This window comes from Magnolia sinica, chromosome 4 (genome assembly GCF_029962835.1).
Source record: "Magnolia sinica isolate HGM2019 chromosome 4, MsV1, whole genome shotgun sequence".
Classification (NCBI taxonomy): Eukaryota; Viridiplantae; Streptophyta; class Magnoliopsida; order Magnoliales; family Magnoliaceae; genus Magnolia; species Magnolia sinica.
The window spans coordinates 103,444,357-103,588,535 of record NC_080576.1 but is presented as its reverse complement, the minus strand read 5'-3'; the positions used below and the strand labels follow the sequence as shown (position 1 = coordinate 103,588,535).

At 40.1% G+C, this 144,179-nt stretch overlaps 3 protein-coding genes and 1 non-coding gene across 9 annotated transcripts; 2 read left to right on the top strand and 2 right to left on the bottom strand.

Annotated features, from left to right (window-relative positions):
- The first annotated feature begins 15,936 nt into the window (after positions 1-15,936).
- On the top strand, positions 15,937-37,287 carry LOC131243585 (signal recognition particle subunit SRP54 2-like). 5 transcript variants are annotated; one of them, XM_058243049.1, is made up of 9 exons: positions 15,937-16,348; positions 19,238-19,337; positions 19,909-20,062; positions 25,341-25,488; positions 25,587-25,735; positions 29,088-29,188; positions 29,326-29,483; positions 31,554-31,667; positions 36,641-37,287. In XM_058243049.1, the coding sequence occupies exons 1-9, from the start codon at positions 16,118-16,120 to the stop codon at positions 36,671-36,673; spliced, it is 1,188 nt and encodes a 395-aa protein (XP_058099032.1). In that variant the 5' UTR covers positions 15,937-16,117; the 3' UTR covers positions 36,674-37,287. The 5 variants fall into 5 exon arrangements, 3 of the variants coding, with proteins under 3 accessions (XP_058099032.1, XP_058099033.1, XP_058099031.1); XR_009170133.1 differs by lacking the exon at positions 15,937-16,348 and adding an exon at positions 33,900-33,984 and having other exon boundaries at positions 18,665-19,337; XR_009170132.1 differs by lacking the exon at positions 15,937-16,348 and adding an exon at positions 33,885-33,984 and having other exon boundaries at positions 18,665-19,337.
- A 33,719-nt stretch (positions 37,288-71,006) lies between these two features.
- On the top strand, positions 71,007-119,791 carry LOC131243582 (UDP-galactose/UDP-glucose transporter 5B-like). The gene is made up of 11 exons (XM_058243047.1): positions 71,007-71,342; positions 86,659-86,772; positions 86,858-86,950; positions 87,495-87,560; positions 101,753-101,851; positions 103,704-103,783; positions 112,433-112,545; positions 118,011-118,099; positions 118,274-118,360; positions 119,167-119,235; positions 119,313-119,791. Exons 1-11 carry the CDS (start codon positions 71,238-71,240, stop codon positions 119,433-119,435), a joined length of 1,038 nt encoding a protein of 345 aa, XP_058099030.1. The 5' UTR covers positions 71,007-71,237; the 3' UTR covers positions 119,436-119,791.
- Positions 117,161-117,354, bottom strand: LOC131244820 (U2 spliceosomal RNA). The gene has a single exon (XR_009170593.1). It is a non-coding gene; the product is annotated as a U2 spliceosomal RNA (small nuclear RNA).
- A 4,193-nt stretch (positions 119,792-123,984) lies between the features above and the next one.
- LOC131243581 (protein-tyrosine-phosphatase MKP1) lies at positions 123,985-140,001 on the bottom strand. Of its 2 annotated transcripts, none has more exons than XM_058243045.1 (3): positions 137,202-140,001; positions 125,608-125,791; positions 123,985-124,191 (listed from the first exon to the last, which is right to left on the bottom strand). In XM_058243045.1, the coding sequence occupies exons 1-2, from the start codon at positions 139,689-139,691 to the stop codon at positions 125,735-125,737; spliced, it is 2,547 nt and encodes an 848-aa protein (XP_058099028.1). In that variant the 5' UTR covers positions 139,692-140,001; the 3' UTR covers positions 123,985-124,191; positions 125,608-125,734. The 2 variants fall into 2 exon arrangements, with proteins under 2 accessions (XP_058099028.1, XP_058099029.1); XM_058243046.1 differs by lacking the exon at positions 123,985-124,191 and adding an exon at positions 124,609-124,930.
- Positions 140,002-144,179: the final 4,178 nt, after the last annotated feature.

The following is a 144,179-nucleotide window of genomic DNA, read 5'->3' as shown; positions in this document are numbered from 1 at the left end:
CACCTACAACTGCTTATACACTACAGCCCATTTTTTATTTTTTATTTTACTTCAGCTTTTGTTTCCACTTTTGCCCTTGGAAATATCATATATTCTCAAGGTTTAAAAAAATGCTTGTAAAGGTTTGTAGGTTAACGTACAGCTGGCTGAGGTAATCAGTGCTTTTTCTTAGTTACCAAGCATTTGATATCCACACATGGGACGCATGTACAATATCCCAACCTTTCGTCAATTGGGCCCAACTTGAGCGATCTGCCTTATTTTTGGCTTCTCATACTGACATGAGCTAGAGAAACTGATGAACGGATTGAATTTCACATGGAAATTGCTGTGGGCCTCACAGAACATTGGATTACAGGAACTCCCTCCAAATGCTCTTACATTGAATGGGCTGGATCTCTGCCACGTGTGCCATCCACAGGTCCAACGTGCATTTTATTGGCAACCAATCTGATAAATATTAAACATTCCATCAATGGTCTTTAATTTGGACGGGCAAGATCATTTCCATAGAAGTACATTAGCTGATCCTGCCACAACCTTAGCTGTAGCAATAAAAGGTTGGCAGGAAAGAAATTTTGAGTTTTCAAATAGGAAAATGGCCATCAAACAATTAGCTATCTGCAGTGAAAAACAAAGATCTTCTAAAGACCACAACAAAAATTCATTCTGTAAGTTCATTTATAACATATCTCCAGTATGATAAGATAAACCTATAGAGATCAATAGAAAAATAGTAACATTTGAGGAAACTGGAAAAATAAGAAAACAAAACCCAACAGTACAATTACACAAATTTCCATGCACAAAAGAAACTAAGAACATTACAGAATTTCCAACAAGAAACACTTCATATTTCCTACATTATATATTAAGACTTGTGAAGCTGAATGAACCTTTTAAAAAAAGCTAATCCAAGAAAAACCCAAAAATCTATTTCACAAATGCAAAAACCCGATCATTTAAATGGAGATTGAAATCAATACAAGTTCCAAAAACAAAGAACAAGCTTAAAAAAGAAAACTTACCCTTCTCAGAAAATAGAAAATCAAGGCCACATGTCAAGACCCAATCATTGAAGTGGAAAGAAAAAAGAAGAAAGAAATCGACTTGAACTTGGCTAGAGCTAGCCCAAGTCATCATCACCATTGAAGCCTTATGGGGTCGGCTTCTTTTTTCAAGTCCAAATTGAAATTGACAGATTTAGAGTTCAGAACCAAGAAATCCCTGATATGAATGCCAACTGGTTTTCAATCTGGATATTTCCGCTTCACAAGACTAATAAATGCAATTCATTACTAAGTGCTCCAAATGCACCCTTGAGTTGCATAGATATCTTGACATCTTGGTCCAACTTCAAAATGGTACTCCTGAGTGCATTTGGATGCACTATCACATTGAATTACAATTATTAAATTTTGAGTCCCATGTCAGCATTCAATTCAAGTTGCTTGGCCATCTGAAGGCAGCCCTGTTTTAAATCATCAAGGAATGAAGAGTGTTAAGATTCTAGGGAATAAAGGTACCTACATGGTCAACCCAAGTACCCGGGTTATTCCAAGACAAATCTGGAGGTTTTGAATTTGCAACATAACCATTTCAACCTTGTACCAGCTGATAATGCCTGAGATTCATGCTCACTCCTTGCTAGATCAACAAAATTCTGTACCTACCTGCTAGATCAACAAAATTTTGTACTGAAAGAAGCAAAAGAAAACCATTTATTATATTTTTCCACTCTTTTCATGGGTAGTATTTTTCATACATGGCATGTTCATATTGTTTTGAGACTTTTTCAGCACATTATCCACATTAAAGTACAGGTGGGATCCACATTTCCTTAACATGAGCCATTGATCCGGCAGACCTGGTTATTGGACTCACCATGCCTCATTATATTATTTATCAAAAGATAATGACCATCTGATGGAAAATGGACAATTATAAGTAACCAATCGCCTACATTTCACTGGTGAGTCCCAATCAGACAGTATCACCCCCAAGGGGTGCCTTGGGCCTAGTGTTAAAACCAATGACCTACACCACGGGGATTATTTGAACAATTTGGATCGTGAAGATGTGCAGTCTGCATAATTAGCTTTTTCTGCCAAGCAAATGATCAATCAAAGAATAGTATATTTCCTCTGGGTAATGTGTTCTATATCAGTGATCTTGTCAAGAAGTACACAGGGAAGCAAATGATTTGAGCAACTTCTTGCAAAAGTAAAAATTCCTATAGTTGATAGCAATAAGGTTGGTATTCCACTATTGAAATCCTGTGTCATGATTATACTTTTATGTTCTCTCACTTCCATCAATGAAATCTATTAATGATTTAAAAGAAGTAGAATTGAAAGTGAAGTTGCAAGTAAAAAGCACAATTCATATACACACACGTCAATGTAGATAATTTAGCTCGACGACATCATTGTCAACAATACCTAAGAGGCCTGAGAAGTGAAAATACATAATCAGCCTAAACAAATGCAGCATAAAGCAAAATACTATAGTTACTGAAACAACAATAAAGAGCAAGTGCCAAAATACTATAGTTACTGTAAGTGATGAAAGTTAATTCATGGATAAGCAAAAGCATTAATCAATCTAAACAAATGCAGCATAAAGCCAAAGATCCTGACATTGAAATCAAGACATGATTATCATGCTATTGAATGTTCAGCAGAAAAAGTTCTTGAATTTACATCAGAAGAATGGTCTGATGCCTTCACCTAAAAATAGCAAAAGTTGACTAAGAAATTGAATGGGCTGTGCAATCACATTGTTGCAAAGAACAACAAAATTAATCTAGAACTCATAACGGAAGCTTGGATGCTGTATGGATATACCAAATAGCAAGTGAAAACAGATAGGCATTTGCTTCAGTATTGATTTGGGGAAGGCAACTAAATGTCAATGTGCACAACAGTAACATCGTCCATGTCTTGATTTTCACCCCAAATCAAGGGTTGATTTATCCCACTTTGGATTTGGAAGGAAATCAAACGCCCAAATAAAAAATCCTGGTTGTGAACATGTTTCTCCCTTGTGTTATTTGAGAAAGATGCAGACCAAATTGCTCATGCATCGAATATATTTAGACAGTAACAAACCCTGGCCACAAGTTCCACATTTGTATCTACCATGTTCATGAAGCTATCATTCGAAAACCGAATCTCATATTAAAAAAACTAAAGAAGCATTTTTAAAAATTAAAAATTAAAAATTAAAAATTAAAAAAAAATAAAAAATAAAAACAAAAGAAGAAGAAGAAGACGACTTACCAAGAATCCGACGATTCTAATTCATGTGTACAAGCATCTGCACATAGCTGCAACCATCAAGGTGTCTCTCCATACAAAACCACTCGCAACTTCAACCCCCTATTTGTGTAGAATGATTTAGGCATACTCCCATTGTCCTCAAGTTCAAAAGAAGAGGTTTCATGGATTTGGAATTTCGACTGCATCTTGTCTTCACGTTTTCCACAAGAAGAATCTGCAAAGATGAGGCACAAGTTTGCTTCCCTTCTTATTACTTTGCTGGATTTTACCTGGAAATCGCCGCAATCAATGCAGAAAATTCAGTGGCTGAGAAGCCAGACTAACGAAGGTCTGTTGAAGTTTGAGAATCTAAAGACACCACATTTCTTCCAGATCTCCGATCCTCCACCAACCGCCTTCGCGGAAACCTGATCTTACAGAGATAAAACGAATAAACGATTTCCGACCATCAGAGAGCGGCTTCCACCAAATCACAGAGATCCGTAACGAAATCCGACGATTTCGATGCCATTCTGCCCGGAATCGGACAGAGAATATCCAATCGAGGATATTCCAGCTGTGAGATGTGGAAATCTATGAGTTCTGAGGCAGGTTTATGACATAGAGGTTGAAAATCGATCGAAAATTAGGGTTTCTGGTGTTTTGGCAGCGGTTTTCCTGAGACGTGGATTCCGATCTCTCTCTCTCTCTCTCCATGGTGAGACGAACCATGTGACTGGGCAAGCGACCGGAAGACATGAGATCTATCAGAGAGGGTAACTAAGAGGAGAAGAAATCAACAAGAAGAAGTGAAAAGAAAAACGAGAAAGGAAATCGGCCATGACCAAATGGGAAGAAAAACGGGAGAGAAGAACTCGCAATGGCGAAATGAGAGAGAGTCGAGGGTTTGTAGCAAGTTTTAGTACCAGTTGGGAGTGGTTTTAAACCCTTTTTAATTAGAAACGGTTCTTTGTCGTTTCCAAACAAAAATCGTAGCCGTTTCTGATCCGAAGTTTTGGTGCAGTGGGGCCTTCGTGTACGCCATAGGATGAGGAGAGCGGCCGGGATTCCACTAAGTTCAGGAAAAGAGTCTTGAAAAAAAAAAAAAAACTCTCTCCAACACTCATGCCGACGGAGGAGGATTAGCTTTGGCCAAGTTGAGTAGCGTGACATCACCAAGTTTTGTGGGCCCACCTTGATGTATTTGTTGTATCCACACCGTCCATCCAGTTTTAGAGATCATTTTAGGACATGAGAAAAAGAATGAGCATATCGAAAGCAGGAGTGGACCCCACCACAACAAACAATAGGGAGAGATTGAAGCAGTGTTTATTGAACGTCGACTATTAAAAACTTTTTGGGGGCTATAGAAGTTTTGGATTAAGTTGATCTTTGTTTTTTTCCCTTCATCCATGTTTGTATGACCTAATCAACAGATTGGATGTCAAATAAACAGTACAGTGGGCCTTAGTAGGATTTTAATGGTGGATATCTAGTCACTATTGTTTTCTTCTGGTGTGGTCCACCTTAGATTTATATCCATCTCATTTTTTTGTATTAAGCTCTAAAATGATCTTTAAAAATGGATGAAGGGCATAGATAAAAGACATACTTCATAGTGGGGCCCACATGGCTAGTGGAAGGGGGTAGCCAATCCGTTTCCCCTCGTGTGTGGTACAACGTACGAAAACGGATTGCGTGCTGAGTTACTCAGTGCACTCTTATCATTGGGCCCACAATGAATGTATTTGGTTTATCCACAGTCGATCCGTTTTTCCATATCATTACAGTTGTTGAGCCCAAAATTGAAGCATATCCAAAGCTCAAGTGGACCATACCATAGGAAACAGTGGGAATAATGATTTCCACCTTTGAAATCTTCCTATGGCCCACGGTGATGTTTATTTGTCATTCAACTCGTTCATAAGATCACAAATACATGGATGACGGGAAAACTAAAATATCAACTTGATCCAAAACTTCCGTGGCCTCCCAGAATTTTTCAATGGTAGATGTTCAATTCATACTGTTTCCTATGATGTGGTCCACTTAAGATTTTTATATGCTTAAGTTTTGAATTCATGCAATAAAATTATATGATAAAATGGATGGACGGAGTGGATAAAATAAAAAAATTACGGTGGGCCTCACAAATTTTACTTAGTACACTTAGGTATGAGTTACTCAGTACGCAATCTGCTTTCAATCCAGACTTCCAGATGTGGTTTGGCTAGTACGCTTCCACTAGCCAGGTGGCTAGTGGTCGGTTCTATGTGGACCCCACCATGATGTATGAGTTTTATCCACGCCGTCCATCCATTTTTAAAGATAATTTTATATCTTGATACAAAAAATGAGGTGGATCTAAATCTCAAGTGGACCACACCATGGAAAAGAAATTTGATTGAAAGTCCACCATTAAAAACCTCCTAGGCCTCTGTAATGGTTATTTGACATCTAACTTATTGATTAGGTCATACAAAATTGGAAGAAGTGAAAAAATATATATCAGCTTGATCCAAAACTTTTGTGGCCCCAAGAAGTTTTTAATGGTGGGCGTTCAATCAACACTTTGCTGTCCACTCGAGATTTGATCAATCTCATTTTTAGGCTCATACCATAAAATGATATAAAAGAATGGGTGGACTAAATGGATCATGGTGGGGCTCACGGAGCATTGACCACTAACCATTGGCTAGCCGGTTACCGGCCAATCCGTTTCCTGATTTCCTACCAAAGCCTTTCGCATGAAGTTCCTACACTATAACCTAGGTAGGGTGTACCGTGATGTTTTTGAAAAATCCATCCCATTCATCCATTTTTTGAGATCATGTTAGGACATGGCGTAAAAAATGAGCTAGATCCAATACTCAAGTGTACCAAAAACATGAGGATTAAATGTCCACGGTTTAAATATTCATGGGGCCACGTAAGTTTTGAATCAAGATGATATTTTTGTTTTTAATTATCTCAGTAGAAATGACGTTATGAATTGACAAGGCTGCGGACGGCATGTAAACATTACTGTCCACCTCGCGGAGCCCTGCCCATCCGGGCGGGGGTAGGACGCAATCACCGTCCAAAACTGACAGGTTGAGTAAACTTGCTATTGAAGTAACGTTACCTAATTATGTGGGCCTCACTATGATGTATGTGTTGTATCCACATCGTCCATCCATTTGTAGAGATCATTTTATGGCATGAGCCAAAGAATGAATCAGATCAAAAGCTCGAGTGGACCCCGCTATAGAAAACAGTGAAGAGAGTGACGCTCACCATTAAAAACATTTAAGGGCCACAAAAGTTTTCGATCAAGCTGCTATTAGTGTTTTCCCTTCTTTAATGTCTAAGTTAACTGATGAGCAAGTTAGATCTTAAATAAACATAAGAGTGGACCTTAGGAAGGTTTCAACGGTCGGTGTCTCTCTTCCTATTGTTTTATATGGTAGGGTCCACTCCAGCTTTTAATATGCTCGTTCTTTTTATCATGTCCTAAAATGATCTCTAAAACTGGATGGACAGTGTGGATACAACAAATACATCAAGGTGGGCCCACAAAACTTGGTGACGTTAGTTCAAGTCTCGCTACTCAACTTGGCAATAGCTAATCCGTCTCCATAGGCACGAGTGTAGGAGAAAGTCTTTTTTCGAAGACTCTCTCTCTGAACGCAGTGGAATCCCAGTTGTACAGTACGGTTCATAGGAGACCGGCTCTCATACATATATATATATATATATATAGTTTGTCATATTTGCTCCTACCGTGTCAATTTTTATTTGCTTATTATTATTATTATTATTTTGAAAATATAAGATAAAATATGCTATTGCATTGTTACCAAAATTTACACACCCATGACTCCTCTATGTACCCCCTCAAGCATGACCCCTCATATGGTCACATAGACTTATATGGAGGGAAAAATAAATATAGCTTGATTCAAAACTTTTGAGCCCCAAGAAGTTTTCAATGGTAATCTTTCAATCCCCACTACTTCATGTGGTGTGGTCCGCTAGATGTTTCAATCTACCTCTCTTTTTTTTTTTTCTTTTTTCTTTTTTGCTTATATCCTAAAATTATTTGTCAAAATGGATGGACGCTGTAGATAAAACATACGCATCATGGTGGGCCCCACAAATCCCATGATGAGACAATTGGTCTCTAGCTACCCAATCTACCGATTGCCTCTGACCCTGCAAGGATAATCTGGTGCTCAAGGTTGTGTGGGGCCCACAGATATGCACGTAGAGTGGTAGAGGTGGGCATCGAGTCGAGTCGGACAGAGTTAGGTCCAACTCGACTCGATGCAGTTTTGTCAAACCCCTTACCGGAACTCGATCCAACTCGGGACCGAGTCCAGCAGGCCTAACTCGTCCGAACCGGGACTTGGCTGGGCTGACCTGGTCAGAGACACCAAGTCGGATTGAGTTGCCGCATCTAGCCCCAGGAAACTTCCTAGCAAAAGGCTCTTGCAAGAAATTTGCGTCCAGTGAAATCCCACACTGCCTACGAGGCTAGGACAAAGGATATTGGAGGGGGATGGCGGGGTCCCGCATCCGTCTGCTTCTGCATAGGTGGGAGTTATATATATATATATATATACACACCCTACTTGACAACTCGAGTCAAGTCGGGTTTCAGATCGGGTCGAGTCTAATGGATCGAGTTTCAAGTCGAGTGGGTCGAGTTACTGGGTAACTCAAACTCGACTTGGTTTGAGTTTGGATTGGGCGAAGCCTACTCGGTTTGGACCGACTCACCCATTCGATTCGAGTCGGGTCCGAATGAGTCAAGTTAGGCGAGTCAAGTCAATTCTTGCCCAGCTTTATATGCACATGACAAATCTACTGGGTCCGAACGAGTCAAGTTAGGCGAGTCAAGTCAATTCCTGCCCAGCTTTATATGCACATGACAAATCTACTGGGTCAATCTGTTTTGTAAGTCCATAATAAGACAAGAACCTAAAATTAAGGCAAATCCAAAACTCGGGTAAGCCATACCACATCAAACAATGGGGATTGATCGCATAGAGTGACATAAGTTTTGTATCAATACGATATTTGTGCCCAACAATGGGGATTCAACGCCTGGGGTGGTAGAAGTTTTGTATCAGTATAATATTTGTCTCTATAGTTCATCCGAGTGATAATAACCCTATGAATAGTTTAGATGGCATTTAAACATCATCATCAACTATAGAAAGGTTTCAATGGTGGACACTTTCCATCCTACTGTTTCTTTTGGCATGGACAACTTGACCTTTGGATTTGACTCATTTTTGGATTCATGGTCTAAAATGGTCTTTCTAAATGGATGGATGGCAGGAATAAAACCCATACATTGCGGTGGGGCTACAAAGTTATGCCTAGATAGCAAATAAATATTACAATTGGCCCTAAAAGGTTTTTAATGGTAGGAGCATTTAATTAACATTGTTTTCCTATGTTATGGTCCACCTGATATTTACATCTGCTTTGTTTTTGGGACCATGCCCTAGATTGATCTGAAAAAATTGATGGGCCGCTTAAACATATAGCACATACAACAAGGTGGCCTCATGGTCAAGGCATACCCTCAGTTGTGTAGGCGTGAATTAGGTGTTACCCAGGTAACAGCGTAGTGGGTGTTACCCCTACCACAGGGCCCACCTTGATGACACACTGTATATCAATGTCGCCCATCCATTTTTCCAGCCCATTTTAATATGGGGTACCAAATTTTATGTAGATTCAAATCTTAGGTGGACCATACCACAAGAAACCACAAGAAACGTGGTAATTGAGTGCTTCACCATTAAAAATTCCCAAGGTTTTTGTATTGTTTATATGTAATCCAACTTGTTGATAATGTCAAGAAGATTTGGATAAGTGGGAAATAGAAAGATCAGATCGATCCAAAACTTTTGTGGCCCATAACATGTTTTTAATAATTATTCATCACTATTTCTATTAGTATGGTCCACCTGAGATTTGAATCTTCTTATGATTTGGTATTATACTAAAATGATATGTGAAAATAGATGGATAGTGTGGATATACAAAAAAAAAAATACATTAAGGTGGGCTCCACACGTAGGGTAACACGCACAAAGCTGTTAGGGGGTAACAGCACATTGCCTCTCACGGCGTGTTATTCATCAATGGCACCTAGTCGGCTCCCTGCGGGTGTTAGTAACGTGACACCTGTGATGTAGGAAAGTTGTGTGGGCCTTACCATGATGTATGGACTATATCCATACCATCCATCTATTTTTTTTCATGTCAGTTTTGGGGCATAAGCCTGAAAATGAGGTAGATTTAGAGATCAAATAGACCACATCACAGAAAACAGTAGGAATTATATGCCTACCATTGAAAACTCCCCGGGCCACAAAAGTTTTGGATCAAAACAAATATTTGGTGTTCTCCCTTCATCAAGGTTGCTGTGACCTTACGGAGAGGTTTGATGGAAAATAAGCATAACGGTGGGCCCTAGGATGATTTCAATAGTAAGTGTCATTGTCACATTGATTTCTGGTGTGGTCCACTTGAGGTGTGTATTTCCCTTCTTCTTCTTTTTTCCTCACGCTTCAAAATGATTCGGAGGATTAATGGATACAATACATTCATCATAGTGGGGCCCATAAAACCTTTTCACATGGCCACCTAATATATTTTCAGATTTATGGGTGGTCCACTTGAGGTGTGGATCTGCCTCAATTTTTTTGACTCACACTTCAACATCATCCCGAGAAATGGATGGACAATGTGGATATAACACATTCATTACAGTGGAGCCCATAAAACTTTTTAATATGGCCACCTGATATTTTCAAAACTTCAAAGGATAATGCTGTCTTTTTAAAATGTTGGTAGAATATTTCTGTCCACCTTTGATCAAAATAAAATCTGAAACCACTTAAAAATGTCATTTTTAGTTATAAGTTTAGATTAAATTTTACCAAACAGGTCATTAATATAAAATAAACATTCCAGGCCAAAAGCGGTAGGTAATGGATCCAAAATGCAGTAAGTGGCTTTGCGGTAATTTTTTATTCCTCATAATACCTACTTTGCCCCTTTTACTTCCCTCGGTGATCATGATCGAGAATGGACTTCATTTTTATGTGGCAAAGTCATATGGACGCCCCTATGATGTATTTATTATATCTATGCCGTCTATCTAATTTTTGAGATGACAAGATATGATATGAAAAATGAGGTGTATGTGCACAGGATGGACCCCGCTTGTTGTATGTGCTATATGTTTAAGCACCGTTCAGGATATGATATGAAAAATGAGGCAAATCTGCACCACAAAAAGTTGTGGAAGCAATGGCACCCACCCTAGAAACCTTCCTAGGGCCCACCATGATGCTTATTTTCCATTCAATGATATTTATTTACCATCCAATCTGTTAATAAGGTCACATAAACCTGGTGAATGGAAAAAAATAAATATCATATTGATCCAAAACTTTTATAGCCTCAAGAAGTTTTCAACTGTAGATATTCAATCCGTGCTGTGTTTTTTTTTTGGTGGTGTGGTCCACTCAAGCTTTGGATCCACCTCAATTTTGGATTATGACCTGAAATAATCTAAAAAAATAAATAGATAGTGTGGACCTAACACATACATCATGGTGGTAGGTACGGAACTTTGCCACATCAACACAGTAATGGCCTTGGTGCCCTGTTCTATTCTATGCTAGGCAATCCTCCAGGGAAACTTGCGTGGTGCGTCACACACCACTGCATTGACATCACCAAGTTTTGTGAGCCCCACCATAATGTATCTTGTCTACACCATTCAACCATTTTACGAGATTATTTTATGTCATGGACCCACAAATGAGGCATATACAAAGCTCAAGTGGACCACACGACATTAAGTAGTGGGAATTGAACATCTACCATTGAAAACTTCTTGGAGGCTACATAAGCTTTGGATCAATTTGATATTTGTTTTTTCCCTTCATCCACGTCCATGTAAACTCTTTAACAGGTTGGATGGCAAATAAACATCTATAGGAAGGTTTCAACAATGAAAATCATGGTACCCATGCTTTGTGTGGTGTGGAAGTTACGTGGGGCCACTATGATTTTTGTGAGAAGCATGGAAGTTACGTGGGGCCACTGTGATTTTTGTGAGAAATCTACCTGTATCCGAAAATTTTGAATTCAGTACTAGAATATTTCAGTGTTTAGGAACAATCTACCAAACCGGCATTCCAACCCTTATCAGTACATTAAATATAGTATATAATGGATCCAATACTTGAATTAATTTCAGATATATTTTTTTTTTCATTCAATATGCACCGTTAAGCCAAGTTACCCTAAGTTTTTAAGGTTGTTTTGTAAGTAAATGAGGGTCTATGTGTGTAAAGATATGCACAAGTTCAGGGATCGTTCTCCGAAAAAAAAACAGGTTCAAAATTAGGAATGTGGACATGTTTAGGCACCTATGTACAGGTACAAACTAAAATTTGTAAGGGTATTACAACAAAGGCAACCGTTGTTAATCATGACTATCTCATTAGCCATAGATGAATTACTCACAACCAACAAACTACCTATTGAAGGCATGAGATGGTGTTGGGAACAAGTAGCAGTCATGAATGGCTTACAGTAGATTGATATGTTTGAAAATTTCACATAGAAGGGAAAAACAGAGAACAAAGCTTGTCCATAAAAGATAATTGTTCGCCATAGATAAAAGACAATTCTAAAATAGAAACAGGCCCACAGTTCGCCCACATGAACTGTATCTCCAATGGGCAGCAATTACAGACTCATTGGGATAGCTTGGGTAGGAGGTCCACAAAATCTGAATGATGGTTAATACGTTGGGCCTTCTAAATATGAATCAATAACATTAAATAAATAAATAAATAAAAACTGGCCCACCTGACGGAGTTTGGAATCATTGACAATATATGGTGGGCTCACAACAATTAAGGCTGTGAGTCTACACCCTGATCCATAGCTCAAGTGATAGACAGAGTGAAAGATACCTCATTTCAACACTGAGGTCTTGGTATTGATTCCCTAGTGGGGGTGGCTAACAGTGATGTGTAGTGGGTGTACTAACAAGCTAAAAAAAAAAACGACATATATAAAGGAAAAATGGTGTCTGTCTTTAATGCAGCTTAGGCTGCACACCTCAAATCCCAAATGCTAGCCCATGACCAGGCGAACCATTGAAAACTAAGGCCCGTATAACGTCTTCTCAAATCCCTTTCTTTATACCCCACAGGCAAAAACAACTGCCATGGATGCTGGCAGCAATGAGTTGAGATGGCCGTTTAATTGATGAAATCAGTAGTGGCAAAGGCATCACAGTTGATGTGGTCCGCACTGAGTGACAAGAAGAGAGAGATTGGAGAGATCGAAGCTCCATGAAAAATGGTGGCGAGATTGGAGAGATCGAAGCTCCATGAAAAATGGTGGCAACGCCTCCAACTACAGTTGAATCTGCCATATTCGACAGAGGAAGAGAAGAGAATATGGCAGTCAGATGCCTTATGTACAGTGTGTGTGTGGAACCTTGCTCTGATACCAAACGTAAATAATTCATTTTCCAGATCTCTCTATAATTTGTACAAGAAGATGACAGCCAGAATAACATAACATACCAAAATCTGCCATCGTTAATGATTAGAAGATGACAACAAGAATAACGTAACTCCTAGTAAGCTAGGTAATGCCACAGGTGGCCCACAATTCCAACACCGATGTGCCCTCTAATGTTAGGCCTAGATTCTAAAGCCAGCTTAAGAAAAAACTCTTGTATGTTGTGTGAGTGACATGACATGCTATGTTTATGCCTTCCATTAACCATTTATAATTCACCCCACCAAAATTAAAGTGCACTAAAAAATCAGTCTAATTTATTAAGTTAGCCACAACACTTCAATTTAGAGGTTTTAGGGTCATTTTACATTGTTCCGTGCTGCATGGCCCATTGAAGTTTTAGAGTGGCTTCTATTTTGGCATTGAAATAAGGCCAGGCCACTCACTAAATTGGGCTTAGTACACTGACTAGATAACTACAAGTCTACAATGCCTCTTCTTCTCGGGTGGACGCAACTCCACCTTACTTAGGCCTAACAATGGGCCAGGCCTAGGCCTGAACTTAGAGCAGGTTCGAGCTGGGATTTCTGGCAGCTCTTTTCAAAACTTTAATTTTGCTGGGCCACGACTGGCCTATTGCTCGCCTTGCTCTTACTGGGAGTCCCTGTAGGTGTGTGAAAACTTTGTGGGGCCTACTGTAATGTCGTATAAGACATCCACTCTATCCATTATGACCTAAAAAATTAGACTGTTCCGACACTTAAGTGGGCTGCACAACAAAAAGCAGTAGGGATAGAAAGACTCACTGTTGAGACACATGTTAGCCTGCACCAAGCTGTTAATAAGTTTACTCCCACTGAGATCAACCGAAAAAATACATATTAGCCCGCACCAAAATTTGTGGCCTTGTAAAGGTTTCAACGTGGACGTCGAATCCCTGTTCACTATTTCTTGAGAAGCCCGCTTAAGTGCTGGATATATGTCATTTTTTGAATAATGTAGGTAGTAGCATGAGCAGGCGAAACCGGTGGACGAAGTGGACGTCAAAAGGACATCGTGTGGCCCCACGGACACAGACATGGATTTCCTGGAAAACCCTTTCCTAGGAAGTTCCTACACAAGGATCTGGGTGGGCCCACTGCAATGTAAGTGATAAATCCATTCCGCCTATCCGTTTTATGAGCTTAATTTAAGACGTGCAACAAAAAATTAGGTGTATACAAAACTCAAGTGGGTCACACCAGAGGTAATATTGGGGAACCATTGAAACCTTGCTGGGCACCACCTTGATGTTTATATGCTATCCAAACTGACTACGAGGTTATTATCAATGGGATAAAGCGAAAAAGCGATCCAAACTGTTTATGAGGTCATTATCAACGGGATGAAGTGAAAACACTGAGATAGCCCAAAACTTTTATGGCCATAAGAATAATTGCCCAATGTTTTCTCGTGTGGCCCACCTAATTTTTTTGTCTTACACTCTAAAATGAGCTCGCCAAAGGAATGAACGGGTAGATTTCTCACAAACATCTCAATGGGCCTCACCTAATATCCTTCGCACGTACTTCGTCCGCGTGGAGAAGAGTTCTCTCAAGGCCACACCCATCCCTATGGAGGAACTTCGTGCGAAAGGCTGTTGCAGTAAGTTGTTGTCTCACGAGTACGCAGGATTTCATGGAAAGCCTTTTGCAGAAAGTTCTTACCAAGGACTCTGGGTGGGACCCATTATGTTGTTTTTGAGAAATCTAACCTATCCATTAATTTTTTGAGCTCAATTCAAGACATGCAACCAAAATCGAGGACGATCCAAAACTTAAGTGGGCCATACGATTATGAAACAGTGGGAAAAGAATGCCTACCATTGAAACCTTTCTAAGCTCAACCTTGACGTTTATATTCTATCCAAACTGTTTATAAAGTCATTTTCACTGAGATGAAGCGAAAACACCCAGAATTTAAGCCGACAAAAAACATTTGTGGCCATAAAAATGTTTCAATGGTGGTCACTAAATCCCCACCGTTTCCTCGCCAATTAAGTTTTTGAATACTCGTTAATTTGGTCTCGGATTTCCTGCTAAAGGCTTTCGCCAGAAGTTCCTGTCCTAGAAACTTAAGTAGTGCCTAAATGTGATGTTTGTGAAAAATCCACCCTGTCCATCTGTTCTTTGAGATGATTTTAGGACTTGACACCAAAATTAAGAATGATCCAAGACTCAAGAGGGCCGCAATCAAAGAAAATATGTACAGGAAAATTCCTGCTGTTGAAACATTCCTATCATAGACGGTGATGTTTATATGCCATCCATACCGGTTATAACGTCATACTGGAATGAAATGATATATATATATATTATCCTGATTCAAAGCTTCCGTGGCTACACAAATATTTCAACTGTTGACGTTCAATACTCATATTTTTGGCCCACCTGATTATCAAATATGGTTTATTTTTGTCATTATGTACTAAAATAAACTCACTAAATGGATGTATGGAGTGGATTTCTCACTAACATCACGGTAGGCCCCACCTAAGTTACCTGCGCAGGGACTTCCTGCGAAAGCCTTTGGCAGGGAATTCCCGTCCCGTCAATTCTCCTTTTTTGGAAACGGATTGGCTACTCCCCCTGACACCGAACTTTGTGAGACCCACTCTGATGTATTTATTTCATCCATTCTGTTCATATATTTTTACAGATCATTTTAGGCATGCATATAAAAAATGACAAGATATAAATCTTAGGTGGACCACACCACTGAAAACAATAATGATTAGATATCCACCATTAAAATCCTCCAAAGGCCTACTGTACTGTTTATTTGACATCTAATCTCTTGATTAGGCCATAAAGACCCAGATGAAGGGAAAAATTAAATATCAACTTGATCCAAAACTTTTAAGGCCTCAAAACGTTTTTAATGGTCAACGTTCATTCAACACCGTTTCCCGTAATGTGGTCCACTGGAGATTGGGATATAACTCATTTTTCCTTTAATATCATAAAATTATCTATAAAAATAGATAGACGCATGAATGAAACACATACATCATGATGGGGCACACGGAGCAACGACCATCAGCCATTGGCTGGTGGCAAGGGGAGTAGCCAATCCGTTTCCAAATTAGTTCGAAAATCGCAGCGGATCCCACAGAATCAGGAACTTCCCGCGAAATCCGCGTACGCGAATGAAAGAGATTCGAGGTAAAGAGGAACTCCCATCGGTAAGGAATTCTCCTTTAACCCTAACCCTATAAGCTCCCCTCGGTCGGTTTTAGGAGGCTCGTTTCCGACTGGTAAGTGATGGCGTTAGCAAAGCTTGGTGGGAGCATCTCCCGCGCCCTGCATCAGGTGAGAGATGCTCCAATCGTAGACGAGAATGTACTCAATGAATGCCTCTATGAGATCCGATGGGCCCTCCTCCAGGCTGACGTCCAGTTCAGGATGGTCTACGACATGTTTATCAACGTCAAGAAGAACGTCAACCTCCATGACCTCTCTGGGGGCCACAACAAGTTCAAGATCATCCAGCTGGTATTGTGATCGCCTTCGCACCTTGAAACCCCTGAAATGTCATTGATGATTGTAATTTGATGGATTTATTGATATGCAAGTTTGCGTTTTTCAACAATTACGTACCTGAGGAATTTCATGATGCGTGACCCATTTCATTGCTTAGTCTGAGCATTGTTTTTATTCTGCAAGTGAGGCAGTGGTTCTGTGATCGACATCTGGTCTGTTCTGTTCTGCCATCGATTGACCATGCCCTAAGAATCTCCTGGATTGGAAGATCCAAGCTGTTAAGTTTGGGAATTCTGTGATTCATAGAGGGAGAAACCCTTTATATAGAAAATATACAAGCTATCTTTGGAGTTGGCTAATCTATGATTATGCTAATTTAAGGAAAAAAAAAACTTATCTGTACAAGATATTTTACATGCTAATGCTCCCCCTCAAGTTGGAGAGTGAGGATTGAGTATACCCAACTTGGAGCTCAATTGTTGGAATATATCTTTGCCCAAAGGTTTGGTAGATAAGTTTGCTAGTTGCAATTTCGACGGAACGTAGGAAGCCTGAATCAAGCCAGATTAAATCTTCTCACGAACAAGACGGCGGCCAATCTCAATGTGTTTGGTGCATTCATGAAAAAGGGGATTGAGAACAACATGTAATGTTGTTTGATTGTCTCAAAACAAGAGGGCAGACTGAAAACTGCGTGCTTGAAGATCATGGAGAAGATAAATGCGTGGTGCAACCTGATTATCGAGTCAATGAAATCTCAGTACCCAATTTGCAAAAAATTTAAAAGGTATTCCCACAAGAATAATGGAGTAGAAAGGGAGAGAACTTCATTGATGTCAACCTTACTTTTCTTACAAAAACTTTAAGAAAACTCACATTTAGAAAAATATATGAACAACTTACTCCTAGACCACCATCCCTCCCTTTTACAGATCCTATTTCCTAAATGATTCTTTAATTAAAATATATGAATAACTAACTCCTAGACCACCATCCCTCCCTTTTATAGATTCTAATTCCTAAATGAATCTTTAATTAAAATCCCCAAACTAAGAGATTGATTTCAAATCGATCACAATTTATTTCAAACCAATATAATCTTCCTTACTATGGTGAAAGCCTAATAATAAAAAGCAAATGACAAAAGTAATTATACCTTTAAATCTCCATATTTTCAATCATATCAATCACATCCCCTTTATATCTTCAATCACATAAATTACATCTTTAAATCAACCTTCTATATCTTCCAAAAATAGTAAATTGCAATCCTTGATTTAGTCTCCTCAGTTTGGCCGTCTGTTTGAGGATGATATGTGCTAGAAAATTGAAGCTTAGTCCTTAATTGCTTCAATATCGTGTGTTAGAAGTGGCTCACAAATTTCGTATCACAGTTCAAAATTATTGTCTTTGGTACTCATGAAGTCACACAATTTCTCTAAAAAATATCTTGGCAATATGCATGGTGTCCATTGTGACACATGGAGTAAGAATGAACCACCGTGACATTCTTCTCCATAGAGAGGCAAGCTACCTTGCGGAATTCCACCTGGAGTGATCTTTCCCCATTCCAAACATCCTTCCAAAATCGCATATGCCTCTCTCACCGAGGGCAGAAGACACCTCCTCCTTAAACTTTGGAGCCACTTGAAGCCCTATAAAGGGATGAAGCCTTTACCCACCACTCCCTTCCTGGACCCTGTACTTGCTAGCTAAATTATTAGTGCTCAGGTCTTTTTTTGTAAAGAGTGCCTCAACTTTATGAAAGTTGGAAAACCATGGCATGGGGCAAGGTTGGGAAAATGAATGTGGCAAGGGACCTTATTTGCAATTATTTAGGCTTTCAAGTGTATATGTTAATGTAAAATTTTATCCTTTCAAAGTATTTTTCAGAAGAATAAGTTCTTTGTTATTAGATTAAAGATGAGGGTATTTTCCGGGGCTATCTTATTACAAATTTGGGAGGCTATGTTATTAAATAATGAAATGTTCACCAGTTGAAATTCGACGAGTGTAATCAGATGGCTGACATCATTCAGTACTGTGAATTTTGGATTGTGAGCCATCATTAATGGGGCCTGCGATTTGAACCCTCAAGATTGGCCTACGTGTAGCACATGTATGTTGATTGAGATACCCACTGCTTAAAAAAAAGTGGTCAGCTATCCCCATCGCGGTATCTCATCCAAATTCCAAAGTAAATGGGGGGCAAATATAGTCGTCAATCTCAGATTGCCCTACATATGTAGCACATGTATGTTGATTGAGATACCACCACTTAGTGGTCAACTATCCCCATCGCGGTATCTCATCCAAATTCCAAAGTAAATGTGGGGAATACATAGTTCCAATGTAAATGTGGGGCATATATAGTCATCAATCTAGGCTATCAACATCATGGGGCTCATTGTGGATGGAGCATAGCCTGAAAAACACATTGATAAAATGATCCCATCCAACTGATTGGTTGCTGTCAAATAGATGGCTAAATGAAATGCTCAGTGGTCAGAATTCAATGAGTGAAAACAGATGGTTAAGATCATACAATCAGTGTGAATTTCGGACTTCACCTCACCAAGAATAGTGCCTACAATTTGCACAGGTTAGATTGCCCTACCTGTCGCACATGCTTGGTGTTCGAGATACCACAAAAAAATGATGGTCAACTATTGCCTTACTCTACCCTTGCTTTTTGATTGCCATAGCATGTGTACTTTCGCCGCCCTCTTGGTTGACTATGACAAACTAGCTGCTTTTAAGAACACAATTCACAATTTTCTCTTTCATTCATTTTCTGTTACAGTGAAGATGTATCTTGTATGGATGTATGAACAAGCATCGTGCATTCTTGTCAGCTATAATATAATTGTTGCATCAACATGGTTACTAGTTTGTTTTCAGGAAGTAGCCAATGAGCTCTGCAAACTGTTATTTCCTGGCATGCCTTCATTCACCCTGAAGAAAGGGAGAACTAGTGTCGTGATGTTTGTTGGTCTACAGGGTATGTTGCTTTAGGCGGTTGAATATCCTTGTTGCTAGCTTGGGCTTGGCTTTATTTCAATGGTTGTATATGATCTAGTTAAGTAGTGGGTAGCTGGGTACTGAATCACAGGCTGGCTTTGCTGCTTCCCTTGGAGATGTTTGCATTTCATACTCTGATATGCACTTTCTGAGATTTAAGTAATAATCTAGTGCCTATTTGGAGCAGTGGAGAAACCCAACGGTTTTTTATTTTGGAAGGATATGAATCTGATAAAGTAGGACGTTTGGCCCCTTTTCCAGTTCTATTTCATCTTTCCTCTCTTGCTCTAAACGAAATGAATGGGGCTAACCCATCCAATTCGATTGGCACCTAGCAGCATTCATACGAGCCCTTAAAAATGATTCTGTTTTACTATTTTCCATAATAAAAGAAGGCGATCTTTTATTATTATTATTATTATTTATTTTTAAAAAAATTAAATTTTTTTAATTTTTTAAACAAGTTTGGATCGTTGGCTGGAACTAGAGGGTTGTTTCTTCGATTGCTATCCTTGACTGTTGCTTGCTTTGCTTTTCTATTGAATATCTAGGTTCCGGGAAAACGACAACATGCACGAAATACGCATGTTATCATAAGAAAAAAGGTTGGAAACCAGCTCTAGTCTGCGCAGATACCGTCAGAACTGGTGCATTTGATCAGTTGAAAGAAAATGCCTCGAAAGCTACGATTCCTTTTTATGGAAGGTAATATGTCTGGCTCTTATTCTGGGTCATTCTGTATTGATGTTAGTTTGCTAGAAGCTTGAGGTAAGGTCAAATGCTAATGATAATATTGTTGAAATATTGTTGACTCTATTCATCCATCAAAAGAGATTTTTTTTTTTCTTAAGACCCTAAGCATTTGGAAACCTAATGGTGAAACCACATGATTGTCACAAATGCATTATTTAGTTCTTATAGAACTTGCAGTTATTGGTGGAGTTTCATTATAAGGATATTTGGAGATTAATAGTTTTCACCAGATTATTATGTTTCTACATGTAGAAGCTCTCATCTGGTTCTACAGCATAACTAATCTATGCCAGGTGGGGATAATGCTGATTGAGCCAGTTGAGCAGTGGGAAGCAAGCATCGGTTATTCCTTTCCAACCAACTGACCAGAGGGAGGCAAGCAACGCAACCCTCCATCTCGACATCCTCATACAACCTCCCCCTTTGTGCTATTGTCGATAGAGAGAGTCGATCGAATGAGGCATAACCTAAGCTTCTAGGGAGATTTGTGTGCATGTCCAACTCCAGAGAGGTGCATGCAGGGTTTGACAAGCAATCCCTGCTGTCCATGGATCCTGCGAGTAAAAAAAAAACCCGGTTATAATGGCACATAGTTATGGCTTATTCATCGAAGGAAAGAAAACTTTGAAATATGATAGTTAGGCAGCATATGATACTTAATACACAGCCACTACGACTTTTTACATGGTATACATTAACTCAAATTAAATCAGCAAAGTTGTGAAACTCACTGCTATCAACTCAGAGTCCCAAATTCCGATTGTTTTAACAATCGTAACCTGTGATTCGTGGACACATGTTTGTGGAAATACAACCATTGTGTTTATCAATTCCAAACCGTCTAATACATGTCCACCAATCTGAGATGCAAATAACAAAATAAACATAATTCTTTTACTCATTATATATCTCAACTGGAAGCCAGCATTTGAATGGTTTAATCTTGCCTACTTTTACGCTATTTAATGCAAATTTTTTAAGTAACTTTTAAGTATCAAACTATTGTCAGGAACACTATTGAGTGGTGAACTTCTTCACTTCAAAAAGTTGTTGTAAGTGCTTAAGAATTGGTTCTTTTATCAGTACCATGCAACTTCAGCCCTTGTGGGGCCAAATTAATGTATATCGGGTATCAAACCAGTCCATCAAGTGGGCTGTGTCATTCCATGGATTCACAAAAATAATCCTTATAGATGATCGGTACTATGCAATAATGCCTTATTAAACATTGTCTACAAGATCTTAAATCATACTGAGCAGGCTACCAAAGTTCAATCAAATTCATCTTGGGAATAACAAGTGCAGCCAATAGATCCACACATTTATTCCACAGATTTACATTGCAGTCTGATTAAGCACGATAAAATTTACACATCAAATCATTTTATTCTTATTCCCATGTGCAGGAAGCGGATTGCATACTGATCCTGTCAGTACCCACGTGGCTACTGGTCACTGGTCAGTGTTCTGTGGGTCCCACCACGATGTATGCATTTATCTGCTATCCATCCATTTTGCCAGCTTATTTTAGGACATGAGACAAAAAATGAGATAGATCCAAATCTCAGGTTGAGCGCGCCACAAGAAACAATGGCGATTAGATGGCCACCATTAAAAACTTATTGCGGGCACAAAAGTTTTGGAAAAATCTGATATTTGTGTTTTCATCCATGTATGTCTTACTCTTACCTAGACAATAGGTTGGATGGCAAATAAACATTACAGTAAGCCCAAGGAAGTTTTTAGTGGTGCGTGTTCAATCACTACTGTTTTCCTTGGTGTAATCCACCTGACAATTGGATCTACCTTATTTTAGGCTCATCCTCTAAAATAAGCTGGCAAAATGGATGGGCGGGGTGGATAAGACACATACATCTTGATGGGTCACATAGAGAACCGACCAGTAGCCATGTTGGTACTGGCAGAGTTAGTATGCAACACGTCCCCACGTGCAATGGCCAGCAATGACTTTAATAGTTGTTAAAGCTGGCAAAATGGACGGGCGGGGTGGATAAAACACATAAATCTTGATGAGTCACACAGAGAACTGACTAGTAGCCATGTGGGTACTGGCAGGGTCAGTATGCAACACATGTCCCCATGTGCAATGGCTAGCAATGACTTTAATAGTTGTTAAAAAAGGAATTTAATAACTTAGGCTTGCACATTGGAACTCTGCATGTCGTATATTAATTCAAATAAATAGGGTAAAATGTAAAACCACAGTCTTCAGTTCATAATCTGAGATTGTATTGGTAGAAGAATCATAACCTCTGAATCATGTACAGTTCTTCATGAAGATAAGATCAATAGATTATTTCATGTTTAATCATTTGATAAATGATGGGGACATCATGCGCACACGCACTCCCCCTACACATGTACGCAAGGAGGAGGAGGGCCCTACCATCGATTTGGATCGATGACGACGTCCAAGGGGGACCCCCTAGCTAGGGGATTGTGTTTTGGTTCCTTGGAGTGGACCCGATCGTCATGTGAATCCCATCATGGGATCTCATGATCGTGGCCCACTATTCGTGATAATCCAGTACGTTGAGTTTTGCTTATTATTGTTATTAGGAATATCATAGATGATTTAGATTGCTTTGATTAGTTGTTATTTTTTATTACTTCGTCTCCAAGTAATAGGGTGTGCACATGGCGCAAGTTTTGGGGTATAAGATTTTATTATAAATAGGCACCCTGTATAGTCTTTTTTGTCATTGATGATTGAATAAAATTTCTGCGTTTTTCTGCTCCTCTCCGAGTTGTAAAAATCCAATTAGGTGCGAAACCCTCCCTTCTTCGAAGGGCTAACTACCGTGGTGCAAGCCACACCCATCTTGATTCGTCCCACCTTCTACCATCCATATTCCTTTTCTCCTACAGTCATTCCACTTGCAAATTCATCATTATTTTGCACCCGTTCCTTCTCTACAGCAGATTTCTGGAATCTAGCCCTGCAAGATGGCTGAAACTTCGACGGAGCACCATGCACGGACCGTACGTTGGATCAAACCGAAACTTGGGGGGTTTGTAGTCCAAACCTAGCTGACCAGCCCCAAGGAGGGGGTTTTTGGGTTCGTGGGCCCAACACACGTGCGGACTGCCCTTAGCGCACGTGCGTCAGCTGTGGCCTGCTGTACAAATGTGCGGGCGGCCTTCAGGTTCACTCTCTCATCTCTTTCACTCCTCTCTTACCTGATTTCCCTAACCCTAACCCTAAATTGTCTTAAACTCCCAATTTCTTTGCCTTTTTCCAACCTTAGGGTGTCCCGAATTGAAACTTGTGATCCCTTGGATCAGGAAAATTATTCCTGTGCATGTGTGGCTGAATCTACTTTCCTTCGAGTATTGTTTAGTCTATAATTTTAATTGATCCAACCCTAGCATGTGTAGGCCTGGACCCGCATAATGCCTCCTGATTGAGCGCTTGACTTTATGTGGGATGTGGAATTTTGTGTGATTGTTTTGAACTAATATGATCTAAAGCCTGGAATCTCGCATATCATGTTTAAAATTTCACATCCTGCAGCAATAAATGTCTTCTAATTTGGTAGTTAGATATTCATATAAGCTTAATTTTTGGTTGGTGATACATGTACATGGGTAACATACTTTGGACAGTGTAATTTGAATACTTGCTTGCCATTGTGCAACTTTTGAGTACCCACGTATCTTCCATCCCACTTATGTCATGCCTTTATGGGGCCGTAAAGGCTGTTACGTAAAGGCTATGTTTTAAATGTCGTTATCACGTAAAGTATCGCACCCTTGGGATATGGATAAATATTGGTTATCGCATGGGATATATCGGTTGTATCGCGTAATATATCGATGTTGTTGGGAAACATGAGAACATTGGGAAATTGATCGAATTTTTCAATGAAACTTTAAGGATTATTGAAAAAGACATCCATACACACTTAGACGATGGTCACTGAATCTCCACTATTTCCTCTCGTGCGGCTGCCCTGAGTTTTGGATCCACATGATTTTTTTGTTTGATGTCCTAAAATGATCTAAAAAAATGGATGAATGGGGAAGATTTTTTAGAAACATTATGGTGGGCCCCACATAGCATCCTAGTGCACTAAAGAACCCCACCTGACGTGGATTACCTGCTTGCTACCGAGGTGACGTCCCGAAGTTCTGTAGGCCCCACCATGATGTATGTGTTGTATCAACACCGTCCATCTATTTTTCTAGACCATTTTTTGCCATGAGACCAAAAATGAGGTATATCTAAATGCCACGAAAGTGGGACAGTGACGCCCACTATTAAAAACTTCTAAATGCCACAAAAGTTTTAGATCAAGCTGATATTCGTGTTTTCCCTTCTTTCGTGTCATTTTTAACTTTTGAACTGGTTGGATTTCAAATAACATTATGGCGGGCCTTAGGATAGTTTCAATTGTGGGAATCACTCTTCAACTGTTTTCTGTGGTGGGGTCCACTACAGATTTTTATCTACCTCATCCTTTGGCTCATGCCCTAAAATGATATCTCAAAATGGATGGACGATGTGGATACAACACATACAACGTAGTGGGGCCTACAGAACATGGTGACGTCACTTCAGTATGCTACTCAACCTGTCAATATCTAAACCGCGTCCGCGCGGATCGGAAACGGATTGGCTATTCCCCTGCCACTAGTCGTTGCTCTGTGGGCCCCACCATGATGTATACGTTTCATCCACGCCGTTCATCTATTTTTATAGATAATTTTACGGTATGAGACCAAAAATGAGGTATATCCCAATCTATGTGGGGATGAAATATGGCCAGAAATGTGTATTTTTTTCAATTCATTTACTTTTGCATGTCTTAATTGTTGTAAGCTTGCATTTGTATTATATAAACTCATTTCGATTACTATTTGAGTGATTTCTTACGACAACGCATGCTTTTTTTGGCCTCCATTAAATGGAAACTTTTAATTTAATGTATTCTTTTTGCAAAATTTTCATTCCTAAATTTGTAAATATATGTATTTAGGCATGTCCTGAAGTTTCACTGAAAAATTCCACCATTTTCTCCAAGTTTTCCTCTTTTTCCCTGCATTTCCGGTTATCGGCGATAACGATATTATATCTTTATCTCCGGCCAGCGAAACTTGTAGCGACACCGACAACTTGAACACTGGTTATATCTATATAAGACTGCTTGTTACATCTGTTCTTTACCCAGCATTTTCACATAACAAATCATTTGTGCTGTATCCACAGCTACATGGAGACAGACCCTGTAAAAATTGCAACGGAGGGTGTGGAACAGTTTACAGAGGAAAATTTTGATCTTATAATTGTAGACACAAGTGGACACAAAGAGGAAGCTCCCCTGTTTGAAGAAATGCACCAAATGTTTGAAGCAGTGGTATTCATTTTCAATATCCTAAGGTCCATTGGTCTCATTTATTTATGTTTGTTGCCAAATTGTACTGTTTATCTAACTATAATTCCTCGATGTTTCAGAAACCCGATCTTGTTGTATATGTTATGAATAGCAGTATTGGCCAAGCTGCATTTGACCATGTTCAAGCATTTAAACAAACCATTTCAGTTGGTGCTGTGATTGTCACCAATGTGGATAGTCATGCAAAAGGAGTTGGTGCACTTAGTGCGTGAGTATTGTCATTTATATTAGTCTCTCTTTTTCGTTCCCCCAATCATTGTCTGATCTGGTTGGACTGCACTTTCTTTCCTAGTTGCATTATTTTGAATGTATTTCATTGGCTCGTTTCTTTTAGACGACACCAATTCGTTGGTGTGAGGCTTGGAAGATGATGAGTTTCATTTTGATAAGAATGGCATTGAATGCTCTAACTAAATGGGATTTCCCGAATTTTCTAGCCAAAAAAAAAAAAAAAACCATTGCCTCTATAATGGATGTAACCTGTAACGGAAATGGTGGGCATTGTTACGCTTACCATTAGACATCAAGAACTGCACTGGCTAGGAGTGAGTTGGTTCAAATTAAAGGCAATAAAAAGGGCAAAGGGAAGGCCTAAAAGGAGAGATGTGGCGGTAGTAAGAAAGATTTGGTGGCCTACAATTTAACTAAGAATGTGGCCCTAGATAGATTGGAATAATAGAACAAGATTTATGTAGCTGACCCCAATTTGTTCAGACAATGCCTAGATGGTAATGATGACTTGGCCAAGTTGTTGTCCGAATTTAGTTAGATATCAGCTCATGAATACAGCTAAGCTCTTGGAGAGAACTAGCTCTTGCATCAAACTTAAGGCTCACTAAATTTGTTTGATTTCTCTGAGCCTTGACTCATAGACCTGTGGCTAAAGCTCCATTAAGCTATTTTTTAAGCCTTAGGTCACTACATAGTCTTTTACTTGCAATACTAGCAACACTACTCAAATACCCCATGCACTAGGACGAGATAAGAAAAGGATCTTTGCAATACGAGAACTGAAATAGGGAGCTTTGTTAATACAGCCAAGAGTAAATATAAGCTATGTACAGTGATTAGGGGTTTGGATTTCTTAGGCATGGACTGTCCTTCAGGCAAGAGTGTCGCTACCACTTAACATGCACACTTCAGGCAAGAGTGTTGCTACCACTTAACATGCACACCTCTCCGTGTATCAATAAAGGTATATGCTTAAGATTGGATCGTGGTGAATGGAAATGGACGATGAATCTTAATGGGACAGATACTCCTTAAAATACGATAATATACACGGAAAAGAGTAAATATAAGCTATGTACAGTGAATAGGTAAGGATTTCTTAGGCAAGAACGGTCGTTCAGGCAAGAGTGTTGCTACCACTTAACATGCACACCTCTCCATGTATCAATAAGGGTATATGCATAAGATTGGATCGTGGTGAATAGAAATGGACGATGAATCTTAATGGGATTATGGGACAGATACTCCTTACAATACGATAATATACATAGTGTGTCTTAAGTTTTACCATCTTGCTCTGTAGGCCATGCAATGCATTGTTGCATAAATTTCCTGACTTGGTTAGAAATAATCGATGAGTCAATTGTGCATTGATGTGTATTGTGGTTATGTTGTATTCTAATGCATGATGTTATTGCACAATGTTCATGACATGTATCACATCCATTGTTCGAAGTCTCTGATATTATCGAAATTTCCCGATATTATCTGTATCCTCTAGCTCGGTGATACCGATAACATTGGTAGTATTGGAAATTCCAAGTATCGACGATGTATCGCTAAGTATCGCCAATGTATCGATATCGCCAATATTTTTTATTGTGTAAATTCCAAAAGTCGCTTGTATCGCTAGTGTATCAACGATATTTTGATAATATTGCCAATGTATTGATATCGCCACAAATATGTTTATTAAAATTTTTTGAAATAGTTGAAAAAAATTGAAAAAAAATTTCTATTTCAATTTTTTTTATGGGCACATGGTTATACGCAGTGTTCAAATTGTTGATGATAATATCACGATATTATTGTTATCATAACATGGGAAATATCGAGACCACAATCCTTCGTTTTCTTTCGAGTTGTCAATGATTTCTTGGCAAAATATCGTGTGTTGTCAATATTCTGAAATATCTATGGATGTTTGGATGGAAGGTTGGATGGTTGGATAGATTAACTGGATTGATGGGACGGTTGGACTGATTTCTTACGATACAGCACATGCTTTTAGGCCCTATTAAATGGAAACTTATTATGTCTGCATTCTTTTTGCAAATTTTTTATTTCTAAATATGCAAATATTTGTATTTTAGCATCTTCTGAAGTTTCACTTAAAAATTCCACTGTTTTCCCCATGTTTCCCCACATTCTGGTTATCAGCCATCTTGATATTGTTGTTGTATCCAGGGCCAGCGAAATTTGTAGCAATACTGATACTTCGAACACTGATCCCATTGGAAGTATTTTAAAGTATTTACTTTGATGCACTTTTGTAATCACATATGCGAGTATTTTGTGTGGAGGGGTAACGCTTTTATTTACCCGATACTTGTAATCTTCGTAAGACGGTTACTTTATAATCAGATAAGAAACTTCCTGTCTTTCATTGATACGCTTGGACTATGCTTTTGGTTCTTTTTCTTGGATGCTACAACAAGCCTGTTTGGTTTGATGTAATTACATGCATTTTCATGTAATTTCTCTCAAATCAGCACCAAATGCATACATCAAACAACATCACCTGCATTTGAAAGGGAAGAGGAGTTGCCCCAGATCAGATTTCATGATAATTTGAAGCCAAAGCTTGGTGGTCCCCACCATGATATGTGTGTGTGTTGGTGTGTTATATCCACTCTATCCATTCATTAGTATAGATCATTTTAGGGCATGGGCCCAAAAATGAGGCAGATTCAAAGATCAAGTGGACCACCCTACATAAAATACTGGAGATTTAACGTGCTAACCATTTAAATGTTCTTCCCACAGTGTGGTCCACTTGAGCTTTGTATCTGTCTCATTTTTGGAGGCATACCCTAGAATGATCCGGCTAAATGAATGGACAATGTGGATAAAACATATACATCATGGTGGGACCACACCACATCATGTTTTCCATACCTAAAAGTTGCTGCTGTCAATGTCATACAGCATCCCTTCCACCACAAATTCCTGTAGCATGTAATTAATGCTTAAAAAATGCAAAATGGACTGCAATTCCCCTGAAATACATCCCAACCAAACAGGCCCTAAATATCTAGTATTGGAAATCACTACATGATTTCCCTATATGGACCAAAAATCTTTCGGTTGTGGAGTCTAGCCTTTTTTTTGGGGGGGGTGAAATCTATCCTTTTCTATCATTGGTAGTTACTACTAGTGCATTTCCCTTTTGGTTTTCTCTATTTCTTTGTTGGCACTGAGCCACTGACCTTGCATGCATCACCAATCATATAGGTCTTGCTTTAGTGTTGTTTATTATGTTATAATCCAAATTGCACTCTTATTAGTTTCAACTTTTAAAATAAATTTTTTACTTTGTATATCTGCAGTCTTTCTAGGACAAAGTGTCCAGTGATATTCATTGGTACTGGAGAACACATGGATGAGTTTGAGGTTTTTGATGTGAAGCCCTTGGTCAGCTGTCTTTTAGGTTTGCTACTAGCCTACTAGGCCTGATCTCTATAATAACAAAATTTAAAAAGAAAATTTTAGTGTACATCTTCATACTATCATTCACATCCTTACTGTACTAAGAATATTTATGTTTCACTTTTTTATTCTAATTAGGCACGGATGATTGGTCTGGATATATGAATGAGATTCATGATTTTGTGCCTATGGATCGACAGCCGAAACTTCTACAAAAACTTTCTCAAGGGAATTTTACTTCAGGAGTTATGTCTGAGCAATTCCAAAGCATGCCCAATAGAGGTTCTACTGACCAGGTCTGTTATTAAAATCCTTTCTGTCCCTTCACCCTTGTTTCCTAACAGAGTGATTTGTCTGTTGTAATTTTTAATCTTGTGGCTAACAGAGTGATTTCTCTTTTGTAATCCCCTCTTTGTTTCCTTCCTCTCTTTTAATGAAATTTCTGTTATCTCTCTCAAAAAAAAAAAGTTTCTCTTCAATGCCTTCGTACTTTTTTGTAATTTTAAAATCTGGTAGAAAAACTTTTTACTGTAAATTAAACAGGCTACAAAAGACGTGGCAGCAATGACTTTCAATTGAATTTATGGTTTAAAAAGTAACAAGCCATGTGTTTTTTGTTTTCTATTTGTTTTCCGCACATCCTGAAATTGTTCAAGTTAAAATTGACCCTGTATTGCCACATTGTTTGTTTCTTGGTTGTCATTCCTGCTAGAAGGTACATCCAGTGTTCGAAATATTGGTATTGCACAATGTATCCCACCCTTGGGATACAGATACGTATCAGTTATCACATGGGATACATCGTTTGCTTCGCATAATTTATCGCACTTTTTGGGAAACATGGGGAAACATTAGGAAAATGGTTGAATTTTTCAATGAAACTTCATGGATTGTTAAAAAGGACTTTAATACACACCTTTAAATCATAACATCTTTTTAAAAAAGTGCACACAATAGGTTTCCTTTGTATAGGGTTATAAATCATACGCCTTTGATTGAACTAAGGCAATTATATTCAAAGATAATGTATAACATTTATAAATGTATCAAAACATGTATGAAAACACAACTAAGTGGGCCCCACCACAAAACAAAACAGTGGGGACAGTGACACCCACCGTTGAAACCTTCCTAGGGCCCACCATGATGTTTATTTGAGATCCAACTTGTTCATAAGGTCACACATACCTGGATGAGCTTTCAAAATGGATGGACAATGTGGATCTAAGGCACATACCTTACAGTGGCCCCCATAGTTAGGGATCCACCGAGTGGGATGCAGGTTACGTACTGATGCTGCCAGGGGGTAGCGAGGTGGCTACTGGATAATGCTCTATGAGCCCCACCATGATATTTGTTTTATCCTCATGTTCCATCTATTTGTTCAAGTCATTTTAGGGGATGTGGCCAAAATTGAAACAGGTCCAAATCTCAAGTGGACCACACTACAAGGAAACAGTGATGATTAAACATTCACCATTAAAAACTTCGTAGGGCCCACTGTAATGTTTATTTTGCATCAAACCTGTTGATTAGGTCACAACAACCCAGATGAAGGTAAAACACAAATATCAGCTTCATCCAAAACTTTTGTGGCCCTCATGAAGCTTTTAATGGTGAGCCTTCAATCACCATTGTTTCCTTTACTGTGGTCCACATGAGATTTTGATCTACCTCATTTTGGGCTAATGCCTAAAATGATCTAAAAAAAATGGACATAAACATCAAGTTTTTAATGGTGAGCCTTCAATCACCATTGTTTTTTCACTTCATCCCAGTGGAAATGATGTTATAAACGGTTTGGATGGCACATAAACATCAAGATGGAGCCCAGGAAGGTTTCAACGATATGAAACTTGAGTTTTGAATCCACCTGATTTTTGGTCTCGTGTCCTAAAATGATATGGACAAATGGATGGACAGTGTGGATTTTTTTACAAAAAAAAAAAAAAACACAGCAGGGATTGATTGCTGGACGGTGTGGATTTTAGAACTATGCTGAAATCTATTTGGCATTTGGTTTGTATATGATCCACTTTTCAAAGTTATTAAATGTTCATTCCTAGGATCCATTGTGATCCAACCTGTTTATAAGTCCAGGGAGGTATGTACTAAGGGAAAACACAAATATCAACTTTCGTGGCCCTCAAGAAGTTTTTCTATGGTAAGCGCTCAATCCCCACTGTTTACTATGATGGGTTTTCTTACCTGATCCGGCAAAGGCTTTAATTAAGATAGATGCCTACCTCCATTAAAGTGAATTTTACAACCAGTGGGTTTTAGCTTATACCTTTCATTAATTTTCAATTGCAAAGGAAGTATGAACACTGACTAGAGTAAACCGCGTAACATTTGTTGCCATGCAGGTTGTCTCTATGATTCATTGCACTAAAGAATTGAATCCTAGGGTTATTAAGAGACATCTAGAAGAGGCGAAGAGCCACGTGAGTAGACTACTATGGAATCAACGACTAATGAAGGTAATGCTAGTTAAAGATATGGTTTTTGTGCATATCATGCCATGCTTGTATGTTAATATTCCCTTTTATTTTATTCAGCCATTTTGGGAAGATTACTTCGAAATTTTATGCATCCTAACCAATGTTTTAAATAGTATTGCCTAGCATTCAATCCTCTATAGTGTGTAGCATAAGCTATACGATACATCTATTTTTGTTAAGTTAAAAAGTACATGATAAATAGTAAGAACAATGTTTTTTTTTTTTTTTTTTTTTTTTTTAAAAAGAAAAAAAAAAAAAGAAAAAGAAAAAAGAGAGCCTAAAAGAAGCTCAAGACAAGAAACAAGTCAACCACCATCATCATGTGGAGCAAGGTGTGCCGTAATGGTAGCGGTGGGCGTAATGATGGACCCTCTACCTTTACATGTAATGGCCGTAACGGAGAGTGTCACAACAGATACACCCTGTAACAGTTACAAAAAGGGGGGCGGGGGTGGGGTGACAAAAACTCTCAAAAATGTAGGAAAAAATCAGAAATATCTAGAGGATTCTAAGTATGTATTCTTTTGTGGTTTTGAACATGTTTATGACGGTGTAACGGTCTACTATTTGCTAAGAATGATGTCACGACGATGATTTTATTAACATGACAGGCTTAGATTGATCCCAAATTGGCTTAAAATTTTCAAGTTATGGCACTATCCCACTAATGCACATCCCTAAGCATTTGACATAATTCCCCCAAGAAATTTTACAAAAAAAAATTGGACTTAAATTCATATGAACAATGTCATCGATTTAGGGAGCCACTCGAATGCCCCCAAATGGTTCCGAAATTCATGTACCGTGACATTCATCCACTAATGTGTATCCATCCATAAGCATTTGACATCACTTCCCCTAAGTAATTATTAAATAAATTAATTAATTAAATTTGGGTGAATAGTGTTGTGAATTTGGGGGGCCACTCAAATGCCCCCCGAATCAGCCCCAAACTCATGCAAGCTATGATACCCATCCCACCAATGCATATCCTTAACCTTTTGACATAATTTCCCCCAAAAATTTTAAGAAAATTTGAACTTAAATACAGATGAATAGTGCCCCCAATTTGGGGCGGATTCGGGAGACTACTCTATGCCCCAAATCGGCCTCAAATTCATGCAATCTATTGGCACTCATCCTACTAATATAATTCCCTAGCGGGGGTGGCTAACAGTGAAGTGTGAACTGACAGTGAGGGTGTACTAACAAGCTAACAGAAAATAAAAATAATTGGCTCCAGATTGGTGGACATTTATTGGATGGTGAAGAATGAAAAATATCCAATGGTCCTATTTCTAAAAATGAGTGTCCGCAAATGGGCATTTGGGATTGTTCAAACAATTTCATTTTGAGATTACGGTTTTGCAACAACAGGTTTCATAATTTAATTGGTTAATTTTGAGTTAAGATATGCCATGTGTACAATTTCTAGAGTGCAAATGTATGAACCGCTGTACACCACCGAAGTTTCATATTAGGAAAAGGTCTCAAGTTAAAGTGGTTGGACAACAAAGTACGGTCCACCCAGCAGAGAACTTCTAACTTGCCAAGTGCATGTGAATCCCACCTTTCCAATAGATTCACCCTAAAATGAGGGTCACCTAGTGCAAAAATCGTCCATATATCTACTTATCAAGTGGGCTACACAACCAATTTTATTTTATTTTTTTAAATAGCCATTGATAAATATAAAAGCACAAGTGCGGTCTACTCGATGGATGGATATATCTGATTTTTGCAAAAAAGTGATCCTTGTGATGGGGCCCACCTACTGGAAGGATTGGGTTTCTCACACACATAAAAGGTTGGAATTTATCAACTGATGGATTGTAACTTACAGTTGGAGGATACAACCTCTATAGTGTATGCTACTGTGGAAAGTTCGTTATGTTGGTGAGCTACACAGCGTTGTAGCTATGCTATGGGTGCTATTTAAAACATTGATCATAACAATGAGGGAGCCAGTTATGTAGACCCACTCCTGACTGCTAAATGCAACTGTCCTTTCCACTAAGATGAAATTTGCACAATGGCATACCAATAGTGGAAAGGCTGGTGCACTTAGCCATCAAGAGCAGTTGCCAATGGCTTTTCCGTAAAAATTATCTTCCGGTAGTTATTTCTATCTTTCTTTTATTATCAAGATCCCATATAAATTGTTAATGTCATAGCCTCCTTTTTGATGTCCAAAAGTGGTTTGCTGTGAAGTGATTTGAGATCAAGGCAGGGTTGAGATGGATGCGAGTATTGCCTTAGCTGGGGCTTAATTGCTGGGACAAGGGCTAGGATGTTGGTGATGATTCTTGTCTACCCTACCATTTATTCTTTCAATGAATTCTGTGAACTATGGAAAAAAAAAACACGGTGGTATGGCTAATATTTTCAGTATTGGTATCGATAGAGGTATTGCACCCTTGGGATATGGAAAATTATTAGGTATTGCATGGGAAGTATCGGATGTATTGCACAATTTATCGCTTTTTTTGGGAAAACATTGGGAAATCGATTGAATTTTTCAACTTCAGGAATGTTAAAAAGGACATCATTACATAGTTCAAATCATAAGATAATAAAAATCAAATGCACATAATAAGTTTTTATTATATAGGATGCTAAACCATTCACTGTCAAATAGAACTAGAAGTGATGCAACTGCATTAAAAATCAATTCATATAAAAGAAATCACTGATATTTCTACAATTTATTTCACTTAATAGCAGATCCAATGTACTAAATACCTACATTAAATATGTCCTACAATATATGGTGCATTTATTTAAAAATATATATTTTTGAAATATAATTTTTAAAAAACTTAATTAGTTTTTGAAAATAAATAAACAAATGTGGCTGATGTTAGGATCAATGTACACTCATAAATACAAAATATTACGCATACGTGACATCTCGTCATTCTACTTGTTTTCAAATAAAACTATTTTTAATTAATTTTCAATATTTTTAAATAAGATTTTTTTTTTTCGCATAGGTCAACACACTTAACGTATCATCGATACCTTGTGATACATAGAAATACTTTATGATTGATTCATTGCGATACATAACAAGTTTCCCAACTGGGGCCCAGCATCGAATCGGTACCAAGACTGTCTAGTGCAAAACTTTCGCGATACATAGCAAAACTTTCGTGATCAGTACCAAGACTGGCTAGTGCAAACAGAATGAGGGGAAGACTTGGTTGGAGTGTTATTATAACATGGCATACAACTGATAAACTGTTTGAGATGGCTGAGGGTAATGAACAAGGATAGAGGCAGTATGAAAATTCCTATGAATGAACACCTTCAGCTCTTTGTTAGGAGCTTCTAGGAGTAACACAACAATGTTGGGGAGAGAATCATTTTCCATGGCTCTTTTAAAAGTGATGGATTGTAAATAAAGAATGTAGTATTAGTAACAAAAATCATATAGTTGCTGGATCATGGCACCAATTTACTTTTTATCCAAGAACGGCAACCAAGTAACTAACAATGAAGCGATCCATGGTCACTTTTAACTTGAACAATTTCAAGATGTATAGGAAACATGTAGAAAACAAAAAACACATGGCTTGTCACTTTTTAAACCATAAATTCGCTTGAGAGTTATTTCTGCCACTGTCTTACCTAACTTGTTTGGTTTACAATGAAATTTTTTGTATGAGTTTTTTTCGAGTAAGAAATTTATAAAGCATCAAAGGAAAACTTGGGGGGTTGAAAAACCACCATCACAAGAAACAAGATTAAAAATTAGGACAGGCAAATCATTATGTTAGCAAATCAGGAGGGCCAAAAAAGATTGAAATAATAAACCTAGCCACGATAGGACCCGTTTTGAGTGTGTTTTGGAATTTCTCATGCGTAACTTGTGTAGTAAAGTTCCCTTCAGAAAGTTTTTGTAGAACTTTAGGTTGTTGAAAGATTGGAAATTTCTTATATGATTGTAAAAGTACATATTTCACAAAGGCGGTGCTCTGATTTAGATTGCTGGCCAGAACAACAGAGTCATGCATTTGCCGATTTTCTAGGAAGAGACTAAAATAGCTTATTGTAGGTGTGCCACCTCACAGTCCATGAACTCTATAATGATGCAAAGAGTGTTGTCCTCATGTAAGGTGTAGGAGATTTAGTTTTTTTCTACGTAGTCCTGCTTTCCATATTAACATCAGCATAAATACACATTCAGTAACAAAGTCAAACAGTAAGTTCAGCTATAGTAACTTGTGCATGAACCTGACAACTGAGGATATGGTCCTTGATAGAGTGCAATGGCTGAACTGGATTCATGTAGTTGACCCCAATTAGTTGAGATGAGTCTTACATGATGATGATTATGTTTTTTTCTTTTTTCTTTTTCTTTTTCTTTTTTTTTTAATGTGATTCCACCTCTCGTCAACAAAAACTCGAAAAGGAAATGAACAGAGAATCTGAAATCAATGGACAAACTCAGATCTATATAGCAAATAACTGAGAAACCATTTACATCTTTCTTCCTGTTAAAATGAATCGACATATTGACAACATGCCCGATCGTTGGCTTTTCAACTCTAAATCCCTGCTCTGATAAATAAGATTGCAACATTTCTGCCTACCACCTTCCATTCCCACTATAAGAAACCATATGATACCAGAAAACCAAATTCACATTGTGGGGTAATTGCCCCAGGTGAAACCAAACTTTTCTGCATTTCATGAAACAATAAATCCATATATCATCAAATCTGAATCCAATGTATGAAAGAAACGTGCCTTACATGGTTGTTTCTGGGAGAGGGTGAGAGCTACACAACCAAACAGATTCTACTGAAGACAAAAGTGATCGCTGAAAAGATGCATTGAGTTACTTGACACGGAGATTGTGTCTGTATATTGTCAGATTTTGGGTGAATTTGCCTCTGTTTTTGTTTTTGTTTGTTTGTTTATTTATTTATTTATTTTTGTTTATGTAGCTAACACGTGGACCGGAAGAAGCCCAAAGATAAGTCGACAATATTCAGCATAGTTCGACCGATCAATAGATCTGGTCGACAAGTCGAAATTCTAGTTTGATTGCTGGACAATTTTTACCAGTTTTGACAAGTCGAAGGCCTGTTTGACAGGTCAACCAATTGGGTCGACAGGTCGAAATTCACAGAATTTTTAATTTTAGTCTCTAGATGTTTTTTAGCCAGTTTGACCGGTCGACAATGGATCGATAGACGCCGAAAATTTGCAGGTTTTTCGGAATTTATTTCCTTATTTGATTTGGTCTTTTTTATTATGTTTTAGGGTTTGTTTAGTATTATTTAAGGATGTTAAACTCGTTTTTTAAGAAGCAATCAATTTTTTAAGCAATAAAATTCTCAGAAATTATATTATTTCTCTCGTGCATTTGAGAATTCTCTCTTGTGGATTCTAGAGAGCCTTCTAGATTCAAGGTGTTTATCAATCGAAGAAGATGGTGATTGACCTCATCACGTCCTCCCCTGTGTCACTTTCATTTTCTTTTGAAGTTGATATGTCTGAATTGTATGAAAATATAACTTGATGGGAGAATTTTATTGTCTAAATATTGTTGGATTTTGGGTGAATTTGGAAGGTTCATCTTGGTTGTTGAGTGTTTTGCGTTGGTTCGATGTCTTTTCAAGTATGGAGAAGTTGCCGTTAGATGTGATTCAAAACATACTAACCTAAGTGGAAGCTGCACAGGATGTGTCGGTTATTTCTCGAAAATGGCTACAAGCCTTTCGTGCCCACCACTCCCTTTGTTTACTACTAGGGTTGTACATCGAGTTGAACCGAGTCGAGCTGGCCTCAGCTTGACTCGGCTCGGCCACTGGCTGACCTCAACTCGAACTCGGCTCGGCTCGGTCCTCAAGCCTGACTGGCCAGCTCGGCTCGGTTCAGTTAGCAGCTCGGGCCGAGTTCAAGCTGAGTTCGCCATTAAGGCATTTCCACAAACACCTAAACTGCAACTTCAAAATCTCATTGTTTTACAAACAAATGCAATGGTTTTACAGGTATTTTATCAAACACCTTCTAAGCAGCATAAAAACCAAGAAAAACAGAGAAAAAGGGTATTTGTTTCATTTACATACCTTCCATGCCACCAGCCACAGTTCATTGAGTCATTTTATCAAACAGTTGGTGAGCAACATCAATGGAAAAGTAAGCGAGTCACTGAACCTGTTCGATTCGATCCGAAGTCGAGTTGTGGTCTGCTCAAACTCATTTTCGAGCTCAAAAAATCAGCTCGACTCCGCTCGAACTCAACTTCAAATCGAGTCGAATCGAGTTTTGATGAGTCAAGCGAGCTAGCCGAGCTAGCTCGGTTCGTGTACACCCCTATTTACTACTATTGGGCCGTTTACCGTTTGCTTCATCCCCATCAACTCGAGATGCATACAAATAAGGCTATGCGTCAAAACTTACAATCCCTGTCTATTATTTTGGATTCCAATCATGCTGGATTCACCGCAGATTTAGTAACGGCATGAATCTCACATACCAGAGAGACATTGCGTCATCTGTTGTACAATGTTCATACGGCAAATGTCGACATATTGAGGGACTGCAACTTCAAGAAGTTGGAACTCTTGTTTTTGGCCCATCATATACCAAAGATTACTTCCATTACTCACGTATTTGAACGCCCGCATACTTTGTCGCTGGCGTGTCACCATTTCAGCCTCAGATTTGAATTGGTTGGTCATGGCTTGCTCAGTTTTGGAGAGTCTTTCGCTCATCTCCTTGTGGATCAAAGGGTCAAATGATGCAAGTTTGGAGTGTTAAGAGTGTTAAACTCCCTTGATATACATTGATCTGCAAGGAGCGAAAGATGGGCCTAGTCATTCTTCAAATACATGAGTAATTAGTAATGGATGCACCATCCTCTGATGGCTTGAGCTTTTAGATCAAGTGGTTGTTTGAAGGTCCTGTGTTCGAATCTTGGGAGCAACAATTACGCCTCCTTAACATATTATCCTGCCATTAAAATCAAGTCCGGCAAATGATCGCGAAATCAAGCCCCCGTTTATGGTGTGAGTGTCCCCGCCCTGCACATGCCGGAGAGTGTTAAAGATACATTGATGCACCATCCTCAAATGGCTCTAGCTTTTTGAGTGTTTGTTTGACTTAGTATCACAGCACGTCTGATATCGTGGATTTTGACAGAACTGGAATTGGGATGGGGAAAGCTTTCCGAGCTTTCCGATCCCGTTGTAAGCGTGTACCTTTTCTCAAAAGCCAAGCCAATACGATCATCATCAGATGGCCCATATGTAAATAGAAGATGGCCCATTGGTCAATTACAGTGGCTGAAGCCTAGCAACACCTGTTTTGCGAGTTGCATAAAACTCCCAATGCGGCCCACCATGTTCTGTACGTAAATATCCATTCTGTCCATCAGCTGCTCTCCTCCATGATAGGCAATGGGGCCTAAAATACGACGGCTCCGCAGCACAGGTGAGCCACATCATGGGAAACTATGAGGATTGGATGCCAACCATAGGGTCGTGCTTTGGGCAGATTTTATCTTTCATCAAACCCGTTCATTAGGTGTAAGTCATCAGGATGATGGGAGGACTCTAATATCAGACCGATCCACAGCTCAGGTGAGCCACGCTGCTTGAACTTAGAGGTTTTAGGAGAAATTTTACAGTGTTCCCATTGGTGTGGCCCATACAATATAATTTTTTTTTTAAAAAAAAAAAATCAGATTGATAGTTTTCCGTACGGTAGGACCGATTGGATTTTATATACACAACGTAATGTGGCTGACGGACGGGGATGGGCTACTGACCCTGTCATTAGCCACCAGCTACAGGATGGTGTTCCGTGTACTCCCCCATGATGTATGTGTTTTATCCAGTCCTGTCTACCCATTTTTCCAAGACCATTTTGGATATGAGACCAAAAATGACGTAGACCCAACACCAACGATACCTTGTGACGGGACTCTATGAGCGTCCACCGTGATGTATTTATTTTATCCATGCCATCCATCATTCTACCAGGTCATTTTAAGGCATCAGCCCAAAATTGAAGCATCAAAGCTCAAGTGGACCACATCACAGGAATCAGATGGGGATCATCACATTGGAAACCTTACTGAGGCCCATCGTGATGTTTATTTGATATTCAACCTGTTCATAAAGTCACAAGGATCTGGAAAATGGAAAACACACGTGGCACCCTAATCCAAAACTTCAACGGCCCCTAAGGAGTTTTCAACGGTTGTCATTCAATCCCTTGTTTCTTACCGTGTGATTCTAAGGGGGTGTTTTGGTGCATGTTGGTAGATGAGATTAGATGGGATGGAATTGCATTTGGTACTATGCAAATTCCATCCAGCGTTTGGGAAGGACGGGCGGGATGGATTGGGATTAGGTGGGATGGAATTACATTTAGTCCCATGTGGGATTTCTTGATGCCTGTGTTTTATCTACGTGGTTCATCCATATATGGCCCTTACACGTGATATTCTAGTTATATAAATGTACAAGTGACCTCTGTTGTGAATTTGGTTCGGTAATTACAATTTCATTTTTTGGGACCATGCCTAAAATGAACCGAAAAAATGGCTGAACAAATTAGATATACAATACATACATCAAGGTGAACCAACGATTAGGCTGCAACCAAGGTATAACATAAATATTGCTTGGAGGTGATCCAACTGCATAGGGGCCATCTTTATTTATGTGTTCTATCCATTTGGTAAGATAGTTTCAGAGTATGAGCAGAAATGAGATAGTTGCAAAGCTTAGGTAATCAACAACACTGGAAAAAATAAGGATATTGACACCCATCATTGGAAACCTTACAAAGAACCACCAAAATGTTTATCTTAAACCCAACGTACTCATAAGGTCCCATAAATTGGATGAAGGGAAAAACATAAATATCAGCTTGATCTAAAACTTCCATAGCTCCTGAGAAATTTTTAATAGTAGGCACTCAATTTCAATTGTTTTGCCCATTGAGCTTTTGATTTATTTCATTTTTTTAGCTCTTGCCTGAGATGAGATGAGGTGGCAAAATAGATGGACAATATAAATAAAACACATACATGACATGGCTCCACATAGTCGGGTTACAAGTGATATTGCTACCACCAGGGATATTGTTAGATGACATAACCAACTTCCAATTAGGCTGAGGTCTTAAGTGTGGGGCCCACCTCTACATATGTGTTGTATATCCACTATGAACATAATTTTTTGCTGCTAATTTTAGGGCAAGGAAATAACAAGGAGGCAGATCCAAACACTAGATTTACTTAGTGGTGATTGAACAGCTGCAGTTAAAAACTTCCCAAGGCCACTATAATGTTATTTTACATCCAAACCTATTGGTAAGGTCACGTAAACCTAAAAGAAGGACAAACACAAATAGCAGCTTAGTCCAAAACTTTTGTGACCCCAACAGTGTTTTTAATGGTGGGAATTTATTCACATGGTCCAGCTTAGATTTGGATTAACTCATTTTTGGGACCTTGCCTTCAAATGAGCTGGCAAAATAGACGGACAGCGTGGACATACAACACATACATCTAGGTGATCTCACTGTCACCCTTTTGTTGCTTTCAAACATGATCGATGGCGTGAAGTTACCTGAAGTTACCGTGGTCCAAATCATAGATATAAACGTGACAAATCCACCATGTCTATCAGTTTTTCAAGATTGAAATAGTATAAGAGTGCAAAAATGAAACATATCCAAAACTCACATGCCATACCACATGCAACAGTGAAACATTCCTAGAGCAGACCGTGATATTTACATGCCATCCAACGGGTTGGGCCACAATAACGAGTCATGGGTCCAGTTCATTCTGGAAATTTTGACCCGTTTGGTAAAACGGTTGGGCTTTGGGCGGACCTAGACGCAGCTAGAATCCAAACATATCGTGCCACCCACTGGCATCATTTATAATTTGGACGACTGAAACATAACCTAGAGCCAATCAGAGTATTTAAACTACACATGTATGATGAATGGTAGCAGCTCATATAAAACGGCCCATTCTTTTCATATAATGGTAGCCCACTTGATGATTGGACCGGACCAATGGGCCATGCCGGAACCTCCGTCATCGGCTCAGGCCTGGACACCAGTCCTAGATTTGAAAAATGGCCCAGCCTATGGATCAAGTTCAGTGGCCCCAAGCCCGTGCGTGCAGATGCATCAAACATGAGACTCCCAAACGTGCCAAGAAGAAACACGTGTATGAGATCTAGAATGTTCACCCATTTTAGTGTTCAATGGCGCAATAATCAGGTTGGCAAACTTACAGGTGGGCCATCAGTAAGCACGAAAAGATGAATTGTTTTTTTTTTAAAAAGGATGGACGGGGTGGATACATAATACATACATCAAGGCGGGCCCCAAGGTAACCCCACGGTAAGGGCCTCACGGTCTTGGGTGAGGCTGGGGTCTCACCATATCCGCTCTCAAGACAGAGTTGGAATGAGCCTGGATTGTAGTTAATAGGAACTTAGGCTCATGTAGCTGTAGCATGGCTTGTCCATCAACGTGACTGGCAACATGGTTTGTATGGTACATCCAATTGTATCTAGTGGTGCAACTGGAATGGGCTCCACCAAGCTCCACAGTAGTTCAGCCCACTTTGGGTAGGGCATGGGCTGGGTCAGGACGTGCTTTTTATGGTGGTGTGACTAGTTGGGTTTGTGTATGCCTGGGACTGTATGTGGGTCCAGCCCAGCTGTAGATTCAAAGGCCTGGCTGCAATACAAACAGAATCACTGAGAGTTGGTGCCCACAGTGACTAGAACTGGAAATTCTGTGAATTTAGATCTTTCTGCATGATTTGTCGACCTGTGGAACAATATTTTGACTTGTCGATAGATTTGTCAACCTGTTTAAATTGGTAGAAATCAGCCAGCGAGCAATCGGAAATTTATGTCGGGATTTCAACCAGTTGACCATATATGTTGACCTTGTCCAAACTATGCTGAATTTTGTTGATTCCTCTTGGGTTTGTTTCGGTCAATGTGTGTTAAGAATCTACTTGATTCACGTCCTAAATTATCCAACCACGAAGTTAGCCAAGGGATGAATAAGCGTCCACTCATGAAATATGAGTGTCTCACACAATGAAATTCTACTGGTGACGTACAGATTATCATTCCCAACAACCATCCTGCTACAAAGGCAGTTGAGCGCGTGATGTCCATCCTCTCACAAATTATGAGTATCTCGCAAATGAAGTTTCGCTCGTGCCGAACAGGTTATTGTTCCTAATGACAATTCAGCTACAAAGTCAGCTGAGCAGGCAATCTAGATCTCATGACCTGACAACCTTCTTGCCACAAACAGACAATTGTTCCCGATGAACAGATTGTTGTTAGTTATCATTTTTATTTTTTTTCCTTTACTAATTGAGCATAATTAAAACTCTTTTATTTAATTGATTAGCTACGACCTAACTGTTCTTTTTAATTATAATCTTATTGTTTAACCGTGTTAAAGTTATCATAAACTTATTCATAAATAAAGTCATTGTTTTAAAGTAAAAAAAAGAACTCATTATAAGCAAACCCTCCTTGTTGCAAATTGCTTCAATTCTATATAATTGGCAGCTGAGTAGTCAAGTTGAGCTTATCAAATTTAGTCCTAACCTATTATTTTCAACACCTAGGTTCAAAACGCATTTGGTTCAAGTTGAGCCACAAATTGGATTTAGAGGTGGGCATCGAGATGAGTCGGACCGGATTAGGTCCAACTCAACTCGATTTGGTTTTTTCAAGTACTTGACGCGAACTCGGTCCGATTCGGGACCGAGTCCAGTAGGGCTGACTCGATCCGAACCAATTTCTTGCTGGCTTGACTTGAACCGAGTCTGACTCGGTCAAGAAAACCGAGTCCGATCGAGTTGACTCTGTCCAATCGATTTGGACTGGGCCAAGTCAAGCTGAGCCGAAGACTCTAGGAAGAGAGATGGAGAGAAAGGAGGAGAGGAGGGAAATCGGGAGAGAAAGAATGAGAGGAGGAAAATCAGTAGAGAAAGATGGAGAGAGAGAGGAGGAGAGAAAGAAGGAGGGAATGAGAGGAAGTCAGCTCGGGCTACGGGTAGGGTTAAGGTTCGGGTAAAAGAATGATAAATGTAAAAAAAAAAAAAATTTAAAAAAAAAAAATTTTTAAAGAGAGTAAAATCTAACTTTATACTATCCAATTTTGATCTTGATCAGATTAGATTAGACCATATCTAATCAGATCAGATCGGATCGAGTTGCTATATGATCCGAACTCGACTCAATTTAGTGTCGGATCCGAGTGGGTCTACTTGATCCGACCCAACCCTAGCCTTCAGTTCAGGTCGAATCAGATTCGACTGGCTAGGTCAAGGCGGATACGACTAGTCAGGTCGGATCCTGCCCCCCTCTAATTGGATTTGGCACGCCTAACACACATACATGCATATATAACACATGAGACCAAATTTAAAATCAACGAAACCAGACCTTAAAAATCTCTTGTACATTATATTTTAAACATTAGAATTGTGGCATACATTTCGATGGACGGAAGCAAAGTACAATAATATTTCACATTCAAATGAGTAATATTTATGGTGTTGATTATTGGGTTCTTTTGTCAAGGGAGATTTTTCAAGCTTACTCCATCCACAAGGGGACTTGATGAACCAGCCGTCTGAATTGCCTAAAAATGTTATCTTTTGCAAAACTGAGAAACATGTCTACATTGTACGGTGATTCGGGCCATTTACTGTGTAACTCCTCATTCACACACACGTGTGTGTGTGTGTGTGTGTGTAGCATTTGGTCAGTATCCTTTTATGGAATTAGCCACCTCCATTTTCTTCCTTTTTGCATGTGCCCATACATCCAATTAGAGAGCCTCGTGCAACAAATGCTCTGTGAAGCCTTTTATAATGAATTTGTGAGTTGAGTAGACTACAACACCGGTCACGATCTGATCTACACTTGGTTCCATCAGCACAGCCCCATCATGATTGGCAATGTTTCTATACTCAGGCAATCTGGTTCACCTGATGGGTAGATCGATCAAATCTATTTGTTGGGGTAGATTAATGGGTCCTCCTTATGAATGGCGTGGATATCACCCACGGGTGCAACATTGGCACATGTAGGTGCTCTGCTTGTAGAGATGGAACTCCTGCATATGCGATTTTTATACTGTGAGTGCAGGGTTGGCAGTCCTTCAGGTTGGCCCTAGATGATGTAGAAAACGAGACATGTTAAGTAAATGGCTTTGTATTAGGGTCCCACTTTAATCATCCGAGTTGACTCGGACTCAATCAGACCCGATTATTTATTGGATCCGAGTTTTGAATTCTGGGTCTACTGAATTGAGTGAACGGACAGGCTTGGATTTGGTTTCTTGGACCGTTTAAAAATGGGCCAGGTCAGGCTCACTCCAACCGATCCAAACCCGGCACATTTCCCTGATGCTTCACAATGTGATCAGCTTTCAGGTGGGACCCATGGTCTGGTGCTCTACAACACGTGTCTATGGCACCCTACCATGGATGGGCTGCATCCCAATAATCTCCTGATAGGAGAATCCACACCTTTCTCATTTTGTGGCTAGCAAATAAATGGTTAAGAATAAAAATACGGTAATGGTACACAATCAACGGCTGTTAGAAAAAGAGTTCTAATATTCATGGCTAGGATGTTCTAATGTGTCAGATTTTTTAGCCATGGCCTATACCCAGTGGGATACAAAAGACCCATGGTCTGGATTATCTATGGGCCTTACTCGCTGGAATAAAAAATCTGGTTATACCGTGAAATAGCTTTGTCCGCGGTGCTTGAAGGACGCGGATTGCGTCCTGCCCCGCCCGTCTCTAGCCCCGAACAGGCAGTTCAGTGGGCGGGCCCACCGTGATGTATCTGTTTATTCATACCGTCCATTCCTTTTCTCTAATCATTTTACGTTATGAACATAAAAATGGCGCAGATCCAACGCTCAAATGGACCACACCACATATCACTCTTTCATTTAATGCTTTGTGTGTTTAATGCAACCAAGCTTATTATTTGGTGTGGTCCAATTGAGCGTTGGATATGTCTCATTTTTTTTGTTCATTCCTTAAAATGATCTGAAAAAAGGGATGAACGGCTGGGATAAACAGATACATTACAGTGGGCCCGCCCACAGAACTGCCCGTTCGAGGCAAGAGACGGCGGGGTACAACGCCATCCGCGTCCGGGCTGGAAAAGCCTTGTGGCCCACTATCACTATGATATATGTCTTATCCACAAAGTCCATTAGGACTACACCACAGGAAACAACAGTGATTTTGTCTAGGCCCACGTCACACAGATCTAGATGCAGGGAAAATACAAATATCAGCTTGATCCAAAACTTTCGTGACCCTAAGGTTTTTAACGGTGAAAGTTCAATCACCACTGTTTCCCATGGTGTGGTCTGCCTTATATTTGGATCTGTCTCATTTTTGGGATGATAGGATAAGACGATCTGAAAAAATGGATGAACGGTGTGGATAAAAGGCATACATCATGTGAGGCCTACGGATCTTTTTCACCAACCAATACTGACTCGGCACTGGAGGGGTCACTACTCACTACCGAATCCGAGTGCCTAGCGGCCGGCGGAATCCGTGTCCTCCACCAGTAGCAGGCGGAAATAACGGGGCCGGCCGAGTAAAAGACAGTAGAAGAGAATGCGGTGGGTGAATCTTTCCATTTTAGATATACGTGCATCTATTGGGATATAGGTCTAGCGGGCCCTACAATTGATGATCACACCAATAAGACAATTCTAGCTGTTAATACAAAAATTTAGTTCACCCTTGCCGAGCTCTAAGTACTCACACCGAGCCCTGAAAGCCTGCATTAAAGATGGACAAAGGAGAACTTGGCTAGATCAGGGACCTTCCGATGCCAAAGTCAGGCTAAGAACTTCAGTCTAAGTAGTATGGGTAGGTTTTGGGTGAGAGATTTTGTGTACTTATCCTTGTAAACATGTCTCTTATTTATACCTTTTGATTGAAGTGAATGTGTCCGTTATTCTTGGCACGATCTCTACCATTAAGAGTGAACAGTGCATACGCTGATGTTTCACCGGACGTTACTCCTTTTGTGTGTTACTGGAGTTGATTCTTCGGTGTGATTGTATGTCACGTCCTCGTCCGAGCCGACCCTGTAGTCTGGGTCTTGTCTATGACAGTCCAGGCCTATGAGCGGGCCGAGCCTGGTCACTTGTCGACGAGGGTCTAGTCGGCGTCAACGGATGGGATGTGTAATGACTTCTTCTGAATTTTAGACTGACGTGAAAGCTCTACAAAAGAACTTGCTAGTTGGACAATGATCGTCGGGACTTAATTAGAGTAGACGGGCTAATACTGTGCCACGGGTCGACTTATCTAGCTTTGCCATCCGACCTGTTTTGATAAGGCCACTCAACTAACCGACCAGAGCTTACCTTAATTGGGTCAGCTCAAATTCTCCCGTAACACTAGGCATCACATTTTCCCTTTCAACTGCGTTTATTTTCTAGCATTGCTTTAAAGGGTATTAAGAAATCGCTAGGATCATTTGTTCCATGTGTAACTTGAACCATTCACCGTACACGATTGGGCCCACTAGATGGGCGGTCCCTAAATACAGTCCCCGTGAGAAAGTAACTTGAACCATTCACCGTACACGGTTGGGCCCACTAGATGGGCGGTCCCTAAATACAGTCCCTGTGAGACAAAAATTTATACTCTACAAAGACTGAAGGATGATACTCCTGCCTGGATGGAACCGGTCCTACCTTGGGAAGGCTTTAACGGGTGTTATTATCATTGATGCTTCCTGTGGTGTGGTCCAGTTGAGCCTCCGATCTGCCTAATTTTTGCTATATCATGATAATCTTTAAAAAAAATGGATGAACGATACATGAGAAATTCAGGACTGTGGACCCCACCTTTTATCAAGCTGTTTCTATGAAACACTGGAAACTTTGTTTTGCAACTTAGACCTGCACGTACGGACAGCGAATTTGAGGACGAAAATACCCCTCCCTTCCTTTCGAAGACGAGCGCTGACGCTCCTCCAACTGAGAGTTGCACGAACGGCTCAAAAGAGATCAAAGTTACATGGCCCCACAGCTATGTATTTATTATATCCACAACGTTCATCCATATCTTGAGATCATTCTGGAGCATTATCCAAAAATAAATAAATCATATCCAAAGATCAACTGGACCACACCACAAAGAGCAGCGGGAAAATTGATTTTCACCGTTAAAATTTTTGTAGGGCCCACCATAACATTTATTTTCCATCCAATCTATTCATAAGGTTACAAAGGCCTGGATGAAGAGGAAGAACAAATTTCATAATGATCCAAAACTTTTGTAACCCCTAAAAGGGTTTCAATTGTAGACGTTCAATTCCCCACTACCTTTTATAGTGTGGTCCACTTGATAGTTAGATCTATTTTATTTTTCGTCTCAAGCCTTAATATGAGCTCGCCAAATAGATGGACGGTTTGGATATAACACAGACCTCATGATGGGACCCACAAAAGAAAAACAACAAAAAAAAACATAAACTGCGGCGGCACTATCGACAGTCTTTTTTTAACAGGGAGAACTTTTTCTCCCTTACATTTTTCTCTAATACATAATTATGTAAATATGTATATATAAGTATATAAAAATATCTTTCTATCTTTTAATTCATTTCTTTGTCTATTTATTTAACAAGCATATCTCCTAAACTAGAATGGTTTTTTTTTTTTTTTTAACACACGCACACACACTCACAGTAGTGAAATTTCACCACCTATGGATACTCGAATGCTCGACTGAGTATTAAAACTCCTAAGAGTCTACCACTCGAGCAAGAGTAAGGATCCAAACTAGAATGATTTACTTAACGTACAACATATGATTTTGGGGTAGGAGAAGCTAATTTAGCCAACCAACCTGGTTATTTTCCAAGATTTCATCGGGTCGATGGTCGAAAATCCATTTCATTCAGTTCGTGGTCAATTTCAATCACTTCGCAGACAAACTGAAAATTCAGCGGGGCAAACATGAGATTGAGCGAGGCAAACTAGAAATTCAACGGGACAAACATGAAATTGAGCGAGGCAAACATGAAATTGAGCAGGGCAAACGTGAAATTGAGCGGGGCAAACTAGAAATTAAGTGAGGCAAACACGAAATTCAGTGGGGCAAACATAAAATTGCATAAAAACACCCCGCTCAATTTCATGTTTGCCCCGCTCAATTTGAGCGAGGCAAACTGAAAGTTTAGTGGGGTAAACTAGAAATTGAGTGGGGCAAACTGAAAATTCAGCGGGGCAAATTAGAAATTAAGTAGGGAAAACATGAAATTGAGCGGGGCAACTTATAAATTGAGCGGGACAAACGAGAAATTCGGTAGGGCAAACTTGAAATTGAGTGGGTCAACCTAAGGTATTTGGCTTTTAAGGCCTGTTTGGATACCTCGAAGTAAGTTACTTTGTATGCTACAATAGTAGATAAGTAGCTTATTCGACTTTGCCTTTGAAATGTTCAGCAGCCAACAATTTCATATTGAACTTAATATATCTTGATATATCGACCAATGATCAATAATATCGACTTTGGCTATAAACTGTCTGGCAAGTAACACTGAAAATTGATAATGTATCGATATATCGAGAGTGTCTCGATCATATCGAGATTCACTCTTCGATATATCGAGCGTTGTTCGATAATATCGACTTTGCCTTTGAAATGTTCAGCAGCCAACAATTTCATATTTCCCCCGCTGAATTTCTAGTTTGCCCCGCTCAATTTCATGTTTGCCCCGCTTAATTTCATGTTTGTCACGCTGAATTTCTAGTTTACCCTATTGAATTTCATGTTTGCCCCGCTTAATTTCTAGTTTAACACAGACCTCATGATGGGACCCACAAAAGAAAAACAGCAAAAAAAAAAAAAAAACATAGACTGCGACGGCACTACCGCCGGTTCGGCGGCAGTGCCACGGCAGTCTGGCAGTCTGGCACTACCAGATGAAAACATGTCATACATGGTCAATGATTCCAACATTCTCTAACTTGGGATAATCATGATATTCTTCATGCTAGGCTCGCTCAATTTTCTATCCATCTCATGCTAGGCTCGCTCAATTTTTAGTTTTCCTCGCTCCCTCTCATACTAAGCTCGCTCTAATTTCAGTTTTCCTTGCTCCCTCTTATGCTAGGCTCGCTCAATTTTCATTTTTCCTCGTTCAATTTCAGGCTACTTAGATAATATTAATGGTATTTGATCCTCTCTGATGCAATAGATCCTTATTGCATCCTAAAAGCATGAATGCCCACTAAGGTACCCACGAAACAATTTCTATGTACTGTAAATTCTTTTCATTTGGCTTGGCGTATCCCTTCTTTCACTTCTAATGAAATTGTTGTCTTTCATTAGATATTGGAGATTGGATTGACAAACACAATAACCACTATTTGTCCCGCTGAATTTCTTATTTGCTCTGCTTAATTTCATGTTTGCCCCGCTCAATTTTCAGTTTCCCCCGCTAAATTTCAAGTTTGCCCGGCTCAATTACATGTTTGCCCCGCTCAATTTCATGTTTGCCCGGCTCAATTTCTAGTTTACCCCGCTCAATTTAATGTTTGCCCCGCTTAATTTCATCCTTGCCCCGCTCAATTTCCCATTTGCCCCACTGAATTTCATGTCTGCCCCACTCAATTTCATGTTTGCCTCGCTCAATTTCCTGTTTGCCCCGCGAAGTGATTGAAATTGACCACGAACTGAATGAAATGGATTTTCGACCATCAACCTAGTGGAATCTTGGAAAATAACTAGGTTGGTTGGCTAAATTAGCTTCTCCTACCCCAAAATCATATGTGTTACATTAAGTAAATCATTCTAGTTTAGGAGATATGTTTGTTAAATAAATAAATAAATGAATGAATTAAAAGATAGAAAAATATTTTTATATACTTATATATACATATTTACATAATTATGTATTAGAGAAAAATGTGAGGGGGAAAAAGTTCTCCCTATAAAAATAAATTAAAAAAAAAATAAAAATCATGAGGTCTGTGTTATATCCAAACCGTCCATCTATTTGGCGAGCTCATATTAAGGCTTGAGACGAAAAATAAGATAGATCTAACTATTAAGTGGACCACACTGTAAAAGGCAGTGGGGAATTGAATGTCTACCATTAAAACCCTTTTAGGGGTTATAGAAGTTTTGGATCACTACGAAATTTGTTTTTACTCTTCATCCTAGTCTTTGTGACCTTATGAATGAACTTAGACGGGGAGGATTTCTCACAAACATCACAGTGGGCCCCCTAAAAAAATTTAATAGTCGGCGCTCATTCAACACCGTTTCTTGTAATGTGGTACACTTGAGATTTGGATATACCTCATTTTTTGTCTCATACCATAAAATGATCTGGAAAAATATATGGACGGCATGGATGAAAAGCATACATCATGGTGGGGCCCACAGACCACCGACCATCCGCCATTGGCTGGTGACAGGCGGAGTACCCAATTCGTTTCCATGAAAGGAGGGGTATTTTCATCCTCAAATTCGCTGTCCGTACGAGTAGGTCTAAGTTGCAAAATAAAGTTTATATTGTTTCATAAAAACAACTAGATAAAAGGTGGGGTCCACAGTCCTAAATTTCTCACGATACATCATGGTGCACCCCACGGAGCCCCTGCCTGGACCGCCTTCCATTCAGGCCGAGGCAGGACACAAAAAAATGGATGAACAGTATACAACAGTGCACCCCACAGAGCCCCTGCCTGGACTGCCTTCCATTCAAGTCAAGGCAGGACGCAATTGTTCGACAATCGGCTTGGTGGACATTGACATTTATTGAACGGTTGCAATTGAAAACACCTAACGGTCATGTCCCAACAAACAAATGTCCAAGATCCAGAGGTTAGGATTGTTCGACCAATCAGATGTTAACAACATGAGTTAGCAACGAGGTAGTTCATAATTACGTCGGTTTAATTTGTTAAAACACGCCACGTGTACAGCTATGGATGTATGCATATCAAGTGTCATACTCTGCTAGAGTATCCAATAACTCCCACTTCAACGACCTACATTCTTTTTCTTTGAAAAGTAGAAAAATGGACGGCTAAAATGGATGCTACTCGAATACTGACGTGGTAAGCAGATTGTGTGCTGAGGAGCTCAGTACGCGTACTGAGTAAACTCTATCCGATTAATCGTGATTTATCTATTTTATACAATCCGTCCATCCTTTTTACCAGACAATTTTAAAGCTTGAGTCCAAAAATCAAACATATCCCATGTTGATGCAAAAAATCTGATGCATCTCTCTGCCAACCTGTCACCTGCACAAGGGGGAAACAAAGGAGACCCTGGCTAGAGCCGGGGACCCTCCGATGCTAAAGTCAGGGCTAGGATTATTCAAAAAGGGTCTTAGGGACAATGTTTTTGCGTACCTTTCATCTTGAAAGTCTCCTGTATTTATAAGAAGGGGAGGATCCCATCATGTCAGGATTCTCTTCCCGATATCTTGGAGATTCGTGTCAATCCGTTTCTGGACTTCAGCCAATCCCAAGATCTTCGGGATCGGGGATCCTTTTACCAGATTTTCGGCAACGTATTTCACTTGATACCATTTCTATCTTACTCGGATCGGTCCCAGCCGACTCTACTGATGAGTGAGTCTCGGCCTGCTATAAAGGGTAGGGCTACTTGCCTATTGTCGGATAAGATGAGACTGATTCGTAATCAGTGTACTTTCTTTAATCTGATAGTCGACTCTATAACTGACCTAAAGATGGGTCGGTTTTATGGTCGGTCGAGTGACTTCTAAGTGTTGGGCCTTAGTCGGCATTTTCGGATATTGCTGCCTCGTTTGCCGAGTCAACTTTATACATCTCGTATACTTTGCCTTATGGCTTTGGACTTTGTAAGTCTCGGTCAGGATTTACTTCCTATAACCCGAGTTAAGTCTCTCCTTAAGGCATTTGATCTACTTGCCTCAGTCGGGCTTGTTGGCTCGGAATCCCGGGCGGTGTCAGTAGAGTTGGTCCATTCCATAACCAAGTCTCTAGACTTATACTATTTTTTCCCCAACAGTAAGCCCCCTTAATCTTTGCGTCGACTATGTTGACGCTAAGGAGTAAAGAGTTGTTGAGTCAGTTTGAACTAGGGCCGACGTTATGATGAAGCATTTAATGCTCGCAGGAGTCATGCATCGTCCAAAACACACGTCGATTCGTTGATCAAGGCCGCATGAGCGGGAAGCTGTCAGGACGTTCTTTCAGCTTATAAGCGCTAGACGCATGGCGAAGGCGGTGTTTGCGTCATCCGGAGTGCGCCACGTGTCAAGCGGGGGAGTCGAAGCAGTCGTCGACTCGACTCCTTAAATGCCCTTGCTACGCAATAGGGCTATAAAAGGGGGAGAGGGACGCTCCTCTCCCATTTTCGCGCGCGCATTTTCCTCTTCCCCAATTTCCATTTTCACTAATTTTGCACTCTCCGCCATTTTCGTTTTCGATTTCTACTTCCACGTCCGTCTCCTTCTCGCTATCTCCGGTGAGTTTTTAACTCTCCCTCCCTTTCGCTTTCAATTTCAATGGCAATGCAAGGTTCCCAGAGCCCCTGAGAGGGAGCTTCCGGTAATGAGGGTGAAGCGAGACGTCTCTGGAACGTTTTAAAATCACCTTCACTGCTGACAGAGATAGCTGCAGGCGCCAATGCAGCTTTTCAGTATTCCGAAAGGGTGTTTGAAATTTTTACAGAGCACCCTACTTCGGCAGGACCCTCTCGCAGAGGGGCATCATTGGCGACTACCCCTGGCAGACACAATCCTCTTAGGGAGGAAACGAAAGAAGAGGATGAGGCAATCAAAGGGGTCAGTGATTCAGTCCCTGTTAGGAGATCGGCAACTGCCGCTGAGTCGGCGGCTGAGGGAGGGGAGGCTGGAGATGAGCAAAGGGGTCTCGTTCCCTTGGTTTTAACCGAGGCAAATCTGGACAGGATCAGGGCCGGGTACCATGTCCCGAACTCAGTCATCATTCGCCTCCCCCTTCCGAGTGAATTACCTGACCGTCCTCCTGTTGGGATGGTCGCTATTTTCCAAGTTATTTTGCAGTGTGGCTTGCATTTGCCCCTTCAGGGAAATATTGCTCGGGATCTGTTTTCCCGACTCCGGATAGCGTCTAGGCAGATAGTTCCAAACGGGTGGAAGAACTTGTTCGGATGCTCGGTGTTGTGGGCTGAGATGGAGCAACCCCCACTGACTATCGACGATTTTCTCTATCTGTTCCAAGTACGGTCGAACCCATAGCAGCCCGGCTGGTACTTTTTGTGCGCTTGGCGGAATAAGGGTGGTCCTTTGATAACCGACCCTCCTACCTCCAACAAGCATTGGAGAGAAAGATAGTTCTGGACGTATGGCCGTTGAAAGACTACCGAGCTAGGGCTCATCGAATCTCGTGTTCCTCGGGTGTTCTCCCAAGCAGATGACTCGGTGTTTACTCTTTTCTCTACCTTCTCACACTATTACATTTTCTAGTCTAAATGAATGCGTTTTGCAGATATCCCCGAGTGAGGGCCGAAACTCGGAGTCGGCGCTTTAACTCAGATTAAAGATCCGAAGGCGCTGAGTCTGGAGCAGTGGTCTTGGAAGAGACTTCTTCAACCAGAGTGTCTTTTTTATTCAGGTTTGAACTCGACTTTGACAGGTACTTTCTCGCTATCCTGTTGCATTCCTTTTGAATTTTATTCAATTCGTCTTACTTTTGATGCAGAGATGGCTGAGGCCCAGCCTTTCTTCCTCCCGCCTTCCAAGATGAGGGCCCCTCCGAGGTCAGAGTCTCGGCCTCCAAAGAAGCCGAAGACAATCTCGAAGGCTAAGGGGCAAGCCGCCACGACCATCCCGACCATGATAGTCCCCGTCACGGAAGAAAGGGGAGGAAGAGACGGACACGGTGGCTCCCGAGTCCCAAGTGGCTCCTGAGCCAGGACCCGTTGCAGAGTAGGTTCCGGAGCAGAGGGAGGAGTAAAGGAGAGGGGAGTCTTCTAACGGGCCATGAAGGACATGGTCCTCTGGGTGATTTCCCATGGGAGCGAAAAGGACTTCGCTACCCTGTTCGAAGGTCTCCCGAGGCGGACTCTCTCTCATATGGCAAAGATGCTTCTCAAGGTAAGAACTGAACTTTGCACTTGTTCTGTCGATTTCTTCAAACTTGATCTGACCTTGCGTTTTTCTCTTGCAGTTCACCCCTTGTGTGCTCAGGGTTAGCTCGGATCTATCCGATGCTCAGAAACGAGCAAGGGAAGCGGAAGCACATCTCGCTACTGCCATGACTTAACATAATGACTGGCGACTTAAGGCTTGCCAGGAAGGCCACTCAGGAAGCCAAAGCCGAGAGTGCTCGTTTGGCCTCGCAATTGAAAGAGGCTCAGGAGGAGAGTTGGCGGAATCCCCAGACTCATCTTTCCTCTGAAGAGAAGTTGACTCGGCTCAAGACCGAGACTAAGGCTGCCCTTGAGCATGCCTTTCTTGGGTCTCGAGAGTACTTGGACGAGCCGGACCGCTTGTATCAGGATGGTTACATTAAGTGTATAGACCTGATGAAGCAGTCCTTCCCTGACCTTGATCTCTTGAGATTTGACGAAGGTGGTTCTGTGTCTGAAGGTCCGGAGGTCGAGGCAGCTGGGTCTGCCGACGCGACGGCTGATCTTGAGGTTACTTTCGAGGCTGCTCCTGAGGTGGCGCCAGAGGTTGGTCTGAGCGGCGGTAGCAGGTGAAGCCGAGCCACCTCCCAAGTTAGCTCCCAGTGAACCTTGAAGCCTAATTTGGATTGCAAAGTGTGCCAAGTACTTTAAGCACACCAAGCTTTAAACATTTCAAGTACACCAAGCTTCAGCCGAGTTTGAGAGCATTTGCTACTGAGAGGGGACATCGCGTGTCTCAGTCGACTCTTCTTCACATGTGTTCTTGTCATTTTGTCGATGTAATTCCAAAGTAAGAACTAGTATATTTCTATGTAAAACTTACATTGATGAATGAATATATTGATCTTCATATTCTTTTGGCTCAGTTTACATGTTTTCCATTGCTTGCTTGTCTAACAAATGAATGTAATTAATTGCCCGACGGCCGACTTAGGGATAATAGATTTTTAGATGCTCGGCATTCCAAGGATGAGGGAGTAATTGCCCAGTTAGGTCTTCCAACCGATACGTTCCAGGTCGGATGATGCTCGAGACAACATAGGGTCCTTCCCAATTAGGTCTCAGTGTGCCTGCGCCAACCTCATTTGTGTTCAGGAACATTTTTCGGAGGACCATGTCCCCCGCTCGGAATCGTCTAACCTTGACTCGGGCATTGTAGAACTGAGCTACTTGTCGTTACTGAGCCATTGTCCGTAGTTGGGCCCTTTTTCTTTGTTCTTCCAAGAGGTCGAGTCCGAGAGCTAGTAGTTCTTCGTTGTCTCGTTTATCGAACGAGCTGACCCGGGCCAAAGGTAGTCCGATCTCGATTGGGGTGACGACTTCCAATCCATATGCAAGAGAGAAGGGGGTTTCTCTCGTGGCCGTTCGGGCAGTAGTTCGATATACCCATAGTATTTTAGAAAGTTCTTTAGCCCATACTCCCTTAGCTCGATCAAGTTTGGTTCAGAGATGTTGTTTGATGATTTTGTTGACTGCCTCGACCTGTCCATTCATCTGAGGATGATGGGGAGACGAGTAAACATTCCTTATTCCGATATTGTCGCACATCTCTCGATACTATTTGTTGTCAAATTGCTTTCCGTTGTCGGTAATGATGGTCCGAGGTATGCCAAACCGGCAGATGATATTTTTCTAAACAAAATCTGTGATCTTTTGTTTAGTTATCCTAGCCAGTGGCTCCGCTTCGGCCCATTTCGTGAAGTAATTCACTGCAACAACGGCAAATTTGGTTTAACCTTTTCCCAAAGGGAGTGGTCCAATGATATCAATTCTCCACTGTGCGAAGGGCTAAGGACCAGCCATAGGGGTCAGTTCTTCGGGTGGCTGTCTCGAAATGGCCACGAATCGTTAGCATTTGTCGCAACTTTGGACGAGCTTATGAGCATCGTGCTAAACTGTCGGCCAATAATACCCTTACCGTAAGACCTTATGTGCAAGCGATCGTCCTCCTGAGTGATTTCCACAAATTCCTTCATGGATTTCTCGCAGTGTATAATTAGCCTCATCATGATTTAGGTAGCATAGCAAAGGAGTGAAAAATTCTTTTTTATACAGTACCCCGTTAAGTATGGTATAACAAGAGGCTCGGATCTTCAACCGTCGGGCCTCGGCACGATCCTCATGCAACTTCCCACTGTTGAGATATTGGACGATCGGGTCGAGCCAAGTAGGTTCTGAATCGATTGAGTGTACAATCGAGCTAAGCGGGTCGTCAATACTTAGCTTAGCGACGTACTCGATTGGAATAAACTTGGGTATATCGTCTTCGTCGGTAGAGGCAAGTTTCGCCAATAGGTCGGCTTTGGGATTTTCTGTTCGAGGGATCCGAATGACGATACAAGTCAATATACATTGTAGGATAGTTAGCCCTAATGGTGATCTACGTATAGATATGATCGACCCACCATTTAGATGCACCGATCGACAGATATGATTAGAAGTTTGTTCAACAGTCACCGATAGTCGATCGGGGCCGCGGTTATACGAATATGAGTAGGAAAATATTCTTACTTTACGGGTAAAGTTTGGTCCTAAACCGACGGTCCGAAATCCTCAACTTTGCATAAGAGTGGACGACCTAATTCACTTAAGTTTCAGTTCATTCTTTTAGGGTATTTGTACTTCTCATGCACTCGTACTTTGGCTCAAGTTGAGCGGTTCTGGATAGCACACTGGTCCGACTCCCACGATAGATGTCAAGCCCAATAAGACGGATATTATTCTATAGTTTTGAAACTAGTGACCCACCAACGAGCAGTTTAGAGCTTGTTCGGAAAATCGGGGCATTTCTGAAATGAATTAGGTATTGAGATTTCTCGTGGATAATTATTAGGGTTTGGATTAACTATATTCATAGTGTGTCCTATTTATAACTAGTGAAAGTGGAGATTTGGTCATGATTACTCTAAACCCTTGATTTAGTCTACTAGTCAAGATCCGGGCCTTATCTGACTCGGTCTCGGCTAGATCTTTAATTTAGTTATGATTTTCTTGATTAGTTAGCAATATGTCAGTTATATTTGGGCCCTATGTGAGTAGATTATGGGGCTAAACTTGATGTTCAAGTGATCGGGCGAATTCGTTGGCTTCCTACGGTTGATTAATCGGGCTTGTACAGTTCTTTACTGGTTCCACACGTGTATAAATTAACATTGAGTGTTAACGGTCCGTAAATGATAATATAAGTTAAATTTTTTAAAAAAAAATTTAAGGATTTTTGGAAATCCAAAATAGTGAAAAAATTCAGGATATTACAATCTACCCCCTTAAAAACAATTTCATTCCTGAAATTGCCTAAGGGTAATAAGTAAAAGTTTTATTATTTTATTTACTTAATTTCATCGGTTTCAAGTTTATACACGTATTAGGGTATATAATAACTACACTAGCCTAGCTCATCGTGGTTTACCCCCTTAAAGTTTCCACCTTTAAGGTTTGAAAATAAATGTCAAATCATTATTATCGCACTATGTGTTTGACAATAAAGTTTACCTAAGGGTGGTATATTATGCTCTTCATGATCGGACTAATATGGAACAACAGTTGTGATAGGCTCAAATCCGATACATCGATTGTACGCCTAACCAGGACAAACAACTCGTTGTATCCCTTTCTAATCCTGATAGATCCTGGACTTCTGCTCTGTCAAAGCAGTGAGTCCTTTGGTAATCACCCAGGATTGAAAATTGGGTTAAGCGGCGAATGCCTCGCAGGTGTATACTTTTATAATTCCGTAGTCTAATTAATCTAAATGTTTAGGGAATGACCATCATTGAAAAGTTCAAATATCCTATTTATAAGATTGTCCTTTGGGTCTTGGTCTAAGAGAGTCCTCGTTTCGATTTATGTCCAAATTAGGGGGTTAATAAATCTCTCAATATGCTTATGGTCAAAGATTACCCTAAAAAGTGTCTATAGGCACTTACCATTGTATGTAACGACATTTTCTCTAGCCTACCCACTCTGTCCATATATTTCTCTATAGTAACTCAATCATAGATACTAATTTCTGTCATTCCTTTTCCTGTAGACTATAAAGTAAGTTACTCATGCAATTCGATTATGATTGAAAACCAAAGAGGATGGGAATTGGGGATTGTAATTAGAAGGAAAGGATTGAGCACTTCTAAACAAATGGTGGCATAGGTTCAACGAAGAGAAGCAAACTCCCATCAGCTAATGTTGGAAAATATGTCTAAGCAGATAGAGATTGGTTTTTGTAAATGGCTTCTCAAGGCAGAGGGTTTATCATTTGCATATAAACAAGTTAAGTTCCTCATTATGGGATTTTGAAAGGGTGGAAGTACTAATGAGTGGGGGTATCCTTATCTTGGTCACAAATTTGGAATGATATTTGGGCTGAGGATGATCTCATTTCATGAGAGGAGGTGCCCACATCATGTACTCATCATGGGAATTGTGGTTTGGAAACACTAGAGGCTGTTGAAACCAAGGGCACCACAAGATAAGTAGCCTTGGGAATCTAATGAGCAACCTGATTGGGGTTGATGGGGATGTCTTTGAGCTTCGTTGGAAGCTATGGATATGGTTCACAATCTCATCAAAAGTATTCTTCCCTTCCTGAATTTAAGGGAAAGATTCTGGAATATGACGGGCTTCTTAAATGGAGTTGAGGTAGATGTTTATGAGTCTGACTAGTAGTATGACTCCTCCTCTCCATAAGTAGAAGTGTGGATACTTATCTCAGCCTAGGTTAGTTAGTACCTTAATGTGGAGTGACACAGAAAATGAAATATTGACTATGACTAATTTTGAGAAGAGTCACCTTTCCTCTCTTACATGTACTTACTGTGTGTTAACTGCAGCAAACATAATATATGAAATGCAATTTTGATGACAATAGGAGTGGAGATGAGAAATTAGTTAAGATTGATGGACAACTACCCCATAGCGACTGTCTGATATGTTGGCCTATAATTCATGAAAACCAGATATTGAGAAGGGTGTTGTTCATTCAATTAGAGTTGGGTAGCTATAGTGGAGATGTGCATCTAGAGTTTCCATATGATTGGATATAAAACCAGCTACGCTTTATAGACAGAATGTCAAGCAGTTAAGAAGCAATATATTCATAAGATGTGTAGCAAAAATGAGGATGTTGAAGTAGACGAGTGCCAAGCCAAGGAAGAATAGATTTAGAAATGAATGCTTTATGTATAGTATGTTCGGCAATCAAGAAACAACACATTAGTAGAATGAGTGTAGCTAAATATGGATATGGAAGTGGATGAGTGGCGAGATGAGGTAGGGTATAATTCGAAACGAATGAATTTGTCAAACTGATGAGTAGCACCAAGAGGTAGTAAGATGAGGGAAAGTCATCACGATTACCAGAAAAAATTATTAAAATTCTAGAAGTGACAATTGTCTAAACTAATGATTCATCATTAAGTTTTAAAATGTCTATATTTATTGTAACGCCTCTTATACTTTTAGTAATTAAATTATTTTAAAATTTTTTATGATGATTTATCATTAAGTTTCAAGTCATTCCACAAAATTTCATAAAATTTGGAGTTGTAAATAAATTATTAAAATTCTAGGAGCAACAGCTGTCCGAAATTAATAATTTTTAGATAGTTGATAGAACATCTTAATTTTAACTATATTACAATTTTTATTTAATTTTTAAAATTTTTATATAAAACTAGACTTGTTAAGCTTCAATATGACTTTTGAATTGCCTAAATTGGAGTTATATCGAGGGAGATATGAATTTTTGAAGTCGAATTAAAAACTGCAGAACACGGGCCGCCCGGCCCGCTGGGCGTTGTGGCAAAGGCCCGCTGGACGGTCAGGCACTGTGGCGCTAGAGGGTCGCATCTTGCGACGGTCATATCTCACAAATCGGGATGAGTTATTCAACATGCCATATATGAATTTGGGGTAGGAGAAGCCGATCTACGCAATGGGCCTAGTTATTTTACAATATTCCTCTTGATTAATAGTTAAAAATCTATTTTATCTACGTTTCCACTATTTTTGGTATTTTTTTTTTTGTTTATCCTTAATTCTCTATCCCCAAATGGGTCGGAACTATTAAGTTCGGTCTGGTATTAGCTCATTTGTTCTAGGACGATGATTTCGACCGTCTAATCCTTCGATTTTCGGCTTGTTCCTAACAATGTACTGAGAAAATTAACGAACAGAGTGATGGCAAGTGAAGATTTTAAGGAAATAGGTTGGAAATAGGAATTTAGACTTAGGCCTGTTTGGCTAGTGACATTAAGCTGTACTAAATGAGATTTCAATGCTAATCCCAACTCAAGATTGGGAATTGCATGTCTGGAATAAGCGTGGGATGGGACCTAAAATTAATTTCATAGGCTTTGCAAAATGAGCCTTGTGTTGGAAGGTTTAATATGGGATTTTTAAATACTATGATGATGAATTTCCAAGTGTAATTTGAAAAAAAATCTCAGGATTTACCTTTAATTGAATACATTCTAAATAGGGTATTGTAAAACATGAGATACACTCTATCTAGGGAGAATACCTTACACATGCATTTATGGTTACTCTTACCATTTCATTCACCCTAATCTCACCTATTTCAGTTAGCCCAACAGTCCCTTAGGGATTAGGTGAACTGGAATAGCTAAATTTTCTAGTTAGTCGAATCGAGTCTTGCCATCAAGTTTCCAAATTCTTGTCCGAAAACAGGCTGTGGCACTGTAGGACTCTCGGATCTCCTTCTTTAGCGTTACTACTCCCTCTCGCTACCGAACCCTAATACCTTGGAAGTCTTACCTTACGTCTAAGACTGACGATTCAAGGACTGGGATGGTTCCTAGTATTTCATTTTTTCTATTGTGTTTCATTTCAAGTCAGCGGACGCGTTAGTGAGTTCATGACCTATGACTCAATTGATTCCAAACTATTGTTCTAATACCATCTTGTAACACCCTGGAAATTGGGGGGTTGAGCGTACATTTAACTCCTAAGTTCCCGGGTATCACTTATAACCAATTTTTTACTAATTTCGTTTATTCAGGTTTAAATGCGCAGCATGGAATTACTTGAAACATAAATCACAACCATAACATGTTTACTAGAATGGAAAGAGGTCATATATATATATATAAACAGGTCTAAAAATATAAATGGGTCGCACAATGCGTTGCCCACAAAATCACAAAAAGAATGATATGTCCAAAATGAATAGAGCTAAACCCACTACTCAACGGTCCAGAATCCCCCTATCAAGCCAATGGAGAGCCGCCCATCAGCTGGAAGTAAGACAACTCATCCTCCTCGTCAAGACTCGCGTCGTCAGGCTCCTCGTACTCTGCGTCACCTGCATCTATAAGAGAGTCTGGTTGGTGTTTTAAAACACCGTCCCAGAGTGGGAGTGAGCGATCAACTCAGTGGATGTTATTAATCTTAAGTTGTAATAAGCATTAGTTATATTATGAATTTAATGAAAAGTAATCATTCATAAACACCTAACTAATCTTATTAATGCGCATGCATGATAGATAATATGATGCATACCCTGGCCACAACACTTCCTCGAGTGACTCCATCTAACAATCGCGTATGACCAACACTCCCTCAGAGTGACCTTGACTGCCGGGTCACCACCCTAACTAGTGCAATACAATACGATCATGTTAGTCGAGTTCTTAGTTAAGTCCATTCATCCAGTAGGTTGAAAAATCTGATACATCCCACATATCAATGCCTCAACTAGTTGCGATGCCAAGGCCCCTCAACGCGCGAGGCCAGGGTACCGCGATCCTTAATCCCCTCGGGTTCCCCATCCCCGACTTCAAGCACATGGGGAGTGCTGAGAACTGGGATTGCTCGCGGTCACTACGGGGAGGTTCGTCACCCCAACATAGGCTGACAGCTCGGACACAGTGTCTATTCCACCATGCCCAACTCACGAGGCGGTGGATCAGCTTCAATTCGTTATCAATGGGCTACAATGGTTGAAGGGTGTCCCAGGTTCCATACATATATAAGCAAACGGGGTTAACAGACAAGGTTAGACAGTAAATAGGCTAGACTGCACGAGTTCAGGCAAGCACGTGACAGACGACATCAGGTACGGGCGACCCATATAGTCTAACTACTTTTGCCCACATGCACTCGCCCAATTCCATAAGTTTAGCCTCAGGATAGTCCTACCAACGAGACCGCCTTTGCTCTCCTCATGTTCCTGACCAACCCAAGGGTTTTGATTGTGATCCATAACATGCCAACTATCAAGGTTATCAACTAGCATAAACAATATCATGTTTTCATACTTCTCAACAAACGATTTAGATTCTCCTAACAAGTAAAGCTAACATTATTATGAACAAAGGTGAATGTGTGTTGTGTGGGTGAGTGAGGAAGTTAAGCACTTCCTATATCTCATATAACCAAAATGCACAAGAGTTAATGAATCATACATGCCATAAAGCAACACCACATGAGAAAATCAAACAAGACTTGAACATGTAATCATCCATTTGTACCAAATCATTTGATATGCAAGAACAACATCATATGAGAACTAAACAAAACATACAATTCCTAGGTTTTCTCTAGATTATCCAAATACATCATCCAAGCAATTAAAATTATTAAACTCATACTAAAATTGGTGCTAGGCCACCTAAGGATGATAGTCCACACCTATGGATCGTTGAAGACTTGGGGAAATGACTTAGAAGTGTCGAACTCACGGATGATTGGCCGGAATCCTGAGTCAATGCGTTTGCATGTCAGGATTTTATATAAAACCTAACTCAACACAAAGGATTACAAAAAGGATGGGTGCTTACCTCCCCAATCAGATGGAAGTCTCTTGTATTTGTAGATGTGAGGTTTCTTGAGGAAAGGGAAGAAGGGTTTATAGATCTCACCTCCCTTGGGCCCACCTTTCTCTCCCTTCTTCCTTCTCTCCTTCTCTCTCTCCTCTTTCTCTCTTTCTCTCTTTCTTTTCTATAGGGCAAATTCGTATGGGGAGAGGGGGTGCCCTAATGAGGCTCTTTTATAATGCCAGGTTTGGTGTAAATGACCATAATGGCTAGGTTTTTACTATACTAGCCCTATGGGAGGGTCTTTCTAACCTCTAAGCCTCATTATGAGGTGTACAAGTCGATATACACTGTAGGATAGTTAGCCCTAATGGTGATCTACGTATAGATATGATCGGCCCACCATTTAGATGCACCAATCGACAGATATGATTAGAAGTTTGTTCAACAGTCACCGATAGTCGATCGGGGCCGCAGCTATACGAATATGAGTAGAAAAATATCCTTACTTTACGGGTAAAGTTTGGTCCTAAACCGACGGTCCGAAATCCTCAACTTTGCATAAGAGTGGACGACCTAATTCACTTAAGTTTTAGTTCATTCTTTTAGGGTATTTGCACTTCTCATGCACTCATACTTTGGCTCAAGTCGAGCAGTTCCGGACAGTACACTGGTCTGACTCCCGTGATGGACGTTAAGCCCAATAAGACGGATATTATTCTATAGTTTTGAAACTAGTGACCCACCAACGAGCGGTCTAGAGCTTGTTCGGGAAATTGGGGCATTTCTGAAATAAATTAGGTATTGAGATTTCTCGTGGGTAATGATTAGGGTTTGGATTAACTATATTCATAGTGTGTCCTATTTATAACTAGTGAAAGTGGAGATTTGGTTATGATTACTTTAAATCGTCAATTTGGTCTATTAGTCAATATCCGGGCCTTATCTAACTCGGCCTCGGTTAGATCTTTAATTTAGTTATGATTTTCTTGATTAGTTAGTGATGAGTCAGTTAGATTTGGGCCCTATGTGAGTAAATCATGGGGCTAAACTTGATGTTCAAGTGATCGGGCGGATTCGTTGGCTTCCTACGGTTGATTAATAGGGCTTGTGCGGTTCTTTACCGGTTCTACACGTGTATAAATTAACATTGAGTGTTAACGGTTCGTAAATGATAATATAAGTTAAATTAAAAAAAAACAAGGATTTTTGGAAATTCAAAATAGTGAAAAAATTCAGGATGTTACAATGGTAGGCAGAGGGGCGGTCACGGAATGAGCGGGTGCAGGCTCGGCCGAACCCTGGTGCTGACTCTGTTGAGGAGTAGATCACGGGGCAACAGGCTGAGGGTCAGCGAATTGTTGTGGGGCATTCGTCGCTCGACCATCATCGCGTTGGGGCGGCTGAACTTGCTGGCGATGAATCTGTTTTAGCATTTGCTTCATGAAGTTCATATTGGTTCTGAGTTCCTGGACCTCCCTATCTAACTGCCCATTCCCTCGGTTCCGCTGAGTATGCTTGATCGAAACAGCGGTTGCCGGACGAGCCCCAAAACCTTGTTAATTAATGGGTCGGTTCTAGGCCCCTTTGGCTCCGTTCGTACCCGACGGGCTTTCTGTTGCCGGAGGTCTAGTAACAGCGACCTCATTAGGCTTGTTTTGAGTGGTTCTTCTAGTTCTTACCATTGAAAATCTGTTTGAAGCTTTTCAATAGAGCTTGGAAAATGACTTTTCGTATCGCTTCCCACAGTCGGCGTCAATCTATTGATGCCAAAAAATCTGATGTGTCCCTCCGCTGACTTATCACCAGTACAAGGGGGAAACAAAGGAGACTTTGGCTAGAGCTGGGGACCCTCTGATGCTAAAGTCAGGGTTAGGATTATTCAAAAAGGGTCTCAGGGACAATGTTTTTGCGTACTTTTCATCTTGGAGGTCTCCTGTATTTATAAGAAGGGAGGATCTCATCGTGTCAGGATTCTCTTCCTGATATCTTGGAGATTCTTGTCAATTCGTTTATGGACTCCAGCCGATCCCGAGATCTTCGGGATTGGGGATCCTTTTACTAGATTTTCGGTAAGGTATTTCACTTGATACCGTTTCTATCTTGCTCAGATCGGTTTGGGCCGACTCTACTGATGAGTGAGTCTCGGCCTGCTATAAAGGGTAAGGCTACTTGCCTACTGTCGGATAAGATGAGATTGATTCGTAATCAGTGTACTTTCTTTAATCTGATAGTCGACTCTATAACTGACCTAAAGATGGGTCGGTTTTACGGTCGGTCGGGTGGCTTCTGAGCGTTGGGCCTTAGTCGGCCTTTTTTTATGTTACTGCCTCGTTTGTCGAGTCAACTTTATGCATCTCGTATACTTTTGCCTTATGGCTCTGGACTTTGTAAGTCACAGTCAGGATTTACTTCCTACAACCCGAGTCAAGTCTCTCCTTTAGGCGTTTGGTCTACTTGCCTAGGTCGGGCTTGTTGCCTCGGAATCCTGGGCGGTGTCAGTAGAGTTGGTCCATTTCATAACCGAGTCTCTGAACTTGTACTATTTTTTTGCCCAACATCCAAAGCTCAAGTGGACCATCACAAGAAATAATGTGAATTAAACACGGTTGAAAATTTCTTAAGGTAATAAAAGTTTTTTTAAATCAAGCTGATACTTGTGCTTTCCCTCCATCCATGTCTTTGTTATCTTACCAATGATAAATAAACATTACCATCGGCTCTGTCATTTTTTCAACGGTGGAGATCATTAATGGTTTCCTGTGGTGTGTTTCACTTTAGATTTGGATATTCTTCAATTGAAACCTAAAATGATAGGTAAGATTTGGATATTCTTCAATTGAAACCTAAAATGATAGGTAAAAATGGATGGACGGCATGAATAAACCATACATATGGACGGTGGGCCTAACGTAATTTAATCAGTACTATAAAACAGCCAAAATAGCCCACTGTCAGTTCACACTTCATGTTAGTGACCCCCACTAGGGATCGATACCAAGATCATAGTGTTGAAAGGAGATATCTTTTACTTAGTCCGCCGCTTCAGCTATGGATCGAGGTGTTATATCACTTGAGAAGCTGAATACAGAAAATGATGAAAATCCAAAATTCGAGTGGGACATGCCAAAACAAACACTACATCATTTAAACTTCCTGGGGCGTACAGAAGTTTTGGATGTGGATGATATTTGTGTTTTCCATCCTTCCCGGTGGTAATCACCTTATGAACGGTTTGGATGAAATATAAAGATGAAGGTGGACCACACCAAGGTTTCAATGGTGGATGTTTCCATCACCTTGTGTTGTGGCCTGAGTTTTGGATCTGTCTCTCTCAAAAATATTAGGCTGATCCAAAAGCTCAGTTAACTCGCGAATGTTTCCGCAGTGGTCATTCAACCCCCACATTTTTCCTGTCGTGTGGCGCACTAAATCTGTCTCACTTTTGGGTTCTTTTCCTAACATGAGCTGTAAAAACGGATGGACGGAGTGGATTTCTAACAAACATCTCGGTGGGCCCCACCTAACTTACGATCGGATCACAGGCAGTCCATGTCCTCTCCGATAAATTTGGGACTGTGGACCCACCTTTTATCCGGTTCTTTTTATCCAGTTTGGGAACTTAGACCTGCACGTGCGGAGACGGAATTTCATGACGAAAATACCCCTCCCTTCCTTTCGAAGACGAGCGCTGACGCTCCTCCAACTGAGAGTTGTACGAACGGCTCAAAAGAGAACAAAGTTACGTGGCCCCACAGCTATGTATTTATTATATCCACAACGTTCATCTATTTTTCGAGATCATCATTATCCAAAAAAAAAATTTCATATCCAAAGATCAACTGGACCACACCACAAAGAGCAGCGGGAAAATTGATTTTCACCGTTAAAAATTTTGTAAGGCCCACCATAACATTTATTTTCCATCCAATCTATTCATAAGGTCACAAAGGCCTGGATGAAGAGGAAAAAAAAATCATAATGATCCAAAACTTCTGTAACCCTTAAAAGGGTTTCAATGGTAGACGTTCAATTCCCCATTGCCTTTTACACTGTGGTCCACTTGATGGTTAGATCCATCTTATTTTTTGTCTTAAATTTAATATGAGCTTAACAAATAGATGGACGGTTTGGATATAACACAGACCTCATGATGGGACCCACAAAAGGCAGTGGGGATTACAACTGTAAATAAAAAAATAAAAAAATAAAAAAACCAGGAAGCTATGGCTATGGTATTTTCTATGGCTACGGATTATAACCGTAGCCATAGCTGTAGCCCCTTCTTTTTTCACTCTGTCCTTGTCTTTCGATATGATCAAAAAAGGTCTAGAATTGTCCAGCGAGTTTGCCTCAAAAGTCCTACAATTTTCCATACATATCGAAGAGTATTTGATACATATGGAAGGTGATTTTATCTATAGCTACGGAGTAGAACCGTAGCTATAACTATAGTCCCTACCAGTCTATGCAAAATTATTATTATTTTTATTTACATGAAGAACTTTATTCTACCTACAATTTTCTCTAATAAATTTTTATATAAATATGTATATATAAAGCATATAATTTTTTTTCTCTCTCTTTTAATTCATTTCTTTGTCTATTTATTGAACAAGTATATCTCCTAAATTAGAATGATTTACTTAACGTATCAAATATGACTTTGGGGTAGGAGAAGCTAATTCAACAAACCTAGTTATTTTCCAAGATTCCATTGAGTCGATGGTCGAAAATCCATTTCATTCACTTCGTGGTCAATTTCAATCACTTCGCGGTCAAACATGAAATTGAGCGGGGCAAACATGAAATTGAGCAGGGCAAACTAAAAATTCAGCGGGGCATACATTAAATTGAGCAGGACAAACATGAAATTCAGCAGGGCAAACATTAAATTGAGCAGGGTAAACTAGAAATTAAGCGGGGCAAACATGAAATTGAGTAGGGCAGATATGAAATTGAGCAGGGCAAACATGAATTTCAGCAGGGCAAACATGAAATTGAGCGAGGCAACACATGAAATTGAGCGGGGCAAACATGAAATTCAGCAGGGCAAACTAGAAATTGAGCGAGGCAAACATGATTTTCAGTGGGGCAAACATGAAATTGAGCGGGGCAAATACGAATTTCAGCGGAGCAAACTAGAAATTAAGCGGGGCAAACATGAAATTGAGCGGGGCAAACTAGAAATTCACCGTAATAGCCTCACTTTTCAAGGGATGCAGTAGACCAATGGTTTCAATAATAGATCAATGACCTTACTTTTTTAAGCCTAGAACTCACATCGAGGGTATACAAAAATGATATTTAAACCCACATCATTTATAGAAAAAAAGAGCCACTATTTTAAACTTTTGATAATACATATAGTACAAGTACTACTATTGTATTAATGAAAGTAAAAAGGCAAGAGAATCTAATCTACATTTTGTATTAACTGTCTATTTTCTACCCATTTAATGACTAACAATGGGCCCCACGTCTATCAATCATCTCCACGTGGCTCACCATGTTTTAATATGTAAAATTCACTCTATCTTCAAGTTCCACTTGAACTTGGAGCCAAAAATCAATTAGATTCGCGAATCAAGCTGTCATTTGTTGAAAAAATGTAGTTCTCTCACCAACAATCCCTACTACATCACGATTTGATTAAACAAGGCAAAGTGTTTGCCCCGTTCAATTTTCAGTTTCCCTCGCTCAATTTCTAGTTTGCCTCGCTCAATTTCATGTTTGCCCCGCTCAATTTCTAGTTTGCCCCCCTCAATTTTCAGTTTACCCCGCTCAATTTCTAGTTTGCCGTGCTCAATTTCATGTTTGCCCCGCTCAATTTCATGTTTGTCCCCGCTCAATTTTCAGTTTACCCTGCTCAAATTATGTTTGCCCCACTCAATTTCTAGTTTGCCCTGCTCAATTTCATGTTTGCCCCGCTGAATTTTCAGTTTGCCTCGCTCAATTTCATGTTTGCCCCGCTGAATTTCTAATTTGCCCCTGTTCAATTTCATATTTGCCCCACTCAAAAGATATCAAAGTTACATAGGCCCCACAGTTATGTATTTATTACATCCACAACATTCATCCATATATCAAAAACATCTGGGAGTATTATATATATAAAAAAAGAATCATATCTAAAGATCAACTGGACTACACCACAAAGAGCAGCGGGAAAATTGATTTTCACCGTTAAAAATTTTGTAGGGCCCACCATAACATATATTTTCCATCCAATCTATTCATAAGGTCACAAAGACCTGGATGAAGAGGAAAAACAAATTTCATAACGATCCAAAACTTCATGACCCCTAAAAGGGTTTCAATAGTAGACGTTCAATCCTCCACTGCCTTTTACAGTGTGGTCCACTTGATAGCTAGGTCTGTCTTATTTTTCGTCTCAAGTCTTAATGCGAGCTCGCCAAATAGATGGACGGTTTGGATATAACACATAGCTTATAATGGGACCCACAAAATGCCGCAGGGATTACAAAAAAAATAAAATAAAATAATGAGGTAGGGTCAGTTGGATTCTGTAGCTACGGATTATAACCGTAGCCCTCATTTTTCCACATGTCCTTCAGTATGCATCGAAGGTCTTTCAATATTATTGAAAAAGTCCTGAACTGTCCAGCGAGTTTGCCTAAGAAATGCTGCCATTTTCGACACACCGTGTTAGACTGCAGCAAGCTTGTTTTTTTTACTATGTTGCTTTTGTGGGTCCCATCATGAGGTCTGTGTTATATCCAAACCGTCGATCTATTTGGAGAGACAATATTAATACTTGAGACGAAAAATAAGATAGATCTAACTATCAAGTGGACCACACTGTAAAAGGCAGTGGGGAATTGAACGTCTATCATTGAAACCCTTTTAGGGGTTATAGAAGTTTTGGATCATTATAAAATTTGTTTTTTCTCTTCATCTAGGTCTTTGTGACCCAATGAATGAACTTATACGGGGAGGATTTCTCACAAACATCACAGTGGGCCCCCTAAAGCTTTCTAATGGTTGATGCTCATTCAACACTGTTTCCTGTAATGTGGTACACTTGAGATTTGGATATACCTCATTTTTGGTCTCATATCATAAAATTATGTGGAAAAATATATGGACGGCATGGATGAAAATCATACATCATGGTGGGGCCCACAGACCACCGACCATCCGCCATTGGCTGGCGGCAGGCGGTGTACCCGTTCCGTTTCCGTGAAAGGATTGGTATTTTCGTCCTCAAATTCGCTGTCCGTACGAGCAGGTCTAAGTTCCCACCCTAAGGTTGTATTGCTTCATAAAACCTGCTGGATAAAAGGTGGGGTCCACAGTCCCAAATTTCTCTCTCCAGAAAACCCGCGCAAAACCCTTTCCGTATCTCGCTCTTCCCATTCCCACGTGTGTCCGCCCATTTCTCCCAACGTCGTCCAAGCTCAGAAGTCAGCTCTCTCTCTATCTCTCGCCGATCCCAAAATCTCGCGCCCTAAAAATCCCACCTGCTCTTGGGTTCTTCTTCGCACTCAGCAGACTCCCCTTTCAGTCCCTTCTTTCACCTTCGATCCATCAGACCGTCCGTTTTGATGGACCATGGCCGAACCGCTGATTCCCATAATCGAGAAGAAGCCCGTGTGGAAATGGATCTTCGCCGTCGGCGGAATCATGATCACCCTCGTCATCTACGGCGTCTTGCAGGCAAATCCCTTCACAGAAAATCTTTTTTCTTCCAGATTTCTCCTTCTTCAAGATCATCGCATTTCGCGTTGATCATTTCATCGCAATTCGCGTTGATCATTTCATCGCAATTCTCCATACTGCAGTTTCTGCATTCATGTGATGTCTTTCTTGGACTTGATTTCCATAAGATCACGTTCTTTTTCAAATCCATATCTTTTTTGAATGGTGAATCCGTTTTCCAAATTGCTGCCACTCTTTTTCTATTGAAATGTCGCTGTTCATTGCTAGGATTAAAGTCACTGTATAGACACTGTATTGCTGTTTAAATTTATCATGATGCATTCCCAATACAGTAAGATATCGTTCCGATATTATCTAAAGCCACTTATGATCTAAATGACATTCAATTTCGAGTGCATACAAATCAGCAGACGACGTGAATGTTTAGGAGAAGAATCAAATGGAGATGGATTTATTATTATTACTTCTAATTTATAAATATTGCGTATGTAAATTCCAAAGAAAGGGAGGGAATAGGGGCTAGTAACATAGTGAAAAATATTGTCCTGGGCAATTTCTCGGCCCGGGAATTTCTCAGGAGATTTTCAGAACAGGATTCATGTACCCAACCCCAATTAATTGGGATAAGGCTTAGATCATGATGACGACAACATTCTTCTTGCTATATTATTGGGAAAATCTCACTGAAAATCAGTGTTCATAGTATTGGTATTGTTACGTATATCGCTGGCTGGGGATACGGAAGCATGTATTGATGTCGCCGATATTATCGCTGATACCTGGAAATGTATTGTTTGCAAAAAAGACCATACATAATAAGTTTCTCTTTAATGAGGGTCTAAAATCATGTGTAACTTCGGCTCAAGGAAACATTAGAGAAACATGGGGAAAATGATGGAATTTTTCAATGATACTTAAGGAGATTCTAAAATACACATATTTGCATATTGATAATGAAATAATAGTGAAAAAATGCATGTTTGCATATTTAGGAATCAAATAATAAGTTTTCCTTTAATAGGGCCTAAAAGCATGTATCGGTGACTTAGGAAAACATTGGGCAAACATGGAGAAAATGGTGGGGTGGTCCATCCATCCATGCATGCACATACAAACATACAAACACATGCATGATCCATCCATCAATGCATGTGTGCATACACAAACATACAAACACACACACACACATCCGTCCATGCGTGCATTCTTGAAATGAATTTTTATAATAAACAGATTTTTGGCGATATTATCGAAATATCGCTGATACACTTGCGATACAAGCAACACCTGGAATTTACACAGTAAAAAATATTGGCGATACATTTGTGATATTGATACATTGGTGATACAAGTGACACCTGAAATTTACACAGTTGAAAATATTGGCGATATTGATATGTCGATGATACTTAGCAATATATCGTTGATACTTGGAATTTTTGATAATATAGTGCTATTGATATTAGAGTTGTACACAAATCGTGAGCTTGCTCGACTGGACTCGACTCGAAAAAGCTCGATTCGACTCGGTTCGAAACTGAGTTCGAGCTGATTTTTTAAGCTCGAAAAAATTTCAAGCCAAGTTTGAGCTTGCCCGAGCTCGACTCAGATCGAACCCCAACTCGAATCAAACTCGGATTGAACCAGTTCGGTGACTTGGTTATTTTGATATTGATGTTGCTCAGCAAGTGTTCGATGAAATGACTCAACGAAGTGTCGGCTGGTGGCGAGGAAGGTATGGATATGAAACGAATACCCTTGTATCTTGATTTTTATGTTGCCTACTGAGTGTTTGATGAAATACCTGTAAACCGATGTTGCTGCTTTACATTCCGTGAGAAATAGAAGGTGCACTCCATGTGTTTGAGAAAATGCCGCAGGGGCTTGATCTTGGCTCGAACCCCGAGTTGCTGACCGAACCGATCCGAGCTGGCCAATCAGGCTTGAGGACCAAGTCGAGCTGAGCCGAGCCAAGTTCGATCTGGGGTTGCTAGTGGTCGAGATGAGTCGAGTTGTGCCAAGCTTGACTCGGTTCGACTCATGTACACCTCTAATTAATATCGCTACCAGTGTTATCGGTATTGCCGAGCTGGAGATACAGATAATATCAGGGATATTATCATGATATCGGGGATACTTGGAACAATGTTGAAAATCAAATACTTAAAATTATTTATTATAAATTAGGAAATAAATTTTTGAAAATTGAATATAAAAGTATAAACAAAATTATTTTAACTTCTAAATAAAATTTCTTTTAATGTCGTGGTATATTTATGATTAAATTGTGAAAAACTAAAAACTACTGAGATTTTGAAAATCTCGCGATACGATCGTTGACATTGTTTAACTCGTTTATTGTAATCAACTCGTTGATTGTAATCGTCCTGTGTAATAGACTATTAGGTAGTGCTTGACTGTAATCAACCAATATAATTAGAGTTGTACACGAACCTAGTTAGCTTGGTTAACTCACTCGACTTGACTTGACTCGAAAAAGCTCGATTTGACTCGGTTCAAAACTGGGTTCGAGTTGAGTCGAGCTGATTTTTTTGGTTCGAAAAAATTTCAAGCCGAGTTCGAGCTAAACCGAGCTCGAATCAAACTCGGCTCGAGCTGGCCCGAGTTGTTGACCGATCTGAGCCGAGCTGGCTAGTCAGGCTCGAGGACCGAGCCGAGTTTGAGTTGGGGTTGCCTGTTGGCCGAGCCGAGCCGAGTTGGGCCAAGCTCGACTCGGTTCGGCTTGTGTACAACTCTAAATATAATTAGTCTATTACATTGCACCTATGGGAGTTTTCTACTCTCATTGTCGGTCCCAAGCCCAATTAAAGGATGGAGGGTGTGTTTGGATGGTAGATAACATCAAACTTATGCTAGTTTTATTTATTTTTTTATTATTTATTATTTTTTACGGGTGCTTTTAAATCTAAAGGTTTTAAAAATAGTCAAACTAAAAAAGAGTATATGTAGTGTTAGTAAAAATATGAGTGAAAATGAGGAATTAGTTATGATTGTTGACCGAAAAATTTCCAAAATGATCACTTTAATATCTTGGGTCAACAATTCATAGGAGTGGAGAGATTGAGAAGGATGTTACCTGCAAAATACAAGCTATGTGGAAGAAATGGAGATGTCTGTCTAGAGTTTTATGTGATTGTCATTGTATCACTCAAAATGAAAGGAAAATTTTATAGTATCACTATAAAACTAACCATGCTTTATTAGATAGACTGTTGGGCATATTAAGAACAACATGTTCATAGGATGACTGTAGCTAAAATGAGGATGTTGAGATGGATGAGTGGCAAGATGAGGAAGGATAGAAATAGAAATGAATGCATTTAAGGGTACTTAAGAGTAGCACTAGTAGGTAATAAGATGAGGGAAAATAGACTTTAGAGGGTTTGGTCATATATAACAAAGACCAAGAATTGTCCTGGTTAGGAGTGTGTTGGTACAAGTTGAAGGCTCTAAAGGGGCAAGGGAAGGCCCAAAAGGACGTTGGTGGAGGCAGTAAGAAAAGACTTAATGACCTATGGTCTAACCGAAGTTATGGCCATTGATAGTGGAATGGCGGAACGGGATTCATGTAGCTAATCCTAATTAGTTATCAAAGCTTAGATGATGATGATTATTGCCAACATTGTTTAACCAACATTCCACAATAATATCATGAGGTTTTAAAATCTCGGTGATATTTGTTACAGTGGCCAATAAACAAGGTGTTCCATAACGGTAACGGTGGCCGTGACGTCACCGCCGTTACCGTTATGATATGGGTCGTGATGGCTATTATGACCTCTTTTTTTTTTTTTGTTAAAAATGTTTATGGATCATTATGGGACCATACTGGGCTGTTACAGCTTGTTTTTTGTTTTTGTAACGTCCGTTATGACCATTTCAGTCTTGCAATGCGTAATGGTTAGGACCGTTACTGTTACATAGCGGCCATTACATAACTGATTTTGAATACCTTGCCAATAAACCTAAGGCATGCCACACGTTACTAATACGAGTTGTCTCCATGACTGTTGACTTTGGTGTTTTATTGAGTGCCATTAAAATCATCTTGGGAGGTATGTTTTTGTATTAGGATACATTCAGAGTACAAACCAATACATGTGGGTAGTGGGTACTATGTTTGTATTGTGATGCAAGTGTTTCAATTTTGTATTCCAAACCATCAGTCCCATACAGTTGATATGCATTGATACTATGTCATCATCGCGACCCAGATGTTTGTATCGTACTGTGACTGAATTTATTACTTTATAGTCCTAATACGATACAATATTTCGAACCTTCACCAAAGCTTGCACAAATGACTTTATATTCCTTCTCATACAAATGGGTTTGATTAGTGTCAAACGGTCAATGAGGATGTTTGATTAATTTTTGGGAGGATGCCTAGCCTAAAAATCAGGTTGGTCACTCATCTAGCATGCTACATGTGTACAAAAGGCATGCGCTGTTGATAAAATTGACTCCAGCACCCAAGGTGTGTTGTAACAGCTGCGGGGTGCACTATGCGGATGCCTGGCCTAAAAATCAGGTTGGTCACTCATCTAACTAGCTGCATGTGTGCAAAAGGCATGTGTGGTTGATAAAACTGACTCAGCGTCGGAGGTGTACCGTAATGGCCGTTACAACCTCTATAATGACTCATTACTGGGCCTGATAGTTTTTTTTTTTTTTTTTTGAAAAAGCCTTGTAAAAGCCGTTACAAGGGTGTTACATCCCATAATGTAATGGTAATGATGGTGGCCATTACGATTTACGACCATTGTCACTATTACGGAATACCATGCCAGCATCTGCATCTATGTACATGAGTGGTCCACAAGATGAGCGGATTGGCCTATTCTTTTGGGCCACAGGAGTCTGCATATTGAGTGGTTGGATGTCTCCCACATTTGTCATCTTGTTAGATGCATCCTAAAATTGTCCAAACACTCAAGTCCATCACACTTCTTGATATATTAGCATGTGAGGACTGAGGAGGTACTGTTCAATCATTCGAGAAATGTACTTGGCAAGATAATCTCCTTGTGGAAGATGTATCTCATAAACCACAATGGGCTTCCTAAATCCTAGCAGACAAATGGTCTTGTATTTGGATGAATTCTGTAGCTGCTACAATGATTTTGAGTATTATAGCCATATTATATCCACTCTAGCCAACCTTGCACTCTTAACTAAATGTCCTTAAGATTCATTGTGCATTAGTGGACATAATTCGAGAAGATCCACATTCGTATCTTATTGGAAGGTAGGGTGGAAAGCTATAACAATAATCTTATTGACTTTTGAGTGAAGGGAAGTTGGCAAGCCAAGATAGATGGTGGTTTAGGGATCATAACGACATAAGCGAGAGGCATAAGCTCTTCTTGGGAAGTGGCATTAAAGATTAGATGATCAAGCTAATTCTATTTGGGAAAAATCATTGTGGGTATTTGCTTGTAGAGTCTTAGAGGAATTCCAGCCAGGTATCAGGTCTCAACTAGGGGAATAGGGTATAGAATTGGTTTTTATGATGTTGCATGGGCGGAGAAGCAGCAGTATCTAACATGCATCTGAACCTCTGTTGGGTATTGTTTTTGGAGTGGTTGTTGGGAATCTTTTGTAAGAGTGAGGGAATAGGTTTGGAATTTGGTTTTCAATGGCTTTAAAAGAAGAGGCAATTAATTGGTAGTCTTATAGAGGCTTTTGGTAGGCTAGAAGAGTATGGGTTTGAGAGAGTAATGAAATCCTTGTATTTTTATTTTTTATTTTAGATTCTATTTTCCTTTAGGTTGATCACTTTCTCCTATTGCCTAAGCATGGGTTGCAATGCTCCCACTGAGAGTTGATTTTTTTTTTTTTTTTGGTTAGATGCTGTTGGCAGAAAAAGTTATTACTTGGCTCCCATCGAGAGTGGAATTTTTGTGGTTGGATGGTATCAGGTCTTTAGTAGGGATAAGGTATAGGATTGGTTTTTGTGGTGATGCATGAACGGAGAAGAAGCAGTATCTAACATGTATCTGAACCTCTGTTGGTTATTGTTTATGAAGCGGTTGTTGGGAATCTTTCGTAAGAGTGAGAGAAGGGGTTTGGAATTTGGTTTTCAATGGCTTTAAAAGAAGAGTAAATTAATTGGTGGTCTACAGGGGCTTTTGGTATACTTGAAGAGTATGGGTTTGGGAGAGTAAAGAAATCCTTGTGTGTGTGTGTGTGTGTGTGTGTGTGTGTGTGTGTGTGTGTAGATTCTATTTCCTTTAGGTTGATCTCTTTCTCCTATTGCCTAAGTATGGGCTGCAATGCTCCCATCAAGAATTGAATTTTTTTTGTTGGATGTTGTTGGTAGAAAAAGTTATTACTTGGGTCCCATCGAGAGTTAATTTTTTTTTTTGTTGGATGGTGTTGGCAGAAAAAGTTATTCCTTACCATTGTTTGACTAAGAGAACTCTAATTAGTAGATGCATCAAATGCAAAAAAGCATATGAGAAAAAATTTAATAGTTTAAAGAAAATGAGGGAAAAAATCATCTCTTTATCTATTGTGAGATGGTGAAGGATTTGTGTGAATCTTATTCAAAGCTATTTATGTTGACTTGGGTTTTCCATTGGAAATCCAAGAATAGTTTGAAAATTGGTTGGTGGGCTGTTTTTTGGTGATAAGGGGCCATTATTTGGAGAATTCTTCTGTTTGTTATTCTGTGCAAGTGTTGTGAGAAAGAAATGATAGAGTTTTTAGATCTGGGAAGGCATCACTTAGTCATAAAATAGCATCCATTAGTTGGGCATGTAGTAAAAAGGAGTTCCAATCTGTATCCTTTCGAGATATTTTGCAAAATTGAAAGTAGTTGTAGAGGAAGAAGCATGAGATGGTATCTCAATTAGTAAAGCTATGGGGATTTGTACGAATTGCTCCTCAGGGGTGACTGTCTCTCCTTGGTATGTTTCATCGATGGTATTTATAAGAAAGAGGTGTACCCGGTTCCATGTTTAACACGAACAGCCATACAATATGGGGATGAAAATTTTCATAGTATACATGGGTTTCAATTGTGACAAGTTGGGGCCCAATGATTGGGTTATCCCAATCATGAGTATGTTGCATCCCACTGTGGATGAAGTATTGCACGGCGTCGTCCTGATCAAAATTGCATCTGATCATTTCTCTGTGGAATTACAAAGTCCTGCATCGAATCATGTGTGTATAGATGAGGTTGGACACAACATTCAGTCCCGTGTCATATCGTGCGTCCATCTGCAGCACACACAACATCCAATGGTTTGGTTTTTTGGACTTAGAGCCCCATTTGTCAGAACTGAAAGCCTCTGTATATTGTGTGAAGAATCGTGCCAATGTACATACAATTCCTCTCATTTTTTTTTCTGAGAGAAGTGATCAGTTACTGCCCCTACTGCCATAAGCTTATGCACTGCACAATTTTGACACCAACACATTGCAAGCGTTGGGTATCCGATCTATTAAATAGGTTTTTTCTCATCACGAGGATTATCGCGAGTGAAAATAGGGCCATTCCATATGCTAGGTGGCCCATACCAACAATATTAATAAACATCTAAAGATCTGATCCAGCATCCAAATTTGGCTTGCCTGATTAATGGATTATCCTGATTTCAATGGTAGGTACTTTCAGGATGGGGAAGATCTTTTGCACAGCTGTGATCTCCTAAACATGCAACCATAGGCAAGAAAAAATGTGTACCACAACTTGTGGTAGTGAGGCAGTTCCTGATACTTTCTCTTTCTCAAAGTGAAACCAGTGAATACCGGATTGCTCCCAGGTTAATTTTCTTGAGACGCCGAGCTAATGTTAGTGTGGACCAATGAGAATAACACCGAAAGTAAATATTTACCAATGTGTTGGCTCAGCCTTTTTTTTCTTCCTTAGTCAAGTGCAAAGAAACATTGAAAGTAAACTTTTGAGCAGGTGAAAATATTATTAAACCCAAAAAAAGGCAAATGCAAAGAGACTGATAGAAAAAGGGATATTGGCACTCAGCATCGGCCAAGGCTAAACAAAACAAGACTGCAATGCCCTGGAAATCTCAAACAGATAGCTGAATAAGAAGAGCCCAATAACCCAAAAACAACATTTCCCAAACACTATGAAGCTCCACCATGGATATCCCATAAAACACAGGACAAAGGATTGCCCATTCGATAGCTAAAGAGGCAATTGAGCTCTTCAGGGAGGCAATGTGGATAGATTTTCCTTCCAAATTCAATCACTTCGCTCTTTTCCATAAGCCCACAAGTGGGCAAACATAAATAAATTTCAAATTAATCTGCCTCTCAGTGAGAGCGGCCCATCTTTCCAACCAACAATCACCTCAGAAATCGATCCATTGAGCACCTAGCAAACCTGAACTGGAAGATTTAAAAAGGGTCCCAAAGGCCCTAGCCATCCCATAATGCAAAAGCAAATGGTCCACATATTCTTCCTCTCTACACATGATGCATATGTTCAGAATCGTCATATTTCTCTTCTTAAGATTATCAACCCTAAGGTTCTTGTTTGCTGTGGCTGTCCATGCAAATGCTTGAACCCTTGGAGTAGGCAAGCACCTTAGAGAGTTGCACAGGCACACACACCTTAGAGGAGGGATTTAGATGAGAACCCCCCACTGGGGGTGGCCATCTCCAAGTCCTTGTCCGTCTCCAAAGTGTTGTTCCTCATCTCATGGAGCTTACCCACAAGCAAAGCAAAAACCCTTTGCTTCATCATCATGAGGATTCTTCCGAAGGCACACATTGCAGGCTATAGGATGCAAAAAGGTCCTGTAAAATTCATCAACCTTTGCTTTGGGGGTAGCTGCTGAGGAGAACAAAAGGGGGAATGAGCTAGCCAAAGGAGTCTCATCTACCCATGCATTCTTCAAGAAGCAAACCTTATTGCCACGGCCAACCACAAACTGGATGTGGGCATAAATAATATTTCCACTCTGTCTGATATGTTCCGTTCATTGTCATTGGATCTTCTGTAAATGCGACTAATATCCTTCCACACGTTTGAACCTATGTACCAAGTAGGGAGCCTTGGGAACTAGTCCTTACCTCCTGAGGTCCCATACTTATGAAAAATGACCTCCCTCAGCAAGGTATCCTTCTCTTCCCCAATCTCCACCACAATTTTCAAGTCACACCCAGTTTTTCTCCCTCGTCCCCAAACCCAAGCCTTCCTCCTGTGGCCTCTGCAGAACATCCCGTTTGACGTGAATTTTATGGAAGCTCAATTGGGAATATGGTGCCGATAGCAATTGCTGGCTTTGTTCTTGATTTTAAGTGAAGAATCTAGAAAGATGTTCTCTAGCCTCTTTGGAAGAAAAACATTTGAACAAAAAAGGCGAGGGCGGTTTTAGAACTCTTAAGGATTTGTGTATCTTCACTGCAAAGAGAATTAATCATTGAAGGAGACTTATTTTGTAACATCCCTTGGGCTTCGAAGAAAACCTGCCTTGGAGCTATCGAACATTCTTGAAGAGATTTGGGATCTAGCCATTTATATAGTGGTTACATTTGTACACATTCCTTGTGATGCTAACAAGAGTCCAACAAAGGAAGTAGTGTCTAGGACCTCTATTATTTCATCATTATCATCTAAGCCTTATCCCAGTTAATTAGGGTTGGCTACATGAATCCTTTTCCGCCACTCCTCTCTATCAAGGCCCATACCTTCAATTAACCCATGGGTCATCAAGTCTTTTGTTACTACCTCTAGAGAGGACCTGTGAAGGTAATCTTTGAAATGACAATGCCTGTGAATGTGCATCTACTGTTGCTGGCCTAGAGGTAGTGGCTTTAGTCGGTCTCTCGAGGCCATATTCAAAACAAGTGAACATTCACATCCTTTTGGGCCTTCCCCTTACCCTCCTCGTGGGCCTCAAATCCATGGGTTCCGCCCCCGTTTGGGCTCGAAATCCATGGGTTTTGCCTCACATGAGCCACCTATAGAGAATGTTAGTGTACTGTGTATATGGTTAGTGGCTCCTTTTAGTGTAAGTGCATGTGCACACTTCCCTTTTCTCCTGCAATGTACTATATGCTTTATTATAATAAAATATTATGTGTTAGGGTAAGTAAGCCTAACACATCATCTCTCAATATTCTCATCTTTTCTTCACATTATCATCATCAAATCATTCTCTACTTGGTATCAGAGCTTAGATCCAGGCATTCCGCATCCAACAGATTAAGAGGTGACACGTCACCTTGCTGATGTCAGCAGCCGTACGACTGACGTCAGCGTTGTACGGATACATGGACTCCGTTTGAGCTAAAAGTTTAGGGGTTTGATAGATCTTGATTTTAGAAGATTTGTCATGATTTTTTCAGAATTTATTGGACCTCCTTTCATGGTATTTTGGGCAAAATAGAAAAATTCGAAAATCAGGCCCATCTTCCGTTTTTCTTTTATTTACCTCAAATTGGTAAGCTTTTCTTTGGTTTCTTTCCTCAAGGTGGACCGAAATCTTCCTCCCAAGCTACCCACGGTGGATTTTTTTACTTGAGATCAATGTTTGAGAGGTTTTTAACCTCAAACGGACATGCGGCTGGGCCGTTTTTCACTTGGTTAGGGCTTTTTTGATTGCGTTTCATGGTATTTTGGATGATTGATATTTGTTTGAGGTTTATCTCTTATTATCTTGAAGGATTGAGTGAGATAGAGTTGTTTGAATCAATCTTTCTTGGCGTAGGGGATCTCTTGGCATAGGTTTATCTCTCTTGGACTCTCCTATGGTTGACAAAGGGCCTCATCTCTTGGCATAGGGTCTCTTGAATCCAAACCCTTGCAGATTACATCCACTAAGTTGAATAATGACAACTATCTTCAATGGGCACAATCTGTAAAAGTATTTTTAGGAGCCTATGACAAGTTGTATATTTTGGATGATCCCCCAAACTCTACAGATGTTACCTACAAGTCTTGCACAAATGAGAATTATCAAGTTATTGCATGGTTGTTGAATAGTATGGATTCCTTGATTAGCCGCTTCGTGATGTTTTTATCCTCGGCTAAAGGTATTTGGGATACGCTTCATGATATGTTATCGGAATCTCAGAATTTTTCATAGGTATTCCAGTTTATTTAAGAAATTGGTCGGTTCCAACAAAACTCCAGATCCTTAAAAGATTACTATTCGACGCTTCGGGGTATGTGGGATGAGTTGGATATGTATCAGCCTCTTCTTTCCAAATGTAAAGAGGATCATGAACATGCTCATAAGCAGCAGGATGATATTCGTATCATGCAGTTCCTAGTTGAGTTGAGTTCTGATTACCTTCATGTTCGAGATCAGGTTGTTTTGCAGGATCCTCTTCCCCCATTGACGACAGTCTATGCCATGTGTCAGCGTGCTACTGCATCTACTCTTCCTTCTCATTCATTTGTGCCACCCGAGCATTCGGCACATCTTGCTGGCGATCAGTCCTCTCTTGGTATTCGGGCACCATCCTTGAGTTCGGGGCGCATTTCTGGCTTTGGTGGTCGTGGTAGAGGCCGCGAGGGAGATCGCAGTCGTGGCGGCCGTAGTCTTCGTGGTCGTGGTGGACGTGGACGAGGACGTGATGGTTCCCGCATTTGTTCACATTGCGGTGGAACTAATCACACAGTTGATTATTGTCATCCTACGTATGCCGTTGCTTCTGTTGCATCCACGGTTGCTTCTGAGATATAGTCTTCCACCCCGACAGCTGAGCAATCTACTTCAGGGGAGTCTCTTATCATTTCTCGGGCTGCATATGATGCCCTTATGCGGCTTCACATTCGTGATATTTCTGAGTCTTCTCTTGCAGCTTCGGCCCAGTTAGGTACTGCCCTCCTTGCGTCATCCTCTCCTACCTCCTGGGTCATCGACTCTGGAGCTTCTTCCCATATGACTTGTAAGTGTCAATTCTTTTTTTCTTATTCTCCTTCTCCTCATACTCAGTATGTCACAGTCGCAGATGGAACCTAATCTCCCATCTCTGGGATTGGTTCCATACCTCTCTTCTTTCTTGTCTTTGTCCTCGGTCTTGCATGTGCCTCGTTTTCTATTAAACTTATTGTCGTTAGCTCTCTTACTAAATCATTCAATTGTTCCATTACCTTCTTCCCTTCTTATTGTTTGTTTCAGGACCTATAGACGAAGAGAGTGATTGGTGTCTACTGCACTCAATTTCATTGTTCCATCAAATCCCTCCATTCTGATAATGGGGGGGAATACATGTCTACTGCCTTTCTGTCCTTTTTGCAGGAATGTGGTATTTTGTCTAGGACGTCATGTGCTCGCACATCTCAACAAAATGGTATTACAGAATGAAAGAATCGTCATCTTCTTGAAGTTGCTCGCACCCTTCTGCTTGGTATGCATCTACCTAAACATTTTTGGTGTGATGCTCTTCTCACTGCTACTTTTCTTATTAATCATATTCCCTCACGTATTGTCTTACAAATCTTCATTTACTACATTATATTTATATCCTCATGATACTCCATTTCCTCTACCACCTAAAGTTTTTGGTTGTACATGCTTTGTTCAAATTTTGGATGGGAGTAATGATAAACTTAGCCCCAGGGCAATTAAATGTGTCTTTTTAGGGTATTCTCGGGGTCAGAAAGGGTATAAATGCTTTAACCCATTGACTCGCAAGAAATATGTCTCTGCCGATGTAACCTTCTTTGAGGATATTTCTTTTTTCTCCGCTCCAAGCCGATCCCTCTGTGATCCTCTTGCGAGTCAGGGGGAGTATAACTCTTCTCCTCTTTCCACTAGTGATCATGGAAAAACTCCTCTCCCCTCTATTCAGCATCGTGTTGGTGATATGGGTGAGCCTAAGCCTCTGCGGGTGTATCATTGTTGAGATAAATCTTCATACGCTCAGCCATCCACCCTTCCGCTCACTTTGGATGTTGGCTCAGGTGACTCTCCTACCTCGAGTTTAGATTTTCCCATTGCCTTGCGCAAAGGGTCACGATCTTGTACTCAACACCCCATTAATAATTTCGTTTCATATGATCATCTTTCACCATCTTTTCAGTCGTTTGCAACTTCCCTTTCATCACAGACTATTCCTAGATCTCTCTCACATGCTCTTCAGAGTCCTGATTGGACAAAGGTGATGATAAAAGAAATGTCTGCTCTTGAGAAGAATCATATTTGAGACCTTGTGCCACTTCCTTTAGGCCATAAACCTGTCGGCTGTCGATGGGTTTATACGATCAAGTTTCTTCCAGACGGCTCAATTAATCGCTATAAAGCCCGTCTTGTTGCTAAAGGTTACACACAGACTCATGGTGTGGATTACTTCGAGACATTCTCTCCGGTGGCTAAGCTTAATTCGATTCGCGTTGTGCTCTCCTTGGCCGTTAATTTATCATAACCCTTGTTTCAGCTTGATGTTAAGAATGCATTTCTCCATGGGGATCTTACAGAGGAAGTTTACATACATCAACCTCCTGGCTTTGTTGTTTCTTACAACCCTGCACTTGTATGTCGGTTGAAGAAGGCTCTTTATGGACTCGAACAATCCCCACGTGCATGGTTCGAAAAATTTAGTCAGACTCTCTTGGAGTTTGGCTTTGTTCGTAGTCATGCCGATCATTCTCTCTTTATATGTCGTCGATCAACGGGCATCATGGTTCTCATTGTCTATGTGGATGATATTGTTCTGTCCGGTAGTGATTCTGCTGGAATGAGGGAGGTCAAAGATTTTTTGAAGACCAAGTTTGAGATTGAGGATCTTGGTCCTCTTCGCTACTTCCTCGGAATTGAAGTTGCTTGCTCATCATCCAGATTGATCTTGTCACAATGAAAATATGCGTTTGATCTTCTCATGGAGACCGGCATGTTAGGGTGCAAGCCTGCTACTACTCCCATGGATACTTCATAGAAGCTTCGACTAGATGATGGTGCTCTCCTTACTGATCCCGAGATGTATCGACGACTTGTAGGTCGGCTTATTTACCTGACTATTACTCGCCCAGATTTCTCATTTGCAGTGGGGGTTGTTAGCCAATTCGTGCAAGCTCTCCGTACTTCCCATCTCACGGCTGTCTATCGCATACTTCGGTATTTAAAATCAGCCCCGGGTCTTGGCCTCCGCTTTCAGTTGCATGGTCATCTTCATCTTTCTGGCTATTCCGATGCTGATTGTGCAGGTAGTACTTTTGATCACCGCTCTACATCCGGCTTCTGTACCTTCCTAGGTGGCAATCTTATAACCTGGAAGAGCAAAAAATAGCCAGTTGTTGCCCGGTCCTCGGCCGAAGCAGAATATCGTGCTATGGCTCATGCGACGTGTGAACTCGTGTGGCTTCGCAACCTTCTTGAAGAACTTGGTTATCCTCCTTCGGATCCTGTTCCTCTTCACTGTGACAACCAAGCGGCCATCCATATTGCTCGTAACCCAGTTTTCCACGAGCGAACCAAGCATATTGAGGTCGACTGTCACTTGATTTGGGAAAAAGTCGCTTCTAAGGAAATCGTCACTCCTTTTGTTCGTTCTAGGGATCTACTTGCTGATGTTCTTACCAAGTCTTGAGTCGAGATGCTCTTCATCGTGTTCGTGACAAGTTAGGCATGATCAACATCTATGCTCCAACTTGAGGGGGAGTATATAGAATGCTAGTGGATTGTGTATGTGGTTAGTGGCCCCTTTTAGTGTAAGTGTATGTGCACACTTCCCTTTTCTCCTGCAGTGTACTATATGCTTTATTATAATAAAATATTATGTGTTAGGGTAAGTAAGCCTAACACATCATCTCTCCCAAACTCTCCTCCTTCTTCTCTCTCTCAATATTCTCATCTCTTCTTCACATTATCATCATCAAATCATTCTCTACTTCACCCACCTCACACAGGCCCCAAATCCATGGGTTCCATGGGCTACCCAGCCCGAGTGTGCTCCTACATTCCACAAGCCACCCCACTCGAGCCCGGTGTGAAAATGCCCCCCGCATTAATCATCACTGGTGAGGGGTCTTGAACACGCAACCTCCTGCTATGATACCAATTTGATGCAGGACAATTAACCACTTGCTTTAAAAGTTCGAACTGATAAAGCATGGTGAATTAATTCCTTTATCTCATAGCCCAGGCCCCAAATGCATGGGTTAGGTCCTCGGTAGAACCCTTTTTTTTTTTATGGTGTCTTTTCCAACTCTTTTTTTTTGGTTACAAACTTTGGTAACATAGGATGTGTGCTAGTTGCTGAAAACAGTTCAGAGCTGGTCCTCATTTTTTTTTTTACTGCAATAGCTTCTAACACGAAATGTTATTTGTCAAGAGTGCACATGCTCACTAAAAGTGTTTATTTCTTTCAGGAAAAGATCATGAGAATTCCATACGGGCAAAACAAGGAATTTTTTAGATATTCGTTGTTTCTTGTTTTCTGCAACCGCATTACGACATCTGCTGTTTCTGCAGGCGCTTTAGTGGTAAACTAGCTTATATATATTAAATACTTATGGAATTGGTTAAAGTTAGCTTCTTACACTGTATATTGCTATTTTGTCCTTCTAGGCAAGTAAAAAAACCTTGAATCCTGCAGCTCCAATCTATAAATACTGCGCTGTATCAATATCTAACATCCTGACAACATCATGCCAGTATGAGGTAAGTGGTACCGTTTCCATAGCTTTACTGTTTGTTTGTCTATAAAAGGAACAAAAAGACAATACTACCCCTCTTCGTTTGTCGGCATCCTTTGCTAAGAGTTTTCCTAAGCCCAAACAGATCTTTATGTGTGGCCTCACGTGCCAGCGGACATGGCTTTTGGACATCAGAGGGATGCATCAGGTGGAAGTCACTGTGTAGATGACATGGCCCAAAAAAAATCGGTCCAAGTCCACTCACCAGGTAGGTTACAAGTGTGCTTTACATGTGGACCCTTATCATCTTTTTTTTTAAAAAAAAAAAATTTAAAAAATTAAAAACAGTCCATGGTTTTCATACATGGCCTGATTTTGGGCTGGGTCATCCATACTGTAGGCCCAACTTATGCATGGCTCAGATGTCTACACTTGTATAGCATTGTTTTGAGGTGCGACCAGAGGTGCATGGGCTTAGCAAACTCTCCCCAGTTGGCTTCACTTGTCGCATGAGCACCCTGATAGAAGTTATTGTTGGAGCATATAATGAACAAAAATGACTGTTTCAGGCCCTCAAGTACGTCAGTTTCCCAGTTCAGACACTTGCGAAATGCGCAAAAATGATACCGGTTATGGTAAGTCATCTCTAGTTATTATAGGTTGTAAACTGCTATTTTCATGCACTCCTTTATGCTTCTAGATACTGATGTTCTTCTGTTGTGATTGCTAGTTCCTATACTGATATTAGTCAGTGATTTCCAGTTTGCCATGTTATTATTAGAATATGTGAGATTTATCTCTCTTTCCTGTGGATTCTGCTCGGTTTTTGCCTGTCTTTCTAACTGCTTCTCTTCTGCTGCCCTTCTACCCAACCAGTTCTATAAATTCAAGAACATTTCTGTAATGCTGTTGTGGTTGGAATGGAACCATTAACACATACAATGCGCACAGCTACTGGGATATTCTTTTGTCTTTCTAGATCACAGTTAAATATTATAATATAGTGGTTCATGCTTGTTTTGCCTAAGAAGGAAACTGATCTGGTCTGTTGGCCTAAGCTTAATCAAGTTACTTGAACTGGTTCTAGTAAATAAATAACTGTTCATTTATTTATTTACTTTTACATCATCTGTCATTTTAACAGAGATTTGCCATTAAGAATGCATACATATAAATCTCAAAAAGGTTCTGATGTGCAATGATCATATAAGAAGAGGTTGTTTTACAATGCTATATCATTTGATCAATGGCTATATGCGAGGGAATATCAACGACCCCAATTGATGGCTATATTCGTGCGAATATCAACATCCATCATTGGCAGCGATATTCCGATAATATCAACGTAGGTGCGTATCCCTCTTGTATCCTGATCCAAGCCAATTTGTCACTGAATCACGGGGTCATCCAGTGATTGACGATCTCCATTGTTGATCTTCGCAATCTTGCTGCTTACTATCATGCGTATCGTTTTGGACGATATGGACAGCTGTCATCATCTAGCAAATAAGGTGTGGTCCAAGGTGTTTTCAAGATTTGATAGGCAATGGGTTTTGCTGAGCTTGGTTGCAGATTTTGTGGGAGGCTGGTTGTTGACTGCTTGGGCTGAGGTTCGAAGAGCTTTATGGAAGATTGTTTGTCCTATCACTGTGTGGATCCTATCGTTGGAAGGAAATGGGTGGACTATTGGTAATAAGAATTCAGATTGACAGTATTTTAGATTAGGGCAGATGCGAAGCTGAGAAAAACTTCCCTTAGATTTGCTGTCAGCAAATTGGGATCTGCCATATTGCCGTACTAGAAGCGGAGACCTTAGACGTCGCCTCCATCGAGTTCTTCGAAGCCAATTTCGATGGCTGCTCTTTCAGGAATCTAGGTTTTGCAGGCATAGGTCAGTGTATTCAGGATCACTGCAGTGTAATTCTCATGGAGTTTTTAGGCCTTGGTATCCAGGACTCAAATCATGCCGAGACAGCAGCTTTTACAGATTATTAAGTTGATTGTGGAATTTAACTTCATCCCATGCATTGTTGTAGGAGACTCTAGAAACACAATCAGCTGGTCTGTTTCAGGCTGTAGCCCATGGCGAGTAGCAAATATGGTGGATGAAGCTCGAGACTTGTGCTGCGGGAAACTGATTTCTTTCTCGCTTGGAGAGAAGCCAATGAAATCGCTGATTATCAGGCCAAAGTCACAAGCATCTAGGGCTAAGCTTCCTTATATATTGTGAATGCTCTCACTGCGAGCTGTTGCCCTCACTTCTTCCTTTTTATTTTTGACATGCAAATGGGGTGTAATGTTGACTTAGATGTGATATGTTTGTCTAGAGTCGCCACTAGCTAAATGAAGCCCAAAATCTACGACTAGCTAGAAGCTGTAGAATCGCTTTCAAGTTTGGGGAATTGTAAGATTCCCCAACTTAGTGACTCCTGCGGTTTGGTTTGCAACCGTAGATTCCGAGCAAGAGCCTCGGTGATGGAAAAGGAAGGGGTTAAGCACTATTTTCCGCAAACACGATGTGCAGTTTCTATTTTAAGGGGTTTTTCAGTTTTGGGGGGATTTGACAGAATTTTGGTGTTACTACATCTGGCCATGCTTCACATAACCCATAGGGTCCGGGTAAACATAAATATATACAAAAAAGAAAGCTATCTAGCCTTACTTCGCAGAACCGAGTGATTTTCGTGGCCGAATAAAATGAAAATATAGTAAATAAAATGAAATGCTACCTAACCTTGCATCACAGAGCTATAGGCCCCGTGTAAACAAAAATAAAATGAAAATGCAATCTTAGTCTTACGTCACAAATCCAAAGGCTCTGATTAGGCAAACAAGGTAAAGAAAGTAAGAAATAGTAATAGTATTAATAGAATAAAGATGGTTGTTCTTAGAGTAGTTGGGATGTGTGGAGTGGAATGCAATTTGAGTTGAGATGTGAGAAGAAAAAAGGGAGATCAGACACCCTTTTTCTGTAAAAGGAATGGTCGAATATCCCTGATTCCAAACCCCACCCCCCTGCTGCCTCCCATGGGGCTCTATGCTAAGCCCTTTAAATAGACCACAACATCAGCCATTTGCAGGCCAATGTTAGTATTTTAATACCCCCTTTTTTATCGTTCTTCTAAGGCTATCAGGTGACGTCAATGATGACAAAAGAGTTTTCATGAATCATCGGCCCTTGGAAGGTTGATGATTCGTTGTCCTTTTCTGCATCAACTTGGTAATGTACAGACAATTTTTAAAGTTCTGGTGGTTTAGATGAGCGGCTGAGGTTTAATCTTTGCCAGATTTGGCAACCATCGATCGGGTCTAGTGGTTTTTTTTAGAGGAGGTGTTGGTCATCCTTTCTATCTTATTAGATTTTCAATGACTTTGGGTCAGCCAAATGTGGCTTTATTAAAAATGCATGTGGCTAAGGTTTTCGAGTAACTCAAACTATCAACCAATACCTGATCGAGTTGTGGGCTGCCAATCCAGTCCATTAATCACTTTTGGGTCGTGTTAAGGAGATTGGATTGTTCAAATCCCTTATCTACCAATATGATTCATCAGTTGATTCTTGGGTCAACAAGAGGCAGATTTATCAAAGCCAACCTAAAGCTCGAAGAGTAGTTTATTCTTGTTTTGGGTGGGATGCATATATATATATATCTATATATATATATATATATATATATATATATATATATGGATTTTGACCAAAATGGCTACCCTTTACAAAACGTTCTTTTTTTGGCCCTTTAACAGTAATTGAAAGATTTAAGAGACAAAAATGCCCTTGCGCCTTGAGCCTAGCGTCAGTTAGGGCATGATGTGGGAGGGATTGCGTATTGTGTAAGCGTGCGGGGTAAACTCTATGGGGCCTACTATGGTGTTTGTGAGAAATCCACACGGTTCACATGTTTTGCCAAATCATTTTGTGACATGAGCCCAACAATGAGGTAGATCCAAAGCTCAAATGAGCCACACAACAGAAAACAACGAAGATTGTACGGCCACAATTGAAACATTCGTGGGGTCGTAGAAGCTTTGGATTTTTTATTCTTTTAGTTCATCCCAATGGTAAGGACCTTATAGCATTTGGGCCACTTTATGAACAGTTTGGATTGCATATAAACATCACGGTGGAACCCAGAAAGGTTTGAACGGTAGGCAACCCCTTTCCACGATTCCCAGTCGTGTGGCCCACTTGAGTTTCAGATCTATCTAACTTTTGGTCTCATGTCTTAACATAATCTTCCAAAATGGACGGACGGAGTGGATTTCCCACAAACATCACGGTGTGGCAGGAACTTCACGCAAAAGGCTTTTGCTCGAAATCCGTGTCCATGTGATGGGACGTGATGCGGATTGGGTAGTAGGACCTAGTTAAAGATGGATGGTCCTGTCAGGTGCTCTATGGGGCCCACTGTGATGTATGTATTTTATCCACGCTGTCCATCCATTTTATAATATCATTTTAGGGCATGAGCCAAAAAACGGGGCATATCAAAGGCTCAAGTAGACCACACCACAGAAAGCAATGAGATTGAAAACCTACCATTGAAAACTTCTTGGGGGCCACAAAATTTTTGGATCAAGCCGATATATATGTTTTCCCTTCATACAGGTCTACGTGACCTTAACAACAGGTCAGATGGCAAATAGACATCACGGTTGGCCCTAGGAAGTTTTCGACGGTAGGAGTTCAATCCCCACTGTTTCCTATGGTGTGGTCCACTTGACCCTTCGGTCTGCCTCCTTTCGGGGCTTGTGCTCTAAATTTTTCTATCAAGAAAGATAGACAGCATGGATAAATTATATACATCACAATGGCCCAGAACAATCAATAACAGTGGCTGTTTACTCCCAACTATTTCCTTGTGGTGGGGTCCACCTTATCTATGGATGTGACTCATTCTTTGGCCCATGGCATTAAATTAAATTTTGAATCCAATGGACGAAATGGATTCGACATATCCCACAGTGGGCCCCACAACTGTTAACACATGACAACCTCGACCCTTAACACATGACAAGCACGACCCAAACAATGAAAACATTAAAGATGAAGAAAATTATAAAGAATATTCACATAGTTCCAATAGAAACAAATTACAAGTACTTAGAACTAACAAACAATTGGTTAATGAAACATAGAAAATCACAAATAATCATCTCAAGAACTAGTAGTTTTATGAACATCACTATTCGTTAAAATATTAGAATCCAAACAAAAAACCAACAAAGCTTGTACTTTTTTGTTATAGGGGTCATGTTATTGGTATCTATGATGGAAAATGAATAGGAATACATTGAGAGTGAAAGTCCTTGTACGTAATTTTTTCGAGAACAAAAGAAGGAAGCAAGCTTGAGGGTTAAAAGTGAGGGGTCTCTAGCTTGACAAGAAATTTGCCTGGAAAAAAAAAAATCAAACAAGGTGAAGTGAAATTCGTGTAGAAAATTGGTTGGATACATCAATTAAAAGTGTCCAATACACGGCACTTGTCGATGACGTCACCAGGGCACTTTGTCCATACAAATTTTAAGTGTTGTGTCCAGGAGTGTCGAAGTGGCGGCACGGTAAAATCCTGGAAAGTAGAATTGTACAAGTAGCATTGTTTGGATGGCTGGCCTCGACAAGATTCTGATCACTGACCATCTGAATTCCTGCCTGGGGGAGGGTGTCAATGCTGAGTAGATGCCTGTTATGTTGCTCCTATGAGGAAATGGGGGATCATCTTCTTTTGCACCATGCATTTTCTAGGGTGATTTGGATTGGTATCTTGTCCAAAATTGAGATGGGTAGGTGTTCCCCAAGTCAGTCTTGGATGTAGGGTGACGCATGCTACCATGTGGTCTATTTGGTTGAGTAGAACAAATGAATTTCCAGAGAAAGGTGTCCCCCACTTATTTTGTAATTAAGATGATTTTTTCTTTAATAAGTTGTCTTGGGTTGATCCTAGTTTCACAGGTTGCTCGTTCCATGTTGCATTACAGATGGAGGCTCCCCCTTAGTGGCTTTCTCAAAGCAAATTCATGGGTGCTCTTGGAGCTATGCAAGCCCCGTGGGTGTTGGGGTTTGGTGTGTGATGGAAATGGGGAGGTCCTAAACTCCTAATCAGATTTTCAAGTCCTATCAGGAACCAGGATTCCAAATTTGTGGAGGATTTGGTTCTATTGACAACGGTCAAGTTGGTGGTTAAAATGAAGCTTCATCATGTGACCATCAATGGTGACTCTAAGAATGTGATTTCCAGGGCTATCAGGATCCAGGATTCCAATTTTGTGGAGGATTCGGTTCTATTGACAGCGGTCAAGTTGGTGGTTAAAATGAAGCTTCATCATGTGACCATCAATGGTGACTCTAAGAATGTGATTTCCTGGGCATCAGGTGACTGCTATGCCTGGAGGCTTGCGTACATGGTGGACGAGGTTATTTACTTGAGAACAGGTCACTCAATGTCTTTTATTCATGTTCATAGAAAAGCAAATAGGGAGGTTGACCAGCTAACCAAAGCTGACGCAGTTACTGATAATTATGTGTTGGAGGATTGATGGGGACATCACGCGCACTCACGCCGCCCCCCTATGCACGTACGTACGTAGAAGGAGGACCCCACCATCGATCTGGCTCGATTACGACGTCCAGGGAGGGCCTCCTAGCTAGAAGTCAAGTTTTGGTTCAGAAAAGTGGCCCGATAGTCAAGAAAAGCCCACCATGGGATCTCATGATCGTGGCCTACTCGTCGGATTGATTTTATATTTTAGGTTTTTCTTATTGTTATTATTTAGAACATCGTGAACGCTTTAGATTTCCTTGTTTGGTTTTTATTTTAGTCTACTTCATCGCCAAGTAATAGGTGTCGCACATGATGCGAGTTTTTGGGTATGGGGTTCTCCCTATAAATAGGCATCCCTTGTAGTTCTTTTCATTGATTGAAGTTAATAAAAAATTTCTGCTTTATTTTTCTGCTCTCTTCGTGAGTTGTGGAAGAATTCAAAAGTGGGTGCGAAGCCCTCCATTTTCGAAGGGCTAACTACCGTGGTGCGAAGCCACTTCGATCCCAATTCACCCCCATCTTCCATTATCTTTTTTCCCATCTTCCCCCACCATCCGTACTTTGAATTTGTCCTTTTGTTGCATCAGATTTCTTCATTACAGTAGGTTTCCAGATTTTGGCCCGCAGGCGAGCTGAAACTTCGGCGGAGCACTACGCACAAACTGTACAACGGATCGAGCTGAGATTTGGAGGTTTTGGAGTCCATCCCTTGCCGACCAGGGCCAAGGTGGCCTTTTTCTGAATAGTGGGCCCCACACACGTGCGGCCGGGATCACATGCACGTCCGTCTGGGCCATTGTTGCTGTCCACACGCGAGATCATCTTTTGGCTTAGGTTTTTATCCTCTTTTATCCTCTCATAGCCGTTTTTCATGAATCTTAACCCTGGATTACATGATCCCTAATTGATTTGCCACTTTTTATCACCTTAGGGTTCCTTGAATTGAAATTAGGGAATCCCTTGGATTAGGGATTGATTTTTATGCATGAGTAGTTGATTTTATTTCCCTTTGACATCGTTTGGTTTATAATTTTTATTGGTCCAGTCCTAGCCTGTGTCGGCTTGGACCCGCATAGATTCCCCTTTTTAATTGAATGTTTGGATTTTCATGTGGGACGTGGAATTTGTGTGATTGTTTCTGAATTGGTAGGATCTAAGCCTGAAATCTTGCATATCATATTTAATTTTCCATGTCCTGCATCAAATTTGGTATCGGAGCCTAGGGTTCTTGTAGGGGAATTCATTACATGTTTAGGGTTTGGTTGTTTATGTCCATTACGCATCAATTCTCATCATATATGGCTGTTTAGAGGTCCATAAACCCTGAAATAAGCTGCTGAATTTTTTTTGTTATCCCCTTATTTGAATTATTTTAGAAATTAACTTAGTTTTCTATTTCTAGGTCTAGAAACTTTCCTTTTCTGTTTTTTTTATAAACTAATTTTTTAGAAACTTTCTTAATCTGTTTTTAGAAACTAATTTCCTTTCCTTTTTCTTTTTTAGAAACTAATTTACTTTCCTTTTTCTTTTTTAGAAACTAACTTACTTTCTATTTTTAGCAACTTTCCTTTTTTCTTTTTCTTTAAAAACTAGGTTGTTTTTTTTAGAAACTTTTCTAATTTGATTTTTTTTAGAAGCTTTCCTAATTTGTTTCTTTAGAAACTTTCCTTTTTTGTTTTTTAGAAACTAGGTTGATTCTTTATTATTTTTTTAAAAAAAAACTCTTATATTTTGACAAGTATATTGCTGAATTTTGGTTGGCACCCTACACTAAACATGGAACAATTGCAAGAGTCACTAAATAAGTTGTCCCAAGTTGGAGTTTATGATTAAGCGCTTGGAAATAGACCAATGCTTTGAGCAGCTTGATGAACGCATTGCCCGACTAAAGACCATCGCCAGGACAAACCCCACCATTGGGGTAGATGTCCAATCTCAGGCAGGTGGCCTGAAGGATAGACCAATGAATGGAGTTGGCTAAGGAATCAGTTATGGGCGTTCACCCGGGTACCCATCCCATGAGGGACATCAAGACCACTATTTTGAAGGGTGCAACATGTGCAGCCTTGTGACTGGAGAGAGTGCACCGGATGTTAGTGTAGAGTTACCCACTGAGGTCATTCCGGTAGTGGATGAGTTTCGTGATGTTTGTCCTGATGATCTACCGGATGAGTCCCCTAGGAGGGATATAGAGCACACCAGAACATGGGACACCGTAATACCTACAACCGAGTTTACGTTGAATAATTTTGTCGATAGGTCTACAGGTCTATGTCCTCGTGAAGTCGTTACTGATTATAAACCTAGGAAATTAATTGATCTTGTCCCTATGTCACTGTCCAATAGGCCGTCAGAGTCTGAAGAGTCTTTTGTGCATCACATTCATTTATGGCATCAAGAAATCAGGCAGAAGATCATGACTAATAATGAACATTGCACATTTTCTACAGACCAATATAAATGTTTCAAAGGATTCAATATTGGGGACTCTGTGATGGTCTGCATCAGGCCCGAGCGGTATCCTTTGAGGGCCGTTCGTAAGTTACACGCGTGTAGCGCTGGACCCGTCAAAATTATAAAACGAAACGGTCTCAATGTGTATGAGGTAGATCTTCCACCTTCCATGGGAATTAGTTTCACATTCGATGTGGAGGATTTAGTTACTTTTCAGGGGACCACTGATACTTTGTCCGGCCCTTCGCCCACCCATCTCAATTCCCCATATTTATCCCTTGAATCATAGCCCTTTCCCAACTCATTTTCCCAGCCTCTACCTCCCATATCTACTTTTCCTAACCTTTCTTCCCAGCCTCTACCTCCCATACCTACCCTTCCCGACCCATTTTTTCAGCCTCTACGTCCTATACCTACCCGTCCCGACCCATTTTCCCAGCCTCTACCTCCCATATCTACCCTTCCCAACCTATTTTTCCAGCCTCTACGTCCCATACCTACCCGTCCCGACCCATGTTCCCAACCTCTACCTCCCATACCTACCCGTCCCGACCCATCTTTCCAGCCTCTACCTCCCATACCTATCCTTTCCGACTCATTTTCCCAGCCTCTATCTCCCATACCTAACCTTCACACACCCAAAAAGGAAATAGAGGATATCCTGGACCATCAGATAATTTTAATGTCGGACGGCAGGTTTCAGAAGTATGCGGTTAAATGGAAGTCACGCCCAGCTTCAGACAGCACGTGGCTCACTGAGGAGGAGCTTTCGAGGCTTAATCCCGACATCCTGGAGCGGTTCAGGAGTTTTATTTCGCCAGTGGCGAAATCTTTGCAACCGGAGAGAATTGATGGGGACATCACGCGCACATGCACACTCACGCCGCCCCCCTACGTACGTACGTACGTAGAAGGAGGACCCCACCATCGATCTAGCTCGATGACGACGTATAGGGAGGGCCTCCTAGCTAGAAGTCAAGTTTTGGTTCAGAAAAGTGGCCCGATAGTCAAGAAAAGTCCACTATGGGATCTCATGATCGTGGCCCACTCGTCGGATTGGTTTTATATTTTAGGTTTTGCTTATTGTTTTTATTTAGAACATCGTGAACGCTTTAGATTTCCTTGTTTGGTTTTTATTTTAGTTTAATTCATCGCCAAGTAATAGGTGTCGCACATGGTGCGAGTTTTTGGGTATATGGTTCTCCCTATAAATAGGCACCTCTTGTAGTTCTTTTCATTGATTGAAGTTAATAAAAAATTCCTGCTTTATTTTTTTGCTCTCTTCGTGAGTTGTGGAAGAATTCAAAAGTGGGTGCGAAGCCCTCCCTTTTCAAAGGGCTAACTACTGTGGTGTGAAGCCACATCGATCCCAATTCATCTATCCCTACCCTCTCTCATCCATATATCTCATCTTCTATCATCATTATTGCTTTGAATTTCTCAGCTTTTGCAGCTATTCATTCCCATACAGCCGGTTTCTAAAATCTGGACCTGTAGGAGGACTGAAACTTCGGCGGAGCACCACACTCAAACCGTACAACGGATCGAGCTGAGATTTGGGGGTTTTGGAGTCCATCCCTTGCCGACCAGGGCCAAGGTGGCCTTTTTCTGAATAGTGGGCCCCACACACGTGCGGCCTGGATCACATGCACGTCCGTCTGGGCCATTGTTGCTGTCCACACGCGGGATCATCTTTTGACTTAGGTTTTTATCCTCTTTTATCCTCTCATAGCCATTTTTCATGAATCTTAACTTTGGATTACATGATCCCTAATTGATTTGCCCCTTTTTATCACCTTAGGGTTCCTTGAATTGAAATTAGGGAATCCCTTGGATTAGGGACTGATTTTTATGCATGAGTAGTTGATTTTATTTCCCTTTGACATCGTTTGGTTTATAATTTTTATTGGTCCAGTCCTAACCTGTGTCGGCTTGGACCTGCATAGATTCCCCTTTTTAATTGAATGTTTGGATTTTCATGTGGGACGTGGAGTTTGTGTGATTGTTTCTGAATTGGTAGGATCTAAGCCTGAAATCTTGCATATCATATTTAATTTTCCATGTCCTGCATCAAGGATTTTAGGGACATTTTCATTTGGGGCATATATTGTATTGTTATTTTTCTCCATTGGGCTAGTTGTTTTGGTTGTTGACTAGTGTTCTTGGGGTTCAAGTCTGCAGTCCCTTGTTTTGCTCTTTCGCAGTTTAATAAATAAATAGCTGATTATCCCATTAGTTGAAATCACAGAAAAAGGATTCATGTAACTGACCCTAGTTAGTTGGGATAAATGTTTTCCATATTGTTATCATGTAATGTATCACACCCTTGGGATATGGATACATATCGTTTTATCGCATGGGATATATCCGTCGTATCGCATAATGTTACGTTGTTGTTGGGAAACATTAAGAAATTGGTCGAATTTTTTAATAAAACTTCAGAGATTGTTAAAAAAGACATCAATACACACTTGGAAATTAAAACATCACAAAAAACAAGTGCACATAATAGGTTTCTTCAATATGGGGTTATAATCTGTGTTGTCTAACTGAACTGATGCAAGTATAATCAAAGTCTATCCATATAATTTATAAATGTAAGAAGACATATATGGAAACACAAGCAATACATTCAATAGAAAAATAAGTAGACACTAGAAATATACCTGTGAATAATGTGTGGTTGTGACTCGGACCAGCATAGAGTTGCGCGGTGGGCTGGTGGCTCAAAATCATCATCTCCATTTCAACAAGTCCGGGCATGGTACTGTTGCTTTACAAACCAACAATAATATGCTTAGGACATAGTCGAACGATACAATGAAGATACTCTCTAACATAACGCTGGAAATAGCCTCTCCAATTTGAGAAAATTTAGAATTTTCTTCAATTTTCCACAAATTGGGCCTTCTTTCTCCAAATCCCAAAATTAGAGTGTATGTGATGAAGATTTCATCAAACACTCATGAATACTCTAAAATGAGGGCCAATTGACAACTAATTGAAGTGAAATTTTGAAAATAAATATATCTTTTAACATTTTAAACCAATTTTTAATATAAAAAAATTTCAAAAAATTCCCAAATTATCAAGAACCACTAGATCGGGTTACATACATGTTTGATTTTGTGTTTGGACCATGGTGTGCCTTAAAGGCCGTCACATAAAGGTAGCAATGACAGCTGTTAAACGTTACGAGGTCATAACAGCAGTTACAGAAAAAATGACCTATAACACCCCCCATAAAGGTTGTAACAACCCTGTAATGGTCCATTACAGAGCCGATACAGGTTTTTTTAGTTTTTTACAATAAATTAAAAAAGTGACTGTAGAGGCCATTGCAAGGGCCGTAACCGCCATTATAGCCCATATTGTAATGGTAATGGTGTTGGCTGTTACGACCACCATTACCGTTACGAAATACCTTAGTTGGGAACAAAGATTGCAACCGATTTGCGAGAAATTGGGAATTTCGATTTTTTTTTCCCAATTTTCCACAACTCAGTCCATCTCCTCCAAAAACTCGAAATCGAAGCTCTAAATCCATGACTTTTAAGTTTTAATGCAAAACATGAAGAATAATGGATTTGTGATAATTTGACATTGATTTAACATGATTTACAGCGAAAAAATGTATCAAAAATCGAAAATGCTCACCAGATCGAACAAATGAGATATATCAGCATTACCTATGTGTTTCGTATAGCATAGGCAGAATACAAGATATATCGTGGGATATATCGGCTGATATCATTGATACTGAAAACATCGATTGAGATAAGGCTTAAATGATGACAATTATCCATTTAAAAAAATGTTGTTGCATGCATGGAATATGTTCATACCATTGTGTGACATCTTGATAATATAGGTAGTTGATGCCTCATCAGATGAGCGTGAGGAATGCATTCGTTAAATGAACTCTTTTTTTTTTTTTTTTGCAGTTCCCTCCTGAATAAAGTGCTCCTATTAGATTAGTACACGATGACCTTATAGTCTCAAATTCTCAAGAGATATGCCGTGCCTGGTCCAAGAGATTAGATTCATAGTTAAGCAAGTTGGTGTACAGCGAGATTGAATTTGAGCTGACATTGTTTATATGATGTAGAGTCGATTGAGATGGTTTGGTCGTGTGTGACAAAAATTGGAGATGGCTCTAGTGAAAAGGGAAACTTTAATTAGGACTGAAGGACCTGAAATGAGGATGAGAGGAGACCTAAAGAACTTGGATTAAGGTTGTGAGAAGGGATTGGGAGGCTTGTTCACATGCCAAAGGATAGGGCTTTATATAGGAATGATTGTCAAGGCAGGGTTCGTAAAGTTGACCCCAAGTAGTTTGGTCATGGCTAACTATTTGCCAATGCATGGTTCGTCAAGTCGGCCTCAAATAATGATGCTGACAGCGGCAGCGATGATGATAATCATGCTCTCAATTGAACTTTGTACCTTTATTCTGTTTTGATTCTCCCCCCTTTTAAGGCATTGAGATTGTATATTCTTCACCTGGTTATTTGCTTCCTACACCTAATTAGTCAAGTGTAGAATTCCATTGGCTAGCAGGGAGCTTCTTTTGCAGTGGTATATATATATATTTTGAAAGATAACTCAAATTTATTGAAAAAGCAAAATGGAAACTACAAGCAAAAGGGGATGCCGAGAAAGCAACCTAAGGGCTAACCAAGAAACTCAATATTACAATCCCTTAATTTAGAAATACAAGTGGCCCATTCAATAAGCAACATCCTAGCCCTACCCTTCACCAATTTCCTTTAGTTATTGAAACATTTAGCATTTTTCTCTTCCCAAAAAGCCCACCAAATAGCTAGCACCCGCATCCTCCACAACACCTTTTTTCTCCTTCTTGAGCCCTACTATGTGCCACGCAACCAAGAGAGAGGCCACCGAATTTGGCAAGGACCACAAAAGATGGAAGTGTCTCAGGAAGTCTGCCCAAATGGGCCAAATAAAAGGGCAATGCATGAATAGGTGGTCTGCTGATTCCTCGTCTTGCATGCACAAGATACAGATATTAGGGATCACCATAGCCCTTTTCTGGAGGTTATCAATGGTTAACACTTTCTTTCTACCCACCAACCACTCAAAAGCCACAATCTTTGGGGGGACATCGTAATGCCAAACGAATTTGTTGTGCCCGGCCTCCCCATGAGATCCAACTCCATGAACAATAGAATAAAGGATCTAACTGAGAATCATCCCAACTTTGCAGTGGTATATTGATCGGCCTAGTTTCATTCTCCATATTCATGACACTGTTATTCTTGCTCTTTTGTTTTCCTCTTCAGAGTTGTCTGCTTGAGTGATCATCATCTTGGGTTTTGTTGACCTACCTCATGTGAGCTCTCTCATCTAATGAAAGAGTGAAATAAAATAGAGCTGCTAAGTCAAATGCCAATGGCAATCAAATTTTATTTTAACAACTGGGGGAAACATCAGGACAGTATGTCAAGAGATCAGAGATCTGGTTGTATCTGTGACTGCTAATCCCTTTGAGGGCACCAGTTGGGGAGGGCATCTGAGTTGACGAACTAGATGCTCACACTTTCTTCTTCTTCTTGTGTGTTTTTTTTTTTTTGGTATTGTATTGTATTGTATAGTATCCTCAGCATTTATTCCATAAATACGCTATTGGGATGGAAGAAATACACTATTTGGTTCAACCAATGGATTGAGTCTCCTTGGAGAAGTTCTTAAATCAGCAGTTCATCACTTACATACAAATATTTCATTGTGTTCACTGCTTTAACTTCTGATAGCTATTTGAAGTTTTGACTTAGTGACTTTTCGGGCTCATCCTTTTATTGCTTTTGCAGATCTGGAGCACAGTTATCATGCAAAAGAGATATAATGGGCAAGACTACTTTTTTGCTGTGCTTGTGACACTGGGGTGTTCCATATTCATTCTATATCCAGTAATTCCCACCATTGGCTTTCCTAATTTCAATCTAACTTCACTTCTGTTTTTTGTTTGTTTGTTTGTTTTTTTCTTCCCAGCCATGGATGCATATTAGTTGTTCTGAGGTTCACATGTCTCTAATGTCATTATTATTGTGCATTCTCTTGCTATATCAGTTTCTCATGCATATTTCTCAATCATATTTATCCTTTTGCTGAAGATTCACTAGTAGAATGACATTCCATGTGTCTATAGACACGATTAGTAATGGAACCAAAATTATTCATTGAGTTCTAAACCTTCGTCTGGAATTTAATTCTTCTAATTGGTTTTTTAGACATATGAATCTGCTTTGTTGATTAATTGTTGGATGTACTTGTTTGTTTACTTTGGCTGTGCATGGTTCTCCTAACACCATTCTACCTGCCACTAGAGTGGCATGCCTACACAGTCCCGGGGCAAGGACCAACACACCATAATCTTTTCTTTACATGGGTGTCAATGGCAATGTTTTCAAAATTGTTATCGTATTGCAAATCATAATAGGGTTGAATCGTATTGAATCACAAATCGTATCGTAAATCATAAGATTTTTTTTAATGATTTTCTTAAAAATATGAAGAATATAAATAAATCAGTAAAAAATAAATAAATAAAACTTAGCAGTCATCCTTTTGCCATCAATATGCACCAAGTAATACCATGTCATGATAGTGTTAAAGGATTCTTATCTTTCCTTCTTTTTTTCTCGTCTTTCAAGAAATCTTCCTTAAAAAACATTCAAAGATCCTTTAGTAATTTATGTTCTTGTTATCTTTCTTGAATGTAGAATCATGTTGGAAGAAGCAACATTTGCATCTGTAGACAGACCAAAAAAGATATTTTGATTTCTAACCATCATTTCACAATACATGATCAACATAATCGTAACCATCCATAAAAATATTCTAGATAAGTCATAGATCAATTTGGTGTTTCGACCAGTTAAGAAGTAAGAAATCATAAAAATAAAAATCAATGATTTCACATTGAAGAGAATATATAACATTTAATCTCTTATAATGAATAAAATAAAATAATTTACCTTTTCTAAATGATTTTTATTTATTTATTTATTATTATTATTATTATTATTATTGTTATTATTTTTAATGATTGTTAAAGCCCCCACCAATTTAAAAACATACAATGAAAGCCAAAAGAAGCTTAAAATAAAAGAAAACAAGTATAATTTGAGTTGTAAATTGGGATTTGAATCGTAAATCGTATGATTCATATAAAAAGGGTTTCAAAGGTGGGATTCATATCGTTTTACTTAAATTTTAACTCAAATCATAGGATTTTGACAACACTAGTCAACGGATGTAGTAGGGTGCCATGTCATTATGGTTTCAACTACAATACGAGTCAGATACGAAAGATAGAAATAGTAACTTGGTAGAGTTGAATTTATAAGGATAGTCTCCCCCCCGCAAAGATTATAAAAAAATAAAAAAAATAAAAAAATCTGAGAGGAAAAATACCGAGACACTGGACTTTTCACTTCTCCATTTTTTAAATATAATACTACTGTGAACTTTATGGTTCTATCAATATCCAAATTAAAACATAGTTGATGAAATCTTTCTTACAAGTGTGGTGTCAACACTTCATGGCTACTGTCTGAAGGAAATGATGCTTCTTGGTTCTCCCTTCCTGTAGAACACAGACTGCCCAGGGCCCTTGTACTTTCAACATGTACTGCATATTCAAATCTACTGCAATGCTTGATGGTTGAGTTCATTATGGATATAGGTGCTTTTGAAATATACTTATGTCAGTATGTTAATAGTTTCAAATACATTAGTTGACATTTTCTCCAAATGTAGGCAGCAGCTGACATTAGTCCATACCATACGGGAAGGGAAAGCACAGTCTGGGGCGTTTTCCTAATGATGGGTTATCTTGGGTACGATTGAGTGCTTATTTCTCCATTGTATACATCTGCTCTTTCTTCAATATTCATGACTTGTTTTAGCCATGCTTGTTTCTATAATAAGTAAGTTATTTTTTCTAGATTGTTGTTGATTTTTTCTAGATTGTTGTTGTAAGTAACAGAGGCATGCAATGGTGCTATTCTTGGGATTTGGTGGTTTGGAAATTTTGAAGGTAGTTCATAAATCATAATAGTATACTGACTCATTTAATATTTGCATTAGATTGAGAAATGTATCCTACTTGATCATCTTTTGACAACGATTTTGTCATATTTGTACATTGGCACTGCTAAATTCCTATGTTTTCTAAACTATTGGCTCAAGGCACCTTAAATGAATTCCAATGGTTTTGTAGTCCATCATCATCATTGTCATCATCTAAGCCTTGACCCTACTAAAATGCAGTTTTGCAGTTGTTGATCAAAAAACGAATTCCAATTGTTATTTAGTACTAAAATCACAACAATAACCAACATATTTATATAGTCTCCCCCTCTCAATTGGATCATATAGTTGAAATATCTTTTGCATCAAAATGTTATATGAAAAAAGTGGTTTCAGTGGCCTGAGAAAGGCACTAGATGTATGATGGGGATATCTCGCGCACATGCACCCCCCCCCCCCCACGCACGTACGCAAGGATGGCCCCACCATCGATCTGGATCGGTGACGACGTCTAGGGAGGGTCTCCTAGTTAGAGGACTGTGTTTTGGTTCCTTATAGTGGACCCGATCATCATGTGGATCCCACCATTGGATCTCATGATCGTGGCCCACTACCCTAGATGATATAGGGACTTTGATTTTTGCTTATTATCGTGATTTGGAACATTATGAATGATTTAGATTGCTTTGATTAGTTGTTATTTTTGTTACTTCATCTCTAAGTAATAGTGTGCGCACATGGCGTGGCTTTTGGGGTATAGGGTTTTCTTATAAATAGGCAACCCCTTGTAGGTTTTTTCTCACTGAAGATTATGAATAAAATTCTACGTTTTCCTTCTTCTCTAATTCTCTGAGTTGTGGAAATCCAATTGGGTGCGAAACCCTCTCTTCTTTGAAGGGCTAACTACCGTGGTGCGAAGCCACATCCATCTCAAATAGCCCCCACCTCCTACCGTCAATATTTATCATCTCCCACAGCCATCCCATCTCCAAATCCATCCCTTTTTGCAGCTAATCTTTCCTCTATAGCAAATTTGCAGAATCATGCCCTGCAGGAGGGCTAAAATTCGGCAGAGTACCGTGCACAAATCGGACATCCTATCGTCCTGAAATTTGGCGTGAAGGTGGACCTCCCTTGGCCGATCAGACCCAAGTTGGCCGATTTTAGATTCGTGGGCCCCACACACGTGCGGCCAGGATCCCACACATGTGCATCTGGGCCCAGCTGCTGTCCACACGTGTGGATCACATCGGGTTCGTCTATTTCCTCATTCACTCCTTTCTCACCCTATTTCCCACCCTATTTCCCTAACTCTAACCCTAGATTATCCTAAATCCCAAGTTCTATTCCCTTTTTACAACCCTAGGGTTTTCCGAATTGAAACATGTGAATCCCTTGGATTGGGGAAATAATTCTTTTCATGTATAGATGAATCTACTCTCCTTTGATCATTGTTTGGTCTATAATTTTAATTGATCCAGCCCTAGCATGTGTAGGCTTGGACCCTTGTAGATCCCCCTTGTTGAATGCTTTACTTTATGCGAGATGTGAAATTTTTGTGATTGTTTCTAAATTAGTATGATCTAAAGTCTGAAATCTTGTATATCATATTTAATTTCCATGTCCTGCATCAAATTAGGAACATGTATATAACTGTGCGTGTGTGTTATTTGTGTGCTCTTGTGGAGCAGTGTATGTTTTAACCTCATCTTAATATATATTGGAGTGTTAGTCTATTGGGCTAATACAAGGAACACTACCCTGTGTATATGTACTTGCGTGTGTATATTCTCTATGCCCTTGTGGAGAACTAGATGTTTTTTTTTTTTCCTCCTGTGAATATATGTTGGAGTGTTAGTCTTTTGGGCTAACACAAACAATCCCTCCCTCCTCCCCTCCTCTCCTCTTTTCTTTCCTTTCTTCCTTTTGCTATCTCCTCTTCCCCTTCCATTTAATTGATGAACATTCAAAAGTTGAGAGTGGCTAGGTTTCAATAGATTCATGAACATCTAATTTAACTAGAGTTGTGCACAAGCCGAGTCGAACCAAGTTTTGACCCAAGTTGTGTACCAACAAGCTAACCGAAAAAAATAAAATAAAATTTGACCCAAGTTTCGTTTGGCTTGTTTATGTGACACTCCCTATTCAAGCTTTACACAAGCCGAGCTTCGAGCCTATCCCTACTGTTTGAGCTTGATTTGTTGTAGATTATACTAGCTTGAGCTTGGTTTGGTTTGGTCCAAATATCTGAGCCGAGTTGAACCGAGCCGAACCAAGCCAAGTTCGAATTGGGTCAGCTCATTTTTATTCCTTCTTCTTCTTCTTCTTTTTTCCTTCTCTGTTACCGAGTCTTGGCTTCATCCCATGTCAAAGGTTGTTTAGACCCTTGAAAGGATTTCTCTACTACGCACCAGATGTAACGTTAAGGCATAAGGTTAGATTTGTACATTCGGTAACATGGATTTGTGAGCATAACTCTGCTAGAGTTCTTCATACGTTCATGTGTATGTTATTCAGATCGAGTTTTCATTACTTGGAAAATAATACTAAAAAGACAGATAATTCCTACGAGACAACTCACCTGTTTGGCGTGTTGAATGGCTTTAATCGGTGACCTTGAAGGAGAACACGAACAGAGAATCGACATATTGTCGGTTCGACCTGACTGTTGCTCTGATGCCGACTTCTCTTCGCACTCTACCTTTCAAAGCCTCTCCTGTTCTCTACTAACTGATCGAAAGTTGGATGGATCTCTTCGTGTCTTTGAACGTTTACGGAGCTCTTGTTAAATAGTTTTCTCTGATCTTTCCAGTTTTGGACATCTTTCTAGTTTTGGACTCTTGTTGTACAAGGGATAGCGTGCGTTCACACGCTGGTGGTTTGGCAAGGGATTTTTGTGTTGTTTTCTAGAAGTGAAGAAGGTATTAACATTTGGGATATATGCTTTGGAATCTTGATTCTAGACGGGTGGTTATTTGACCGTTCAATTGATGGTAGGTGATCAACAGTTCTTGTTTTTCAATGAGGAAGATGAAGTCTTTTATGGCGGAACTTGACAGATGATGGATCCCGCCAAGTTGATTCTCGTAGATGGTTTGGATGCTCCATAGGACACTTTAGGGGCCCACCAAACCGAAGGTCCAGGTCTTTTACACTGGTGGGTTCGAGCGCAGAGATTTCCACCGTTCCGCATATGAATCCACGAGTCATGCTCTCATTAGTTCTCTGTGCTTAGGAATGCTGGAGCAAGGTATGTCGTAGGATGGGGTATACATTTTAGGAAGTGTGGATTGTCTGTGTTGAAGGCACAAGAAATTCTAATGCCGTGGCTTCTCATTGGTCCACGTCATTTCTGATGACTCCCACTAACAAGATACACCGGATTTCTCTCTCCCAAATAAATTGCTAACTACACAACACAACTTTTAACTTGTGGAACTTCTTTGGGTCCCACCATGATTTTTGTGTTAGATCTACTCCGTCCATTAATTTTTCTAGATAATTTTAGAGCATGGGCCCAAAAATGTTGCACATCCAAAGCTCAAGTGGATCACATCACAGAAAGCGGCGGGGATTGAACAAACTACTGTTGAAACTTTCATAGGGTCAACCATGAGGCTTATATTCCATCTGATCTGTTCATAAGATAAAAAATACCTAGATGAAGTTAAAATACAAATATCAGCTTGATCAGAGCCTTCTGTGGCCCCAAGAGGTTTTCAACTCCTACTGTCTTCAATGGAGTGGTCCACTTTAGCTTTGGATCTGCATTGTTTTTGGGTTAATATCCTAGAATGATTTGAAAATTTGGATGGACGGTGTGGATCTAAGAAATACACCATCATGGGGGCCCACGAAAATTTTACACCTCAAGAAATTCCATTGCATGCTGTGTGGTGGAGGGGACCGGATTAGGTGAGACCCTGGCCTCACCCAAGATGGTGCAGGCCTTACCGTGGTGCCCACCTTGACGTGTGTATTCTGTATCCATCCGTTTTTTCATATCATTTTAGGGCATTATCCAAAAAATGAAGCAGATCCAATTATTAGGTGGACCATATGATAGGAAAAAGTGGTGATTGACCATTGGGCGACAAAAGTATTGGATCAAGCTGATATTTGTTTTTTCTCTTCATCCAGGCTTATGTGAACTTACCAACAGTTTGGATGACAAATAAAAACTATGAAAACATTAAGGTGATCCCAAAGAAGTTTTGAATGGTTGGGTGTTCAATCACCATTGTTTCCTGGAGTATGGTCCACCTGATAATTGGATCATCTTAATTTTTGGTATCCTTCTCTAAAATGATCTGAAAAAATGGATGGATAGAGTGGATATAGAATACACACATCAAGGTGGGCTCACCGTAAGGGTTGCACTGCCTTGGGTGAGTTCAGGTCTCACCTAATCCGCTCTCGTCGTGCAGCACGTACCCAAGTGTTGACATGTGGAACTTCCGTGGGCCCTATCATAATGTATGTATCAGATCCAAACCGTCTATCCATTTTTCCATACCATTGTATGAAATGAGACCAAAAAAAACAAGGTATATCAAAGGCTCAAATGGGCCACACTGCAGAAACAGTGGGCATACAATCTACGAGCTGAATTAAATCGAGCTGAATCAAGCTGAGCCAAGCCGATACTGCCTTGGTTTGAGCTTGGTTTGTTTTTTTAAAACGAGCTTGACTCCAAGGCTTGGTTTGGTTTGAACTTCTATTCGAACCAATCCAAGCTGAGCTTTTTCAAACCAATCCAAGCCGAGCTTTCGAGCTGGCTTGGTTTGTGTCCAGCTTCAAATTTAACTGTGTAACTAGTCTATTGATGGTAGATTTAACCATGTCACAAGTCTATTCATGGTAGATTTTAACTGTAGGTAAAGGATGAGGGGAAGATGTCAAGAGTACAACCAATTGTCAAACTTTTGCCTAGCAAATCATGAGAGTACCAGGAACCAAAATTAAGATTATTTTGACTATCCGACTGTCAGATATGTGGATATCAATTGGGCATTACAATGAAAATCATTGTTGTCATAATCTAAGCCTTATTCCAATTAATTGGGGGGCAGGCTTAAAACATCTGACGATCATGTTTTAACAAACAAGTGGCCAAGGATCAGAGATTAGGAACTTCAAAGAAATCTGAATTTGGGAACGTGAGCTAGCGACAGTGGGTTCCACAATTTAGTCAATTCAAGTTAAGTTAATGCATGCCACGTGTACAATTTCTGGGTGCCTGTGTATCAAGCATCATTCACTCCCAAAGTGCTCCCTTTTCCTTAATATGGCAGTTTCCTGCACTGTTACAATACAAGTCCTGGTAGAATAAACTTATTCCATGACAGTTGTGCGTGGGGCCATCATGGTGTGTTTATGGCATCCAACCCATCCAGAAGGGTGGAAACACCATGAAAGTTGGATGCCAAAATCAGTCTGATCCAACTATCATGTGGGCCACCACGTGTAATTGGAGGTTTTGGCTAGTTCTCAATTTTTTTCTATGGTGTGGCCCAATGAATAATTGGAACTGTCTGATTTTTGGGACATCCCATCATCATGGTGGGACTCAATGCATGGGTTGGATGGCATGCACAGTAAGCCCTGCACAAGCAATAGTGTAGTATGAATTGGTGAATATGCAGTTGAATGTAGATAAGGGGTGGGTTTCCTTGGTTTCTTTAAAATGGAGTGGGTTTTCTCTAGGTCTATTTAAGACGACCTTCTGGCTTGGCCTGCTAGTAGTGTAGGGAAGGGTAGGAGAGCAGTTTGGCGGCTGGTTTGCTTGGGTGTTTTTTTGGGGTTATGGAGGGAAAGAAACAGCCATTGCTTTCAAAACAAAAGTGGGTCAGCAGGGGATGTCTTCAGGAGGGCTAAGCTTTGAGGTGTTGAGATGGGCTCTATGCAATGTTATCAAAATCGTACGATTCATATCGTATCGCATGGGTTTACAATTTGAATCGTACACCCAAATCGCAAATCCTAAATAATCATACGATTATCGTATGAATCGTATCGAATCATAAGATCATTGTGGACTGCATTAAGGGGCCCAAAAAATATTTAAAAGAATCAATTTATTATTGTTTTTTTTTTCAATTTCTTCCTTTTCTTTGCGCCCTTTTGCTCATAAAATATGAAAAAGGCTCTCCCCTATTAAAAATGTCCTATTTTTTTTCTAGAGAGAGAGAGAGAGAGAGAGAGAGAGAGGGATTTGGGGATTTTGATTTTCAAAAACCCAAAACAAAGAAATCAATATATCTTTTGATTCATCATGGAATCAAATGCCTTTTTTTTTCTAAGATGACTCTACACTCAAGAAAAATACAAAACAAAATTTTTAAGGACTCTTATATGTTTTATATGATAAATTTTTCAAAAGGCAATAAAAGAAAACAAAGGAAAAGGACAAAAATCAGTTACTATCATGATATGTATACCATATACATTTTCTCAATTGATAATATCATGATATGTATTACTTTTTTGGTACATGTTGATGGTAAATGGATGATTGATGCGTTTTTATTCTTTTATGATTTACTTATATATTTGCATGTCTTATATATATCTTTTTTGTAAATCAGAAAAAATATTACGATTTACGATAGGATTTGCGATTCGATACGATTCAACCTCTCTTACAATTTGCGATATGATAATGATTTTGACAACATTGGCTCCATGTATGAATTCTTGTGATCCTATTTCTCTGAATAGGATGTTTGCTGTGTAGTTTTTGCCGCTTTGGCTTGTCAATAAAATTTAGTTATCTTTATAAAAAGAAAAAAAGAAAAAAGAAAAAAAGAACATAGATTTTTACATGCAAGTGAATAGCTTCAATTTTTTACATGTTGGTGAATGACTCATAATAAGCTTATTCTACAAAGACTTATAATTCAACTGGGGGACTTGATACTTCGCAGAATATGTTTTTTGGAAAGGTAACAGTTTATTGAAAGGAAAAGAAGAAGCGCCGAGATGGCTCTAGCTACAACCCAAGCAACAACACAAAACAGAAAAAAAAAAAAAAAAAAACAAAAAGCAACCAAGACCAACAGCCTATTCAACTACAAGAAAAATTGCCCTACTTGCGACCCCTCCTGTTTTCATTTACTTCGTAAGCACCTTCCATTTCTTCATGTGTTTGACATGCAGGAATTCATAGTTTTACTTGTGAGATATATTTATAGTTCTTCATTTCGATGGTATATTTGGATTTATATATATAGAGAGAGAGCTGATTTTTTTCCATCATTTTTTTAAAAGAAGCCCGTGTTAAACCCGAACTTTTCACTTCCCCATTTTTTGGCATACCCATATTTTTTACCGAAGTTTTTTACTGTTTTCTTTGGAATCATACCTGGATTAACCTGTACATTGCCCAAACCTTTTTTTTTTTTTTTTTGCCGTGTGGTGTTTTAACTATGGTTGGTAAAAGTTGAAGGCTCTAAAAGGGCAAGGGAAGGCACAGAAGGATGTGGGCGGAGGTAGTAAGAAAAGATTGATGACCTATGTTCTAACTGAAGTTATGGCCTTTGATAGAATACAATGGCAGAACAGGATTCATGTAGCCAGCCCCAATTAATTGGGAGTAGGCTTAGTTGATGGTGATAATGATGATTTATGTATGCCGCATGGTAAAGAGCATGATCCATCTTAATATTTGCCATTTCTATGCTCTTTCAATGAGGGAATGGGATGCTAGATTTGTGTAAATTATCATCAATTGCACAAGGCTTCTTGCATATATAAATGAAGAATCTGTGCTTCCCGTTTACATCACTGTGCAGAGGCAATATAGTGCCGTTTTAAACAATATGATTGTGTTCCTTCGGTGGTAACAGCTGACACTCTTATATGAATCCTCATTTGTGCGTGCCACTCTGTAAACAACATGATATCTTTGTCAATCCCTTACTGTTTTCAGGCTCCTCAGATCAAGAAACAGGATATTGGGTCGAATCTACTAGTTCTCTCCAATCTGTGAACCAGTGATAAGAATACCTCTCTATGCTTGACAAACTTTGTGTCCTCTTTCCATTTTACTATCTTATAGACAGCTCCATATGCTATCTGAAAATGATAGCAATGTCTTGTGGTGCCTTGCACCTGGCTTTCATAGAATACGTATAGGTTCCAGATGAACTTTCACGTATATACAGATCTCATCATTTTGTATTCCTTGAATCCGTTTGGTAATATTTTACATTCATCATCTGAATTTTCATTTGTTTTTAAGCATGTAGTACTATGGAATCACCATCAACCATCCACTGTCTGCTTCAGGCTCTCTGAAATTTCAAGTCTGATCAGATCTTGACGACGTACCGGCTTCATTGCTTGGATTTCCAAATTCTTCATTCTCACTTTTCTGGATTGAATATAAGAAAAAAAATCCATGAAGGTGGTGTTTTACCTCCATCCATTTCCATGCTTGTTTGTATGTTTTGCAGGTTTGATGGTTTCACAAGCACATTCCAGGACAAATTGTTTAAGGGCTATGATATGGAAATACACAACCAAATATTCTATACAACATTTTGTTCTTGTATTCTCAGTTTAAGTGGTAAGTTATTCCACTATCCTCTCTACAATTTACTTTTAACATTTAAGCATATGTTGGTATTAGCTGTCCACCTCTTGTTTGGAATATTCTCCACAGCTCTTTGATGGGGAATGGTTTTCTTTGTCAGTCTTTCATATTTCTGTAATTGTAGATGGAAATTGTAAGTGCTATTTGCCCCTTTTGTATTCTCTGCCTTTATTTTCTTGAAAGATTTTACGTTTTTTTTTTTTTTTGTTTTTGCAAAAGTAATGGCAATTTTATTAGGAAACGAGCCAAAAATGCGAAAGAGCTACAAAGCAACCCAAAAGAAGCTAAGAAATCCAATCTACACCCATTCCCTTCCCACAACCTTCTATCTTCCTCCTATCCTCTTCACTGATACTTCTACTGAATCTCCATTGGCCAGATCTTCCAATGTGATGAGACTGCCTGCCTCTTTCTTCTTGTAGCTGACGCGATTCGCCATTGTGATTATCTCAAATCTTCCAGTGTTTTCCATCTCGTAGCAATCTGCGATGAACCACAGAGATCCCTGTTTTCCTGATGAATTTGTTCTGAGGGATCCTTTCCTCTAAAATTTGCATCTTTATTTCATGTGGAGAGAATTTGTTAGGGAAAAGATCATGCCAAAATCCAGCCTCTGGCTCTCTGATTTTCAATAACCTAACCTTTAACCTTTGATCAAAATGTTTGCATTCTTCCCACCATTTAGCATGCATGTTGGGTATGCTTAAGGAATCCTTTTTTTCTTTCTTTCTTTTTTTTCTTTTTTTGAAAGGTAGGAATCCTTTTCTTTTCTTTTCTGTTTTTGAACGGTAGGTATCCTTTTCCTTCATCCTGACAAGCAATGTTGTCAAATCGCATATGCAATCAGCATGTGTTGTTCGCATATGTGATCGTACAAACGCATATGCCATGGCATTTTTAAATAAATAATTAATTAATTGAAAAAAGGAAAAAATAAAAAATTCTAAAAATTCTATTTTAAAAAAAAAAAAGAAGAAAAAACTTGCCTAATTAGTACACATGATTGGATTGGGTTAATCTACTTATTTCATTATAGTTTGAGTGTTTCATTAAGTTATATATATTTAATTATTTATATTATATTATATAAATTTTAACAAAACAATCAACAAGCTACATTAAAAAAGAATAATTATTAAAAACTTCAAACAAAGGAATTTTACTGATAAATGGATAGCTTGAAACAACTTACAAGTTATAACTTACAACTAAATTTACAAAAAGTAAGCACAACTTACAAAATACAAAAAATAAACATACTTCAAATAATTGTAGAGAAATTAGAGTGAGAGAGAAAGAGGTGCAAGAGAGAGAGTAAGAGATTTAGAGTTTTGGAGTAAAGAATAGTGAAAATGGAGGGGATATGAGTGCCTATTTATAGGCAAAAGTTCTCCAAATTGAAAAAAAAAAAATAAAATTTAAATGCTTCCACTCTAGCTATTGGGAAATATGCGATCGCATATGGATCGCATATACAAGTATGCCCTAGCATACTTGCCAAGACCACATATGCCATCATGGCATATGCGATTCGATCCACAGCATGCGCATATGCGATCGCATTTGACAACAATGCTGACAAGTCGATTGAATGCCTCTTTGGTTCTAATGCATCACCTTTTTATTTTTTATTTTTTATTGTTTTTTTGAAGATAGCCACACTTTTATTATAGAAGGAAGGCTAAACACAGACACTCAGGGGCTGTTTGGATTGATGGCATATTGATGACTTAGATATTTCAATAACCGGGTATTGCGATACCTGAGTGCTGTAATGCTGGGAATTATCATCAGTGTTTGGATAATATCATGGAGTCAGCGATTGTGATTCCTAAAACTTGTTATACATGCATTAGGTTCAATTGTAAGTTGAAAATCACAGGTGGTATTGATCATACTACAAAAACAGTCATATCATTGATCTAGACCATTTGTCATGTGGCTCCTGCCCTTGATTCGCCATCAATATAAAAATTCACTTTTTCTGATTGGTCATGAATGTCCATTCAACAATGGTTAGAGAAATGAGTTGTCCTTATTGATCATGCTACAAAAGATCCAATCATTAACCTAGACTGTCCATCATCTTGGTCCCACCCTTGAATGCCATCCCTTTCAAAAATCATTTTTTGTCAGATGATCCTAACCAGCATTCAATGCCTAAATGGACAATCCACATTAATCATTCTACAAACTGTCCGACGATTGATCTAAACAATCCATCATGTGGGCCAATCCTTGATTTCCCTACACTATAAAAAAACAATTTTGATAGATGATCTTAGCCATCCATTCAATGGTCAGGGAAATGGATGGCCCATATTTATCATACTAAAAATGTTCGATCATTAATTTAGAGCACCCATTATTTGGATTCCACCCTTGATTGCCTATCACTGCCAGATTTTGTTAAATGATCCTACTTTACTGTTCAATGGTCATAGAAATCGATGGTCCATATTGATCATACTGCAAACTGCCTGATCATTGATTTAGACCATCCATCATATAGGTCCCATCCTTAATTGCCGTCACTTTCAAAAAGTCACTTTATCTTGACCATAGTTTAAAACCCCACAAACTTGACTCAATTCGATGTTAAGCTGGGTCAGGTTGACTCAAAGACTCGACCCGACTTGACTAGATATTTAGTAATTATAATTATAATTACTAGGTATTCTAATGGAGAGTGATGGCCTCCTGCAAGCACTGCCACAGAGACCATCTGTGCAAGCCTGGCCGCGTATTTAGGCCCCATCGTGTTGTGTTTATGAAATCCACTTCAGTCATCAGGTTGATGATCCCATGTTAGGCCTATGACTAAAAACCTAGGTGAATATTATTCATGTGGGCCACACCAAGGAAAACAGTTGGAAGGGGGTTGCCCACCCTTGATTTTTTACGGGGCGAACCGCGATGTGTATGTGAAATCCACTCCGACCATTAGATGTGTCATCCCACGTTAGGCCCAACACCAAAGAATTAGGTTGACCTATGATTTAGTTGGGCCACACCAAAGGAAACAATTTGGAGAGATACACCCACCCTTGATTTTTTACAGGGCCCACCATGTTGAGTATGTGACCACTCCAAAGTCCAAACATCAGATGTCACACCAAAAGTCAGGTGCATCCATGATTCAGGTGGGCCACACTAAGAGAAACAGTTTGGAGGGTGGGCGTTGCCCTGTATGCCATTTCCAATTGTGTGGTCCACCTGAATCAAAAATGATTTTTGGGCCCTGGGCAAATGGGGCGACGCACCTGATGGTCGTAGTGGAGTTCATAAACACATCACGATGAATCCCACCCAAGCCGCCCATGAACGGTCTTCTGCGGTGCTGCTCACAAGAGCCCATCACTTACCCGATGGATATCTAAAATAGTTAGAACTAGCATAAGGCTTGGAAGCTAAAGCTTGGGGGCCCTTTGGGCACATATTGTGGAATATGACCATCTTTGCTTTACTGTGGTCCATTTGGATTGAAAGAATAGCAGAGATTTTCAGGATAAAGATTCCCATGAATCCGCCGAGTTGAAGAAGTTTTTCTGTCTTGTGAGAAGTTGGGCCAAGGCATAATTCAAGGGTATCCCTTCTCTGTTTGTGGTCCACAATTGGAGGGAGATTTTGGATTGTGGTCAGTCAAAGAGGGTTGTGGCGAGATGAAAGAACCGCCCCTGGGCGTCTTTAAAGCTAACTTTGATGGCTGTTCTCTGGATAGAAATGGTGACATGTTTTCTGAAAATATCGGTCCAGTTGGAACTTGGAATCCAGGACATCACTCATGCAGAGGCTGCAGCCCTGCGGAAGGTGGTGAAGCTGGTTGTAGAGTGGAATCTGTGTCCTGCGATTGTTTTAGGAGATTCTGAAAATGTTATTTCATGGGCTAATGGTGGCGACTTTCCATGGAGGATCGTGGATATGGAGGTTTTTTATTTGAGAACTGGAATCCAGATCTTTTTGTTTTTGTCCCCAGAGAAGTGAATGGGGAGGCTGATATATTGGCCTAGTTGAGTGCTATGAGAGCTTACTTCTTCTGGAAGGCCACCGTGGTCAGTCTTAACAGTAACCTCATTGTGGTCCTTTTCTCATGATTCCTTGTTTCTTTCTTTATCTTTTTGGGCTGGGGTTTGCTGTTTTAGCCTGTGTTGATGTGGGACAGGTTGAGGTCATGTTGTTCATTTCTTAATTCCTCCATTGTATTCTTTCTGGTGGTTTCTTTTCAATAAAAATCTCCTTGCTTATAAATAAATAAAGGATCACCCTGCCAGGACCCACTAGGGAACCTAAAAAGACCTTTTGCTGTGCTATTCACCAAAATTGAATAGCATGCGAAACTGACACATCCTGCATCCAATTTCTCGAATTCAACCCAAAACCCCATCTCCTACACATAATTCAGAAATTTCACATCAACATAATTAGTCCTTTTCCATATGAACTTTACACATGATGCCCATTCAAACTTCTCTGTGCCTCGAATCAATGCCATTTTTTTTAGCAATGAGAGCTCCATCCAAGATCTGTCTACCAACAATAAATACCCTTTGAGGTATGAGTATCACGCCCCCAACACCTTTTTCTCAAGTAGGGGTGCGCCAGGCCCATGCAGTAGTGCAATGCAAGGGCGATGCACAAGGGCCCCAATAGCAAGCTATTGTGGTGGACCCTCACCAAAAGAAATTAATTTAATACTGTGTGATCCAATGGACCACGTATCAGATATTAAACTGATATGATCAATTGTTTCCCCATCTTCCCAACATAGGAAGCAGATGCGAGGGAAAGCTTGTAAGTTGTAACTATTGCAAAGATTACTGAGGGTCAAAATCATATTAGCAGTAGCTACTCAGGGAAATGCCTTGATGCATGGAGGTTTGGAGTTTCCCGACACTTCAGCACACAGGGGACCATGTTGCTGGTGTGACAGTCAGCATGACAAAAATGACTTTGAAGACAGATGATCCATTAGGTCTCCACTTCCAAATCTTTCAGTTTGGCACACTAATGTCAATCTAAGCCTCCTTAGTACTCTCATTAGATCTTCGAAGCTAGTGAATTTCGTGGTCCTTAAGTTTCCGGCAAACATGATGTTCCACACGACAATTCCCCCCAAGGATTTTGTAATGACTCTTCACAAGCTTTCTGCTAATGCATCATTATTGTGTTTTCTTTTTAGAGTCATGCTAAAGGATCTTTGATTTGACATGGCTTTGGCGTGATCTCCATGCAAGTGGTACTGGTATCTATATCTATTTGTACTGATGTTTTGCTTTGTGGTGACCACTGACAAGGCTTTATCTTTACCTTTGTATACTATGGCTGTATTATTGCATTATGTATCACATTTCTGTGGGATGAGAAACATGCTAAGTGCTCCTTTTTGTAACAATTTGGAAGTCATTGGTTACTGAACTTATTTATTTTATTGAACTTAGGACTTGTGATACAAGGACATCTTCTATTGGCAGTAGAATTTGTGTTCCGCCATCAAGATTGCCTTTTCGACATTTTATTGCTCTCAACTGTAAGTGCAATTTTTATTTCTTTTCTTTTTTAGTGTTGAAATTATTGAGACAGTTATGGCCATCAAATTCCTTTTCTTTTCTTTTCTTTTTGCTTGTCATCACTCTCAGACAAAATCCAAGAAACCTTTTAAAATATTCCATTCCCATTACATGATCAAGATTTGAATTTTCAGGTGGCAACAGCTAGTCAATTCTTCATTTCCTACACCATCCGAACATTCGGGGCCCTTACATTTGCTACTATAATGACCACGAGACAGGTAAGACATTTTGCTAAGAATCCACTTTGCTCTCTCTTAGGAAGAAATATACAATAACTCATTGAGCATCTGCTTGGCCCAGTAAACTGAAATTGCCATGCCACCTTTTTATGACCCAAGTCGTCCATTAGTGGGCCTTTGGGTGGATGGGAGATGCCCCAAAAGTCCTCCCCTATTGGATAGAGGTGTCGATGGGCTGGGTTCGAGCCAGGTATATCGGTACCCATACCTACCTACCAATGGGTACCGCATGCATCCAATACCCATGTTGGGCCTGAAATGGGCACCCAAAACCAGTTTTCGTTTAGATCTGGCCAACATAACTTGCCAGTCCATAAGTGGAATGGATTTTACCTACTAAAAATTGCAAATGGTAATTCATGGTGATGTTGGGTTTGGGTATAGGTTGGAGTATAGCCACACCCAGCCCAATTAATCTGGTTCAAAAGACACATTGACCCATACCCACACCCATTTAGCTACACCCATGCCTGCCTCGAGTCAGGCTGGGTTTGGGTACCCATTGGACCCACCCAGCCCTGCCACCCATACTATCGGATGGTCCTAACTCTCAGATATGTCACTGCTAAACGTTGACAATTGGTTGTAATTGCCCATTTTTCATTTTGGATGGAAATAGGTGAGGTATTAGTGCATCATGGCCCATCCCATGATGCAGTTCCAGCAGATATATGACTTAGGTTACAATTACTGGAAGAACTCCATTCCTCTCAAGCAATAGAACAGTTGAAGCTTTTCTGTCTCTAAAAATCGCTGGCCTGCTGAAATTCTCTACATTTGTGCAGCTGGTGAGCATCTTTCTGTCATGTGTTTGGTTCTCACATCCCCTCAGCTGGAAGCAGTGGATTGGCGCTGTAAGTACATCTTCCCCATTTCCTTCCATTAGTATCTTTAAGCTTTTTATCCAATGACTGTTACACAACTTTGCCAGGTTATTGTTTTCGGCACCCTTTATGCAAGGAGCTTCTTGAAAAATAGACCACAAAAACTGGCACAATCAGACCATATTTATGGTGGGAATGGAAATCGGTTGAATGGAAATGAAAACCGCTGATACCAGAGTGATCTCCTGTTTCATATTGGACAGAGAGTGGAGTTATCGGTCCATAGATTGTACTCAATTTGAACATGAGTAGTGCTGGAGTCGATGAGTGGGTACGACAGGGATGAATGTGGAAGTGGTGGCTGCTTGTAGCTTCGATATGAGGTTGGCGATACAAAAAAAAAAGGGATACAGAAAAAGAAAATTGACAACAGAAACCATGCATAATTGAATTTTTTATTGAAATCTTGCTGGAATATTATGTCAGCATTCTCTTTGAAAGGTGGTTTCGATCTCTTACGAAAAACTAGCTGTTGTCCCAAGCTTCTTTTTTTCCTGTCTTAATCAGAAGACATTTGCTTGAGATCTTTCGACGATGTAGCTAACTCAATGATCCTGACCAAAGACAGGCCCATGGTTGGGTGATTCGGATCATTGATCTGGACCCCATAATGGATTGTGGGCCAAATTCTCTCAACCATTGGTTTGGCGACAGTCAATAAGTTGACTAAGAAATACAGTCACTTTAAAATTTTAAAAGCAGGCTATTTATTTGAAAATAGCCCAAAAGGCGGGCGGGTATTTGTAATTAACCCAACCGTGCAGGTTTTCTAAAGTTTCTTGATTAGGAACTACACAGGCATTCATGTGCTTCGATCGATTTCATCCAGATGGGCCCTGTTTTCAATGCTTGGACCTTATAGAAATTTGATCCATACCCTCTAAAGAGTTATGGCAACGGATGTTTTCAGCAGAATAAATGTGGATGGATCCACGCTCTGCCAGCGCAGCAATATTCACAAGGCCAGCCAAGGAAACCTTTGTTGTGGACCTGAATCCAGTCGGTAAGGGTTTCTACACTTTGGGGAGGTTAGGGTCGCAATGGGCTACACTTTTCTACCTTAGCTGGGAGTGAAATCCAAGTCTACGCCTCAAGCTTTTATGTTGGGAAGGCAGGGGGCCGATGGGTGGCATTTTTTTTTTCTTCTTCTTCTTTTCTTTTATCTACCCATACCCGAGGCTGAGGCCCAGTCCATCTATGGCCCCTTGCCAGCCGTAGGTGGTGACTTATGAGCGGCTTGGATCTCACCATATTGACAAACGTAGCAGCTGTAAAAAGACTAGGATCCTGCTTGACGCCTGATCTGGTGGTTGAAAATTGACTAATGTTGAGGTTCAACATACATGAAGCTCAGCCCAATGGCCGGGATCGGGCTTAAATTTCAATCCCGTAAATGGGTTGGGCTTGGACCAGGAATTCCAAAAGCCTGTCAAGCCGCTGGTGGTGGCGGTAGTGGGTGATGCCAGGCTGACCTCAATGCATTTGTTGTATATCGACGCCTTTCATCCGTTTGGCTGGCTCATTTTAGATCTCACATACGCATCAAGGTGGGCCTCCAAAAATAAAGAGTGGGTGTCGAGTTATCTTCGTACGCATCTCACACATCGAGTAAAAAGGAGTTATTTGACAGTGTTTTCTAGGAAATGTAGTGGGCGGCTTGGGTGGGCTCTACCTTGGTGTTGATGTGAAATCCACCGTCCATGAGGTGTGTCACACTATATTATGTCTATTGTAATTCAACTGGGCCACACGATTCAAATCAACTGGAGTCTTAAAAACTGAGCAAAGATGCCTACATACTACCCATCGACCAAATGACATTTCCAAATCCCACATGCATAGCTCCACCCCCATACACATGCCAGGTCGAAGCCATCCATCAGGGTGGCCCCAACTGTGTGCATGCAGGCCAAACCAGGCTAGTCCACTCATCAAGAGGGGACAAAAACAAATGGAAAGTATGGGTGCAAAGAAACAATTCTCCAGCCATTAGTGGGGCATATTGATGAGTGATGCTCACACACAACTAGTTGGACATTTGGACATTTGCATTTTCTATTTAATGAAAAAATTCCCTCTTAATTAGTGTAAGTAAATGTTTCCACTGCAGACTAATTTCATTTTGGCATGGAAAAGCGGCCGCCACTTGGGTGGGCCCCATCATTATGTTAAGGTAAAATCAACCCCGACCATCAGGTATGTCACCCCATGTTAGATCAAGGTCTCAAATTTCATCCCCATCCTTAGTTCAGGTGGACCACAAGACTGGAAACAGTGTACATGGAAAGGTTCTCCCTCTAGACTATTTCCCTTGGTGTGGCTCACATGAATTATATATGGACCTGATTTTTGGGACTCAGGCTTACTTTTGGTGCGATATCTAATGGCTGGAATGGATTTCATAGTTTCATCATGATGGGCCCCATAAAAATCAAGAGTGGATGTCTCTCTCCTAATTGTTCCCATTGGTGTCGCCCATCTAAATCATACGATTAGCCTGATTTCTTGGCTATGGGCCTATCACTGGATTTCACATCTAATGGTCAGAGTGGATCTTACATACATGTCAGAGTAGGCCCCTAAAAAATCAGAGGTGGAAGTCCGTGTGGTACTTGTTCCCAAAACACTATTACTTGGTATTAATTTTAAATCTACCCCAAACATCCGGTGAGTGACCTCACGTTACACCTAGGGCCCAAAAAGCAGGCCCATCTGTGCTTCAGGTGGACCACACGACTGGAAAGAGTAGATAAGGAAAAGCTCACCCTCCAAACTATTTAAGTTGGTGTAGCCCACTTGAAAGATGGATTGACATGAACTTTAGGCCCTAGGCCTAAGTTTATGTTTTAGTGTGGAATCTAATGATTGGATTGGATTTAGTATAATCTCCTTGGTGGTCCCTATAAAAATCAAGAGTGGACGTCTCTATTCCAACTATATTCCTTTGTGTGCCCCACCAGAATCACGGGTGGGCTTGATTTTTAGTTTTTGCTCAACATCAGATTACACGTCCAATGGTTGGAGTGGATCACACATACACACATCAAGGTGAGCCCCATAAAAAATCAAGATCGAGCCTCTGCTGAAATTCCTTTTTCCAATTTTTATTTTTTTATTATTTTTTTGAAGTCCAAGTTCAGCGGGCTGGAGTACCGTTTAATGTCCAGCCAGCACATATCATCAACCTGTGTTATGTAAACATGACATCCAACCCATCTAACAGGTTGGCCCATCAAAAGCATTACTCTCTGTAAAACACCACAACAACCGTATATACAATTCAGTAGGCCACACAATTTGGATGATTTTAACGGTGGGACTTCCTATCTTAACTATTTATCATGGTGTAGCCCAATCAGCCCCCTATCCAAACACGAGGTGGCCCACATGATGGACGGGGTAGATCTGTTCAACATGAACTCTTTCCTTCCATGTCTGGGAAAGCAATGGCGCGTTACCCTTGGGAAGAGGAGATATGTGAAGGCAGATTAAATGTAGGATGGGCTACACATCTATCATAGATTTGGACCATCTAACTCAAAACCAGATCCGTGCATTAGATAGATTACATTGTCAACATGCGCCAGGGACAAAAAATAAATAATAATAATAATAATTTTTTAAAATGATGATCTTATAATCAAGCATGACAAATACTTGTGAAAAGAGTGGGTTGTTAATAAAAGTCCAACGATCCAGATTTAACATGCATATGTACCTTTCTTTGAAGTTTAGTTTCTTAGTGGGTCTTAACTGATGAATGGCCTAGATCTTTGACACGTGTACCACCTCACATAACTATGACATGCATTATAAAATCCCTCAAGTCCAACCGATTGGAATACGAGTTATGGCTGGAGATTTGACTACGTTCCCCTCGCTTACTGCTACAGAGTAGTTTCTACTAGCCGAGTGAGCGATCCCCATAGAGAGAGGAGACGTATGCCCGGCATCAGCTCTCTTAAATGCTAACTAACAGAAGCAAGCCACCTGATTTAAAAGAGTGGCATCAGCTCTCTTAAATGCACCTAACAGAAGCAAGCCACCTGATTTAAAGGAGTGATTTTTGGCTTGACTTGAAACGACTTGCCCTAAGGAGTTGACTTCCTTCAGTGATCTGATTAGATTGATTTTACCAAAGCCTACTTCCTTTCTCGATACCGCTTGACTTCTAATCGGAGTGAAAATCAAGAACGGGTGCTTGAGCTTGGAACAATGTCTAATTAAACTTTTCCAACCCATCCAATAGCTTGGCCCCACCATGCAGATTACCTTATGAAAAAATCATCCCTATCCACTCATCAAGTGGGTCACACCATAGAAAACAATGTGTATCCATTGATAAATAGAAAATTACAATTACCTTACTCGATAAGTGGATATGAATGGTTTTTGCATTTGGTGATCCTTGTGGTTTGGGCAGGCTATTGGATGGGTTGGATGTCAAATGCACCTAACAGGTGGGAAGTCATCAACCGGGTGGACCATAACTTGTGGTCCAACCGGTTTGACTTGAGACCTTCTCATTCATATATATATATATATATATATATATATATATATAAAGAGAACTAATACAGTCACAACTGAGAGTGTGAGGGAGCTTGATTTGCATCATACAGCTGCACAAAATCAAAGGCTGGCATTCTGGGGATGATATGTGAAGCCAGAATTGTGCACAATCCCCGTTGGTGTGTGTTAAAAACAAAGATTAATCAGTTAGGAACGAAAATTCAATCTACTCTTCTCGCTAAAGGACATGGAAATCAAACGTTTCGTGATGATGTACATGAGAAAATTCAAAATCAGTTAGACAAAATACAAGCTTTTGCTTATCTGGGTAGGGGTGGTGGCTTAGAGAGCTGACACTGTACATCCAGGCGGGCCAAATCTCGAATCGCCACGAATGACTTCAATGGCGGCCTCCTATAAAATAGGAAAATGTTGTAAAGCTTTTAAATCCCTCTCATGAGACCACCCAGCAAAAATCAATCAAATGTGAAAACAGCTCTCTGTTTTTTTTTTTAAAGAATCAACAAAAAAAGTGAACAATGACTCTGGAGTCAAATTGCATTGTGGCAGTTTTTTACTTTCCTCGAACTTTTGGACCAGAGCAGATTCTGTCAGAAAACATGGCATAGATGCACTGCAAATGTTGCTTTGGCACTTAAACAATATCAGTGAGCTGTTTATCCTTCTCAGTTTTCTCATGTTTACAGGGACGGGAACTCCAAAACAGCATTTAGAAGCTCGCAACCATTGGATCAACAAAAGCACAGCCAATCAACCATTTTGGATTTGACTGAATATGGTGCATATAAGTTCTATTTATCCTCTATGTGGTTCTTCTTTTTTTCTTTTTTTTTTTTAATGTGGTTGGGGGGCAGGGGATTATCTGGAAGCTAACTATCTCAGTAGGGATAATTAGTTCTGGAACAAAGCTGAAGGAGTTGAAAAGCGGTTCACAGAATTCACAGCACAGTCATGGTTTGAGGCTTGCAATGGAGTTCAAAGGAAGCCAATGAAGAACTAATGAAATGTTGGGTAGAAATTATAGAGGCTGTCAAGCCTGAAAACTGCACACAGGTTCCTTGGATTTTCTCCAAACCCAAGGCCATGCTCCTTGGGACCTTTGCCTGGTAGCCACAGCCACATTATGGCAGATCTGGAAAGAGCACAACAATCATGCATGTTCAGGAACAAAGCAGAAGGGGTTGAAATGGTGGTGGGTTTTACTTGCCAAACGGTTGTCTGGGCTGAGGCTTGCAAGGATTTTGAATGAATCAAAAGTGCAGAACTAATGAGATGCGGGTAATACTAAGATGTTTGTCCTTCCCAATTATCTCATGTTTGTAGGGAAGGGAACTCCAAAACAGATTCCTTGCCTGGGAGGGGGTTCCTAAACCTTCACTTAATGTAGGACATCCCCTTCACCTTATACAGTATCCTCTTTAGCCTGTTTGGACTGGTGAAAACCAAAAATTAGTTGAAGAAAGGAAAACTATGGAAAAGAATCCTTCAATAACATGTTTGTTTTAGCATACATGGTTTCAATGGAAATGTGGAATGGTCAACGGTAAAAAAGTGGGAGTTGTCTCTCAAAAAGCGTGGAAAACTCATTTCTTAGGTTTTAGAAAGGAAAAGGAAATGACCCTTTCCTGAGGATAACTGTGGGAAGGAAAACCGATATCCTCAAGTCTTCTTGTCGTTCACAAACAAGGGAAACCATCACATCTGAGGAAACCAATTTCCTTTCCCACAGTTGAATCCTGTTTTCCACCAATCCAAACAGCCCCTAAAAAAATTCGACTTATGTACAGAAAGGGAAAGTAATTTAATTACCTCACTGATTTTGTCAGCTGAAGCACTTAGAAAACGCCAAAAATTGTCGGCAGCATGACTTGTGAACTGCAGAAACCATGGCGGTGTTTGGGCCCTTGCATCCATATCTTTCACTGGTTCAGTGATGCTAAAAAAATTTCAACAATTCAAGGAATTCATCTGGCTCCTCTTTTTCTTTAACAACCTGTCCAATCCATCATTCAACATACAAACTCAGAATCATGAATAAAAAAATCCAATCACAAGTGACACTTACGAACTGATGCAAGAGCAAAGCAAAAAAAAAAAAAAAACACAGATGAGGAAACAAGAAAATCTAATAACAAAATTGACTTTTTTTTGCTCATACATCTTCCAGCACAACAAGTGGATATCATTCTAACTTGATATCTACATGCCGTCAACAGCAACTCATCATCATCATCCAAGCCTCATCCCCTATTTACTGGGGTCGGTTTAATGAACCTTGTTCCCCCATTCCACTCTATCAAGGGCCAGATCTTCAGTTAGACCATAAGTCATCACGTCCTTTCTTACTACCTCCACCCACATCCTTTTGGGTATTTCCCCTTTAACTTGTACTAATTCACTCCTAACCGGCACGATTCTTGGTCTCCGATGTACATGACCAAACCATCCAAGTCAACTTTTCCTCATCTCATTACCTATTGGTACCAATGTTGTCGAATCGCATATGCGACCGCATATTTTTTTGGGGAAAAATTTTGAAAAAATAAATAAATTGAAAATTATGGAAAAATTCAAAAAAATTGTAAATTTTTTTTTTAATTTTTTTAAAAAGAAGAAGAAAATTAAGGGTAACTTTCCTAAGTTAATAAATAACTAATTTTACTTATTTAAAATATATTTGAGAGAAATAAAATCAATTAAACAACGAATTAAATAACAAGTGCTTGAATCTTGATCTTTCAACTTCCAAGAGAGGGAATGTAGGGGAGAGAGAGAGAGAGACCACTTGGAAGTAGGAAATATAAGAGAGAGATTAAGACCATTTGGAAGTAGGAAATATAAGAGAGAGAGAGAGAGAGAGAGAGAGAGAGAGAGTAAGACCACTTGGAATTAAGAAATGTAAGAGAAGAATAGAGTAAAAGAGTTTTGGAGTGAGAATATTGCAAATGGGGGAGTTTTGGAAGCCTTCTTATTGACAAAAAGTTTTTTTTACAAAAAAATAAATAAATTAAATAATGTGCCAACCGTTGGCCAATATGCGATCGCATAGATCGCATATTTTTGCATAGGGCATGATTGCATATGCGATTTGCATATGGATATGTGCATATGTCGTCGCACATGACAACAATGATTGGTACTACTCCTAAAGTCCCTCGTATGCATTCATTTCTTATTCTATCATTCCTCATCTTGCCACTCATCCATCTCAACATCCTCATTTCAGCTACACTTATCCTATGAACATGTTGTTTAACTGCCCAACATTCTGTACCTTAAACAATGGCTCGTCTTATAGCCATCCAATAAAAATTCCCCTTCAGTTTCAGTGGTACACAGTGATCACATGATACTCTAGAGGCACATCTCCATTTCTTCCACCCAGCTTGATTTCTATGGGTAATATCCTTTTCAATCTCTCCACTCATGAATTATTGACCCATGTACCAAAATTGGTCATTTTGGGAAACTTCTTGGTCAGCAATCTTAACTAATTCCTTACTTTCACTCCTATTATTATTACTAAAGGTGCACTCCATATACTCTGTTTTAGTCTTAACTAATTTTAAATCCTCTAGATTCTAAAGCAACCTTCCATAAATCTAGCTTTGTATTTACACCTTTCCTCAATATACACCATGGAATCTTTTCCAGCAAATGCCTCGTTAACTCGTCCATAACCAATGTAAAAAGGCGCAGGCTTAAAGCCTATAGTAATTGAGTACTCAGTTGTCTTTCACCAGTGGTCCTCACATTTGTTATCGCTCCCTCATACATATCCTTAACAATGTCATATCCTCTCAGTATTTGAACAGCAACTACTTGACTTAATTTATGTGAAGAAAATTCAGTTATCTTTCCAAGAAAGTTCTATTATCATTTATAAGTACACAGGCAGAAATTTGTGAACATGCAGTGCCCTATAGTTTAACCAACAACCTATCTAATCCTTCTCCATTTGCAATGCAGAGTGGATTATCGATGACATGGTGCACAGTAGTTGATAAGACAATTTTCATGGCTTTTCAATGTGACACATCACACGAAAATTGTCTCAACCATCTTGAGCCACTGGCTGAAGAAGAAACAACTGCTTAATCTGCTGGAAACAGATTCAGGATTCTAGATTTTAGTGGCCGATCAGACTAACCATGTCTGACTGCAATTGAGAGCTGATCGAACTACAATAACAGGGTTGACAAGACTTGATCTCTACAGCTTCTGAGCATCGTTTAAGCAGTGAAAAGCAATAGGCCAAGGACTGGTTTGTGGTGTCTGCTAAATGTGTACAGGAACATTTGTCTGCCACCTTGAATGAGAACAGAATGATAATGGGCCACAACCTATTATCACAATGTTCTCGTGTTGAGACGGATATTGTGGATGGGAAAATTTAGCACTTCATGCATTCTGCATCTTGCAGGATGCATCACATCCCATTCTATTCTCGTTCCACATCTAATTGAAACAGGCATGAAGAAAATTGGCAAAGTCAGAAACTAAAAGGAAGAATATGCATCAAGGGTAAGCCTCCAGTTCACACAGACTTTTCTTAGAAGTGAAAACTACAGAGTAAGGGTGAAGCCAAAAGTATGAGATGATTAGGAACACGAAAGTAAAGCCACAGGAGTACCAACAAAATGCCATTCATTGGTCATCAATTCTACTAAGAAAACAAGAAAGAGAAGCATTCACTAATTATACCCGAGGGTAGGGAAGCAGGTGGGACATCTTTCCTCCTGAATTCAGTCGTGGTTGCAAAGACATGGGATGCAAAGTAAAGTGGTTTCCACTTTCCATCAAGACATTCCCAAAAGGATAGTTTTTAAAGTCTGTCTTGCTAAAGGATGGTTTTTAATTGAAATGAAATGCTGCCAATCAATCCCTCATCTTTAGTTTTAAGGGATGAGACGATCACCAGTTTTGAGGGATTACTTGTGGAGTTTGGAACCACACTCTAGCAACATCTCTAGAGTTTTGAATGAGTAATCTGTGAAGTCATTAAATCATTTCCTGACCAGGAGATTCCTCAAAGTGATATCTTCCATTCTATTAACTCTATCATTCGGAACAATGGAGAGCTCAAGAGAACGTTTGCAATAAAATTAGAGTTGAACAAATGAAGGGGAGATGAGACTCTAGAGTGCTGTGTGATCACACGTGCCAATAAAACTAGGAGAAATTATCATAACAAAACTATTAGACTAGCTAAGCTATATAGTGCACAGCGTCGGTTAATTAAGAGGAAGTATAAACAGGGGACGAGGATATTTGGATGCATGTATAGGAACACTAGGAAAGATGGGTTTAAGAATGAGCCATTCGAAGCAACCAAGGTGTAGCCCCACTCTGAGATATAAAATGGAGAGCTGCTTGAGATGGTTCAGCCATGTGCTCGTGAAGACGGGCCCAGTAAGATGTGCAAAATTATAGAGAGCTGAAGAGCCAGAAAGGAGGATTGGAGGAGGACCTAATAGGAATTCTTGATGAAACCAGATTCAAAGCTGAACCCAAAACCAATGACAACAATGATTAATGATGAGAATTTTTTGTGAAACAGGATTCGTAAAACCCACCACAAAAAAGCTGGGATGCAGCAGTGGCAATGGCAGTGATGATGAAAATAGTATTCACTTGCATAAGTGATGAAAACAAGATTGATACAATATATTCCAGCAAGATTAACAAAATGGTAAACTGTAGTCTTTTTTTCTTCTGAAGGCAAGCAAATATTATTAAAGAAAAGAAACAGGTAAAGATAAAACAGGCCGAGGAAGAAGACGGCAAAAAATGGACAAAAAGAAAACTGAAAGAAAACAGCTAAACAAGGGAAGACCCATCAGCCAGATCTATTATCCTCACAAAAGACTTAAATCTTAACAGCACCCTCTTTGGCAAGCTGATCAGCGTTAACGCCCTCAATGTGTCTGATGATGGCCTGATGAGCACTACAAACGTTTTGAACCTCATCAATCCTATCTGCAATCTTCCAAGGACTGATGCCAGAGAGGGCCAGCCGATAGCATTTCAAGAATCTCCAGCTACAATGGCTGGGAACTAATAGTCATGGAGATCAGATTCATATGATTTGGGAAAGACTTTTAATCTCCCGAGCATATAACCAAGAAGACACATCACCTTGGAAGTAGAGGTAATAGGGTTGTCGACTTTTGAGAAGTTCTAAACCTCACCCATTTATCAACAAGGTGTTTTGTACCAACCCCTAACCAGTGGATCCAATTTGAGATCTAGGCCTGTTTATTACTGGGAAGGTCCATCAACCCGTCAAGTCAACCTGAACCATTTACATCCCTACTGATTGGTGCAATTTTGCACGACAGCCCATGAAATATGTGCTGGACCTAACGGACAGTGCAGACTCATGCAACTAGGAGCACTATAAGTTGCAATGTTCTAAGAGAAATGGAACATTTAACTGGGATAACAGGTCTAGTGACCCATTGAGTCAACTCAACCCATTTACATCCCTACTGCATTTTGCATGGTAGCCCATGAAATGTGTGCCGACCTAATGGACAGTCAATACATTCCCTCAGTGTCCCAATGAAACTAGGAGCAGTGTAATTTATAATGCTCTTTAAGGACAATGGAACATTCTCTTTTTCGGGAAGAGACTTCCAAATTCGTGAATACGGAATCAAGAACGTATGCATCTCTTTGGGGGAAGCGCTCATCCTGGAAGAGGAACTAACGGAAGCAAAGACAATTGCTTTGAGAGAAGATAAAAGAAACTTGACAAACTTTTGCCTAGTGCAGATACTTCATTATTGGTTCCACAATTTGCATCAGAAAGAATGTAGCATTCCAAATTATAACTGGCATATCACTAACACCAACGCCAATTGCGCCACAAGAGATTGATAACCAACCATCATAAGTTATGTCAATGGACCTCCTCTTTCAATTCAAAAGTTTGTTCCTTACAACAAGATATGGAAACCGACAGTAAAACACATCCTAAAATTTGAGAGCAACCCGATCAAGTACCGATATAGAGCAATAGTAAAGGGAGAATCCAACTCTAATAACTAACCAGGAGTTGGGAATAAATACTCCAAATATGAATTATCCTGATTCTGGAATTCCAATTGTCAACAGAACCTCATGGGGGCAGCGGATGTGCACATGGGATTGTTTCTATGCATCCAAAGCAAGACACAATCATGTGAACTGTCTAGTCCTTTACGTTCACGAGGACAGAACTTCACTTGACACAGTCAAATCCATCTGGGGCCCTGTTGGATCCTGCTTAGCATCTGGTTTTTATCTGGGTATCTTTCTGTTGTGGTTTGCAGATCAGTGTCGAGTCAATATGCTGAGAGAGTAGCTAGCTTTAGGCCTTGGCTGATCTTGTATATAGCCTCTGTTCAATAAAATATTGTCACGCCATGCAAAAAAAGAATTTTAATGCATGTCTCATCAGTCCCAAAGAAAAGAAGGGGTTTTTTTTTTTTTTTTTAAAGATTCCACAGATAAGAAGTTAGATGCATTAGAACTGAAAGAGATCAGAAGGGCAGAGAAGAGAGGAGATGTAGGAACAACTGAATGCCTTTGCAAGGAGTTGGAATCTTCTCTATTGTGTAGGGAGAGATTTCAATGATATTTGGTTCCCTTGTGAGAAACTGGGAGGGGATGTGGAATCTCTTCAAACATTATAATGATTCAGACTTCACTAATTCTAACAAGCTTATAGACATCCCAATTCAAGGAGGTATATTCAAGTTGTCCAGCGAATAAGAAGAGGTGAAATTGAAGCTTGATTGATTCCTACTCTCTTTCATGGGAAGAGTACCTCATCAGGGTTTCTTCCACCACCCTAGCTAGCCCCAATTTTAATCATTAGATACTCTTTCATTCATAGGTATGTCTGTTGGTCCTACAGCTTTCAGATTCTTTCGGATTCAAAAAGGTGTGGTTAGAATTTAGCAGCGGGTTCTGCCAAGTTCGTTGAGGGATATGGTGGAACGGAAGTGCAGCTGAAGGTTGGGTTCAGTATCGTTCTCAAAAGAAGATTCTTAAAAAAATAAATCAAGGAATGGAACAGCTTTCAAGAAGTTGGAGGGCAGGAAAGCTGACACCCTTGGGAAATGACAGTTGACAATCATCAGTGATGACGGAAGATACAGGGCTCATTTGAATCAGCATGAAGGGAAAATAAGGGAGCCAAAAAGAAAGTTTAGAGATATATTAAGATGGAAAAATTTCTTGCTATCAGGAACCTCAGACCTCATGGCTCAATGAAGGGAATACCAAATTCTTCTACTTAGTTGGCTCATGGAAGAAGGAAGAATCCCAATTTCGAATTAACAGTGGATGGAAATACAATTGCAGATAAACAGGAGGACCCCGGACAGGAAGTCAGCAATTATTTCCATAAGCTCTATCCAAAAGAATATTTTACTCGGCTGCACCTTGATGTTTTTGGTTTTTAATGTCATCCTTGTAGGTGATTCAGAATGGGTTGAGCGGACGTCCGTGGAAGAGGAGGTTAAAGAGCAAGTCTATGATATGAATGGGCACAAAGCATTGAGTCCCAATGGTTTCGTGATGCCTTTATAAAGCCTTCTGGGACAACAGATATAACGTAGGTGTTCGATGAATTTCATGAAGGAAGTTGAGTAAATAAGGGAGTGAACAACTACCAATACACTCATCTGGAAAAAGAAAAAAAAAAGAGGTGTTGGAGCTTGCAGATTTAGACATGCAAGCTTAGTAGCAGTCTTTGTTAAACTCCGGCAGAACTCCTAGCTAACAAATTACAAGAAGGTAAGGGCCTGACTTTCATGCCCACAGGCCAGAACAGGCCTAAATTTCAGGCCTAAAATTTAAATGGACCAAGCTGGCGCTGGACACCGCCCATTGACAACTGTAAGAATGATGCATGAGCATTGAAGAATCCCATGGTTGAAATAACAGTATATGGAAATACAGGTGCAGATAAACAGGACCCTGGACATGAAGTAATTAATTATTTCCATAAGCTCTATCCAAAAGAGATTTTCCTAGGCCACTCCTTGATGTTTTCAGTTTAATGTCATCCTTGCAGATAATTCAGAATGGTTTAAGCAGGAGTCCATGGAAGAGGAGGTTAAAAGTTTAGTCTATGATATGGAAGGGCACAAAACACCTAGTCTCATGATGGCTTTTATAAAGCCTTCTGGTACAACAACAGATATATTATAGGTGTTTGATGAATTCCATGAAAGAAGTTTGAGTAAATAAGGCAGTAAACAACTAACAATACACTCATCCTGAAAAAAGAAGAGGTCTTGGAGCTCACATATTTAGACATGCAAGCTTCTTCTTCTTCTTTTTGAAAGATCACAAAATTTTATTAAAAAGGAGAAAAATCTGCAACATCAAAAGCCAAAAGCTAAAGCAACAAAAGGGAGGCTGAGAGAGCGACCCAACTAGTCTAGTACCCAAGAAAAGACATTACAACACTTTAAATTAGGAGCACAGGAAGCCCATTCAATGACCAACGCTCTAGCCCTTTGAGAACCTCCTTCGACTGGCTTCCTAGCATTGTTGAAAAACCTAGCATTTCTTTCTTCCCAAATGGCCCACCAAATTGCGAGTAAAGTCATTCTCCAAAGCGCTCACTTTTCTTCCTTGAGACCCATCCCATGCCAAGCAATCAAAAGAAGATCCACCATTTCCAGAATGGATCATGCCATTTGAAAACATCCCATAATATCCGCCCAAATCTTCCCCACAAAAGGGAAGTGAACAAAAAGATGGTCCACTGTCTCCTCATTGTGCATGCACAAAATGCAAATATTGGGTATCGCCATCGATCTTTTCCAAAGGCTATCGATAGTAAGGACTTTCTTCCTTCCTACCAACCAACCGAAGGCAACTATCTTTGGAAAAACATTCTAGCGCCAACCGAACTTGGTGAATCCCGTCACCCCTTGACGGACACCACCTCGCAAGAGAGTAGAAAGATTTAACCAAGAATAATCCCGATTTTCTATCCCTCCACATCATCTTATGCAGATCAGAGGGATACAGGGCAAAGAGATGAATATGATCTAAAAGGGTCACACACTCCTCAGCTTCCTCATCGCAAAGAGATCGATTTAGACATACAAGCTTAGTAGCAGTCTTTAGTAAACTTTAGCAGAAATCTTAACTTTTTTTTTTTTTTTGAAAGATAAGGGCCTGACTTTCATGCCAACAGGCCAGAACAGGCCTAAATTTCAGGTCCGAAATTTAATTGGACCAAGCTGGGGCTGGACACCGCCCATTGATAACCCAAAGAACGATGCATGAGCATTGGCCGACATACAGCCTTACCATATTGGCACCAACATCAGAAGGGCCACCTTACAGCTTACATGGATTATTTTTTTGGAAGTTGCTTGAAGAGGTTCTTGTCTTCGGGAGGTTTATCAATTCAAAAGAAATTAAAAAAATAAAAAAATAAAAATAAAAACACTAAAAACTATGAGGCATTTGTGATCTTGTGATAGTTGGGAAGTCTGTTTTTTTACGGAGCTTTTCCATGCCGTTGTCTTTTAATGGAAGTAGTTTAAGGAGAGTTTGCCGTCTTTCAGTTATAAATATCATCTAGAGCAGCTTCTATGCTCTTAGAAGAAAGGAATATACGAAGTTTCTAAGTTTGGCAATCAAAGTTGGCGTCTTTCAGTTATAAATATCATCTAGAGCAGCTTCTATGCTCTTAGAAGAAAGGAATATACGAAGTTTCTAAGTTTGGCAATCAAAGTTGGCATGGAGCTTCTCGCAAGCTGACTTGGCGGGTTTCTGATTGTGAAGGGGGGTTCTAGTAAAGCGGTTGATTGGGCTTCAGGAAAATGTCCATGTCCATAGAAGCTGGCCTTCCTTATGAATGAACTAAAAATGATATCTTGCTCCGTGGATATTCTGTATCTGATTAATCGTGAATCCAATAGTAAAATGTTGATGTATTGGCAAAGGGGTCCATGGTATTCTTTATAAGCGACTCTTATCCATTGACATGATTGTTTTGCACCTCCTTTCCTGTTTGGAGATTTTATCTAGTAAAATTTTTTGTTGCCAATAAGAAACAAAATTCTCTTGTTGCAGCTGTGTTTTCTTTTGCTACATAAAGCCTTTCTGGCCATCCTGTTAGACCGAATTTTGTTGTTTTATTTCCTTTTAGTTGTTTGTTTCAGGGTGCTCTAACCTCCGGTTAGTCACTCTGCTGTGCAGTTGGCATTTGTTTCTCTCCTTTTTTTAATATATTTTTTTAACTCTCTCTCAAAAAAAAAAAAAAAAGGACATTTCTCTGATTTAATAGGATTAGAAATTAGGTGTAGGGGTTGATTGATTTTCTTTTCTTTTTCAAGGATCCTTCCCCCTCTGGCCTCTGACAATTGTAAACACCTACCCTATGGTTTGGATTGTAAACACATATTCCTAGTTTTTCCTATTCCATGGGTACAATGCTAGTCTACATCCTGCATATGGTTCTATAGAAGACACTGAAGTGCTCAAAGTGAATATACAAACTGCTCCAGGTGCTGGAAGATTGAACCTGCGGACCCAGGTGCATATCTTAACTGTTCCAATGATGACAGAGATCTGGACTCCAAATTTCCAGATTTCTTTCTCCATTGCATGTTAAAGCTTAATTTTGCCAGCAGCTTGGTTTAGCAAGAGTACATAGCACTGCTTGAGACAACCATGGTCAGTAAAGATAGCAAACTTGATCCCTACTGGTAATAATGATTCCGTTGAAACGGAAGCTAGAGCCCTTACTACTGGCTTTCATTTTGTAGAGCCAATTGAATGTTGGATTGGGTTGAAGGTGACATGCACATGCAGTGGTATGGGCTTAAAACAGAGAAACAGAACCATGGCAACTAGCTAGCATCATTGACAGTATTGCAGAATCATCACATCTCTTGATTTAAATTTTTTTTATGACAACAGGGTGTCCCTCCCCCTTTTGAAGGCAAGACTATTCCCTGCAGATGCACACAATCATCCGCAAACCACATGCATTGGGTAAAGCATGGGAAGGGGAATCAAAACCACATCTGCGGGGAGCAAACCCACGACACTAGCCGTTCCCTCTCACGACAAGGGAATCATAAGGAAAATAAAGAGGTAAAACTAGGGAGCGCAAAATCCTCTCTCTTTTAGCAGCACAATTCTGCCTCTTATGTAAATTATTTAAAAATAAAAAAAAATTTAAAAAAATGACAACACAGGCCCTCCGCCCCATTTTGAGGCAAGATTATTCCCTACGGAAGCCTCTTATGTAATGTTTTCACCCCAGCGCCAAATGAGTTCAAGGCGACATGCACATGTTGGTGGCTGAGCTAAAAACAGTGAAAATGAACCATGACTATCTAGAAAATAAAGAGGTAAAACTACGGAGCGCAAAATCCTTTCTCTTTTAGCAGCACAATTATGCCTCTTATGTAAATAAATAAATAAATAATTGACAACACAGAGTGTCTCCGCCCCATTTTGAGGCAAGACTATTGCCTACGGATGCGTCTTATGTAATGTTTTCACCCCAGCGCCAGATGAGTTCAAGGTGACATGCACATGTTGGTGGCTGAGCTAAAAGCAGTGAAAATGAACCGCGACTATCTAGCATAATTGACGAGATTAGAGAATCACTGCATCTCTCGATTTAGTTTTCTCCTGTCCCAAGAGAAGGTAATCAAGAGGCAGATCAATAGGGAAAAGGTATGGGAGCGCAAAGACCTTGTCATTTTGTAGCACAATTTCTGCCCTTTATGTAATCTTTTCTTTCCTCACTTTAACCAAGTACATTATTCATTTTATTTTATTTTATTTTTAAAAAGGCACCAAAACATTGTAGAATAGCAATAAGAAATATAGAAAACAAACAACATTACAAAATGTAACCAGCAAGCAAGAAATCATCACTTCTCAAAATGCCACTTCTAAGCTCAAATAATACATTCACTAAACTATCTGGTAGAAGTTTTGCAGCCTGAATGAAATTTCAAACCCAACCAGAAGACAAACTTTGCACTTTCCTATAACAAACCAATTCAGAGGTTTTGCTACCACTACATGCCAGTCCCTGCACGTCCACACCGGAAAATGTGGCATTCATGTGCCACAGCCAGCCATGCATCAGAGATGGGATCAGTGTGTGGATACCCTGGGCCAAGAATCAGTTGGTGCAGTCATCAGGTGGGTTACATGCATATGAAAAAATGGATGGAGAGAAAAACTATCCAGTGGTCCACGTTCAAGGAACGAGCGTGGTCCACCTGTTCATTGGACCGCCCATCTAATGCGCAGCTCGGATGTGGCACATGTGTGGGCAGGGACAGGGCACATGAAATAGTAAACCTGACCAACTCATACATTGCAACTTATTAACAGATATCCAGAGTTGTATTCCATACCTTAATGGGGATGTCCTTTGGCAGACCCATAAAAGTAAGAACGTCAGAACCAACTCGATTCCAGTCAATCTCTTTTGCTTCACCTATCTCTCTGTGGCTATCCATTTGACTACTACTATCATGTTCAAAGCAACTTCCTACCCACAAATACAGCATCCCAACCTTATGCTTGTCTAGACCTGCATCTGGAGATAAGAAAAGAAACACTGCCTTGGAGTCAAGATCAATCGTACCAAATTCTACAATCTTTTCTAAAACAGGCCAGCTGTATACCACAGGGCAAACGCGGTTCAAATATTCTGCCCCATTTTCAATCAACCGAGTCAAAACAGATGACCCTAGACCTTCATTCAAGGGACATTCACTCACAACTCCACATGCCTCCACCAAATCACCTTCCTCGGGGCACAAACTATCAACGACCGATTCACCCAGAGACCCCCCCAACAGAATCTTTCGACTTATATCTTCCACTGGATTGGGCTTCTCAGAGTCTAAGCAGTGTTCTCCATTACTTGGTACATCAAAAACATTGTTATCAGAAGTGTAGTTGTCGCTCTCCCTCATAAATCCCTCTTGCGGACTTACAAGAGATACAAGGGATATATTTGTCTTTGGCAACTTCAATGACCGAGATAAGCTCCCTCTTCGTTCAGCAAGTGAAAGACCAACTCCTTTAGCTGGAAGTGAAACTGATTTTGAGAATGACTTCGAAGATTGCTTGAAGGCAGCAGGAGGATCCTGGTTGTTCGATACAGGGTGAGAGTATTTGGATGATGGTGGTAACGAGTTGGACAAGTTTGAGGATGCAGGTGATGGAGTAAGTGAACTGGAAGACGTTGAAGGCGACGTCGTGGGGGAGTCTGAACTAGATTTTGAACTGGTGCTGGAATCGGATGATAGAGAACACGGAGAAAGATGAGGTGATGACGAGGAGTCCACTACTGGCTGACTTTTTCTTACTCCAGTATTGGCTTCTACCATCAGCATTGAATCAGAATACACCCTAGATAGAGCAACCCTGGAAGTAGTGACCCACTCCTTTACACTTCCTGACACAAACTTCCGCCTCAATATACTCCAATTGCTCTCTCTTGCAGGGAGGTGAGTCTCTTGGCCTGCTCCCGATTGTGAGAACGGTGGCACAAAGCCCCCTGTGATCGCTTTGTGGAAAAGCTCGAAATCTACATTGTACTGATCTACTTTCTTCTTACCTGTGCCGGTCTTGACTGCTGATTCGACCTGCTCCTTATCTACAGGAAGTGGACCACTCGAAAATGCATCCCAAAAGTCCGATGGCTCCTCCCCTTCTGCAATTGTTACAATCGGCCCCTGCACTTTTTCATATCGAACAACCTGCAATGCAGCTGCCTTCGCATCCCGCTCCATTGCATGCTCACAGCTCTTACCAATCCACACATATATTCCTGAGGGCACATGCAAGATGAATGCCCCACGGGAGTCCAACGCCAATGGGGAAGGATCATTCAGCATTTTTGGGACAAGATGAAGCGGGTCATACGGCGAATGGGGCGCCATCCGATACATCCGAAGCACCGAACTGGGGCTCAGAGGGATAGCGTGGACTCTCTTCTGACACTGTAACAGCTGACAAGCGAAACCCATGTTGGGGTTTGCGATCCCACGTGCAGCCTTCACATACTGGAATGCATCATCGAAGCTCTGCCCTTCCCTCCACATGAGATATGCAATCACCAGCGATGTTGAGCGGGATACACCCTGGCAGCAGTGGACCAGTACCCGCCCGCCCTGCTCCCGAACATCCTCAAAGTAATCAAAAACATCATACAGAATGCTTGTGATGTCTTCTGACGGACTGTCTTGTAGCCACAGGGTCTTATACACGAGATCCGCCTTGAAGTACTCGGGGCAGACGAATCCTACACAATTGAGAACATGGGTAATTCCGTGCTCCTTCAGAATGTCACGGTTACGGGCCACAACATCCCCACCAAGGTAAATATGGTCCGCCACCTTCGAGCACTCCTTATCAAAGAAAGCGATCCTATCCCTCTTGACCAGAGCCTGCCCTGCGGCCACATCTGGGTTCCTCTGAAACGAGGACAGATCTAGCTTCAGCCCTTCCCCAGGCCGGCTCGAGTCGGCCCTGCCGCTCGGTGTGGGTGGCTGCGGCCACTCCCCGACATCATCCGACCCTGGTTTCGGCCACTCGTCCAAGCTCCGCCTTGCAATCGACAGCGGCTGCAGCGGTGGGAGGCAAGACCGTGCCTTCAGGTTCTGCTGCGACCGAGGGGTGAGAGGGACTTGGAACCGTCGAAACTGCCCCTGCCCGCAGTTCTTCTCCGTGGCATCTGTGCAATCCCTTGCATGATCAAAGTGGGCGTTGCTCTGCGGCGCGGATCGCGGCAACGACCAAGAAACGGAGCGGCAGAACGTCTTACGGCCCGCGCCGCCGGTGGGCAGCGGGCATGGCCCACGGGACCCGGCATCATCATCCTCGCCAACCATATTCGATAATTCTTGCTAAGAAATCTGAATCGGAGCCGATGCAGAACGCATGGTAATTTTTGGGAAGATCGATCGATTAATCACGCAACGAATGGAACGAATCAAGGTGAAGATTTCTTTTTCATCTGTACATGGATTCAAATCCCTAATCTCTAAAGAAATTACAAGAAGGAATGAAATCTTGAGGAGAAAAGAAGAGATAAAACCCTAGAAGTAGGAAGCTTTGGGGGAGGAAAAAAAAAACCTAGATATTTGACGGAGGGAGGGAGAACGGTGAGAAGGTGATTTGAGAGAGAGAGAGAGAGAGAGAGAGAGAGCAGCCCTAGAGAGAGAGGACATAAAAGGAGTTTTGAGGAGGATAAAAATTTTGATACTCTGGAAGAAGGTAATAGATGATACGCAGGCACTTAGAAATTGCATACGTGGCATAAATTAAATCAAATTAGCGTTAATTGTATAGATCTGTCTTGAATCAAACATTTCCCTTACTTTAAAATATTAATGTTAGATTTCTTGACCTTTCTTGGATGGTTAGAAATGAAAACATCCAATGGTCTTATTTCAACACACGCGTGTCAACGGATCAGAGGTTAGGAATGTTTAAAACGACTGATTTTTTATATGCAGCATAGAGGCAGAGGTTTACACAATGTATTCGGTTTAATTTTTGTTTATATGTGGCACATGTACCATTTTTGGGTGCTTGCGCATCAAGCGCCATACGCATCCAGAGTATCACAGAACTCTCCTGAACGAAAAGGAGTTATACGAAATATTCGTGACATGTATCATCGAGTGTATACACGAGTTTTCATTTATGAGAATTTAGGCCATTTTATTGGTAATCTAGACCGTTGGTATGTTTTTATGAAGATATTTATTGATGAAAAAATTTAAATTTATTATTTTTTCCATTTTTTAAAACAAATTAGAGATGGAAAATACAGAAAATGTCCAGATTCAATTGAAAATTGTTCTTTATAATAGTATTCGTATTTGATCACTTTTTAAAATGATCTGTTGTGGGTTTGAATGGACCAATGGTCTGGATTAACTAAAAGTAGGGCCCAATTATCATATTGGAAACGCATGTATACTAGAAAGATCAGGATCCCTTGTCTATAATAATCAATTTTTTTGAGGGAGAAAAGAAGAGTTTAACCGGGGTTAGTTAGGAACACGGATCTTGCGTGTGTGCAGTGAAAGACGACGAATTATAAGATACACGCGACAGTTTGCGCAGTGTACGTGCGTGGTCAGTTCTGACAAGTTAAGCCCATGGTTCGGTAATCCAGACCGTTGGTTTGTTTAAACCCACCGTAGATGGGCTATATCTTCAAATAATCCTAGATTGAAGCATTCCCACCGCGATTGTCGTTTTATTTATCTTCTCAGTTGTCTGTTGTGGTCATACATCTGGATATTAGACCGTTCAATTGAGGGTAACTTTTGGGAATGCTTCATCAACGGTGGGACTAAAGGGATCAGTGATCTACATCACTGGAACGTGGCCCACTTATTAAAATTGAAATATTGTGAATTTATGTGGAAGTTAGGGTAATGAGAGAGCGAAAAAAGTGACTGAAACGCCGTGACAAGGAAGTTGGGTCCACTTATAAGGTGGGCCACATATGCAACGTTGAATGTAGTTTTCGGACGTGGATTAGCTACTGGGACGTTGAGTAGCGAGACTGGCTACTGAAGTGACGTCACCTAGTTATGTAGGTCCCGACATGATGTATGTTTTATATCCGCGCTGTCCGTCCACTTGGAGGGATTATTTTAGTTATTAGCGGAAGAATGAGTCATATCGAAAGTTCTAGTGGACCCCACCACTGAAAACAGTGGAGAGAGTGACGCCCTCCATTAGAAGCTTCCAATGGCTACAAAAGTTTTTGATCAAACTAATATTTCTATTTTACCTTATTTGATGTCTGTGTGAGCTTAGGAGCAGGTTGGATCTTAAATAAACATCACGGTGGGCCTTAGGAAGGCTTCAACAGTAGGCGTCACTCTCCCCACTGTTTTCTGTGGTGGGGTCCACTACAGCTTTGGATCTACCTAATTCTTTCTATAATGGCCTAAAATGATATCTCCAAATGTATGGACGGTATGGATACAAAACATACATCATGGTGGGGGCCCACAAAACTTGGTGACGTCACAACCAGTCAGTAGCTAATCCGCGTCCGTAGTTTTCGGAGATTATCTCTCGGACTCGCATTCGGTAGTGACACATCGAGATCGGTACTGGTCGAGAAAAGCTGTGGACCTCACTTTGATGCGGAGCTCGATGCTGGAGGGAACACTACCGAATCTGAGTCCATTTCATCCGAGAGCAGATTTCATGGATCTCAGAGAGATGTCTGTGACAAATCCACTCCGTTCAACTGTTTTTAAAGAACACAATATAGCAGTAATCTAAATTTTAGGCATATCCAAAGCTCACATGGGTCATGCTAGATGAAACACTGGGGATTGAACGCCTGTGGTGACAGAAGTTTTGTATCTCGATGATATTTGTTCTTAAAGTTTATCTGAGTGGTAAAAACCATATGGACGGTTTGGATGGCATATAAACACTAAGGTCATCTCTAGAAAGGTTTCAACAGTACACGTTTCCTTTTCCACTGTTTTTATTTGTGGTGGCCCGCTTGAGTTCTGAATCTCCCTGATTTTTTACCATACTTATATTTGGCAGTCTTTAAAACAGATGAACGGATTGGATTTATCACATACATCTTGTGGGACCCACACAGCCCCGGCACAGGCATATATCCGTGCCGGGGGACATGGAATCCGCTCTCTTTTCATTCTCGCCAGTTGACGCCGACTAACGACAGCCGCCCAACTGTTGAGGTGGTTAGGCTGATGCATGGGCCAGGACGATTTCCAGCCACTCATTAGGTGGGCCACACATGCAACGTTGAGTGTAATCATTTCGTGATTTTCTTTCTGGCAAGTCAACCTTACCTAGCAACATGTGCCCAGCTTCTGAGCCAGTTGTGCTGATCCATGGGTCAGGGCGAAGTCCATGGTCACACCCCACACCCATGTTTATGCTACTCTGCAAGTCTATCGTTCTCTTATTTTTATTGCTCTTTTTAAAAATTATATTTTTTATTTTTTCCAATTGTAGCTTTTCGCGTAAAGTCAAACCTACGTTATGGCCCATCGTTGAATAGGATATATCTAGATCACTCCAGTTAATTTGAAAAAGTCTTAGATGATGGTGACGAAGATTTTTTTTTTTTTTTTCTCTTACGAAAAGACATTAATACCCACCCACAACATTAATTGAGCAAGTCTTAGTTGATTTTGACAATAATCTTTTTTTTTTTTTTTTCCAATGCGAAAAGACATAATAAAATACTCTTAAAAGGTAAAATTTTCTACATTTAAATAATTCCATTTTAGAGTATGACATTTCTTGGTTTATTTTACCCCATTCCTGTTATCTCCTACTACGTAAAATCCTTGTATTTACATCAACACATGATAGTCCGTGCAATAACCATGCAACATGCAACTGGTATGGGTCTGATGTGTTGTTGGATTTACTATACTTCATCCGTGCAAAGGTATTTCTCATGTTCATGCCATACAAAAATTGCCAATGTGATTAAGAAATAAATAAATAAAACTTAAGTATGCTAAGAAGCTGTGGATGGGCTACTACCCCACCACGACCTACGTAGTAACAAAAAATTCCATGAGGAGCGCTATTAGGCCCATAGTAATATATGTGTTTTATCAAAGCCATGCATCCATTTTGAAATGTCATTTTGAGGCATGAGCCCAAAGAGGAGGTTGATTGAAGGCTCATGTAGACCACATCACAAGAAGCAGTGTGACAATGGCCCTACCTATTAAAACATTCTTAAGGCCCACCATGATGTTTATTTGTCATCTAACTTATTCATAAGGGCGCACAGACTTGGATGAAGGGAAAATATAAATAGCAGCTTGTTCTAAAACTTTTGTAGCCTCCAAAAGTTTTCAACATTGGACATTTAATCTCGGATGTTTCTTATGTTGTGGTCCACTTGGACATACGATCTACCTTATTTTTGAGCACATATATGCTTCTAAAGAAAAGCTCTTTTAAGTTTTTCAAATCTCTCATTCTCTCTCTAAACCTCTCTCGCTGTGCATATATATTTTTATTTACTTATGATATAGGTAATTAATTGGTCCTTTTTTTTTGTTAAATAATAATGGATTGGCATACTCTTTTTTATTTTATTTTATTTTTTTGTTGAAGATTGATTGAAGAATTATAGTTTATGCAATATCAAAGATTTGTGCAGCATTCATGTTAATGCCAATGATATATATATCAACTAATTAGATCGCCTCATGATATCAATTAATGGATCAAAAAATTACAAAAAAAAAAAAAAAAACTGTTTATTAGCATGACATTAAAGATACTAGAGATAATGTACATCCCGTTGGGTTTGAGAATTTCAAGATTTTACAGTAAAA

Coding starts and splice junctions, on each gene's coding strand:
- LOC131243585 (XM_058243048.1), top strand. CDS start 18,992: ATGATGGTCAACTATTGCCTTACTCTACCCTTGCTTTTTGATTGCCAT. Junction 19,338..19,908: donor GATGTTTGTTGGTCTACAGG/GTATGTTGCTTT, acceptor TTGAATATCTAG/GTTCCGGGAAAACGACAACA. Junction 20,063..25,340: donor ACGATTCCTTTTTATGGAAG/GTAATATGTCTG, acceptor CTGTATCCACAG/CTACATGGAGACAGACCCTG.
- LOC131243582 (XM_058243047.1), top strand. CDS start 71,238: ATGGCCGAACCGCTGATTCCCATAATCGAGAAGAAGCCCGTGTGGAAA. Junction 103,784..112,432: donor CTAATGATGGGTTATCTTGG/GTACGATTGAGT, acceptor TATGTTTTGCAG/GTTTGATGGTTTCACAAGCA. Junction 112,546..118,010: donor TTGTATTCTCAGTTTAAGTG/GTAAGTTATTCC, acceptor TATTGAACTTAG/GACTTGTGATACAAGGACAT.
- LOC131243581 (XM_058243045.1), bottom strand. CDS start 139,691: ATGGTTGGCGAGGATGATGATGCCGGGTCCCGTGGGCCATGCCCGCTG. Junction 125,792..137,201: donor CAAAGGACATCCCCATTAAG/GTATGGAATACA, acceptor TGGATTGGACAG/GTTGTTAAAGAAAAAGAGGA.